This window comes from Saimiri boliviensis, chromosome 12 (assembly GCF_048565385.1).
Source record: "Saimiri boliviensis isolate mSaiBol1 chromosome 12, mSaiBol1.pri, whole genome shotgun sequence".
Taxonomy (NCBI): domain Eukaryota; kingdom Metazoa; phylum Chordata; class Mammalia; order Primates; family Cebidae; genus Saimiri; species Saimiri boliviensis.
This window is the reverse complement of record NC_133460.1, coordinates 48,786,845-48,929,624: the sequence shown is the minus strand read 5'-3', so window position 1 is coordinate 48,929,624 and position 142,780 is coordinate 48,786,845. Positions and strand designations below refer to the sequence as shown.

Sequence of the window (142,780 nt, the reverse complement as noted above, 5' to 3'; positions counted from 1 at the left end):
AGCCCAGGAGGCGGAGGTTGCAGTGAGCCGAGATCGCGCCATTGCACTCCAGCCTGGGTAACAAAAGCGAAACTCCGTCTCAAAAAAAAAAAAAAAAAGACTGCAGGCTCTGAAGTGTGTTGCATGAAAGTAGGCAGCACAGGAACCGAGACATAGTAAAACTTCTACAGCAGGGCATGGTAGTGCACATCTGTAATCCCAGCACTTTGGGAGGCTGAGGCGGGTGGATCACCTGAGGTTGGGAGTTCGAGACCAGCCTGGCCAACATGGCAAAATCCCACCTGTACTAAAAAGACAAAAATAAAAAAAATAGCCTGGTATGGTGACGCACACTTGTAATTCCAGCTACTCAAGAGGCTGAGGCGCAAGAATTGCTTGAACCTGGGAGGCAGAGGTTGTAGTGAGCCAAGATCTCACCATTGCACTTTAGGCTGGGTGACAAAGTGAAACTGTCTCAAAAATAAAAAATAAAAATCCCTTTCTGAGTCAAAAAATAACAGGTACTGGCAAGGTTACAGAGAAAAGAGAATGCTCACACACTCCTGGTGGGAATGTAAATTAGTTCCACTGCTGTGGAAAGCAGTCTGGAGATTTCTCAAAGAACTTAAACCAGAACTACCATTTGACCCAGCAGTCCCGTTACTGGGTATGTACCCAAAGGCATAAAAATCATTCCACCATAAAGGCACATGTGCATGCGTATGTTCATCACAGCACTATTCACAAAAGCGAAGACATTGAATCAACCTATGTGCCCCTCACTGGTGGACTAGATAAAATGTGGTGCATATACACCATGGAATACTATGCAGCTGTAAAAAAAATGACATCATGACCTTTGGAGGAACATGGATGGAGCTAGAGGCCATTGTCCTAAGCAAATTAATGTAGGAACAGAAAACCAAATGCTGCATGTCCTTACTTTTAAGTGGGAGCTAAACACTGAGTTCACATGGACACAAAGAAAGGAACAATAGGCACTGGGCTTATTTGAGGGTGGAGGGTGGGAAGAGGGTGAAGACTGAAAAACTACCTCTTAGATATTATGCTGATTACCTGGATGACAAAATTGTCTGTACACCAAATCCCCGAGATACACAATTTACCAATGTAACAAACCTGCACATGTATCCCTTGAACCTAAAATAAAAGTTGGAAAGAAAAACTAAATACATAAATTAAAAAATAAAAATCTCTCTCTGGCTCCCTTGCAGATTATATGACTGTGTGACAGGGTGATGCACCACCTTCAAAATTCCACATGAACATGGGAGTAGCTTAGTACTGCTTGGAAAACTGCACTGCCTTGCGTTCTATTGCCTTTCCACTGGGTTAATCTAGAATTCATTCTGGACTCTCCCCACCTACCACGTCTGTCCCCTTCCTGCCATTCCAAACTGGTAACTGGAACTGGAGGTGTATCGAATCCATGGTGACCTAAAGAACTGAGGTAGTTAGATTTCTCCCACTGTCACCCCAAACTCAGCAGCTCAGAACCCTTTGGTTTTGTTTTTGTTTTTGTTTTTGTTTTTGTTTTTGTTTTTTTTTGAGACGGAGTTTCGCTCTTGTTACCCAGGCTGGAGTGCAATGGCGCGATCTCGGCTCACCGCAACCTCCACCTCCTGGGTTCAGGCAATTCTGCTGCCTCAGCCTCCTGAGTAGCTGGGATTACAGGCACGTGCCACCATGCCCGGCTAATTTTTTGTGTTTTTAGTAGAGATGGGGTTTCACCATGTTGGCAAGGATGGTCTCGATCTCTTGACCTCGTGATCCACCCGCCTTGGCCTCCCAAAGTGCTGGGATTACAGGCTTGAGCCACCGCGCCCGGCCAGAACCCTTTGTTTCTTACTGCTGCTGGCTAAACAGAATCACCATGGGTGTCAGGGGAGGCACCAGGGTTGGGGAAAAGAGGACCGGCCAGGCAGAGAGATCATCTGCCTTCTCAAGTCTGACTTCTACAGAGGAATTCCCAAAGGAGAATGAATGTCCCCTGCTCTGGGCCAGTGGATATGGGAAATGCATGTACCACCTTCACTGAAATCAGTTCGCACAGAGAAAGTAAATACAATGTGTGTATGGCTGAGGGAGGCTGCCCCTATTTAGGGAATGAGAAGAGCATCGAAGCTTACACAGATGGTGGATGGGGCACATTTTTTTCCCAGAAACAGGCTTGGAGGAAAAAGGAGCTCAGCAGCCACACACCCACAACCCAGCTCCCCAGCTCCAGTCCAGCACCTGAAGACAAGAAGGTCTGAAAGCCTGCTCTCAGCAAGCACACCTGACCTGTTGCTAGTGTCACAGGTGGCCCAAGAGCTGCTTGTGACCCAAGAGCTAAAAGATGGAAGTGGCAGAGGATGGCTTTCTAAATCCCCAGTGCCAAACCTATCTTTCCCCACTACCATCGTTACCCCCAGCCCTTCAACTGCTGATGAAAAGCCAGTTGGCCAGAAACTCAGACTGAAGAAAATGTGTGTGTGTGTGTGTGTGTGTGTGTGTGTGTGTGTGTGAGAGAGAGAGAGAGAGAGAGAGAGAGAGAGAGAGAGAGAGAGAGAAGGAGAGTGGCACTCTTTCTTTGAGTTTCCCCTATTCACAGCAGAAGGCCTATTGATGTCCAAAATTTCCAAATTTTGCAAAGTTGAAGAGGAAATTACCAAGGATTTCCCTCACGGATCTCTCCTTTAACAGAGGGGAACCAGAGGCCCAAAGGAACGATATGGCACAGGAGTAGCCAGAGCCAGGCCGTCCCCTCCACCACCCCCTACCCGGACCCCCCAATCCTCAGGCACATCTACTGCGCTTCTCACTAAGTTTTGTCACCGATGCTCGCATCTGGAAACTTGCGTGCAACCTGCTAAGGAGACAAACAGGCCGGAGAAGCTGCCAAGCGGACTCCTCCCGTGTACCCTCCCCTGGTGAGCCTCAGGTGGAAGCCAACTCCTAGGAAACCCGAGAGGACGGGAGAGTCTTCACTATCCCAGAGCTCAGGATCCCAGAGGTCAGGAGTTGCCCGGCGGACACCCCCAGACTTTCTAACCCTCTCCACTCCTTGCAGGGGCCCCCGTCCCAGCCGCTTTTGGGCCGCGCTCTTCCTCCGAAGCCCTGCGCTTTCGAGGCTGCCAATACTGCGTGATGGCGCACCGCGCCAGAGGGCAAGAGCTCCAGATTGGAGCCGCCTGGAGGTGGCCTTCCCGCCCCTGCCGACTTCTGTTGTTTATTTCTTCCTGGGGAGGGAAAATCACACGGCCTGTTCGTTTCCCCAGCCGGGACGGGAGCAGAGCCGGACATATGGGCATCTCGCGCTCTGCATCTGTGTCATCAGTCTCGTTTTCTGTGGATGCCTGCGTGTGTGTACGTGTGTGTGTGTTTAGGGCCAGGCGCTGGGAACAAACGTGCATCTGTTAAATTTGACAATCAAGTCGTACAGCGAAGCTGCCAAGATTGGGGCGGTGGGTGGGGGCGGAAGACAGGGGGGTGGAGGAGAGCTAAACTCTCAAAAGGCGAGGCCAAAGCGCCTGGCCCAGGTATTATGTTGGGGGAAGGTGAGGAGAGCAGCTGCTCCTTCTCTCGGGGTGTGTATGGGAGCGAGGGTGCATGTGTCCCTGTGAAGAGTACACACCGATCTGCTCAACATATGTTGCCACAAATCACAGTATCTCTCCCTCCTCCCACCCCCCGCTCCCGGAGGAGCTCCTGACAGAGCGCAGAGCGGAGAGGCGCTGAGAAGCGGCGCCGCTTCAACAGGTGTCTTGGTGCGCAATGCACCTTTTCAAGCATTGACGGTCTCCGCCGCCGGCAGGAATAATGTGGACACTTTGTTTCCAGGCGCCGCGCGCGAGCTGCGAACGCCTGGGGGAGGCAGCCCTAAGCAGGGAGGGGGGATCTGGAAATAAAGACCTCGGGCGCTCCTGAGCGCCCGAGCCCTCTCTTCCCTTTGTTCAAAGACTCCCTGGGCCGGAGCTCCCTCGTGCGCCCTGGGGGGTGGCATATGGCGCCCTCTCACCTACCCAAGAAAAAGAACCAGCCACCCTTTCAGGAGCGCAAGAGGTCCCTGAGCCTGGGGAGGGGGAGTCTCGGAGGAAACGGCTTCTCTCCGAAAATGGGTGAGGAGCCCGCCTTATCTCTCCCCACCCTGCCTCCACCATCCCCTCAGCTGGCGCAGCAGCCGTTGGGTGGGGAGCTGCGCGCTGGGCAGCACCAGCCTGCGGAAGCGCTCCAGCTCCTGGCAGATGAAATATGGGTCTGGTGAGCCCCTGGAGACCATATGCTTTCAATAAAAAAAGACAAATAGGACTGAGATAGGCCTTGCAGCCAACCTGTTATAAATGAGTGGCAATTGGGCCAATGTACACGGGGGCAGGGCCCCCAGGGGGAGGCCTGCTCGGTGCCAAATCCATGTGTCAGCTTCTAGGACAGGTGTGCCCAGGGGCCAGGGGCCAGGTCTCCCCCCTCCGGGTTTATCACGGCAAAGGTAATATTGTGCTAACTATGAGTAAACAGTCATTGTGAAAATGAGGGAGAGTTTATCAGAGGCGAACTAGTTGGGGGGTGGCTTAACAATAAAGTTGTTCGCCTTAGGAGCAGGTGATGGCTGGCTGCACGGACTCCCGCAGTAGATGTTTTCCAAAGCACTCCACTTTACAATCTCTTGTAATTATTTATTAAACGAAATCTATTTATTATTATTTTAGCAAACACTGGAGACAGGTGGGGCTTTCTTTTCGTCGTCTCCTTTTGTTTGAAGGGCTGTTTGAAGTGGCCAGTCTCGGCCCGGGCAGCTCGCTCGCCAGATTTTTGTCTTCCCCTCTTTCAGTGTGGAGCTGAAGGCGAGAGAAAGGATCCCCCTCCTCTGGCAAGCCATTAGCTATTCAGCTTCCCATGGCCCCCTCCTTCCCTGCACAATTCTCAAAGAGCCCCCAGGCAATGCTAAAAAACTACCCCCTCCGACTAGAAGGCAGGAGGGCTGGCCGCTGCCTGCCTTCTCTTCCAATATGCCCGCGGTCTCCAGGCGTCTGGCTACCGCCTTTCTCCTGAGCCCCTTAAGCTTCTAGGCAAACTTTGATCTCAGGGGACGGAGAAGTGCGGGAGTTCCGGAGGTCTTAGGGGCAGTGGATGACCAGGACCTACAGGAACAGACACTGCTCTCTTCGGGAAGAGCCATTTCGCAAACACTGCTGGTGCGCACGGAGTCATCACCGCCTGCGCCTCCGCAGCCAAAGGCACAGGAATTAACTTTGGAGAGGGGTCTGTGCGCCCTTGCAGCTGAGAGAGAGGGCTTGGATCCTCAATCTCTAATCCCCTAGGACTCCTCGACTTCCTGCCCTGGCCTCCTGGCCTGAGGAGGGCTGCGGAACGTCCTTGCCTCTCTCAAGAAGGCGGCTGCCCCCAGACGCCGTGCGCTCCCCGCCCTGCTTTTTGCGCAAAGCAGGCGTGATGGAGACCTGCAAGCCTTGGACGGCCCTGAGCCGGAGAGGTTCAGGGGAGGCTGGATAAGAATTCCAAGCAGGTCCTAGAATTCTCTACCTATCAAGAAAGCTTGAAAGAATCCCCAGAGACTTTCCTGGAATGGGAAGCTCGCCCTGCAAACCTTGTCCTTATCCATTAGCCGCTCGAAGCAGACCCCAGCTAGAGCGAGACCCACCCTTATCTGAGGTCCACGCAAACCCATCTGAGGTCCACCGCCAGATAAAAGTTTCGCTGTGGGAGGTTCTTCAGGCCTCTGGGAAACCAGAGCGATGCCCTCATGGTCAGGGTTCCCTCCATGGAGCTTAGCCAAGTCAGGAGGCCCTAGAGGAGCATGGTTTGGATTTTTTCCTCCCAAATCAAAAAAGCTTTAAGTTAGTTCTCTCCCAGTTTCTAATTCGCAGGTGAATAAATCAAGCAAGGCTGGGGTATGAGGCAGATAAGTTTGAAGAGGAGAATAAGAAGGAGGAGGAGGAGGACGAAGAGGAAGAAGAGGAGAAAGAGGAGGAGGAGAAAGAGGAGGAGGAGGAAGGGCAGGAGAAGGAAGAGGAGGAGGACGATGAAGAGGAGAAGGAGGAATGGACACTGGCTCCCCTTGCCTGGAAAATGGACCATTACACCTTTTCTAATTTGACCCCTAGACCCAGGACTACTTCTATTTTTTGCATTTTGGGTCTCTTGTTTTGCCTTGAAAAAAAAAAAAAAAGTTTTTCCCCAAATCAAAGAGCGGTAGCTGGTGCAAGGGAAAATCTGGGACTAGGAGTCTTAAGATATGACTTCTATGTGGTCCAGCTAGAAATTGCTGTGCGACCTTGAGAGAGTCACTCCCCCTCTCTGGGCCTTGACTTTTTCATCTTTAAAGAGGGCCTGGAATTCCTATTCCCACACAAGAAGACAAGTTCCTAGCAAGTGGTGACCTACAGAGAGGAGCTGCAGCAAATGCTAACCGAAGAGTCCCAGGGGGTCCCTTTGTTGGTTCTGACCCTGGCCTCAGGCTTTATTTCCCCACAGAAAGGGAAGGAGCCTCTGCTCGCAGAGCACCAGGTAAGACCAGCAGGACCTCACCACACCCCCGCCCAGTCCTTGACTCCCTCTTGCTGATTCCTGGGCATATTGCCCTCTTCCTTGGAGGAAAATTTGCCTCCCAAGCAGCCTGGGTGGTAAGAGGCTATCACTAGGGCAGGCTCACAGACCTACCTCTTCCCCTCACCCCACCCTTCAGCCCCGCAGTTGGGTCCTGTACCCTCCGGCAGTTTCTGGAAGACTCAGGGTATCTGGACCTAATAGAATATGAAGCCTTCATCGCCTAAGGACACTTAAACCAGGAGACTTCACCCCCAGCCTCGGCTTCTTCCTCCAGGCACGACCGGGTCAAGAGAGAGAAGCGGAAGCTGCAACCCCTCACCCTGAGTGACCGGAAGCAGAAGACCACGGGGTGTCCCAGGTGGGGACAAGAAGGATGGGCTGGGGAAGAAAGGAGGGATGATGCATTCAGACTCACTTTGGAAAGATTTCCAGAGAGCGCTACCAGGGACAACCCGAGGGCCTTGGAGAGTTCCTGCCCTGTGCTCGCTGTGCGATGCCTGAGTTTTTCTGAGGCAGGGGGCTGGAGCAGGTGACTGCTGGCAGCCGCTGTCTGTCTGCTTCTAGTGCCTGCACACCGTGGTGATTCAAAATACACAAGGGGGAGGGGCACAGTGGCTCTGTTTCCCAGCACTTTGGGAGGTTGAAGTGTAAGGAACGCTTGAGCCCAGGAGTTCAAGACCAGCCTGGGCAACAAAGCAAGACCCCCGTCTCTAAAAAAAAAATAAAGATAAAAAAATTAGCCAGGCACAGTGATGCACACCTGTGCATCAGCTACTCGGAAGGCTGAGGTGGGAGGATAGCTTGAGCCCAGAAGATCAAGGTTGCAGTGAGCTGTGATTGCACCACTGCAGTCACACTTGGGCGACAGGAGACCCTGAAACACACACACACACACACACACACACACACCCCACACACCTCACTTCCCAGAACTCTTCCTGTCACAATTCCTAGCCAGAACCCTGGGATACTATCCACAAGTTGTAGTAATGGAATGTCCCCTTGAGGGGTCCCCCACAGCCAGCTTCTGCCTCTGGAGTGGGATCTATGGGGGTGGGGTTCTAAGAGCCTCTGGAGAGTGTGAGGTAGCATATCAGGCTATAGCAGAGGCTTGGACACCCTCAAAGAAGGTCTGTGCATGGAAGGAACATAGGCTGTGTCGCTCTCCGTGATATGGCCCCTGACTTCCCTTCTAAGTTGAAGAGAGGCAATTCTAAAGAGCACCAGGAGAACAGGGTGCCCTTTAGAATTCCTGGACCCTTCTCCAGGCTGCTAGTCAGGACAACAAGCTCCTGATTGTCTCTGCCACTACCTTACTGTGAGATTTCAGACTAGTCATCTCCCTCACTGAGCCTAAATTTCCCCTTGTCTAACGTGGGGGCATTGTACCCTAGAGGCGTCAAAGTCCCCTCCAGGACAGATGCCAAGGTAAGATAGCTAGGAGCAAAGCGGTCTGGAGTGGCCTGAGGAGAGCCACACAAGGCTCTTCTCGCTGGGCGAGGCTCTTTGAGGAACCGAGAGTTGCTGGGACCCAGCCCGCGGCGAGAGAGCAAACAGAGCGGCACTCCCCTCCCCCGACCTCGGCCCTTTGTCCAGAATCCAGCTGTGCCCTGCAGGGGAGGAGCGGGCTCGCGTGGCGCGGCCCCCGGGCCCTGGCGCTGATTGGCCGGTGGCGCGGGCAGCAGCCGGGCAGGCACGCTTCAGGCCCGGGCCGAGCAGATAAAGCGTGCCAAGGGGCACACGACTTGCTGCTCAGTAAATCCCCGAGGTCTCCCCGCCGCACCAAGAGAGAGGGCGACAGAGGCCCGGGACCCCATTCGCTCTTTTATTCTTTGGGGCTGGGGCAACTCCCAGTCGGGGGCGCCTGCAGCTCAGCTGAACTTGGTGACCAGAAGCCTGCTCAGCTCCCCACGGCCCTCGCTGCTCACCGCTCTCTATTATTTTGCGCCGGTAGAAAGGTAACATTTGGAGGTCGCCAAGGGACGAGCGGGGGAAAAAGGGATCCTCTGACCCGGCGGGGGCTGGGAGGATGGCTCTTTTTGTTTTTTCCCACCTAGCCTCGGAATCGGGGGCTGCGCCCGGTGACCAACGCAAGCTTACCCTTCCCTCTGACCCCGCCGCAGGATGGCGCCTCATCCCTCGGGTTCGCCTACTGTCCAAGTGACCGGTGAGACGGAGCTGCCCTTCCCCAAAGCCTTGGACGACGAAGTGACCTGCGCCACGTCAGCCCCGCCCAGCCCCACTCTCAGGCGGGGGAACTGCGCGGAGGCGGAAGGGGGAGGCTGCCGAGGGGCCCCAAGGAAGCTCCGGGCGCGGCGCGGGGGGCGCAGCCGTCCTAAGAGCGAGTTGGCACTGAGCAAGCAGCGACGGAGTCGGCGCAAGAAGGCCAACGATCGCGAGCGCAATCGGATGCACAACCTCAACTCTGCGCTGGACGCGCTGCGCGGTGTCCTGCCCACCTTCCCAGACGACGCGAAGCTCACCAAGATCGAGACGCTGCGCTTCGCCCACAACTACATCTGGGCGCTGACTCAAACGCTGCGCATAGCAGACCACAGCTTCTACGCGTTGGAGTCGCCTGCGTCGCACTGCGGGGACCTGGGCAGCCCAGAAGGCGGCTCCCCCGGGGACTGGGGCTCCCTCTACTCTCCAGTCTCCCAGGCTGGTAGCCTGAGCCCCGTCGCATCGCTGGAGGAGAGCCCCGGGGTGCGGGTGGCCACCTCTTCTGGCTACTTGCGCCCAGGCACTATGGCTTTTTCAGATTTTCTGTGAAGGGCCCTGCTGGTCGCTGGGCTGTGGGTGTTAAGGGTAAAGGAGAGGGAGGGAGGCGGAGCCGTCGAGGGTGAGTGACGGCGGCCCTCAAGAGCACTTGTTCCTTCTGCTTTTCGCTGGCTGAACCCTAGAGGACCCACGAGGGCGGCAGGCTGGGTTCATTCCCGGGCCCTCCGAGCCGCGCCAACTCACGCAAACCTTGCTGCTGCCCTCACGAAGTGGGCATTACAAGCTGAGCTCATTTTAGGCCTCCTCCCTGCCACCACCCCAAAATCTCATGCAAAGTATATGAGAATGATAGCACTACCCGGCCGGAGCCGCCCACCGTCTCGGGTGGCCCCACCCGCGCTCGAGTCTGTCTGCCTCTCTGTCTCTTACCACCCCTCCTCCAAAGTTATTCAATCCGATGTTTGGTCTCTTAGCGCTTGCTCCCTTTGTCAGGCTCCAAAGACGCTGCCGATCTTCTCCTCTACTCCCAATCAGGTCCTGGGTTTCAGAGCGCTTCACTCTGCCTTAAAGCCAAGAAGGCGATCCTCTGCCTTCTCCTCGTGCACTTTTCGGAGCCATTGCCCTCCCGGGGCGAAGACCAGGCTGTGAACTGGGAAAGCGCTAGTAGGGCCAGGGAGCACCTCCCCAGCCTCCTTGCGAACTGCACCTGAAACGTGAGCGGCGCTGCAGGTGCCTGGAGCACCAAGCATCTTTTTTTTTTTTTTTAATCGGTATGTAAATTATATGATGTCTTTAGAAATGAATTTTGGTACAGTAAATTATATGGCCCCTCCCCCATTTTACACAATTGTACTTATTAATGAGATTTCACCGCAGGGAAAACTCTATATTTTGCATATTAGATTATTTAGGGATTGCTGGATGAGATTTTAAGCCAACAAAAAAAAGGTGGGGACCTTCAAGAAGGCTCAGCAAGGTGACTCCATCGTGCCCCAAGAAGAGGAGGGTCACGGTCACTGCAGCTAAGGAAGAGCCCCTCTGTCCAAGCAAGGAGAGGGATGACACTTTTTCCGGAGGTCTGGGCCAGAGGCAGGGCAGATTGCATTTGGAGTGATGGAAGTCTTCTGAGTAATTATTGATCCAGCCCCTTTTTTTTCTATATGGGGCAATGACTCCTTTTATTTCAAAGAGCAGTTTAGAAGAAAGACAAGCCTCCAACTAGGACTACTGACTCTCTTTGCGGGCTCCTTCCCCAGTTCCACCAGCCTAGCTCTAGAGCAACTGTTGGTTGCACTTGGGGGAGGGAGACAGTAATAATTCAATTGCAGTCAGAGTCCTCGGAAACACAACTGCCAGGCTGAGCGTCCTAGGAATTTTCCCAAGGTGCTTTGAGGCCTAGTACATTCCCCAAGCATATTTTACTCCCCGGGCACTGGGGTGGCTGTGTCTTAAATTCATGAAGCTGAGCAGCCAGGAGCAAAGAAAGCGGAGTGTCTGCTTGGAATCTCTGGCAATGCCTCCACCCTCATCACCTGGAAGCCTTGATTGAAAACTTACCAAGAAACTGTTGAAGGTTTCCAGCCACACTATCTCTCTGTCAAGGTGAAATAGGACTAGTCAGCATGGGGACTGAAATCAGTTCCAGGGGTGCCAATAGAGCACCCCTATATGACCTCAGGGACCCCCTAAGACCTCAGAGAATATGATCTAAGCTGTAAGGATCCACAGAATTTGCCTGCAGCTTGGGAAGAGGAAAGTGGAATGCGGGCACCCTACCTGCTAGTTGAACTCCAGAGGCCTTCTTGAGTCAGCCAGGGATGTCCTGAAAAGAAGTGGGCCAACCCAGCTCCCGGGAGCTGGTGGAGAGGTTGCTTTTCCAGCACATTAGAGTGCAAATGTGGTGTCTTCTCAGGGGTTAATGCCTCTTGCATCTCTCTTTTTCTCCTCTGCCCTACCCAATTCAAATTGAAATTTTCCTCTTCTTTATCACAAACCTCTGAAGTTAGCTTGGAGGAGACTTGTCTCAGTTATCAGGGGCAGGATTTGGGGGCGGGAAGAGGGACATAGCAAACAAACGAATGAACGAAGGTGTTGTTTCATTTTGTGGCTTTAATCTGAGAGGAGATTAATGGGTTATTGGTAACCTCTGCAATAGCCAACTTTCCACCTGGGGCACCGCCCGGGGCCAGGTGTCAGCAGTCTGGGAGTTGCGCAAACCAAGCAAACACCTGTGATTTGCTGGGCATTGGGGGGAGGAGGTGGGCAGACATAAAAATCAAAAAGGTCTCTCTGTCCTCGCAGGACAGCAGCAAGGATATAGACAAAATCAAAGCCCAAGAAATATTGGTGATTGGGTGAGGTATGAGCCACAGAATGGACCATAATACTGTTATCTTGGGGCTGCCATGCTGGGGGCTTGCAGGAGGAGACGGCATTTGAGCCAGGACTAAAGGTTTGGAGAGGAATTCTTCAAGTGGACAGATTCTTCTTCCTGTGTAAGGCTGTGTGAGGTAGTGTTCATCATCTAGGGAGGGGACTTCCTGGGTACGAACGAACCCTAGAAGCTGGAGGAGCATTTGCTGAACTAACGTTCTCCAGGAGGCAACCGGGTGAAGTGTGTCCCACAGCCCAGTTCCTCTCCTGCTTTCGAGGGCGCTCATTAAGGAGCCATTAGTCACCCAACACACACAGACTGGTCCTCCGCCCCACAAATTAAAACACACTCGTACGGGTTAACCAACTCTGCTGCTGGGTCGCCACCTTGGGTCGGGGCGGATTAGACCCCCGGGGCTCTCAGCCCCACTCTCCAAGTCTGGAGAAGGCGGAGGAGGTTTAGGGTTTGGTTGAATCACGGAGGCAAAGTTCAGGGTTCGGTGCTGGATGAGCTTCATCTAGGTGTGTAGAATCAGGCTGGGATGGAAAACCTCCTCCATGCCTCTTTCCAAAGAACCCCTCGGCGAGAAGGGCTCGGAAACATTTCTAGGAGTGGCCTATCCAACTAGTTCTGCACCACTGCCCCCGCGCCTTCCACCTCCTGAGGGCCTTTTGGGTCCAGGGGCTTTTAAAACCGCGCTGCCAGCGGTTTCTGCCCGGAGCCCGCCTCTGCTGCGTCAGCCCGCGCTTCTCCACTGCGGATCCTCTCCTGCAGTCTGAGATCGCTGCCTGCGCCCAAGCTCCCAGAAACTCCTAACGGTGTCCGAAACCTGGACAGGAAAGGCCCTCGGGTCGAATGGCTCCTCCCTCGTCTTCTGCTTTTGTCTGAGCCCAAGACTGGCTTCCAGAAAAACAGCACATGAATCTTGCGCCTCCCCCGAGCCCAGCCGCGCCGGCACACAAGCAGGTAGATTTATGGTGCCCTGCCCCCATCCCACCCCACCCCCAGCCGGCCTCAGTAGGAGGACAAAGCGTCCCGGGGCCATTGGAATGCTAATGTATGGGAGCCAGGCCGCTGGGCTGGCACAAAGGTAGGCGGAGCCCGGGGCGCACGCGACCCCGCAAGCCCACACTATCCCTTATTTCCCTCGCGGGCTACTGGGCGGTGTGATCTTGGACAAGTCTCCTAGCCACAAGAGAAGTTGAAAGGAGTTCTTAATATCCTTTCGCTGGGTTTCTGTGTGCCTAACACAAGGCTGTGCTTGCGATGAACCACATCACAGCCCACACCCCCAAGACCGGAAGCCGCGGAAAAGACCCTTCAGGACCTGATACTAGAGACAGTGTGGGGAGGGTATGGGGTATTCACCTGAGAATGTGGCACAGAACAAGCGCTGGGCACATTGCAATTACATTTATGCAAAGAATATTCTCTGTTGTGTACCTTTTCATCTTCCGCCTTTAAGAATCCCTGCAGACAGATTTCATCAAGAGTGTGAGGGAGTGGAGAGGTGGGGTGGGGGGTGGCGACACTGCTAACCTTACTTGGCTGTTCTGCCTTCAAAGGACCGAATGAGCAGTGAGTGACTTGAGGCTAGACACTTTTTATCTCCCTTACCCTCCTACAGACAGTGAGGTGGCCAAGGCCGTGTGGTCACACCCATGGAACAGAGATGACTTGCCCAAGGCCCTCGATCACTAGGCGAGTTATTGCAACAAACGAGGACTGACACCATGGCTCTAACAGTTTGGAACTCTTTCTTCTGTGCCCGTAGGTAGGAGTGTTGGAGACTGCGAATCAGTCCATAGTAATACGTCCTTTAGCTAGAACTGGGTTTGGGTCTTATAAGGTCCACAGGATCCTGAGCTTTGACCTCCCTGGACCTCTGACGAAGTTCCAGGCTCCTGTCTGCTGCCTCAGGATCCGTCGGCCAAGGCCGAGGGAGCGGACGCCTGCCTAGCTAAGCCTGTCTAGCAATTCCTCTGAGATCCTGACAGGCAGCTGCGCGCCCCTGACCATGGTGCTGAAACGACCGTGTAGCTCCAGCGCGAGAGATGCGTCTGGGATTGAGGCGCTCTCAAACTGAAAACCATCTATCAACCCTTTCTGCCCACGTTTTTAGTCCATAGTCCTAGGGAGGCCCCTGTGGACTTGCAGACCCAGAGGACTGTCAGGTTTCCCTAATGTGATGAGGACAGCAAGGGCTCTGTTGCTACTAACTTGCCCTTCTCTCTGTGCAACTTATGACTCCCCCACTTATAAATTATGGAGCTAGAATTAAGTAACTAGCTTAGGAACTTATGACAGCAGCTGAGAGGTCTGAGGTGAACAACTTTTGAAGTTTAAACTGAGGCAGCCCTAGCTATGAGAACTGGTTTGGAACTTTGTCCTCTATCAGGCTCTCATTCTTTGGGTTATAAGATTTAGTTATTCCAAGAACAAAGCCCAAAGAAGTCCTCCAGATGCATACTCAGGAGATCAGAGTGATTAAGAGATATGACTTTACAACACCAAAGATACAGGGTCAAGTCCCAGTGCTGCCAGAAACTAGTGGTTTTCAATTAAACTCCCTTGTCTCTCCTAAGAAACATTTTCCTCATTTATGAAGATGGGACAATAAATAGTAGCCACTTAATTGAGTTGTACTAATTAAATATGCTTATCTAGCCTTCCAAGCCTCCATAAATGGAAGTTACTACAATTAGCATCTTTATTTGCCTCAAATTCATCTCATTCTTGGCTGGGCATGGTGTCTCATGCCTGTAATCCCAGCACTTTGGAAGGCTGAGGCAGGCATATCACTTGAAGCCAGGAGCTCCAGACTAGCCTGGCCAACATAGCGAAATCCTGTCTCTACTAAAAACAAAAAAAGTAGCCAGGCATGGTGGAGCACACCTGCAATCCCAGCTACTCAGGTGGCTGAGACATGAGACTTGCTTGAACCCAGGAGGTGGAGGTTGCAGACAGCCAAAATCATACCACTGCACTCTAGCCTGGGCAACAGTGTGAGACCCTGTCTCGAAAAAAAAAAAAAAAAAAAAAAAAAAAAAAAAAAAAAAAAACTTCTCATTCTCCCCCTTTTTGGGAAGGAAAGAGCTTTTGTATGAATTTGAATTTTGTCTGTACCCCTGTGTATGGTAAACTAGGACAAAGGCCTAAAGAGTCACTCATCCTTTTTTGGGAAGGAAAGAGCTTTTGTATGAATTTGAATTTTCTCTGTACCCCTGTGTATGGTAAACTAGGACAAAGGCCAAAGAGTCACCCATCCCTTCCTGGTAACCCTACCCTTCCTGAGCTCCAAGATCAAATGTCCACATGTCCCTAGGGCACCCCAAAACGAGGAGTCCAAAATGGAGTTCCTCTCCTGATTCCCTAAGCTAATGCTGTCCCCTTTTCCTGATCTCACTAAGTATCATCCCTCAAACTAGAAATCTGGGGTTCGTTTTGATCTCTCACTACCCATATCTAGTTAATCCTCGAGTCCTGCTCATTTTTCTTCTCACTTTTTCTTGAATATGGCTATAACCACTGCCCTAGTTCAGGCTTTTATCACTTATCTGCAGAGACCAACTAACTGATCTCTCTACCTCTAGTCGGTTTGTTGGTTGGTTGGTTTGTTTAAGATAGGATCTCACTCTGTCTCCCAGGCCAGGATACAGTGGTACGATCACAGCTCACTGCATTCTTGATCTTCTGGGCTCAAGCGATCCTCCCACCTTAGCCTCCTGAGTAGCTGGGATCACAGGCATATGCCACCATGCACAGATAATTTTTTAAAAATTGTAGAGATAGGGTCCCACTATGTTGGCCAAACTGTTCTTGAAGTCCTGGGCTCAAGTGATTCTCCCACCTTGGCCTCCCAAAGTGCTGAGATTACAGGCATAAGCCATCATTTCTGGCCCCACCTCTAATCTTGACACTCACCACTGTACCCTCCATGCAGTAGTCGGAGTTCTCGTCTAATATGTGGATATAATATTGTAACTCTCCTGTTTAATCTTCAAATGGTTTCCAATCATTCCACAAGGTAAAACTCATGTTCTAAATGGGAAGAACTGTATAGTGGGAGCTGCGGATTTATATGAATCTGGGCTCAGTTTCCAGCTGGTCCACTAACAATCAGCATAAACATGCACAAATTCCTTTATCTCTCTTTCCATTTCTTTATCTATAAAATGGGGATGGCAATATTACCTTTCAGGGTTCTGGTAAGCTTAGAGCTAGGTTGCTGTAGCAAAGACTCTCTAATAACTCAATCTAAGGTGAACGTTCCAGGTGGGTAGTAAGCTCTGTTCCATGACACCATTCTGGGATTGGGATCCTTTAATCTTCCTCAGCCAGCTCCCAGATCAAATGGTTGAAGCTGCATTGCCATAAGTCCCAGCCAGTGGAAAGGGGAAATAAGGCATGGAAGAGGCTTACCTGCAGTATTGAAACTTATGCTCCAAAGTAGCACATATCACTTTGCTCACATTTCACAAAGAGAACATGATCAGGTGGCCTCTTCTAGCTGGAAGAGGGACTATGTGCCTAGCAAGAAGTGAAGAATGGCTTCCGGCAGGCAATGGGCAGACTCTACCACAGCATCATGGTTTGGATCACGTTGGATTACATATGCTATTATTATTGGATTTTATCATTATGCTTATGGCCAGTGTCCTGCTCCACACCAGTCTCTTTCTCACAATGCCTCATTTGCCTTGATATTTACCCTCCAGAAGTACTGACCTGCTTGAAGGTTTCCCCTTACATACACTTGGGTACCCCTTCAATGTTTTCCCCAGACCCCACCTCCCACCCACACACTGCTCTGTCTGTCTCCAGCATGAATATCACCTCTGCCTGGGAGCTTTCTCTGTACTGTGCCTCCCTCCTTGCTCTCTGCTCCCATAATATCCTGTGCATGTGAATATTGTAGCATTTTCCAGGTAGTGTAGTGATTGTTTACCTGCACGCTCCGTTGATCTGTGAGATCTCCTCAAGGGCAGGAACTGTGTTCATCTTCATGTCTCCAGTTAGCGGAACACTGATTACCCATTCTGGACTAAATGCCACATGTTTTATTTATTTATTTATTTATTTATTTTTAGTTTTTTGAGACAGGGTCTCACTCCAGTTGCCCAGGCTGGATTGCAGTGGCATGATCACAGCTCAATGCAACCTCAAACTCCTGAGCTCAGGTGATTCTCCCACCTCAGTCTCCTGATCAGCTGAGAATACAGGTGTGCACCACCACACCCAGCTAATTTTTTGTATTTTTAGTAGAGATGGGATTTGGCCATGTTGCCAGTCTCAAACTCCTGGACTCAAGGATTCTGCCCACCTCAGCCTCCCAAAGTGTTGGGATTACAGGTGTGAGCCGCTGCACCTGGCCCAAATGCCACATGATTTTAGAATGAATTAATGAGTGAGTGAATTGCCTACTAATAAATGAACAAAAGGCATTGCAACTATTTGTTTAGAAACTGTTATCCCTCCCCGCACTGGCTAGTACATAAAGGTCAAGGAATATTTGTTGAATAAATGAATGATTCATACAGAGACCCACTAGTCTGCTTCATGTCCTCCTCTGCACAAAAACAACCTATCCTTGTCTGCCTATAAATCTATTTTAGAAGATGCTGCACCTGACTAAGTGAGAACAGGTTATCACAACAGTACTGTATCATATTGCTGTTTCTGAGATCACAGGCAATGATGCAAGTAATTTCTATGTGGGTGATCCCTTCTGAGAAATTCGGGAGATCCACAAGTCAGTGGAAAGAGCATGAAGCTCTGGCATCTATCTCAACTCCAGTACTTCCTAATTCTATTACCTTGGGCAAATTACTTAACCTCTTCAAGTAATTTGCTGTAACTGTAGTTTCTCCAGCTACAAAAATGGAGAAAACCTCACTTACCTCACAGGATTTCATGAGATGAAGATGAAGCAGACTCATTATAGCACTCGTCTCGTCTCCATCTTATTCTTACAGATGACTAACTAAGAAAGCATGGCCCAGGACTGACCTTCCCAAATTAAGATCAAGGGCAAGGGTGATGGGACTTGCCCAAGTACCCAAACCTGATCACTATGGAGACAAACTGAGGCTCCTGCTACTGTAACATCATCACCAGCTACACTGTCTCTGTTGTACTAGTTATCTATTGCTGCATAACAAATTACCCAAAACTTAGCTACTTAAACCAAGAAACATTTATCATGTGTGGCTTCTGTGGGTCAGGAATCTAGGCTGGGCTTAGCTGGTTCAGGTGTCTCATGCGGTTGCAGTCAGGGGATCAACTAGGAATGTGGTCTCACTTGAGGGCTTGACTAGGGTAGGAGCCACTTTCAAGCCCGCTTGTGTGGGTGTTGGCAGAATTCAGTTCCTCAAGGGCTGTTGCAATGAGGGTCCAAGTTCCTTACTGGTTTTGGGCCAGAGGCATCCTTTATTCCCTTGCCATGCTGGACCTCTCCATAGGGCGGCTCACAACATGGCAACTGGCTTTCCTCCATGCAAGCAACCAAGGTGTGAAGGGGGGACATCCAAGACAGAGGCATGAATACCAGGAGGCAGAGACCATGGTGGGTATTTTACAGGGTGCCCATCACATTGGCAGTAACAAAAACCTTTGCTTCCAATTGCTTTTCGGCCTTCTGGCTGAGATCTAACATAGAAATCTTTGCTACCTGCTTTCTACACCCCAGAGACAGGCAGACAGATAGACACAGGTGCACACACACACACACACACACACACATATGCATGCACACGTGCACGTGCATACATACACACACACACCTCTACATCCTCAGGGTCAAATATACCATAGTTCAAAAAACGAAAGCCCAGGTAATTTGACTCCTGGGGCTAAAGATGTCTCCATGTCCCCAGTACTGGGCTGGCTTCCCAAAAGGGCCCAAGAGGGGACTGCTATGTGTGCATTTAAGCCACCCCAGCTGATCCCTGACATCCATTCACAGAGGCTTTCACAGGCCTCCCTGCCCCCACTCCCAGAGGCATAGATTTAGGATGTCTGGGGTCTGAACACCGCACCCACTGAAGGGAAATTTACTGCCTCTGGAGAACCAGGGCCTGACTTGGGGTCTTGAATGCATCTTTTTCCCCTTTGCCTCTGCTTTATTAGGTTAATCATTGCTTGAATCGGTTGCCATGGTTTGGGCAAACCCATGGAGACTCTATAATGAAGCCTGAAAGACTCGGACCCCATTTATCATCCCCAGTGTTTGGGAGGCCCAGAGCCTCATTTGCCTCCCCCAGGGTCTGGGCACCACCCTTCTGCCTGGGGCCCCCAGGCCCCTTTTGAACGAGTAATGAACAGGTGGCGACTTGGAAGGGGAGAAGGGGAGACCCCCACAGGTGGGGTGAGCAGCACACTGCATAATCCCCCACCACACCACACCACACCACATCACACACACACACACACACACACACACACACACACACACACACTTATTTATATTTTCATATTTTCCACTCCTGGAGTTCAGACACAGACCAAATGCACCGGCAGCTCTCTGACCTTTTCTTTCTGGGAAGTGGGAGGCAAACGAACGATCTTCCGTTAAAAGGAGTTTGTGGCTGCCCTTAGAAATAGGGGGACCCCTGTCTCAGCAGATCCAGGGGTGGTTAAACCCTTCATTCTTCATTCCCTGAGCATAGATTAAGTGGCATTGCAGTCCTGCAATTAGCTGGGGATAGATGGGGTAAAGTCTAGTGAGGAAATGGAGGCATATAGAAGTTCAGCAGCATGTTCAAGGTCACCCAGTGATGATACACTCATGGTAGAACCCAAACAAGTCAAACGTACTATGGAATATTTCAAAAGTAGAGAGAAGAGCATAATGAATTCTCAGGTATTCATCACCCAGATTCAAGAATTATCTACTCAGAGCCAATCATATTTCACTTACATCCCCACCCGTTTTCCCCAGCACGTTCTGCATGGATCATTTTGAAACAAATTCCAGATAGCATGTAACTTCCACAGTAAATCCTTCCCCCAGTATCCTTTTTTGCTCAGCAGAAATTGAATATATAATGCTGTAGCTGAGAGTACTGAATCCAAAGACAGACAGACAGCCTGGGGTTCAAATCCAAGCCTTGCCCCTTCTCAGATGTGTGACATTCAGCCAATGGCCTAATGTCTCTGAGACTCAGTTTCCTCAACTATAAATGGCTACAATGTTACCTTTCATATAGGGTAATTGTCAAGATTAAATAAAATAACACAAGGCAAGTACCAGCACCTGTGCAGAATAAATGGTGACTTTTAAGATGTCCATTCTTGTGACCATGGCACCACCAGCAATGACTGTCATCCTGGCAGGGAGTCAGCTCTTGACCTCCAGTGTCCAGGTCTCTTGGTGCAGTCCCCTGAAATGAAGGCAAGTGCCTCGTCATGACCCTCTACCTGGCACTGAATTCTGACAACACAGATCTCAACAGCGAACCTGGCTCCAGTTGCGGATAGCCCCTAGCAGCTACTGCTTACAGTGTATTCAATTCTGCAGCATGAACCCCACAGTGAACAAAGCCAGGTCCCTCATTCTTCTGTTCTTGTATCTCAGGCTTTCTAGCCTCTTTGCTACTGATCCCATTTGTTAGCAGATACTGACATACCTGCCTGAGGGTTGTACGTATGCGTGCCCACGTGCGTGTACTCGTCTCTGTGTGTGTGTTGCCACTTCGTGTGAACCAGCACATCCCAGAGCTTCCGTGTGCCCAGCCTGTGACCTACCTTCTTACAGTTTCTGCTTGGCTGACAGACAGAGGAAAACTGGTCAAGCAAAGGCATGAAGGTATAAGCATAGCCACTGAGACTTCCTGCAAGAGATAGGGAGAAAACTCTGCCAAACACATGAGACTGAGAACAGAAAAGAGGGGCAGGCAGAAGGCTCTGTGTGGGCTGTGGGCATGGAAAGGGAGGCAGCCTGCCTGGGTGCATTGTTTGGATGAGGCCTGAGTTCCGAGAGCTGACCTCTCCAGGAGAGGTTTATTCCAGGAAATCACCCACACTCCAGGATCCAAGCTCTGAAGGGATCTCCTGGCTGAAAGGGCATGTCCTCCACACAAATCACCTATCTTTTCTTAATGACAACTAATTTGTATTGAGTGTTTACTATATCTAAGTACACTGCTAGCGCTTTCCATTTGTGAGTTTCTGAGATCATAGACTCATAATTAGATTTTTTTTTTTTTTTTTGAGATGGAGTCTCAGTCTGTCTCCAGGCTGGAGTGCAGTGGTGTTATCTCGGCTCACTGCAACCTCCGCCTCCTGGGGTCAAGGGATTCTCATACCTCAGCCTCCCAAGTAGCTGGGACTATAAGTACCTGCCACCATGCCTGGCTAATTGTGTGTGTGTGTGTCTGTGTGTGTGTGTGTGTGTGTTGTGTGTGTGTGTTTTGTTTTGTTTTGTTTTTTAAGTAGAGACAAGGTTTCACCATGTTAGCCAGGATGGTCTCAATCTCCTGACCTCATGATCCGCCCACCTCAGCCTCCCAAAGTGCTGGGATTACAGGCATGAGCCACTGCATCTGGCCTAGAATTATTATTTCCATTCTACAAATGATGACTCTGACATTGGTTAAATAACATGCTATCAGTTACCAGTAAGACGTGGAGTTAGACTTGAACCCATGTTGTCCTGCCCCAGAGCTAGTGCTTTTAACCACTGCTACTTTGCAGCACTGACATGCTCTCCTTTTCTTTTCTTTGTTTTTGAGCTTGGATTTTAGATATTTCCAAACATAGACAAAAGTAGAGAGAATAGAATAATGTGTCTTCAAGCACCATCCCTTAGCTTCTGCAACCATCAATTCATGACCAACCTCATTTCATCAGTTTTGCCTCCACCCCAAACCTGCAGACTTTTTTTTTGTGGAATATTTTAAAGTCCATTCCAGCTATCTATCATCCCACTGGTGAAGTCTTCAGTGTCCATTTTTAAATGATAAGAATATTTTTTAAAACATAATCACCAAATCATTTTTATAACACACGAGAAATTCTGAAACATGATCTAATATCCAGTCATATGCAAAAGTCTCAAACTGTCTTTGTTTTAAACGTACAAACAAACAAACAACCTCCCACCCTGGATTCCAGCTGCCTGCTGGAAGCCAGGACCAAGGCCCCAGTACCAGCCTAACCCCAGGGCTTGGTGGGACCAGCCTGGACCAATTCAATTCTCTCCCCTCTTGTCCCTACCAGCCCCCACCCAAAAGTATGGAGACCAGTCATCTTGGTTTGCCAGGGACTTTTCTGGTGTTAGCACTGCAAGTCCCCTGCCCCTGGCAAATCCAAATGTTTGGTCACCCTTGGAGGAGCCAGAAGCCTGGAGCTCCCCCCAACCCCCACTTTCTTGTAGCTCCAGTGTGGGGTCACCCACTGAGAGCAGGAGGAGACCACCGCTGAATTTCAAGGGCCCTCGGAATGACAGAGGGCCCAAATAATCTACCAAAGCTTTTCATGGGCCCAGGCATGCCCAGCTCTGGCAAAGAGAGGGCATGAAGCCCCCCAGCCTCCAGGGAAGAATCTGGGAGCTTTTCACACCCAGGGGCCAAATTCAGCAATCTCCTCCCTCCGTCTTTTCCCCTCTCCAGATCTAATGACAATCCAAAGAGTTCCTGATAGGGTTTTAAAAGATGCTCCTTCATTCACGTCCACCGAGCATGAAAATCCAGCTCGTTTGTCTTCATTCTTCCCCGTAAAGGCCTAGCCGGCCTAGGGCCTGCAGCCTCAAACTTGTCATTCACTTTTCACTTCCTTTTGTTGGTTGCCTTTATTTCATTCTTCTGTTCCCTCCAGGCACCCTCCTCTCCCCCTCCTTACTCCATCCCTGGCCTTCTCCCCCCCGCCCTCCCCCAGCACTTCCCAGTCCCTGGTCCACACACAAAAAGCAACAGACCAGTCTGAGAATTTCTTTACAGTTCCCTTGCTCTCCACCCCCACCCCGCCTCTTCTCACTCACTGCTTTAAAGTGGTTGCGAAAAGCCAGCAACAGCTCAAAAGGACTCCAGGAACAAAACTCCCTCAAGCCCAGGCTGGAAACGGTCTCAGGGACCACTGAGTCCCATCCCTTGGTTTCACAGCTGTGAAGACTGAAGGCCAGAGAAGGGAAGAGGCTGGCCCTGGGTCACAGCAGAGATAGTGGCAGAGCAGGGTCCAGCCCCCAGTGTGCCAGGGGCTCAGCCTGGACTCCCCCACTTAGAATGGATGGCTATACCTCTGTCCCCTTGACACAGACTCTATGCCCCTGATAGGACTCTAGTTGCCTGGGTCTAGAGTCATGGCTTCAAAGCAGGGGCCATGTCTAGGACATCTCTGTGTCCCTTGAATACTTAGCAAGTGGTAGGTGTTCAGTGGTGGTGGTGGTGTTTTTAATAAAACCGAACTGAAGGAATGTGGGGTCCAGGCTTCCCCCTGCTCTTTGGGCCTCTTACTGGACACTTTATGGACCATGGCTTTGCTATAGGCCTAGGGAATCATAGAGGAGGGGAGGGGAGGCAAGAAAGTGGTATATGTTTAGCAGGCAGAAGCCTTCCCAGTCACTGCCTCTTGTGAGAACAATCAATACTTGGGGGAAAGGAGAGAGGTGAGCCCCTTTTCTTCAGGGACAAGAAAAGTAGATCAGGAAACCTCAGATGCCCCCAACGCGCCCCTGCAAGGGGAGGGTGGTGGCAACGGACATCTAATCTGTGACAACATGAAACAGGAGGGAGGGAGACAGGATCTGGCTCCCACAGACCTCAGTGAGCGCCTCTGAGCATGGAGCCACCTAGGCCTCAGAAGGAGGCATAGGCCAAGTTCAAGAGCACTTCCCTGTGGAGGTGGGCCTCTCCTCCGCAACCTGTGTGAAAGGAGCCACAAGCCACCCACCTGCCCAAACTAGAACCCTGGTGCCACCCTCACCTCGCCCACCTGTGTACTCTCCTCTGCCATGCCTGTGGATCCCGCCTCTGTCCTGCCTCTGGAAGTGCACTGTCCCCCAGCCACACAGGGGGCCCTGCCTGGAGCCTCCCCCCCACCTCTTCCTCCCATAGCCTCATCTTCCTGCCTGCAGTCCTGTCTCTTCTCTGCGCAGAACTTTCCAGAAGGCCTGAGCTGCTTCCCTCCTTAGCAGGTTGTAGCGCTCAACAGCGTGGGCTCCAGAGTCAGGCTCCTTGAGTTTGGGTGACAAATCTGCCACCTACCAGCTTGGTAATTGTAGGAGACCTCTTTAAACCCCAGAGTCATTTGTAAAATAGGAATAATTCTAGCACCTCTCTCAAAGGATAGCTATAATGATTAAGTATAGAATCTGTAATATAATATATGTAAGTGTATGCTATATGAAGAATAGAATCTGTAATATAATATATGGTAAGTATATACTGTATAAAATACAAAAGTAAGAGACTGCATGAGGCCACCAGTGAATGTTAGCTGTTGTTGTTGATGATATTGTTGCCATGGTCATGATTATGGATCTTCTGTACTTTTAAAATTTTTACCATACCCATCTATTACTTTAAGTGTTTTAGAAATTGATCTAGGCTTTGTTTTCAGTATTATCTAATGCAGGCGTCTCCAAACTATAGCCAGCGGGCCGCATGCGGCCCCCTGAGGCCATTTATCCGCCCCCCGCTTCGCATTTCAGGAAGGAGCACCTCTTTCATTGGTGGTCAGTGAGAGGAGCACAGTATGTGGCGGCCCTCCAACGGTCTGAGGGACAGTGAACTGGCCCCCTGTGTAAAAAGTTTGGGGATGCCTGATCTAATGCCTTAAAATGGCCAAATTTGTTGGCCTAGACAATCCTGAGGAAATTATCAGAAATTACATTAAAGTGTGTCAACAAAGGTACTCATAACATTATCTTTTATAATGGGAAAAAAATTAGATACAAAGAGAACTAACTGTCCAACCAAGGAGAACAGATGATATTATTCTATTCATCACACAATAGGCTACGATACCCATAGAACATGGTGTTGTAAAGTCATGCTTATTGACATGGGAAATGTTCATATTTGCTTAGTACACTATATAATGCTTAGTAGAAAAAACAAGCAAGATTTTAATCGGCCGGGCGCGGTGGCTCAAGCTTGTAATCCCAGCACTTTGGGAGGCCGAGGCGGGTGGATCACGAGGTCGAGAGATCGAGACCATCCTGGTCAACATGGTAAAACCCCGTCTCTACTAAAAAATACAAAAAATTAGCTGGGCATGGTGGCACGTGCCTGTAATCCCAGCTACTCAGGAGGCTGAGGCAGGAGAATTGCCTGAACCCGGGAGGCGGAGGTTGCGGTGAGCCGAGATCGCGCCATTGCACTCCAGCCTGGGTAACAAGAGCGAAACTCCGTCTCAAAAAAAAAAAAAAAAAAAAAAAAAGATTTTAATCAAGATGACAGGCAAGGTAACATGCAAATCATTCACCAGAAAATAGCTAAACATTCTGGATAAAAGATGATAAACATTCTTTAGAGGTATGGAATGAAACCATTTGTACAAAAGATACAGGCATGTTTATGATTAGGAAAAACTTCATTAACTAAGCTGTGCAATTGCAGAATTTCCTCTCACTTCTAAATTTTGTTAGTTTTTTGCATGGAGCTTGTATTACCTTCGAGTTAGAGGGAAATGTCATCACTTAAAAGCTTTAATTAATGAATACAGTGGTACTTCAATTTTTGTGGTTTTGGGTTTTGTTTTGTTTTGTTTTTTGTTTTTTGTTTTTTTTGTTTGTTTGTTTTTGTTTTGAGACAGACTGTTGCTCTGTCACCCAGGCTGGAGGTCACTGGTGTGATCTCAGCTCACTGCAACTTCCGACTCCCATGTTCAAGCGACTCTTCTGCCTCAGCCTCCCCAGTAGCTGGGATTACAGTGGCTCGCCACCACACCCGGCTAATTTCTATATTTTTAGTAGAGATGGGATTTCGCCACATTGGCCAGGCTTCTCTCGAACTCCTGACCTCAGGTGATCCGCCCACCTCAGCTTCCCAAAGTATTGGGATTACAGGCATGAGCCACTGCTCCTGGCTACGGTGGTACTTCAATTTTTTTAAATGCCTCTGGTGGAATGGCAGGAATACCTTCTTTGGCGTGGAACACTTTGCACTGGTGAAAGCCAGGTGTGGGAAGTGTGGATGTGAAAGGCCTGGGAGTGGCGCTCAGAGTCTGGGAAGTGAGTGAGCAAGGAGCAGAAAGGGATTTGAACTCCTGCCTCCCAATACAAAGGCTTTTCTCTCTCATTTCCCACTGTACCATGTGGAGTTTGAGAAAGGGGTGTGAAAGAAATTGAATGGGCCAATCATCCTGACATTTGCTGAGTTCCTCTCTGTACCCTGATCTGTGGTGGAGACTCCGGGAATTAAGTAGATCCGGGTCCCACACACTTGGCCTGCTTGGAAAATGCGCTCTTCTTTATAAAAACCTTTAGCCCAAACTGCAGTTTAATCGGTTCAACATTAAGGTGGTACTTTTCAAAAAACATGTAACCATTTTAGATACGAATCTTTCTTCAGGAGTTGAATAGTGGCCCTCCAATAGAAATATCCACCGGGGCATTGTAAATGAGACCGTGTTTAGAAAAAGGATGGCCGGGCGCGGTGGCTCACGCTTGTAATCCCAGCACTTTGGGAGGCCGAGGCGGGTGGATCACGAGGTCAAGAGACCGAGACCATCCTGGTCAACATGGTGAAACCCCGTCTCTACTAAAAATACAAAAATTAGCTGGGCATGGTGGCGCATGCCTGTAGTCCCAGCTACTCAGGAGGCTGAGGCAGGAGAATGGCTTGAACCCAGGAGGCGGAGGTTGCGGTGATCCGAGATCGTGCCATTGCACTCCAGCCTGAGTAATAAGAGTGAAACTCCATCTCAAAAAAAAAAAAAAAAAAAAAAAAGAGGCCGGGCGCGGTGGCTCACACCGGTAATCCCAGCACTTTGGGAGGCCAAGGTGGGTGGATCAGAGGGCAAGAGATCGAGACCATCCTGGTCAACATGGTGAAACCCCGTCTCTACTAAAGATACAAAAAAATTAGCTGGGCATGGTGGCACGTGCCTGTAATCCCAGCTACTCAGGAGGCTGAGGCAGGAGAATTGCCTGAACCCAGGAGGCAGAGGTTTCAGTGAGCAGAGATCGCGCCATTGCACTCCAACCTGGGTAACAAGAGCGAAACTCCGTCTCAAAAAAAAAAAAGTATTGCATGAGGCTGCGCAAGGTGGCTCATGCCTCTAATCCCAGTACTTTGGGAGGGTGAGAGAGGTAGATCACAAGGTCAGGAGATCAAAACCATCCTGGCTAACATGGTGAAACCCCATCTCTACTAAAAATACAAAAAAATTAGCCAGGCCTGTTGGTGCGCACCTGTAATCCAAACTACTCCGGAGGCTGAGACAGGAGAATCGCTTGAACCCAGGAGGCAAAGGTTGCGGTGAGCCGAGATCATGCCACTGCACTCCAGCCTAAGTGACAGGATGAGACTGGAGTCTTATTACTAATACTTATTACTTTAAGTATTTTAGAATTGATCCAGCCTTTGTTTTCAGTATTATGCCTTTAAATAGTCAAATTGGTTGGCCCAGACAATCCTCCTGAGGAAATTATCAGAAATTCCATTAAAATGTGTCAACAAAGGTACTCATAGCATTATCTTTTATAATGGGGAAAAAATAGATACAAAGAGAAATATCCAACCATGGAGAACAGATGATATTATTTTATGTAGCACACAATAGGCTACGATACCAATAGAAAACCGTTTCCAAAAAAAAAATGGATTGCATAATTTTGTACCTGCTTAACTAGAGCACATGCCATCCTCAAGTGTGTAGCAAATAACGAAAGCTCAGCAAGTGTTAGCTCCTGTGTCTGCCTGCCTTGGTGATCAGGGAGCTATCACAAACATTGTGGGCCGGGCGCGGTGGCTCACACCTATAATCCCAGCACTTCGGGAGGCTCAGACAGGTGGATCATGAGGTCAAGAGATCGAGACCATCCTGGTCAACATGGTGAAACCCCGTCTCCACTAAAAATACAAAAATTAGCTGGGCATGGTGGTGCGTGCCTGTAGTCTCAGCTACTCAGGAGGCTGAGGCAGGAGAATGGCTTGAACCCAGGAGACGGAGGTTGTGGTGAGCCGAGATCGCACCATTGCACTCCAGCCTGGGTAACAAGAGTTAAACTCCGTCTCAAAAAAAAAAACAAACGTTGTGTTTGGCCCAACTCCGTGCACCCCCGGATCTCCTGTGATGTGCTCATCCCTTCGTCACATGTCCCAAACTGCTGTGGGGCCTGAGCCTCTCTCCCTGCTGCCCTTGGCTGTCAAAAAAAGTGTTTGACAATTTGCTAAGATTACTACATTGAGATGCAAAAAGCAATATGGTTCTCACCTGATTAGTGGACTTGCCTGCCATACAAGTGTTGGTAATGCGACTGTCAAGGTGCAGCCTTGACAGGACCCTGCTTCTGGAAGGCCCTCGGGGAAACTGGATTTGCTATAGCTGAGCATTGTCCAGGGTCCTGTGCATGGCTTCACACATTTCACTGATATAAGTTAAGAGCAGCTGCTGCAGATCTAGAAACTGATCTGATCTGGAGCCTTGCTCCGCCTGGTCCATCCTGTGTATCCTCAAAAACAAGCCCCTGCTCTCTGCCTTGGCTACTCTAGCTTGCCAGGCTCCGGCAGCTGATCACTCACTTTCTAGTGTGCTGCCCCTCATCAGGTATGGCCTGGGAGCCAGTTAGCCAAGCTCAGTGCGACTGTGTGCAAAAGAAGAATAAATGGAATCTAGGTGAGGACCCGTAAGCCTTCCCTGGGAATGACATGTGTAAGCCTCCTGTCTTGGACTCTGCACCATCAGGACCTTGCCAGAAGATGGGAAGGAAAGAGGACTCGTATAATGGGGTGGGGGCAGGGTCTACTGTATCAGCTGGGGGACTCTCTTAAGTACACATTTCAGAGTAGAGGAAACCTTGCTACCTCAGGCAGAGCTCTTAGCCTCAGTGCTTGTGAGGGAAGAGGATTTCTAGAACGACTGAGGTGGTCCAAGCCACAGCAGAATAAGGAGTCCCAGGTGGCTACCTGGAGGTGGTGGAACTTTTAAGAAGGGAAGAATTTCAGGATGAAGAGACAATGACAGATGGTGAAATGAACATGGAATTTGAACCCAAAGATCTGGTCAAATCCCAGTTCACTTGCTGTTAACATTTGGTGGATATCTTTCCAGACATATATATAAACAAACTATACTTTTGTCATACTGTTCTTATTTCACTTAAGATGTTCTGAACATCTTTTAATATCAATAAAATATAGACCTATCTTCCCATTTTAATTCTATGTTAATTGCTTTCCCTTTCTCATCTGTAACAAAGTTAGTATCTGATTTGCCTATGTTCCTGGGCTCAGGGGAGGTTAAAATGGGAATGCTTTTGCTACTGCAGATGTGTGCTGGGGTCTACAGGTGGTTCACAGACATTTGCTGGAAGAACTTGGCTTCCTTTGTTAGCTGTCCTGCCTAGGGGCCTAACGCTGACAGGAACAGCCTGGACCAGGGAGGTGGGAAGAAGTGGCAGGAGAGAGCAGCCTTCCCACTTCCTGCAGCAGCTCATCCATCAGCCTTGACAAACGACCCCCCCTTGAGGGCTGCTGCCCCAGGCCCCAGCTGCTGAGCAACGGCAGGTACAGGCATGGGGCAGGAGCCCTTCCTGGGGCCTCACACCCTCCTCTTAGATCAATAGACACAGTGGGCTCTGTCGACCTGGCTGGGACAGGGAAGATTAACGGAGCAGGTGCAGCCGGGGGTGGGACAGTCACCTGGCCTGACAAGGTCCCTTATGGAGAGTGAATGCCCAATCCAGGCCAGGAACCAAGCCTGATGCCCCTGATGCCCACTCCACGCCCCTCCGGCTTCCCCTAGCCTCACTGGGTCTTCCACAGAGGTGGGGGGGCGGGTGCTACCTAAAAGTTCCTGGAGCCCAACTTGTGGCATCCAGCTTTAAAATAAATATTTTCCTTGTTTCTTCGATTTCTCAAGTAACTCACTGCAGAAAGTATAGATTAGTAAAACATTTTAAATCACCTGTTAATCCTACCACCCGGAGAGAACCACTGTTTATATTTGGTACGTATTATATCTCTATCTATCTATCTACACACACACATACACATATGAAGAGACAGAGAGAGAGAAAGAGAGAAAGAGAGATCACTCTATACTTTTTGTCTTATAATCTTTTTACCCTTAATAGCTTATGAACCTCTTTTGGTGCTAATGAAATACAAACCTACTTCCTCATTTTAATCATTACATATATTCTGTGTACTGAGGCAAAGTATCATATTTAACCAAAAATCCCCTATTGAATATGTAGGTCATGTCCAATTTTTGCCCTTTATAAATAAGGTTAAGATGAACATTTTTATACAAATTTTTTTTTTTCTTCTTGAGACAAAGTCTTGCTCCATTGCCCAGGCTGGAGTGCAGTAGCATGATCTCGGCTCACTGAACATGAAGGCTCACTCTGCCTTCCAGGTTCAAGTGATCCTCCTGCCTCAGCCTCCCAAGTAGCTGGGATTACAGGCACACACCAACACTCCTGACTAATTTTTGTATTTTTTTTTAGTAGAAACGGAGTTTCACCATATTGTGCAGGCTGGTCTCGAACTCCTGACCTCAGGTGATCCACCTGCCTCAACCTCCCAAAGTGCTGGGATTACAGGTGTAAGCCACTGTGCCCGGCCTATCTTTTTATTATTTTGTTAGGAAAATGTCCTCAAAATAGAACTGTTAGGTCGGAGGCTATCTATGTGCTAGTTAAGGTTTTTGCTACATACTGCTAGAGGATTGCACTTGTGTTACGGAAGCCTGTAGACTGTGCATTCCAGACGGGGGTGAGGAGGAAGGGGAGGAGGAGGGCAGTCAGTGGCTGCAGGTTGGAAGGGAGGCCAATATTGCAATGGATCCCCTCCTCCAGGGGTTTATCATCCGGCCCTCCACCCAGGGAGAGGAGTTGTTGAACTGGCAGGTAAGGAACCCCCTGCTCCTGGGAGTGGGTACCCTGGGAGAAGCATAGAAGTCAGGGTGAAGACGGAAAAATCTTTGCAGGAGATTAAATCAGGGAAGACTTCCCAGAGGCAGCAAAATTTCTACTAACTTTGAAAAAGGAGAAGAATATGACTATTTATTGTGAGTATTCCAGGTGAAAAAGAGCCAGAAAAAAGTGGTCCACTTCTCATAGTGGGAGTGGGTTGAGGCGACAACCCCCTACCATGTGAGTTGAGTCTTCAAAAGGCCAAAGCCTTGCCCCATGGCCAGATCTCAACCAACAACAGAAACCACCTCCCACACTTACTAGCTTTGTGACCGTGAGCAACTCACCGAGCCATTCTGCCCCTCAGTTTTCCCATCTGCAAGTGGGGACCACAGTTATATTATTCTCACACAATAGCTGTGGGGACTGAGGGGGCTGCATCCTTTGTAAATTATGATTAGTCTAAGGGATTTAATCCTTAAAAAGTAGAGCTACTTTCTCATTGCCATCCTAAAAGCAAAAGAATAGCTTTATATTTCATGCTTGATTTCTTTTTTTTTTTTTTTTTTTTGAGACGGAGTTTCGCTCTTGTTACCCAGGCTGCTGGAGTGCAATGGCGCGATCTCGGCTCACCGCAACCTCCACCTCCTGGGTTCAGGCAATTCTCCTGCCTCAGCCTCCTGAGTAGCTGGGATTACAGGCACGCGCCACCACGCCCAGCTAATTTTTTTTTTTTTTTTTTTTTTTTTTTTTTTTGTATTTTTAGTCGAGACGGGGTTTCACCATGTTGACCAGGATGGTCTTGATCTCTTGACCTTGTGATCCACCCGCCTCGGCCTCCCAAAGTGCTGGGATTACAGGCTTGAGCCACCGCGCCCGGCTCATGCTTGATTTCTAGACGATCTTCCCTGCCTGCAGGACACTGACACCCAGGACTCCCAGGATCAGATCCCTCAGAGCCAAGGGGAGGAAAGACAATGGACAATTACTGAGAGCCTACAAGTGCTGCCCCTCTACCCTCCTTCTGTCATTGCATTCTTACAACATCTCAGTGAGGCAGGAGTTTTATTATTTGACAGATGAAAAAGCTGAGGCGCCAAGCATTCAGTTGACCCTGGTTGACACAGCTGATGGGCAGCCAGGACTCCACTCCAGGTCTGTCTGACCCCAGAGATCTTGAGCCTTCCCTGGGCCAGGTGTGAGCAGAACTGAGATTACCTCTCAGCATCACTTGGGCTAGGAATCCTGTGGCCTACAACTGGGATCCCCAGGGCTGTGTAATGCGGGATCTGAGGCTGCAGAGATGTGAAGCAGGTAGTCCCGCAGGCTACCACACACACTAATACCACCGCTAGCATCCTCTGCATGGGGCAGCCAGCTGGTGGCCTGACCTTGTGTATCTGACAATGATTTAACCACTGGAGTGAAAGTTTAGGGGAGGGATAGGTAAAGTTGCCAACTGGGGAGGGGCTTTAGCTCCAGCCTCTTGGCTCGGCCACTAGTTGGGGGTGGGAAAAACAGGACCCAGGGAGAGGCCAGGGGAATTTCTGATTCTGCTTTTGTTCCCATACAACATCAGAAACCTGCTGCGCCCATGAAGTTCTTTGTCTTATCCTCCATCCTAGGTCCAGCTTCCCTTACGATAAACGCAGGCAGCTCTGAAATATTGCCACTCCTCTCTTCGCCCATCTGGAGACAGCTTGACTGGCTGCAGAATATAGCAGAAATCACACTGGCCTAGGATCCCAGAGACCGGGGCTCATATCACAGCTGCCCCATTGTCTGTGCAGAGACCCCAGTGCAAGTGCTTCAGTTGGTAGCAAGTAGCTACCCAACATGCATGAGTGGCAGTGGCTCAGAGGGAGCTGTGGTCACCTGGAGAGGTCCCATGCCCCTAAAGGCCCAACAGCCACTTAAATCCAGCTTAGTATTTCTATGCAGCAATTAAGACTTAGAATTTTTCAAGAGAAACTGGAAATTCAGATTTGTGTGTGAAATCTTCCTAATGTCAGCATATAACTGGGGAAAAGAGAAAGAAAGAAAGAAAGAAAGAAAGAAAGAAAGAAAGAAAGAAAGAAAGAAAGAAAGAAAGAAAGAAGAACGAACGAACACAGGACACAGCTTGGACCAAATGAAGTAAGTCTGTACGTAGCCCTATGCTGGAATCTCTAATCTAGATAAGGAAACCATAAAGGCCAGAAGGAACCACTGCAAGATATTTAGCACAATTTCTTTGTTCTAGATGAGGAAACTGAGGCCAGAATAAGGAGGTGGAAGTGGGGAGGAGCATAGCTCAGTTAGGGTCACATAGCAAATGAGTGGCCCAGCTAGGCGAGGAATCCAGGTCTTCTTCCCCCAGCCTGTGTCATCGCCATAACTTGCCTGGCTGAGGTGGGACAGAGATATTGCAGATTCTAAGCAGGGGAGTGAGAAGAAGAAAGCTGAGACTGTCCCGCCCCACTGGGCTCATCTGAGGCTCCCTTGGTCCTTTCTGAGCCCAGAGGTCCAGCACACTTCACAGGGCACCTGTGCATTAATATTTCTCTTTCCCTTGTCTTACCATTGATTCCTCCCCATTCCAGGACCCCATGCTCAAGCTCCCATGGTCAATCACATATGATAGGTAGGCAAAGAGTCCAGTATCCTTTTTCTATCCAGGAGCTGGCAGTCAAGCCAGCCATTGTGGTGGGGGGTAGTATCTCCATGAATACTGATTTCTAAACCAGTTAAGAAATTAGACAAAGAAGCAAGACAGATAGAGACCAAATCACATTTGCTACCAATGATGCTGACTTTAAAGAACGTGGCTTACAGTTGCAGGCATGCAGACTGCTAAACGTGGAAACCTAGAATTAGTCAGACATGCCCGCAAGTCATAGGCAACACTGGACCATTATTAGCCTCTCCTACTCACAAGGACAGAGCAGAAATGTGTTTACATTGCAGGTAGCTTATACCCAAGGATGGGGCTGAGCTACCCAGTAGCCCTGACTGCTCCTGCCAAACTCAGATAAGTCACCGATTATTCTCTGGAATAATAAGTGATCAGGTAAGTCACTGATCAGATAAGTCACTCATGATTCTCTTGAGCAGAATCAAAGAGAGAGCAGGGAGAGGCCAGTTGTGTTATACCAAAGGGGTCCCCTATGCACAGAAGGAAACATCAAGATTTCATTTTATCCCTGCTATTGGCTTAGTAGCTATGCCTCTTCATTACTGTCTTAGTGTTGCTGTAGGGCTTACAATATACTTGCTTAACTTATCACAGTCTACCATCAAATAAGATTATAATAGTATATCATATACTTCATGTGTACTTCAAGAACCTTACGACATACTTCCATTTTTCTCTCTTATCCTTTGTCTGTGGTCATACACTTTCTACATGTATTAGAAACTGCCAAATATATCATTATTACTTTTGCTTCATACAGTCAACATGTATTTTATATGTACCTACCTCTCTGTCATTTCTTGCTTTCTTCACTCCTTTGTGTAGATCCAAATTTCTACATAATTTCATTTTCCTTCTCCTAAAAAATTTCCTATAATGTTTCTTGTACAGCAAGTCTGCTGGAAACAAATTCTACTACTTTTAGCTTGCATTTTTAAAAGATCCTTATTTCAGCTTCATTTTTGAAAGATATTTTCACCGGGAATATGATTTTAGGTTAACAGGCTTTGGGGTTTTTCTTCTCTCAGCATTTAAAGATGTTTCATTGTCTTTGAGCTTGCATAGTTTCTGATAAGAAGTCTGCTGTCATTTTATTTTTGTTTATCATGCTTGAGTTCCTTGAGATTCTTTGATCTGGATTTATAACTGTCATCAAATTTGGAAAATGTTTGTTGTTTATTTTTTCAAAATGTTTTTCTGCCCCCACACCTCCTTTTGTGACTCCAATGTTATGTCTTTTAGACCGCTTGTCATTGTCCCTTGGGTCATTAATGTTGGTTTTTATCTCAATCTTTTTTTTCTCTATGCTTCATTTGAGATAGTTTCTAAGGTGATGTCTTCAAGTTCACTTCAAGATCTTTTATTTTGCAGTTTGTAATTACCTTTTCATCCTATCTGCTAACATTTTCATTTCAAACACTATATTTTTCCTTCCTTAGGAGTTCTATTTAAGTCTTCTTATCTTCCATTTCTTTCCTCATTATGTTCATGCTTTGTTTCTAAATTGTTGAGCATCAGTATATTTGTAAGAACCATTTTAATATCTTTCCAGTTATATTTTCATTGATTGCTTTTTCTCCTGGTGTTCTGTAATGAGCAGGTCTGTGCAAACCTATCCCCAAAGACCAAGGAAGCTGAGAACCCAAAGAAAGAGGCTGACAAATCCAGTTTATCAGAAAGAAAAATTTAATAGGCACTTATGAAAAGAAGCCATGTCTCATATAGTGGTGAGACAAGATGATGGATCCCCACACTGTTACTCCCCACCCCCAGACTCAGGGCTTATATATCACAGGGAAGGAATATATAAGACGGTCGAAGCTGCCTCCTCAGGGAAAGGCAAGAATGCTGTGTTAGTCTGCCTGAGAGAAGCAGGATTTATGATCAAGGTTGTTTGGACCTCTGGGAAATGCTTATGATAACAGTAGATAAAGTAGAAATCTTAGAGGCATTTCCAGAACTAGGTTCATCAGAAGTCAACATGGCAGATTAGCATCCAAGTTAAACTTGCTTTAGCCTCCACATCTAATTATTGGTGACATAATTCTGATTCTGTGGATTTGTAGTCATTCTTGATTAGATGCTGGGCAATGCAAATTTACATCATTGAGTGATTTTATTGTATTCCTCTAGAGTTGTATTTTGTTCCAGAGGTCATTAAAAGACAAGTATAATCTTTTTAAAGTTTGTTTTTAAGCTCTTAAAAATGGGACTACAGTAACCTTCACTCTAGAGATAGTTTAGCCCCACTATTGAAATATGACCCTTCTAGAATCTTTCATCAAATATATAAAGGCTCATACATTCAGCAATGTCTCTCCATCCTGGTAGTAGAACCTCAAATGATTTCCCCAACCTGTGTGAACTCCAAGAATCTTTTTGTCTTACTGCTCCCAAGTAATTGCCCTTTCCCTGGATTTTTTTTTAAGTTGTCCTCATGGAGACTCAAGAGAGCTCTATACATGTTTCTGAAACTTTCTCTGTAAAGATCTTTCCACTACCTGCAAACCTTAGCTGCCTCAACCTCCTGAATTCTCTTCTCTGTCTCCTCAACTCAGCAAGACCACCAGGCTCTGTTTGGGTTCCCCATCCCTGCATCACAGACCAGAAATCTCCTCCAGGCAGAAAGCCAGGTGCTCGCAGGGCTCACCTCATTTGTTTCCATTCTCTCAAGGATCACAGTCCTGTGCTGCCTATTGTCCATTGTCTGAAAACTGTTATTTCATGTGTTTTGTCAAGTCTTCTGTTTACAGGAGAATAGTAAGTCTGTCTCAATTATGGAGCTTCCCTTACAACTGGAAGCAGAAGTCTAGAAAGAAACATCAGGAGTAAGGAAATGTTCTACCTGTGCAGCTCCTGTATAAAAATGAGGACTGGACCATCTTAGGATCATACCTGTCTTCTGAGAGTTATGTGGTTTGATCCTTTAGCTACAATACTGTGATGCAATGGAAAGAATCAAGGATCAGGGGTTTAGTCTTGCCTCCACACCGTCTGTAGTGGCAGTTTCTTTGTTTGTCTGCTCCCCCTCCTTTCCCCACTTGTGATTACAGCACTCGGCTTCCTTTGGAGAACTGCTCTTCCCTAATTCCATATGGTTCTTCTTCGGCTGCCAGTCACAGTGCCCTGCAGACCACAGGGATGAGTATGTGACCCAAGCCTATCCATTCAGAGCTGTTCATCCCTCTTGCCTCAGTTACTGGTTTGGGAACGAATACATGATTCAAATTGGGTCAATGACAACCCTTTCTTAAGATTTTTAGATGCATGCTAGGAAAGAACACATTTTTCCAAGGGCATCACTAGTCTGGATTGAAATAAGCTCACAGCTTTCTGCCACCAGATCTACTGTCACTTTTCACCCATCTCTACAGTAGAAGATATCGGGGTAGAAGGCCTGAGGAGGGAAGCAAAGGGAGTGACAGGTGATGTGTTCTTGGAGTCTCTAAGGTCAGCTCTACTTCTGCACTTCCTGCCTATGCAAACCAATAAATTCCCTCTCCTACTGGTTTGAGTTGGTTTTCTGTCACGTTCAACCAAAAAACTGACTATTTCCTATTTCTAGATCTTAGTCCAGGTGTCTTCAAAGTGCACTGTATATATTCCAAAGAGCGCGTTCACAAAATGATGCACCGGTGGGTGGGAAAAATATAAGACCTCCTATTTATGAGAGTAGACATTTTCTAATGGAAAAGGGTATATCAAAACGGCAGAATAGCAACAATATGGAAACTAGACTCCATCCTCCAGAGAGCAGGGCCAGAGTCCAATTCATGTTTCTCTCTCCCAGCAGTGAGCACAGCGCCTGACTTGTAAATGATATCAAATAAAAAATTATGAGACATATGAATGAGTAAATGTGAAAAGACAAGGAATGTTTAGATAAGTGCCTATTTTGGGGTATAGGGTACATAGCACATGAATGATGAAGAGCAAGTGACAGGAGTTTTGGTAAGGGAAGGCACAGAACTCTTTTTTTTTTTTTTTTTTTTTTTTTTTTTTCAGATGGAGTCTTACTCTGTTGCCCAGGCTGGAGTGCAGCGGCACCATCTTGACTCACTCCAACTTCTGCCTCCCAGGTTCAAGTGAGTCTCCTGCCTCAGCCTCCCAAGTAGCTGGGATTACAGGCATCTGCCACCATGCCCAGTTGATTTTTGTATTTTTAATAGAGATGGGGTTTCACCATGTTGGCCAGGCTGGTCTTGAACTCCCGACCTCACGTGATCTGCCCACCTCAGCCTCCCAAAGTGCTGGGATTGTAAGTGTGAGCCACCGTGCCTGGCTCACAGAACTCTTTAAGCAGGGAGATGTTTGTGCTGAGACTGGGTTTGAAGGGCTCTCTTTGTCTGCAGCAGGAAGACCGAGCAGTGACATTTGTTAGATGTCTATGTAAAATAGTCCAAGTATGAGATAATAGAGACTTAGTGGATGAGGAAGAAGGCTGATACAGGAGAGATTTCAAAGGCAGAATTACCTTAGTGACTGGATGTTGGGTTGGCAAAACAATGGGGCAGGGGAGATTTTTGGTCAGAAAGGGAGACGAGGGTGTCAGGGCAGAGTTGAATTAATGAGAACCCAAGAGTTTCCACTGTGGATGTCCAGGCAAAAGTTTGCTGCAGGGACAGAGCCCTCATGGAGAACCTTTGCTAGGGCACTTGAGGAAGGGAAATGTGGGGATGTGCCTAGGACAGAGATTCCAGGTCAAGAAGGTTTAGAGGAGTTCAGTTGATGGGCTCCTGTGTTTTTGAGTTGAGACATCCAGGTGAATGTGTCCCATAGGCCATGGGATTTGTCAAGGATGGAGACAAAAGTCTGGGAGTCATCAGGGAAGAGATAATGTTAAAACAATGAGTCTAGTTATAGGTGAGAAGGCCAAGGAATAAATCCCATGCACATTCAAGGGGTAGGGCCAACACTGCCAAACTGCGCTACTCCAGAGAGTGTCTGGAATCTAGGGACTATGCGGGCTCTCTGTTTGTACATATACACACTGCCCTGGCAGCAGAGGCCCTGGGTGGGCCCCTAGGAAGACGCACATGGCATGCTTAGAGAGTTAGGAAGAGTCCAGTAGGAGAGTGGAGTCCTGGGAGCCAAAAGATGGACTCTCAACAAAGTCAAATGCTACAAGGAGGTGAAGAATACGGATTAGAAATGGGTAGAAAGCAAGGAAATACAAAGTAAGCTCAGCCACCCACTAGCTGGGATTTTTAAGCAAGTTCCCCAGCCTCCGCTACCTCCTAGAGTAGCAGAGGGTAAAGCAGTTAATCCCTCAGGTGTTTAGGAAATCCTGGTGCCTGCTCTGGTTGGCTAGGATTATTCTCTCTTCACCTTCTCTAAGCTTCCTGGACTGCCTCCCACTGTGCAGATCATCCTCACCTTCGCCTTTCCCCTCGGCCTCCCTCCACAGGCATCTGACTTGACTGGCAAGCCCCCTGAGGACTTGGGGGTGCCTGCCTCTGAGTCTCTGGATCAGACTCACATTTCCCTAGTCTCCTCTCCTCCAGCATTCTGAGAGCAGAGATGGCCTGGGGAGATCAGAGGGGAGCAGGACATCCCCAAAGCCCGGGGTGGTCCTTGTCCACTTTTGGACACAAATCTGAGTGGGTGGGGCTTAATCTGAGCCACACCCTGCAGCAAGCACTGTCCCTCCCTCAGCCTCCCCACTCTGCCTGAATCACTGAGGGAAGCGGGGGTGAAGGGAGAGTGAGGACTAGCACTGTGCCATCCTTGGGGCCTAAACTCCTTTGAGACCAAAGCTCACCAAAAAGCCTCCACGGGACAGGAGAAGCCGGCAGCACCCCCAATTTGGAGAGGGCATCGAGGAAGAGTCTCAAAAATCCTGACGACCCCCTATCCCCTCAGCCCACCCCCAGGTCCTTGTGCCTCAGGAGACTCCCATTTGCTCTCTTCTGGGTTGGGGAGTTCGGTCAGCTGGGGGAGAGGGGGCAGGGTGGGAGCCGCAAAGGGGCTCACTGCGTGGCTCCAGGCCACTGGCTTTTGAAGGCTGATTTGCTCTGGCTGGGCCAGAGGAAGTCAATGCTAATTTCCTCCTGGAGGGGGTCTGCAGCCCTTCCTCCCCTGTCGAAGGGGAGGGAGAGCGGGAAACCGGACACACTTGTGGCCTGGAACTGCCATCATCCTCCACCTGCCCCAGGCCCCTTTCACTTTCTGGGACTCAGTGACCACCCTCCAGCTTACAGAAAGTAGGTTTATCCAGTAGGCCGTTGAGCTTCACTTCGCCTCTCTTTTCTGTAAGAAGAAAAGAGAGGACTAAGCTGTTGGGCAGCCCAGGTGAAGGGCATCCAGGCCGTGAAGCCACACCCACTGCCCTGGGAGCAGGCGTGGAAGGCCTGGAGGCACAGCCTTGCCTGGAGCAGCTTTTGAACGCTTCGGGAGAGAGATGTTGCCTCTACAACCCCCTGCTTCCTCCTGGATTAGACGTGGGAGAAATCTGGATTGCAAACATTTGCTGACCCCATCACCGCACCACTCCCGTCCTCCTTCAGGCTTTCAGCTCCCTGAATTTCAACAACTTCAGGTTACAGGTATTTGAAGTGTATTTCTTTTTAGAATTAGCCTCTACTTTTTCTATTTGCAGTTAGAATATACACTTTCAAAATACTAAGCTTGAACGATACACTTTAAATAAATGTTTTAAAGGGGATTAACAGTTTAGGTGGATGCAGCAAAGGTAAAAAAAAAAAAAAACAATATAACGGGTCCTTGATGATTCAGGTCAGGGAAACCATAGTCTGATGAGGCAGAGAGACCTGCCCCAAGGGGGGCCTCTTCTGTACCAGTCAGGTTGTTCCACAGGGTGGGCCTGGAGCTTCCAGGCAGACCCTCCGACCCACTGGAAATCAGTGAAAAGCCCTCAGTTCCATCTCCCTGCCTGCATGCAGGAGGCTGTGTCTTGGAGGCCTGAGGGCTTTGTTCCTTTCATAGTCTGGGTGGAAGCCTCCCTACACACACACACTCCCCTTCTTCCTTCCCTCTCCCCCTCTTCTCCTCCCCTTCTTTCTCCAGGCTGTGAGGCCCCTTTGGGAGTCTCTTTGTGAAGTAATTGGATTTCTCCCCTTGTTAGCTTGCAATGAAAATGTCATCTTTTCCGGGCCACCGCCAGGGAGGAGCCAAGCCCCCATTCAGCAAGCAGGGAGGGCCCAGAGCTGTGAAGCTATTCAGGCCTCCCAGCCTCCCAGTTGGGCAGCTGCGGCGTGGCCTGTCTTTCCTGACAATGCCTCCCTTCCCTCCCCACCTACCAGCGTGCCCAGCCCAGGAGTGGCCCTGACAAGGCTAGTGCTGGGTGGCTGGATTCTGAGGCTGCCAATAGTCCCCTTGGACTGCTGTTGTCACCACCACTTATCTCGGCAAAAAGACAGTGGGGGGATTTGATTTTAAGAGCATTCCTCCAAATGTTCTTTGGGCATTGGGGACAGGGTTGGGGGCAGAAAGGAGGAGAAGGAGACTTTTCACCATGGGGGAAGTTCCAGGATATTAGGAGTACTTGAAAAGCAGACCGAGATTGACTGCAAAGGACTGATGCTGGGGCAGGAGGAAGGACGTCTTGGCACACCTTTGGAATCACTGTACGTGGTGGAGACCAAATCAGAAACCATCTTGGTACTAGCCATTCTTAGCTTGAACAGGTGAATGTATTCTCCTGGCCCTCAGGATTCCGAGTATTCAGACATCTTCCAGAGTCCTTCCCCCATGGCCTTGTGGGCAAAGCAAAGAAATGGGGGGAAATAGGATGGAAAGTCATGGATGTGTATCTTCAACCATGAAAGACTTCCCCTAAAGGAAGAAAGATAAATACCCCACCCCACCCCTACTGTCCAAATGTGGAAACTTTTGTCCAGAGAGGTTGAATACTTGCTCAGAATTGCACAGCTGATAGTAGCCAGCGCTTTCAATCCCAGGTCTGTCTCGTTACAAAGCCTTTGTATCTTAATTGTCAGGTTTATTGCTTGATACGGTTTGGCTGTGTCCCCACCTAAACCTCATCTTGAATTATAATTCTCATAATCCCCACTTGACATCGGAGGGACCCAGTGGGAGGTAATTAAAGCATGGGGGCGGTTACCTTCATGCTGTTCTCGTGATGGTAAGCGAGTTCTCAAGAGATCTGATTATTTTATAAGGGGCTTTCCCACCCCAACACCGGCCACCTTTGCTCATTCTTCTCCTTCCTGCCGCCAGGTGAGAACGGAGGTATTTGCTTCCCCTTCCATCATGATTGTGAGTTTCCTGAGGTCTCCCCAGCGCTGCAGAACTGTGAGTCAATTAAACCTCTTTCCTTTATAAATTACCCAGTGTCAGGTATGTCTTTATTAGCAGCATGAGAACATACTAATACAGTAAATTGCTATGAGGAGTGACATGCTAGTATAAATACACTCAAATATGTGGAAGCAACTTTGGAACTGGGTAACAGGCAGAGGTTGGAACAGTTTGGAAGGCTCAGAAGAAGACGGGGAAATGTGGGAAAATTTGGAACTTTCTAGAGACCTGTTGAATGGCTTTGAACAAAATGCTGAGAGTGATATGTACAATGAAATCCAGGCTAGGTGGTATCAGATCAAGATGAGGAACTTGTTGGAAAGTGGAGTAAAGGTCACCCTTGCTATGCAGAGAGACTGGTGGCATTTTGCCCCTGGCCTAGAGATCTGTGGAACTTTGAACACGAGAGAGATGATTTAGGGTATCTGATAGAAATTTCTAAGCAGAAAAGTGTTCAAGAGGAAGCAGAGCATAAACGTTTAGAAAATTTGCAGCCTGACAATGTGATAGAAAAGAAAAACCCATTTTCTAGGGAGAAATTCAAGCCCATTGCAGAAATTTGCATAAGTAACAAGGAACTGAATGTTAATCACCAAGACAATGGGGGAAATGTCTTCAGGGAATGTCAGAGACCTTCACAGCAGCCCCTCCCATCAGAGGCTCAGAGGCTCAGGAGGGCAAAATGGTTTTGTGAGCCAGGCTCCAGGCCCCTCTGCTTTATGCAGGAGCGTGGTGCTCTGCATCCCAGCTGCTTCAACTCCAGCCATGGCTGAAAGGAGCCAACGTAAAGCTTAGGCTGTTGCTTCAGAAGATGCAAGCCCCAGGCCTTAGCAGCTTACAGGTGTGGAGCCTGTGGGTACACAGAAGTCAAGAATTGAGGTTTGGGAAACTCCACCTAGATTTCGGAGGCTGTATGGAAACGCCTGGATCTCCAGGCCAAGGTCTGCTGCAGGGGCAGAGCCCTCATGGAGAACCTCTGCTGGGGCACTGAGGAAGGGAAATGTGGGGTGCTGCACAGAGTCCCAATGGGACCCTGCCTGGTGGAGCTGTGAGAAGAGAGCCACCATCCTCCAGACCCCAGAATGGTAGATCCACTGACAGCTTGCACTGTGCAAATGGAAACGCTGCTGACACTCAACACCAGCCCATGAAAGCAGCCAGGAGGGGTGCTGTACCCTGCAAAGCCACAGGGGTGGAGCTGCCTAGGGCAATGGGAGTCCACTAGCATGACCTGGATGTCAAAGGAGATCATTTTGGAACTTTAAGGTTCAATGACTGCTCTATTGGATTTCGGACTTGCATAGGGCCTGTAGCATCTCTGTTTTGGTCAATTTCTCCCATCTCGAATGGGTGTATTTACCAAACGCTTGTACCCCCATTGTATCTAGGAAGTAACTAACTTGCTTTTGATTTTACAGGCTCATAGGTGGAAGAGACTTGCCTTGTCTCAGATGAGACTTTGGACTTGGACTTTTGAGTTAATGCTGGAATGAGTTAAGATTTTGGGGGACCGTTGGAAAGGCATGATCATGCTTTGAAATGTAAATACATGAAGTTTGGGAGGGGGCAGGGACAGAATCTTATGGTTTGGCTATGTCCCCATCCAACTATCATCTTGAATTGTAGTTCCCATAATCCCCATGTGTCATGGGAGGGACCTCTGCCTCCCCTTGGCCTTCTCTTGGCCTGACCTCCTCTGCCCCTAATTTACCCTCCTCCCTCTGAACCCCCTCAAACCCTTCCTGCATATTCTCTCGAGTATGAACTGCCCCCCCAGTGATCAGTCATGGTAACTGTCTGATTGACATAGCGATGTCACCATATTTACAAGGGCATTGGCACCTGTATCACACTGCCTCCTTCCCCTCCATCTGCCATCATTCTGGGAAACTTTAGCATCCTGGGGAAATTTCACCTGGCACCTCTGTTCCTCAGCCTGGGCATGTTCTTCTTTGCTTCCTTTCAGCAGCTCACATCCTGGAGGCTGACACCATCCAGGGCCATCAACTGTGAGGTTGCAAATGCTGGAGTCTTCCTGCCAGCGGCAGCCTCCTGGCCCCATAGTTCTCCTTCTTAAACTCCGGACACATCCCCATTAACCTCCCTCCCCTTCTCCAAGACCTCATCCCTTCCTCCTGGTCACACTGCTTTCCCTACAGAGCCCAGACCCGAAGGTCCATCTCCTGAACATCTCTAACCATGTGCCCAGATCCCCAGACCTCCAACTCCGAGAGTCCACCTTGTGGCAGCTCTGCCCTCCAGCATGCAAGCATGTTGGGGTAAATCCTCCATGGAGCAGACACACAGCCTTCACTCTCAGCCAGGCCTCCGTTGCCGCTTGTGGCAGCCTGCTTCCCTTTTCCTCAGCAAGAATTGAAAACTTCAGGTGCCACGTTCAACCCTCTCACTGCATTACATCACTGGGGACCTCACCTCATAATTAATGGAGAAAACAATAGAAGCCTTCTGATTGAAGTCTCCTTACTTTCACGCCCCTTGCCTACAAGTGATGGCCAAATAACTATTTCCCAATGCCCATCCTCCTCTTTCCCATCTTGGGAGAAGTTTAAGCTGTGGATGGGCACCAAAATAAAGACTACATTTGGCTGGGCACAGTGGCTTATGCCTGTAATCCCAGTGCTTTGAGAGGCCAAGGCAGGTAGATCACTGAGGTCAGAAGTTATGGACCAGGCTGGCCAACATGGTGAAACCCCATCTCTACTAAAAATACAAAAATTAGCCGGGCGTGATGGTACACACCTGTAATCTCAACTACTCAGGAGGCTGTGGCAGCCTGGGGGACAGAGCAAGACCTTGTCTCAAAAAGAAAAAAAAAAGATTACATTTTCCAACATCCCCCTGCAGCAAAGTGTGGCTGAGGGCTAAGCTCTAGCCTATGCAACATACGTAAAAGTGATCTCTGTGTTTCTGGGTCTTTTCCTTTAAAGGAGGGTGTTGTATACTCTTTTTCATCTTCTCGTTAGCCAGAATATGAACAGGAACATGATTGAGGGCTGGCGCAGAAGCCTCTCTTGGTCTTGAGGTAAATGTGGAGACAGAGGTTATTCCTTTGGGAGCAACACAGTAGAAGAAACTTGAGCTCCTCTCCCCATGGAATCAGCCTCACGCTGATTTCCAGGGACTTGGAGACTTCTTCAGCAGGAGAGACACACTGTCTGGTTTGAGCCCTGCTCCTTTTCCTTTGAATTTTCCATTCCTTGATGCTGTGGGGGCTGGGCCTGCTCCTTTTTTTTTTTTTTGGTTACATGGATGAAGTTCTTTAGTGGTCGTTTCTGAGATTTCGGTGTAGCCACGACCTGAGCAGTGTGCACTGTACCCGATGTGTAGTCTTTTATCCCTCCCCGACCCTTTCCCCCAAGGCCTCAAAGTCCATTTGATCATTCTTGTGCTTTTGTGTCCTCATGGCTTAGCTCCCACTTATAAGTGAGAATATACAATATATGGTTTTGCATTCCATCTCACAGGGGCCTTCAAGCCCCCAGGCCTGGTTCCCACTCTACCAACTGCCCTCTGTCTCCAAGTGACTGCCCTTGCCAATGTCATCAAGGACCTCTATGAGTTAAATTTAGGACTTTTCAGCCTTCATTTAACTCCTGGTCTCTTCAATAGTGGAGGCTGTTGACCACCTTCTTCATCTGGACTCTCTCTATCCCTTCCTCCGTGTCCTCCCCCTCTCTCTGACTAGTCCTCCCTCAAGATTCTCACCAGGAAGGGCTTCCCTTTTCCTCATACTGCACACTACTGCAGGGTGAGTTAATCCGGCTCTTTGCAGGGGGCTGTGGACAGAGCTCGGACACACAGGCTGGGACATCCACACGTGCATGCAAGCTCTCAACACACAGGAAGGCACCGGAGGTAGGAAAAGAGCTCTCAGGCTGATTAGGATCTCTCAAACCAGAATTCCTTTCGTGCCAGCTGCCTATGGAGCCTCTAATCAATCATCGTGATGGTCATGAGTGACCTCACTGAATGCTGACTGTGAACCAGGCTGGTCGATGCACTTTATGTGGATTATCACCCTCCATGGAGTCCCACACTCCTGTGACTCAGGTGCTGTTACTTCCCCTCAAGGCATCAAGAAGTTAAGGGGCTACCCAAGGCCACTGTAGCTAGTAAGTGGGGGAGGTGGGATTCACAGCCAGGAGTTTGGCTCCAGAGCTTGTGCCCGAAAGCACTCAACAACTTGAAATAAACCCCCTGCTCCTCTGTCAGCCCTTTGCATATCAGAGGTACCACTATTCACACCCTCAGTAAAGCCAGGGTCCTGGAGGCAGGGTCCTCACCTCTCACCTCTTTCTCCAACTTACATTCAGCCATCACTAAACCAGGCAAACCCCCATATTGGTAACTTTTAACTCCATTCCTGTTAAAAGTTTCTGTGTTGAAGTGCTAACATGAAATGTGATGGTATTTGGACGTGGGGCCTTCGGAAGGCGATAGGTTTAGATGAGGTCATGAAGCTGGGGTCCTCACAATGGGATTAGTGCCCTTATAAGAAGAGATTGCACGGCTTCCTCTCTACCACGTGAGGACAGAATGTCTGCACCTGGCCTGAGGCCCTCACAAGAACTCAGCCATGCAGGTCTTGATCTCAAATGTCCGGCCTCCAGAACTGTGAGAGATAAATGTCTGCTGCTTAAGGCCCCCAGTCAATGGTATTTTGTTATAACAGCCTGACCTAAGAAATGCCCAGTCCCCACCCTCAGGATCCATGCCACCACTTCCTTAGTTTCAGCCTCCATCAGATCATGCCAGGACTCTTTCCAGAGCTTCCTGTTGTGGGTCAAATTGCATTCCTCCCAGAAATTCATATGCTGGTGTCCTAACTTCTCAGAACTTTGGAATGTGTTCTTATTTTGAAATGGAGCCATTGTCGATGTACTGATTTAGGATGAGATCATAGTGGAGCAGGGTAGGCCTCTAATCCAATATGACTGGTGTCCTTATAAAAAGGGGACATGCCATGTGAAGATTATAGATTTCTGCTGCCACAGGCAAGCAACTACCAGAAGCTAGGAGACAGGCCTGGAGCAAGGGAGCCTGGCTCTGCCAGCACCTTGATCTCAGACTTCAAGCCTCCATAATTGTGAGATGATCAGTTTCTGTTGTTCTAAGCCACCCAATTTTTAGCACAGATGGCCCCTGACTTACGATATTTCACTTAATGATTTTTTCAACTTTACAATGTTGCAAAAGCAATGCACATTCAGAAGAAATCATACTTCAAATATATTTTGATCTTTTCCCAGGCCAGCCAGACATGGTGCCATACTCTTTCACGACACCACAGCCCAGGTCTCAGTCAGCCATACAGTCATGAGGGTGAACAACAGGTTCTCTGCAGTGTGCTGTGTTGCCGGACGATCTTACCAGGCAGTAGGCTGATGGAGTGTTCTGAGCACGTTTAAGATAAGGTAGACTAAGCTATGATGTGCAATAGGTTAGGCACATTCCATGCCTCTTTGGCTTTCAACATTTTTAACTTACTGTGGGTTTACAGGGGTGTGGCTTTATGGTAAATAGAGGAGCAGCTGTGCTTTGTTACACAGCCCTAGGATGCAAATACACTCCCACTGGTCCCCCTGCCTCCCGCCTCACTCTTCTCTAGCTATCTCCTGCCAGCTAGCAGAGGGATGGACAACAGCACAGGCCTGACCCAGCCTCTCTCCTGCTCCAGCACTCACTGGCAGCTCCCATGCCTCTCATGTCCAAGCTCCACAGTGTGACTTAGGCCCACCCAGGACTCCAGCTCACCCCATGCCCTCCCCTCCCTATACCTCTGTAATCCAGATTCCAGTCCCCACCCCCTGCCATGAGCCACTGCACGGGAGGGTTTCTGAAGCCCCAAGCTGCCTTTCTGCTGGACATCACTTTCGTTTGGGGCTGAAAGCCATCCCCGCTGAGGCGAAGTAGAGTCCAGGCAGGGAATTGGTTTGCTCAGTTCTGGTCCCTTTCCTTTGCTCAGACCGCTCTGTTCTGCTGATTGTGGGGATGTGCAGAGCTGGGAGCTGGCACTGCCCCGAGTTGGGGGGTGATAGCTTATCACAGTAGCCAGGCTTGGGCGAGCTCAGCACTGGCTCAGAAGAGCGTGTCACACATCTATAGTGATGGTAAACCAGTTCTCTGGGAGGGAAAAGAAGCCCTGATTTGTTGCTTGTGGGCAACTTCTGTGGTGTCAGCCCTCCTGCAGTGGCCTTTTTCCTGCTACCAGCATCACTGAATGCATGGAACTCAGAGTTGGGAAGAGATGCTCATCATCCGCTCTCCCGGCACACCTCATACCTCTTCCCTGCCTCCCCAGCCTCCAGCCACACTTCCTTGCCTTCTATGGGGTTGAAATGTTGAAGTCTCAACTGTCTCTGTTCACCAGAGCCACCACAGGGAGGGGACTTCAGTCCTAGCCCCTAGACGGCCGCCTTGAAGCTCTGTGGGATCCTCAGCAATAAAGCACTTTATTTTCAAAAAAGGCCGAGAGCAACCTTAATGACTTGGTGTCAGAATACCAGCAATACCAAGATGCCACAGCTGAGGAGAAGAAGTTTGAGGAGTATGTTGAGGAAGAGGAGGTAGCCTAGAAGCTTCCTTTTCTAGGTTAAGGGGGAAGCAGTGTGGATTTTTTTGGTGTGTTCTGATGGCCGTTGTCACTACACACTTCTTTGAGTCTTTGCATCTTCTGCTGCATTTTGAAGCATTTTCATAGCGGGTAGTTTGACCTCATAGAGTGTTTTCGTGGCAAAAAAAAAAAAAAAAGAAAAAAAAAATGCAGAGTTCCTGGATGTGCTGTGCTGCTTTTCACACCTTCAGTGTTTGCAACACCGCAGGGTCCTCCCTCGTGAAAACTGCCCACGCATGGGTCTGGGGTCCCTCCTTGGTGAAGCTTCCTAAGGCGCCCCTCTCTGCCCACTGCAGTACATATATGCCTTTATTTAAGACAGCCCTTGGATGGCAACAGAGCCCCTTCCCCGTGCCCTCTGATGGCTGAACATCTCCCTTCAGGGCAAGGAGCCCTGGACCTAGGAAACGTGCCCACTGGGAGTCTGCCTCTCTGCTACATGACACACTTGGGTACCCATGGTCCCAGAATTCCCTGCCCACTTCCAGGGCCTTTGTGGGTCTCTTCCCTGGGTCCATTCTTCAGAAGACAGACCTCATGATTCACCCACCTCAGGCTTTCAAAGTGCTGGGATTACAGGCGTGAGCCACCACGCCCAGCCTTATAATTCTTAAAACCCACTCTTATGGGTTGAATTGTATCCTCCCAACCTCTCCCCCAAAATTAATATGTTGAAACCCTAATCCCTAATGTGACTGTATTTGGAGATACGGCCTTTAAGAGGTAATTAGGGCTAAATGAGATCAGACGGGTGGGACCCTAATCGAATAGGACTGGTGGTGGTGGTAAGGTGGAGTATCACTCTTGTTGCCCAGGCTGGAGTGAGTGCAGCAGCATGATCTTGGCTCACTGCAACCTCTACCTCTCGGATTCAAGCAATTCTCCTGCCCCAGCCTCTCAAGTAGCTGGGACTACAGGTGTGCGCCACCACACCCGGCTAATTTTGTATTTTTAGTAGAGATGGGGTTTCACTGTGTTGGTCAGGCTTGTCTCAAACTCCCGACCTCAAGCGATCCACCCACCTTGGCCTCCCAATGTGTTAGGATTACAGGCGTGAGCCACCATGCCCAGCCAGGACTGGTGTTCTTATAAGAAGAAAGACGTGAGGAATGGGTGTGTACAAAGAAAAGGACACAGCAAGATGGTGATTGTTTGTAAGCCAAGGAGAGAGACTGCAGAAGAAACAAACCCACCAGCACTTTGATCTCAGACTTCCAGTCTCCAAAACTGGGAGAAAATAAATGTTTGTCATTTAAGACCCCAATCTGGTATTTTGTAATGGCAGCCCTAGTAGACGAATACACCCACTGTACCATCTCTTTACCCCAGAAGGCTATGAAATCCTTGAGGACAGAAACCGTTTCTTCATCCCTCTATTTCAGTGCCTAGCATAGTGTCTGGTATCTGGTAGTTGACCAAAACCTACTATCTGAATGAATGGTCAGTGAGCATGCATGACTCCTATATGACAATATAATGCTGGTCAGATGCGAATCAGAACCTGGAGATGGCTCCCATGTAGTCATTCACATGCTGCAATTCACTCTCCTGCAGTCAGGGGCAAGAATTTCTATGATTGAGGTAGCAGTCGATCTGCAGCTGGAGTCAGGAAGGGACAGGTTACAGTCAAGTGTCAGAGAGAATCTGTTCACTGAGTCCTCTTGGCCCAGTGCTTGATGACAGGATGACAAACATTTTTATTCCCAAATAAGTGGCTTCCTCAATCCTGTACATGAACTGGTGGCAGTGGGATAGACTAAGTGACCTCTGGCCTTCCTTCCTACTAAGTGGGTCCAGGTTCAGAGATGCTCCATCCCTGCCATTTCTGGACTCCTTTGGGTCTGGGTTTTAGGAATAGGCACAGGATTTACCCCCACAACCCCTGGGACAGTGGGAGAGAGTTGGGAGAAAAATCTCTGCAGCCCTTCCTTGAGATGGGGGATGGACAGCAAGCGGACTCTCTGTCCCCCAAAGCCACACATCTGCCAAGTCTCACTCTGGACTGGGTTCACATCACTCTAGGGAGGATTTATTGAGCATCTCCTGAATGCAAGGGCTTTCAGAGGAGAGTGAGGGCCAGGATGCATAGAAATAAATGGAGCCGGCCGGGCGCGGTGGCTCAAGCTTGTAATCCCAGCACTTTGGGAGGCTGAGGCGGGTGGATCACGAGGTCAAGAGATCGAGACCATCCTGGTCAACATGGTGAAACCCCGTCTCTACTAAAAATACAAAAAATTAGCTGGGCATGGTGGCGTGTGCCTGTAATCCCAGCTACTCAGGAGGCTGAGGCAGGAGAATTGCCTGAACCCAGGAGGCGGAGGTTGCGGTGAGCCGAGATCGCGCCATTGCACTCCAGCCTGGGTAACAAGAGCGAAACTCCGTCTCAAAAAAAAAAAAAAAGAAAGAAAGAAATGGAGCCATAGCTTCAAGGAGTTGGGTGTGGGTGCCAGGGGCAGAAAGCTGGCCCTAGACACCAGGGGTGAAAGCCTTCAAATCACACCAGATACTCCAGTTTTTAGCTAGAATAATTTTGTAAGACATTTATTATTTAGTTACTCCATGGTACTGTTCTTATAAGAGAAGTGGAATAAAGGCTTGATTCTTTCTCTTTAATTACCAGGATCTAAGACAATGAATTGCTTCTCTGTCAACCTCCAAAAAAGACAAATTAGTTTGTGGGTTTTATTTTTTTAGTATCATTATGAACTTACGGGTTAAGCATCTGATAGATTTTGGTCCATTATAATTATTACCCTCATCGAAGCTCAAATTGTCTGATTCTGGCTACTGGGAGTGTTTTCAAGTTGACTCCTGGGTCCTTTTGACACAACCTTTGTGGCTTAAGAAGTTCCTCTCTATCTGGTATGACAAGATATTCTGGATTCATCTCACAATATTTCTCTAAAAGCCTGGTTTCTTTTCATGGGAAAGGATATTTCAGTGCTATAATCTGGGTCCTAGGAATGTTCACTGCATTTGAGTGGTCAATATGCCCAGGTGTTTTTGGTCAACAGAACTAGATAACGGAAATAAAATACATAAATATTTTAAGATAAAACACCTCAACAGTTCATACTGAGTTTTCCAATTCAAATTCAACATTAGAATTTGAGGGTTTGTTGTTTGTTTTTTGATACAGAATCTCATCCTGTCACCCAAACTGGAGTGCACTGGCATGAACGCAGCTCACTGCAGCCTCGACCTCCTGGACCCAAGCAATCTTCCAACCTCAGCCTCCTGAGTAGCTAGAACCACAGGTGTGCACCACCACATCCTGCTTTTTTTTTTTTTTTTTTTTTTTTGTAGATACAAGATCTCCCTATGTTGCCCAGGCTGGTCTCAAACTCCTGGCCTGAGACAATCCTCCCACCTTGACCTCCAAAAGTGCAGGGATTACCAGCATGAGCCACTATACCTGGCCCAATATTATAGAGTTTTTATTTAACCTCTACTGTATTACATATGTATCTTCTTTCCTCCATGCCAGGAGTCCTGGTTATCAGTACACAGAGGACAAACTGATTAGAAATCCCATAAACGCTGGGCGCGGTGGCTCACGCCTGTAATCCCAGCACTTTGGGAGGCTGAGGCAGGTGGATCACGAGGTCAGGAGACCAAGACCATCCTGGTCAACATGGTGAAACCCCATCTCTACTAAAAATACAAAAAATTAGCTGGGCATGGTGGTGTGTGCCTGTAATCCCAGCTACTTAGGAGGCTGAGGCAGGAGAATTGCCTGAACCCAGGAGGCGGAGGTTGCGGTGAGCCGAGATCGAGCCATTGCACTCCAGCCTGGGTGACAAGAGCGAAACTCCGTCTCAAAAAAAAAGAAATCCGGCCGGGCGCGGTGGCTCAAGCCTGTAATCCCAGCACTTTGAGAGGCCGAGGCGGGTGGATCACGAGGTCAAGAGATCGAGACCATCCTGGTCAGCATGGTGAAACCCCGTCTCTACTAAAAATACAAAAAACTAGCTGGGCGTGGTGGCGCGTGCCTGTAATCCCAGCTACTCAGGAGGCTGAGGCAGGAGAATTGCCTGAGCCCAGGAGGCGGAGGTTGCGGTGAGCGGAGATCGTGCCATTGCACTCCAGCCTGGGTAACAAGAGTGAAACTCCGTCTCAAAAAAAAAAAAAAAAGAAAGAAAGAAGTCCCATAAACACTCATTTGCTTTATTCCACATTGTACGCACAACAGTATCAGAATAGCCATACTAATACTATCACCACCAATATGATTATTGGAAATATTTTAAATATTTCTGATAAGTTCTTCCATTCTCCTTGAGCCCCCATCATTTTGGGGGATTGTGCCACAATTACACAATCAGATCATATATTTGATCATTACACTCTACAAGTATCTATATGTTAACAGTCACCATCAGTCTTTATGCTGGTGTTTTTTTTATTCTTTCTGGTTGTCTGAAGCTCCTTCTCTAGTAGATTCCACAGGAAGGGGCCATGGAAACAATATTCCCTGAGTTCCCACATGTTGGTAACAGTTTGTCTCTGCTTTTGTACTTAAAAGGCAGTGTTGCTGGATACGAAATCCTTGGTTTACACTTTCTTTCACTGGAGATCTTAACTATGTGACTTCATTTTCTTCTGGCATGAAGTATTACTGTCTAAAAGTTTGAAAATAATCCAGTTTTGTTTCCCTTCTAACTTGAGGTGTTTTTGCCTAGATGATCAGAGAATTTTTCATTTTCTTCAAAGCTTCGTAATTTTCCTAGAGTATTGTGTGAAAAACACAAACTGTTTTTCCTCTGCTCTCATACCACATTTAATGCAGAATACATCTATAACGAAATGTCTGTGGGTTTTCCCAGAACACCAAACAAGAAATCAGTTCTGCAGCAGACATCGTCTGGGTGTCCACTAATTCAATTCTGACACTATCTACCTCAATAAGCATCAGATAACACAAGCTGAGCACTCAGTATGCAAGACTGCGCCCCACTTTTATTGCCAATCACAAGCCCTAGGTTGTTTTACCTGTTCTTCTGACCAGCTGACTATAAACTGGGGTTCCCATGATCCCTCCTTGGGTTTGATTTTTTTCTAAATTTTTTATTTTTCCATAAGCTATTGGGGTACAGGTGGTGTTTGGTTACACGAGTAAGTTCTTCAGTGGTAATTTGTGAGATTTTGGTGCAGTCGTCACCTGATTAGGCAGAACCTTATACTATAAAAATGCTTTAGAATGCAGCAGGAGGAGATGTAAAGACACAGAGAAGTGTGTAGTGACACATGGCTATCAGAACACACCAAAGAATCCACACTGCTTCCCCCCTTTACCTAGAAAAGGAAGCTTCTAGGCTACCTCCTCCTCAGCACACTATTTGTAGTCTTTTATCCCTTGCCCACTCCCGCCCTACCTCTCAAGCCGCCAAAGTCCATTGTATCATTCTTACGCCTTTGTGTCCTCATAGCTTAGCTCTCACACGTCAGTGAGAGCATACAGTGTTTGGGTTTCCATTCCTGAGTTACTTTACTTAGAATAGTAGTCTCCAATCTCATCCAGGGTGCTGTGAATGCTGTTAATTCATCCTTTTTATGGCTAAGTATTATTCCATCATATACCTATATCTCAGTTTCTTTATCCACTCATTGATTGATGGGCATTTGAGTTGGTTCCATGATTTTGCAATTGTGAGCTGTGCTGCTATAAACATGCATGTGCCCGTATCTTTTTCGCATAATGACTTCTTTTCCTCTGGTTAGATACCCAGTAGTGGGATTGCTGGATCAAATGGTAGTCTACTTTTAGTTCTTCAAGGACTCTCCACACTGTTTTCTATAGAGGTTGTACTAGTTTACATTCCCATCAGCAGTAAAGTATTGCCTGATCACCACATCCATGCCAGCATCTACTGTTTTTTGATTATGGCCATTCTTGCAGGACTAAAGTAGCATCACATTGTGATTTGATTTGCATTTCCCTGATGGTTAGTGATGTTGAGCGTTTTTTCATATGTTTGTCATTTGTATATTTTCTTTTGAGAATTGTCTATTCATGTCCTTAGCCCACTTTTTGATGGGACCATTTTTTTTTCTTGATGATTTATTTGAGTTCATTGTAGATTCTGGATATTAGTCCTTTATCAGATGTACAGATTGTGAAGATTTTCTCCAACTCTATGGGTTGTCTGTTAACTCTGCTGACTGTTCCTTTTGCCCTGCAAAAGCTCTTTAATTTAATTAAGTCCTAGCTGTTTATCTTTGTTTTTATTGCATTTGATTTTGGGTTCTTGGTCATTAAATTTTTGCCTAAGCCAACGTCTAGAAGGGCTTTTCCAATGTTATCTTCTAGAATTTTTATATGTTCAGGTCTTAAATTTCAGTCCTTAATCCATCTTGAGTTGATTTTTGTATAAGATGAGAGATGAGAATCCAGTTTCATTCTCCTACATGTGTCTTGCTGATTATCCCAGCACCATTCATTGAAAAGGGTCCTTTCCCCTTTCCCCACTTTGTTTTTGTTTGCTTTGTCAAATATCAATTGGCTGTAAGAATTTGGGTTTATTCCTAGGTTCTCCATTCTGTCCCACTGGACTATGTGTCTATTTTTATACCAGTACCATGCTGTTTTGGTGACTATGGCCTTATAGTATAGTTTAAAATCAGGTAGTGTGATGCCTTCAGATTTGTTCTTTTTGCTTAGTCTTGCTTTGGCTATGTTGGCTCTTTTTTGGTTCCATATTCTAAAAACAATTCTAAAACAATTTTAGAATTGATTTTTCTAATTCTGTGAAGAGTGATTATGGTATTTTGATGGGAATTGCATTGAATTTGTAGATTGCTTTTGGCAGTATGGTCATTTTCATTGATTCTACCTATCCATGAGCAGGGGATGTGTTTCTGTTTGTTTGTGTCATCTACAATTTCTTTCAGCAATGTTTTGTAGTTTTCCTTGTACAGATCTTTCACCACCTTAGTTAGGTATATTCCTAAGTTGTTGTTTTGTTTTGTTTTTTTGCAGCTATTGTAAAAGGGGTTGAGTTCTTGATTTGTCATAGGTGGCTTTTGTTACATTGAGATTTTGCTCAGAGTTTTAATTGTAAAGTGATGCTGAATTTTGTTGAATGCTTTTTCGGCATCTATTAAGAGAATCATGTGATCTTTGTTTTTAATTCCATTTATGTGATGTATCATATTAATTGACTTTTTGTGTAGGTATATCTTTCTGGCATGTTTTATTGTCTGTAGCAATATTACTCTCCACCTTATTCTCTTTTTTCTTACAATACTTTGTGGTTTTTTGTTCGTTTGTGTGTTTTTTTAGACAGAGTCTCACTGTCACCCAGGCTGGAGTACAGTGGCACAATCACGTCTCACCACAGCCTTGACCTCCCAGACTCAGGTGACCCTCCCACCTCAGCCTCCTGAGTAGCTGGGACTACAGGCACCCACCACTATGCCCAGATAATTTTTGTATTTGTAATGGAAATGGTGTTTTGCCATGTTGCCCAGGCTGGTCCCAAACTTCTGGGCTCAAGCGATCCACCGGCCTCAGCCTCTCAAAGTGCTGGGATTACAGGCATGAGCCACCACACCCAGCCTATAATACTTTTGAATAAAATTTGACCTCAGTATTTCTTGACTGTTATTTTATGTGAAATTGGTTTTCCTGAACTTTCAGGAAAAGGAATAGTTAAGATATTTTCTATGACTACTTAAGTTTCTTCTGTTGTATTTATATAGTGTTAAAAATATAGTGGCTTGCTTGCTCAGATTTTCTAGTTCTGTTTCCCTTGCCCCATTCTTACCGAGATCAGCTCTTTAATTCATCTTTATCGCTCCTGTTTTGAGCAGTTTTTATTCCAACCCCAGCCTTAATTATATCTAGTTATAATCTTCGTATTCCTATGTTCGAGTTGTTATAAAAGATCACTAAGAAATTTTGTAAGTAGTATTTTTAGCATTTATTGATAGAATTATGTGATCTGGCCGGGCGCGGTGGCTCAAGCCTGTAATCCCAGCACTTTGGGAGGCCGAGGCGGGTGGATCACGTGGTCAAGAGATCGAGACCATCCTGGTCAACATAGTGAAACCCCGTCTCTACTAAAAACACACAAAAAAAATTAGCTGGGCGTGGTGGCGCGTGCCTGTAATCCCAGCTACTCAGGAGGTTGAGGCAGGAGAATTGCCTGAATCCAGGAGGCGGAGGTTGTGGTGAGCCGAGATCACGCCATTGCACTCCAGCCTGGGTAACAAAAGCAAAACTCCGTCTCAAAAAAAAAAAAAAAAAAAAGAACTGTGTGATCTTTGTCTTTAAAGTATCCTTCCCTAATGCTGACAGATTTCCTACTTTTAAACTGTGTGCACTGAGAATGTTTGCATATATATATACTTCTCTGTTGCCTAGGCTGAGCACTGAAAATTGCCTTCTGAGCTCAGGAGATTTTCATACCTCAGCCTTCCAAGTAGCTGAGATTACAGGCAAGTGCCACCACGCCTGGCTAATTATTATATTTTCAGTAGAGATGGGGGTCTCACTATGTTGACCAGGCTGGTCTTGAACTCCTGACCTCAAATGATCCACCCGCCTCCACCTCCCAAAGTGCTGGGATTACAGGTGTGAGCCACCATGCTCAGCCACATCTATATTCTTAAGTGAAACTGGTCTGTAATTTCTTAGACCATTTTAGGGACTTCAGATCTATAATGTTTTGATAACTTATTCATCAGATTTTGTTATTAAGGTCATGTTTGCTTTACAAAGTGGCTAACAATGTTTTTCAACCATCTGGAATAGTCAGAATAACAAAGTTTCCATTTGTTAAAATTTGATAAGAACTCAGCATTTCTTGTATCTCCTGGGCCCATGCTAGGCTACAGTTCTCAGCCTTGCTTGTTGTTAGGGTACCATGTGACTGAATTCTGGCTAATGGAACAGGGCAGAAGCAGATCCTTTCCAGACCTAGGCCATAGGAAGCATTCTCCATCCTCCTTGCACCTTCTATTGCAATGACCTTGGAACCACCTGTTAAAAACAGTAGATGCCAATCGAGCAATGAGTGGATAAAGAAAATGTGAGACACACACACACACACACACACACACGGAGTACTACTGAGCCATTTAAAAAAATCGGCCAGGCGCAGTGGCTCAAGCCTGTAATCCCAGCACTTTGGGAGGCCGAGGCAGGTGGATCATGAGGTCAAGAGATCGAGACCATCCTGGTCAACATGGTGAAACCCTGTCTCTACTAAAAATACAAAAAATTAGCTGGGCATGGTGGCGTGTGCCTGTAATCCCAGCTACTCAGGAGGCTGAGGCAGGAGAATTGCCTGAACCCAGGAGGCGGAGGTTGCGGTGAGCCGAGATCGCGCCATTGCACTCCAGCCTGGGCAACAAGAGCGAAACTCCATCTCAAAAATAAAAAATAAAAAAATTTAAAAAATTTAAAAATAAAAAAAAATTTAAAAAATGAAATAATAAGTGTTACAGCTCTTTTAGAGTTTGTCTAGCATGCTTTCCGGTTTTATGCCAGCAAGCCCCCAAAAAATAAAATCAATAAATCAATAAATAAAATGAAATAATAGCATTTGCAGCAACCTGGCTGGAACTGGAAACCATTATCCTAAGTAAAATAGCTCTGGAAAAGAAAACCAAATGTTATGTGTTCTCAGTTATAAGTGGGCGTTAAGCTATGAAAATGCAAAGACATAAGAATGATAATGGACTCTGGGGACTTTTTGGGGAAGGGTGGGGGGGGAGGAATAAAGGACCGCACACTGGGTACAGTGCACCCCGTTTGCATGATGGGCGTACCAAGATCTGTTAGAAAATCACCACCAAAGAATTCATCCATGTAATCAAAAACCACCTGTTCCCCAAAAATGATTGAAATAAAGTAAACTAATAAAAAAAAAAAAGACAGTAGAAACATAAGATGAAAGGAACATGAAATCTTGAAATACCATTGGGAGATAGTCACCTAACAATGAGAAACATTGTTTTGGTCTTTATGTGAGTAGAAGGTAAACTTCAATTGTGCTAAGCCCCTGAGGTATAAGGAGGGAAGTTACAGGCATTAGTATTACCTTATTAATACTAAAATTAACTGTTAAATCATCCAGACCTGATACATTTCTAAGTCATGGATTTTCTAACAGTTTAATTGAGATATAATTCATGTGCCATACAATTCACCTATTTAAAATGTGCAGTGTGGCCAAGCGTGGTGACTCACGCCTGTAATCCCAGCACTTTGGGAGGCCTAGGTGGGCAGATCACAAGGTCTGGAGCAAGACCATCCTGGCCAACATGGTGAAACCCCGTCTTTACTAAAAATACAAAAATTAGCCAGGCTGGCAACAGATGCCTGTGTAGTCCCGCCTTCTCAGGAGGTTGATGCAGGAGAATTGCTTAAATCCATGAGGCAGAGGCTGCAGTGAGCCAAGATTGCACCACTGCACTCCAGCCTGGGTGAGAGAGCAAGACTCCATCTCGGGAAAAAAAAAAAAAAAAAATTGTGCAGTGCAATTGATGGCAGTGGCCATCATACCAGCTGCAGCAGGGAGGCACCATGCGGCTGCACCTCCCTGGAGCCAGTGGGAACCAAAAACAAGTGGAAGCTTTACCCCTTCTGCATTGGGGTGGGAGCTCTCCAGGTGTCACTGCTGCCGGCCAAACCGTGGCTGCAGACTCAGGCACCTCGGCACTCTAGGGAACTTGGGAAGGCCCCCCGCTTCCCTTGCAGGCTCAGAAGTGCCTGCTCCCTCCGCCTGGCTTCTCCCCCACCCCCCGCTGTTGGCACCCACTCCAATCTCGGAGAAAAGGCTGGCAGAGCCAGGACATCATGAACGGCAGACAGATTCCTGGGTGAAAGGGGGCAGATTCCTAGTGAGGTCCCACCTTCAGGACAGGGAGGGTCTGAAAGCTGGAGGCTGGGCTGCCAGTCCCACAGACTGGAGTGGGAACTTGTGGCACCTTTTCCAGGCCTGCCCATGGCTGCCCATGAACCAGTCAGAATGTACTTCCTCCCCTCTGAGACCTCAGGCTCAGCCAGAGCTAAGCATATGACAAAAGGGATGACTAGCTGCAGAAAGGAGCAACCCACTCCAGAGTCTCCCCTCAGCTAGAGGATCAATGCTCTCATCAGGACACCTCAGCTGCAGAAAGGAGCGATCCTCTGCGGGTCTTCTCTGAGCTGTTCTATTACTTAATAAAGTTCCTCTTCACCTCGCTCATCCTCCACTTGTCTGCATACCCACAAGAACCTGAAATCCACCAAATGGTGGAGCTAAAAGAGCTGTAACCCAGCAGGGCTACAACTGTAACACCAACAGGGCGGGCCCCTTGCCTGCCATGTTGTGTGTGAAGAGAAGGAGAGAATAGCCGCTGCCCTTTGGGGAGCCCAGACCTGGGAGCTTCCCCGCAGCCAGAGCTGTGTATCCCTCTATGGGGTTCTGCAGTGCCTGGTATCTCCAAGCTTCCAGGTGACACTGTATTCCCCTAATGCCAGCCAGGGAAGCTTCTTGCAGTGCGCCTGGTCCAGCCACAGCCTTGCAGAAAGCTGGCACCTGGAGCTGCCTGCTCCACAGCAGCAGCCAGTGTGTCCGACTGCACAGTGGCCAGACCCCATGCTCGCTCACATACTCCTGGCCGCTCCGCCTGAGTGGCCCTTGGCAGGCATGGGATCCAGGTGGGGAGAGCATGAGTGCAGCGTGCCAGGCCAAGTGAACCTGAGCAAAACCTGGGCTAAGGCGCCACTGGCCACAGAGGATTCCAGCCAGAAAAGTGACACCCCAAAGATCCCGCAACAAACTGGTCTTTAGTATAGTCACAGATACATGCAGCAGTTAATCAAAGTAAATTTAAAAGATTTTCATCACCTCAGAAAGAAGCTTCATAACTTTCCCACACACCTGCAGTCCCAAGCACTCCTGAATCCACTTTCTATCTCCAGAAACTCTTATTCTGCACATTTCATATGAATCTCATCACGTAGTTCTGTGGTCTTTCTGATTTGCTTATTTCATTTAGCATAATGTTCTAAAGCAAGCTTGTCCAAGCCATGGCTTAAACATTGCATGTGGCCCAGGATGGCTTTGAATGTGGCCCAACACAGATTCCTAAACTTTCTTTTTTTTTTTTTTTTTTTTTTCTTGAGATGGAGTTTCGCTCTTGTTACCCAGGCTGGAGTGCAATGGCACGATCTCGGCTCACTGCAACCTCCGCCTCCTGGGTTCAGGCAAATCTCCTGCCTCAGCCTCCCAAGTAGCTGGGATTACAGGCACACGCCACCATGCCCAGCTAATTTTTTGTATTTTTAGTAGAGACGGGGTTTCACCATGTTGACCAGGTTGGTCTTGATCTCTTGACCTCGTGATCCACCCGCCTCGGCCTCCCAAAGTGCTGGGATTACAGGCTTGAGCCACCGCGCCCGGCAAAGACAAGAGTCCTTAAACTCTTTTTTCTTTTTTTTTTTTTTTTTTTTTTTTTTTTTTTTTTGAGACGGAGTTTCGCTCTTGTTACCCAGGCTGGAGTGCAATGGCGCGATCTCGGCTCACCGCAACCTCCGCCTCCTGGGTTCAGGCAATTCACCTGTCTCAGCCTCCTGAGTAGCTGGGATTACAGGCACGCGCCACCATGCCCAGCTAATTTTTTGTATTTTTAGTAGAGACGGGGTTTCACTATGTTGACCGGGATGGTCTCGATCTCTCGACCTCGTGATCCACCCGCCTCGGCCTCCCAAAGTGCTGGGATTACAGGCTTGTGAGCCACCGCGCCCGGCCGAAAGATTCCTAAGCTTTCTTAAATTTTTCAGCTCATCAGGTATCATTAATGTTAGTGTATTTTATGTGTGGCCCAGGACAATTCTTCCAACGTGGTCCAGGGAAGCCAAAAGTTTGTACAGTCCTATTTTAAAGGTTCATTCAATGCTGTGGCATGTATTAGAATTTCAGTAGTTTTCATGGCCAAATAACATTCCATTGTATGTATATAACGCAACTTATTTATCCATGTGTCCACTGATGAATATTTGGGTTGTTTCCACTTTTTGACCATCATGTATAATGTTGCGATAAACATTTGTGTACAAATTTTTCCGTGAGCATATGTTTTCATTTCTCTTGGGCATATACCTAGGAGTAAATTTGCTGTATTATATGGAAACTCTGTATTTAATCATTTGAGGAACTGCCAGACTGTTTTTCAGAGTGGCTGCACCATTTTACATTCCCAACTGCAATGTATGAAGGTTCCAATTTCTCCATATCTTCACCAATGCTTGTTATAATCTGGCTTTTTTTTTTTTTTGAAACAGGGTCTCACTCTGTCTCCCAGGCTAGAGTGTGGTGGTATAATCATGGTTCACAGCAGCCTCAACCTCCCAGACTCCAACAATCCTCCCATCTCAGCCTCCTGAGTAGCTGGAACTATAGGCATGCATCACCACCCAGGCTAATTTTTATTTTTGTAGAGACAGGGTCTCACTATATTGCCTTGCTAGTCACGAGCTCCTGGGCACAGGCCATTTGCCCACCTTGGCCTCCCAAAGTGCTGGGATAACAGGCACGAGCCATGGTGCCCAGCTGTCTGGCTTTATGATTCTAGCCATCCTAGTGGATGTGAAGTGGCATTTCATTATGGTTTTATTTCCATTTCTCTGATGATGTTGAGCATCTTTTCATGTGCTTATTGGCAATTTGTTATCTTCCTTGGGGAAATATCTTTTCAGGTTCTTTGCCCAATTTTTAATTGAGTTAATTTGTCTTATTATTGAATTGTACTGAGTCATAGATTTTTTTTTCACATTTCTCTTCATATATATAGATAATTGCACTTTAGGTTCTGGAGTACATGTGCAGAACATGCAGGGTTGTTGCATAGGTACACACATGGCAATGTGGTTTGCTGCCTCCATCCCCGTCACCAGTATCTGGCATTTCTCCCCATGTTATCCCTCCCCAACTCCCTACCCCACCTGTCCCTCCCCTAGTTCCCCCACAGCAGACCCCAGTATTTGATGCTCCCCTCCCTGTGTCCATGTGTTCTCATTGTTCAACACCCACCTATGAGTGAGAACATGCGGTGTTTGATTTTCTGCTCTTGTGTCAGTTTGCTGAGAATGATGGTTTCCAGGTTCATCCATGTCCCTACAAAGGACACAAACCCATCATTTTTTATGGCTGCCTAGTATTCCATGGTGTATATGTGCCACATTTTCCCTGTCCAGTCTATCATCGATGGGCATTTGGGTTGGTTCCAGGTCTTTGCTATTGTAAACAGTGCCACAATGAACATATGTGTACTGAGTCATAGATTTTTAATCGCATTTTAATCTTGCATATGGTTATAGACTTACTTGAGGCATTTTAAAAATTACTTTTGGTAACTTATAGTGTTCTAGAAAATGGTTCGCTTCTCTAGTTTTTCAAATCTACTGCCATAGAGTTCACATTATACTCACCTATAATTCTTTTCATCTCTTCAGTGTCTGTGGTTATATCATATCTCTTCTTTCTAATGTTGTATATTTTAGCTTCTGTTCTACCCTCTCAATCATACCCAGGCTCATTTGGGGGTGAACTCTTTATCTTTTATAGAAGATGAAGTTTGGTTTTATTAAATTTTTTCACCAGTTTTTCCTTTCTACTTGTTTATTTCAACTTTTATCTTTTAGAAATTCCCTGTAGTGTCTTATCTATTTTATTACTTTTCTTCTTCGTCTTTTTTCTAGATACATCAGAGCTTAATCTATTTTATTACATCAGAGCTTAATATTGTTCATCATTATTAATTATCAGTGTATCTTTATCTTAGGTTAAATTCTTAATTAACTTGGTTTAAAGTCTTCTTTTTTTTTGAGACATGAGGGTCTTGCTATGTTGCCAGTGCTGGTCTTGAAATCCTGAGCTCAAGCAATCTCTCACCTGAGTTCCACCAAAGTACTGGGATTACAGGCACGAGCCTGGTTTAAGTCTTTTATGCTAAATAATAAAAATCTTTATGTCTATATATTTTCTCTTGTGAAGTTTTGAATGCATCATGCAAGTTTTATATCATTTGTTCTCCTTTTGTTAATAATTTTAAATTTCACATTTTATGAACACTAAAAATACAGAGGTTACTTAATAGTGTTTATTCACGTCTGTAATCCCAGCACTTTAGGAGGCTGAGATAGGAGGATCAGTTGAGGCCAGGACTTCATGACCAGCCTGGACAACAGAGCTAGACCTGTCTCTTTAAAAAAAAAAAAAAAGTGCATAAATAGAATCTTGTTATTTTAATTTTTCAACCCCCCAATTTCCTTGCCTATTTTGTCTACTGAATTGTTGAAATCTGAAATTTATGTTTACATCACTCACTATGATTGTAGTTTTCCTTTTTTTTTTTTTTTCTAGTTTGTAAGTTCTGTTTGCAGCTTTAAAAAATGTTGTTGTGCCTACTTAACTGCTACACAGTTTGGCAAATACAGGCTTATGGAGGCAGTTGCAGTGAGCAGAGATCATACCACTGCACTCCAGCCTGGGCGGCAGAGCGAGACTCCGTCTCAAAAAAAAGAATCAAGAGTTTATTCTTTAATGACTTTTAGTTTTTCCTCTGTTTCCTTTATTCTGGGGTGGTGGGGATGCTGATGGGGGAGAGCACGCCAGGCACTCGGGTGAGACTCCCATGACCCCTGTCCTGTGTGTTCTCAGTGATGCTCTGTCCATAACCTTTTCCTTTGCATCCTGAGAACGTTTCTCCATCTGGTCCTTTGATATCTTGTATTTGATTTTTACATTTTCAGGTCTGCTATTTGTTGCATTCAATGCAAATTGAAGTCCATTGCTGTATTTTTTTTTTCTTTGAGACGGAGTTTCACTCTTGTTACCCCGGCTGGAGTGCAATGGCGCGATCTCGGCTCACCGCAACCTCTGCCTCCTGGGTTCAAGCAATTCTCCTGCCTCAGCCTCCTGAGTGGCTGGGATTACAGGCACGCACCACCATGCCCAGCTAATTTTTTATATTTTTAGTAGAGACGGGGTTTCACCATGTTCGCCAGGATGGTCTCTATCTCTCGACCTCGTGATCCACCCGCCTCGGCCTCCCAAAGTGCTGGGATTACAGGCTTGAGCCACCGTGCCCGGCCCACAAGATTTTTCTTTTCTTTTTTTTTTTTTTTTCTTTGAGACGGAGTTTCACTCTTGTTACCCAGGCTGGAGTGCAATGGCGCGATCTCGGCTCACCGCAACCTCCGCCTCCTGGGTTCAAGCAATTCTCCTGCCTCAGCCTCCTGAGTAGCTGGGATTACAGGCTTGAGCCACCGCGCCCGGCCCCATTGCTGTATTTTTTTGTTTATCACTCTCTCTTACCATGGATTGTCCTTATTTAATAGAAGTATTCTCTTATACCATACATAGAGACTGAAGTGCAAATATTTTGTCTTTGCCAATACAATATAGAGCTGAGGAAGGTTATACTCTGGGTTGTGTGTCCAGTCAACAAAGATTTACTAAGCACCTACTATGTGTCTTGGGAGGTGCCTGAGCTACAGTGATCACAAGACACAAACCTCGCCCTCTTGTTTTCCTTTCCGTGTAGCTGCCCCTTTTCCCACGGGCCCAGTTTTCCTCCTGGTGGCTCCTCTCATGGAGAGTTATTTCCACAGGCGCTTGGATGCATGGGTTGCCCCAGCTCCCACGCAAGCCCCTCATACCCTGGCAGAGCCCTCTTCACAGAGCCAAGGCAGGGATATTGGGGCACGTGGTGCCAGCTGGGTCCTGGCCAGGGGAACATTCTCCACAGACTCGTTCCCCTTCCAGGTGTGAGACCTTCTGACCCCCCAGACACCGTGGGCCAGGAGCCTCTGCGTGGCTCTGCTGCTCTGCTCCCTCTGCCCACTCTCTGTTCTGGTGGCTCCTCTCATGGGAATTGGTTTCTGAGACCCACTTTTGCTGCCAGCAAGGCCCAGATGATGCGAAAGGGGCCCCCGACTGACTTTCCCAGAGGTTCCCCAGTGAAGCCCGTGTCAGCCTCAGGAGGGCAGCTAAGGCCAGTCATAAAAACCCCCTTCAGGAGGCTGAGCCCCGGCAGCTCCTTGGCCTGGGCCCCTGCTAGAAGCTGCTCCAAGATCTGCCTCAAGCGCAGCCTTAGCTTCTCAAGTTGCTGTGGATATGTTCTATTTGTCTGATTCCTCTAGGTTTTTCCACTGGATATTGGGGCTGGGGGGCAGCCCTGGCATGCTGACTTTGGCAGATGGAGGAGAAGACACAGGAGCAGTGAGAGAAAGGGAGTCACCAGCGAGGTGGCAGGTGCCACTAAAGGGCACCCGTACATCTGGTACAGCCATTCCCTGAGCCATCACACCTAGAAAGCCTAGATGTCCCTTCTGGAGAGGAGAAGGTAGAGGCCAGAGAGGGACAAAGATCTGGCCACAGCCTGTAAGGAGTGCAACACACCGAGCCTGGCCCTCTGGGGCTCACACATGGGATGCAGTGAATCACTGAGTAGGGGGGGGGCCCAGAGAGCACAGGGGCCACAGCTCCAGGCCATTTCCATTCCCTGGGTTGGCACCTGCTTAGTGAGCACCCCTTATGCCCCAGGCACCATGATCTCATCTCTCGGGAGACAGCAGAGCAGAAAGCAGATCATGATCCTGCCCCCCAGTGGGGGAGACTGACCATACACAAACAAATCAGTGAAACAGATACCTTCAGCCACTGCGGCTTCTTATCGTGACCTGTTACTATAGCCTGTTCAGCGCAAGGCAAGTGCTTGGGTAGGGGTCGGTGCTGAGCCCTGCCAGGGACTAAGAACTTTCCATGCATGATCTCATGTCCTCCTCACACGGAGACTCAGCCAAGTGGGGATCATCCTCTTGCTTTTGCAGATGAAGAACCAGCCTTCCAGAGCCCTAGTACTCCCACGTCTCATTCTGGCATCCAAGACGTGGCCACCCTCCCCAACCTCAGTCCAGGCACCTCTGCAGCTGTCTAAAGGCCAACGCCTCCCTCTGGTGGCCACATGATGCACAGGTGGAGGCAGTGCTCGGGGCACTTCACCTCGGGTCCTATTTAGGGTGGGGGAAGGAGGCAGCACTGGGCCAGCAGGTGGCCCTGATCCTCCTCAGCTGCTCAGAAGCAGGCAGAGGGGTTCAAATCCTGGTTCTTCCATTTATTCCACCAACTGTATGACTTGCATATGTCAACTGATCTCTAAGCCTATGTCCCCACCTGCCAAATGCAAATCAGAAAGGCCGTGATTTTTTGCTGTGATGACTAAATGGGATGAAGAATGACATGTACTAAGCAAATGCCCGGAACATAGTGACCAAACAAGAGCTGATAACAGTAACCTTGGTTGCTACTCCGACTGTTAGTATCCAGCCTCAGTTTCCCAGCCTATGAAATAGGAATGGAAAAGTCTCATCTATGCAGGTGTCACAAAACGATCACTCTTTTAGTCAACATTTATTGAGCACCTACTATAATCAGGAGGTATAGTATTTTTTTGGCTCCATAACCTTGTGGTCTGCCATTTTGGAGCATGGGGTGAATGGTAAACTCCTGCTGTGCCCAGGCAGGTGCTCAGGCTCTAGGGGGTGGAGAGGCTGGAGTTGCTGAATGCTGGGTGCTAAGCGGTGGGTCAGCTGCGCCACCTAGCGACCACATTCCCCCTTGTCAGCTCTGCTCATTTTCTTGCTGGGAACCTTGTGCCTTCTGCCTGGGTTCTCAGGACTGCAAATCAGGCTCCCTCCAAGGGTGGAAAGCCAGGACCTTGTGCCAGAGCCCGTGGCCCCATAATATTTCCAGGTGCTTCTCAGGCCCCAGGAAGGTGGTAGGCAAGGCAAGAACTCGGAAGGAGCCAGGCTCTGGGGTTGCTGGCAGGGTCTCTTGGCCTGCAACTTACTAAGCTAGTCTGGTCCTTTATCTTTCCTCTCCTGCAAAGTGGATGATCATAAAAGAAGTCCCTCCACACACCGAATTGAAATGAGCCTCAGAGGAGATGGGAGGGTGGGGGAGGATGCGAAAGTGTTGGGAGCTGGATCTTTCTGGTGAGAGGACAGATGGAACTGTGTGAACTAAGAATGAACCGAGTCAGCCCCGGTGACCTGCCAACTAGAGCAGGGACCCGGGGCTGAGGCTAGAGTGGTGGATAAGACCTCAGATTCCAGGCTGGATGAAGTCACCATGGGATTGTGGATAGAAAAGACAGATGAGGCCCTCAAATGCTAAGAGGCTGAGAAAGAGAAATCAGCAACTGAGACTCATAAGAAGTGGCCACAGAAGTAAGAGAAAAGCTAGGCAAGGTTGGTGTCTTGGAGGAAAAACAAGAAGGCATTTCAAGGAGGGGAGAATGATCAACAGGCCCACATGTGGCAGAGAAGTCAAGGAGCTGGTAATGCCACGTGGACACAGGACTTAGCAATGCAGAGGTCACTGGTGATGTTGATGAGAGCCATTTGGGGCGAGTGGGACAAGAGTCTAATCAGGGAATTCCAAGAATGATGGGAGAAGAGGAACCAGAAACAGGACAGACACTCTTTCAAAGCAGTTGCTGTGAAGGGAAAGAGAGGGCAGGGGCTGGAGAGAAGCCATCAGGAGAGCTGTGCTTGTGTGTGTGCTTGCTTAAGATGAGAGTACTAAGAGCTTATCCATATGCTAATGAGAATGGTCCAGCTGGCTCTTTGAGAAGATCATTTAGATACATAAATCCCTAGCCAGACTAGGAAAAAGGGGAAAAAAGACAAATTGCCAATACCCAGGAATAAGAGGGATGAAATCACTAAGAGTTCTAGAATAATAAGGGAGTGTTGTGAACAAGTTTATATCAATAAGTTTGACAGCTTAGATGAAATGATCAAATTCCTTGAAGGACAAAACTACCAAAGTTCTCAGGAAGAAATAAGTCGTCTTATATTGATGAAATAAATTAGACGTAAAGTTTAAAATATTCCTACAAAGAAGATATTCCAGGTAGCTTCACTAGTGAATTTTATCAAACTTTTAAAGAAGAAATACCACTGATTTTTTTAAATTTATTTATTTATTTAACTTATATCTGGCATTTCTCCCCATGTTATCCCTCCCCTCCCTCCCCACCCCCACTCCCACTGTCTCTCCCCTACCCCCACCAACTGCCCCCCTCAGAGCTTCTCTCCCTGAGTCCATGTGTTCTCATTGTTCAACACCCACCTATGAGTGAGAACATGCGGTGTTTGGCTTTCTGTTCTTGTATCAGTTTGCTGAGAATGATGGCTTCCAGATTCATCCAAGTCCCTACAAAGGACACAAACTCACCATTTTTTATGGCTGCATAGTATTCCATGGTGTATATGTACCACATTTTCTTTGTCCAATCTATCATTGATGGGCATTTGGGTTAGTTTCAGGTCTTTGCTATTGTACACAGGGCTGCAATGAACATAAGCGTGCATGTATCTTTATAGTAGAATGATTTATAGTTCTTTGGGTATATGCCCAGTAATGGGATTTCTGGGTCAAATGGAATTTCTATTTCTAGATCCTTGAGAAATCGCCACACTATCTTACACGGTGGCTGAACTAATTTAATTTCCACCAACTGTGTAAGAGTGTTCGTATTTCTCCACATCCTCTCCAGCATCTGTTGTCTCCAGATTGTTTAATGATCACCATTCTAACTGGCATGAGATGGTATCTCAATGTGGTTTTGATTTGCATTTCTCTACTGACCAGTGATGAGCATTTTTTCAAATGTTTGTTGGCCTCATGTATGTCTTCTTTTGAAAAGTGTCTGTTCATATCCTTCACCCACTTTTGAATGGGGTTGTTTGTTTTTTTTCTTGTATATCTGTTTTAGGTCTTTGTAGATTCTGGTTATTAGCCCTTTGTCAGACGGGTAGATTGCAAAAATTTTTCCCATTCTGTTGGTTGTCAATTCACTCTAATTATGGTTTCTTTTGCTGTGCAGAAGCTCTGAATTTTAATTAGATCCCATTTGTCTATCTTGACTTCTATTGCCATTGCTTTTGGTGTTTTAGTCATGAAGTCCTTGCCTGTGCCTGTGTCCTGGATGGTTTTGCCTAGGTTTTCTTCTGGTGTTTTTATGGTGTTATGTTTTATGTTTAAGTCTTTAATCCATCTGGAGTTAATTTTAGCGTAAAGTAACAGGTAGGATCCAGTTTCTGCTTTCTGCACATTGCTAGCCAGTTTTCCCAACACCATCTATTAAACATGGAGTCCTTTCCCTGTTGCTCGTTTTTGCCAGGCTTGTCAAAGATCAGATGGTTGTAGATGTGTGGTGTTGCCTCCGAGGCCTCTGTTCTGTTCCATTGGTCTATGTCTCTGTTTTGGTACTAGTACTGTGCTGTTTTGATTACTGTAGCCTTGTAATATACTGTGAAGTCTGGCAGTGTGATGCCCCCAGCTTTGTTCTTTGTGCTTAGGATTGTCTTGGCTATGCGGGCTCTCTTGTGATTCCATATGAAGTTTGAAGTGGTTTTTTCTAGTTCTGTGAAGGTTATTGGTAGACATACCACCAATTCTACAAACTCTTCCAGGAAATTGAAAAGGAAGAAATATTTCTCAGCAAATTCTATGAAGCCAGCATTACTTTGATACCAAAACAAGACAAAGACTTCACAAGAAAACAATCCTCCTGAACAAAGGTATAAAAATCCTAAACAAAATTTTAGCAAACCAAATCCAACAATATATTAAAAGGGTACCACATCATCACTGGATGGGGCTTATTCCAGGAAAGCAAGGTTAATTCAGCATGTGAAAATCAATCAATGAAATTCACCATATTTGCAGATTTTAAAATACGCAGAAAAGGCATTTGACAAAACCCAACATCTAGTCCTGAGAAAAATTTTCAGTAAACTAGAAACACAAGAGAACTTAGTCGACCTGGGTAAAGGATATCCATGAAAAACCTAAATCTAACATTATACTTAATGATAAAAACTGAACTCTTTTTCCCTAAGATCAGGATCAAGTCAAGGAAGTCTGCTCTGACATTTGCTGTGCAACACTCACCAAAAAGTAGTGAAAAATCCAGAAATAAACCTACACATACATGGACAATCGTTTTTCAACAAAGGTGCCAAGGCAATTCAGTGGAAATTCATCTCTGCTTTCAACAGGTGGTGCTGGAGCAATTGGATATGCATGTACAAAACAGATTAACTTTGATGCGTGCTTTGTACCATATAGAAAATTAACTCAAAATGAATCCTTGAATTAAATGTAAGAGTTTTATATAATTGTAACATAACTATAAACCTTCTAAAAGAAAATGTAGGCAAAAACCTTTGTGACCTTGGTTTAGGCAAATGTTTCTTAGCTATGTCACCAAAAGCATCATGCATTAAAGAAAACATTGATAAATTGGAGTTCATCAAGTTTAAAAACTCCTGCTTTTTGAAAAACACCAATAAGAAACTGAAAAGCCAGGCCACAGACTGGGCACGTGTGAGTTATGCCTATAATCACAGTACTTTAGGAAGCTAAGGTGGGAAGAACCAGAGCCCAGGAGTTCAAGGGGAGCCAGGGCAACATAGTGAGACCCAATCTCTACATGAAAGAGAGAGGGAGGAGGAGGAGGAGGGGGAGGGGGAGGGGGAGGGGGGGGAGAGAGAGAGAGAGAGAGAGAGAGAGAGAGAGAACGAGAACAAGACAAGCCACAGGCTGAAATCTTTCAAATCATATCACTAATCAAGGACCTGTATCCAGAATATATAAAGTTGTCAAAATTCAATAACACAAAAAAAATCTATTTTTTTTTTAACAAGGAGACATATACAGCTTTATTTAATAATCTGTAAAAAGTCATACTCTGGCAGAGTGATGCATTCCTTATCTCAGCAGAAAGCAAACAATGTGTCTGAAAAGCCCCTTCCCAAGATTTGGAACCGTGTAACCCTGAGCTTACATCTCAATGCTCCCGAGAGCTGGGCTCTTGCTATGTGGCAGCTGGTATCCACAGTACTTTCTCTCACCCTCCAGTGATACTCTCTGGCTGGCTGTGACTCCCTCACCTAACAGTAGACAGGAGGCTGAAAACAACTTTACCTGAACAGGGCTGCCTCTACAGATGGGCCCCTTCCTTCCTACAAAAGGGAGTTCATAAGATAAAGAATGTTTCTGACGTCCAGGCACAATGATTCACACCTACAATCCCAGCACTTTGGGAGGCCATGGTGGGTGGATCACCTGAGGTCAGGAGTTTGAGACCAGCCTGGCCAACATGGCGAAACCCCATCTCTACTAAAATACAAAAACTAGCCAGGTGTGATGGCAGGTGACTGTAGTACCAGCTCCTCCTGCAGTTCCAGCTCACAGGCAAGGATGACACAGCCACTTGAGACAAGAGTTCTCCTCTCAGCCACCTGAGAGGAAAACTGCTTGAGCCCTGGAGGCGGAAGTTGCAGTGAGCCAAGCTCCGCCATTGCACTCTAACCTGCGCGACAGAGCGAGACTCTGTGTCAGACAAAAAAAGAAGACTCTTTCTGATAAATGAGTTCTGTATTAATTTAATTTGGCTTCCATATGGCTGCTGAAATCAAGCTTATTAAACATGATACAATGTTAATGGCTGTTCCTTTCCCCCCCACCCATTTCTCCACCATCTACATGCTTTTTAAGCCATCTCTCTCCCTTTTCCGGGAAGCGAGGAATGGAGAAATACTCTCATCATAGACCTAAGAGGCACTTCTTGTGGATATGTGGATGTCTGGTATCAGATACTGCAGCAATAGCAGTTTTGTTCTTGCAGAGCAGAGGCCTGGCATTTCATTTTCCACCTTCCTGTGCTAAGTGAGTCCAGTAATTAAGCCACACTCACTCCTTGGAAACAACTCTTATGTGGTATCAGAACCTCACCGATGGTTCATGGGCTTCCAGCAGAATATATTCCTCCCTTTTATTTATAGAGTAGACTACAGGAATTCATTTGGACAGAAGGAGCCTCTCTATGTAACAGGCAGCCTTCTACTACTGGTCACAATCAATCAATGGTCCAGGCAGTAGTTAGGATTTTCCACATTCCTCAGAGCTGCTGTCTCCTGAAATCACTCTGCAAATTTTGTTGACCAATTTGCAAACAAAAGAGAATGCAGTTGGCCTACCCAACCTAGAAATCTGTTCTGCCTAATTCCCTTAAAAAAAAAAACCATTGAGAATGCAAAATAAGTCCCTTTTTCATTTTTTGCAGAAGCACTACAAGAAAACATGTCTAAAACCACAGAACTATGCACACACAAACACAGACACGCGTGCTCGCACACACACAGAGTCGGGATCAAAGAATCTTATCTGATACATAGTTGAGGGAGCACGGAAAAAAGCTGGCAAGAGAGGATATGGAGAGACCTGATCAGCTAAAGACGTTGGAATGTTACAGTATGGCATGGAAGTGGTTCTTGGGATATACAAAAAAGGGGTGGGCAGGCAGAGAGAATGATAAATTCAGGCTACTAGAGAGAGTGGCCATGCATGAGTTAAAGATAGTAGAGGCCAGTTTACTGGATGAAATGTTATATTATGGAGTGGTCATTTGTAGAAGGATGGACTTGCAATGATCTAGGGGAGGAGCATCTGTTTAGCTGGACACCTCCATGGTCTGGTGTCTGTCCAGGACATCAGGAGACTCACAGGATTCTTGAGTTCCATCTGACTGATTGCTGGTGACAGACCGGCTGAAGGGACTTTCTCCAGAGCCAATGCTACTTGAGGTTGAGTGGGTTCGTGATCAGGCAAGCCGGGTCATGCTGGCAGATGGTATGTAGCCCATTCCCTGCAAAAAGTACTTGAAGGCTTCGGTGAGCTTCCCAGGCTGAACTACCTGGGGCAGCCCCCCCCAGTCTGCCATCTTTAGCAAAGTTGTATTTATAGGGTTCAGGCGGGAATTACATTCGACCACGGCCTCAACTGCAGGCGAACTGTCCCCTACCACCAGTAAAGTAGAACACTTTAATGTTTTTAATGTGTTATCATTTTGGCCCAGTATGGGTCTTTCGATCTCCAGGTCTCTGCGTCCATTATAGGAATTCAAGAAGAGCTGCAGGTTGTCTTGGTTGATGTCTTGGGCAATATGCATTCTGTAGGTTTGGATCAGGTCCAGGTTGGCCTGTAACTCTTCCTGCCCAAAGTGATGACCCAAAATAATGTCCACAACATTGGTTGTCAGGCCAGAGAGTTTGGAAGCTGCCCAGTCAATCCAGCCTTTAGCGCAAGGGTCGATATTAATGAGCACCAGGCCTTCCACAAATTCTGGATGATTGAGTGCAAATCTGCTGAGGACGTAAGCTCCAGCTCCAACTCCAATTCCAATGATGCTTTTCAGGCTTAAGTGGGTAAGAACAGGAGGCAGCATTTCAGCCAGCTCATCCGTTGTGGGGTACTGATACCCTGTGGGGAAAGAGGGTGCACCTTCCTGCTGGCCTGGAGCATCCACATGACACACAGCAAAGTGTTGGGTGATCTCTTGCATATCCTCAAAGTTAAAGAATGCATTGAAACAGGATTTATGGTTGAGGCCAATGTCATGATATGTTAGTGTAACTGGTCTGTTTCCTTTGGGTAAGCCTCTTATAGTGACATGGACCACACCATGAGTTGTTTCTGACAGTCAAAGTCCTGGAAGTTTCGTGTACCATTCTTATTTAGAAGCGGTTTGATCTCTGTGAGTTGAACATCCTGAAGTTCATCCATGAGGACAGATGAGAGTAGAGGAGTCTCAAGAATAAATCGGTAACTCTGAGGCGTGGGCAACCGCCGTCAGTGCAGCTGCAGCAGCGGTGGCCAACAATTTAATTTTTTAAGAAAATATTTCAACAGACACTTCAGCAAAGAAATTATGTGGATGGCGAATAAGTCCATGAAAAGGACTCGATATGAATAATTACTAAGGAAATACAAATCAAAACTGTTAAGTTTTATTGCTGGGGTATAATGAGGAAACTGAGGCAAGTATAAGAAAATGAGAAGCCAATTTATTTAGCCCCCGGGCCAGGTTCTGTGGTCCAAGAAGGGGCCAAAGAAGTCACGCCTGGCTGTTTAGGGCATGGGGTTTTATGGGGAGGGGAGGCAATTGATTGGCTTTTGGGAAACAAAGCGAAGGCAACTTTATTGGCTGTTGGGAAACAGGATGTGCATGGAGTGAGCTGTTATTGGTAGGTGGGCGGGACTCTGGGTAAGTGGGCTTTGATTGGCTGTTGGGGAAACAAAGTGAAGGCAGCTTTATTGGCTGTTGGGAAACAGGATGTGCATGGAGTGAGCTGTCATTGGTAGGTGGGCGGGACTCTGAGTAAGTGGGCCGGCCGGGGGCTATTGGGCAGGGTTTGGTGGGGCTTCTTTAAAATTTTTTTGGTGAGGTTTTTCAATGGCGGGCCAGGCAGGGTTGAGCGCTTAGTTTGGTGCTGAATGTAGATCTGGGTGCGGTAGCAGAGGTGGGTGTGGGGAATTCACATGGAGAAGCCAGATGCTGAGTAATGTGCTCAGAATGATGACACAGTTATCAGGTGCAAGCAAGGATGGGTGTGTTCATTTAACTCCCTGCGAGGCAACCGGCCTTACAAAAACCACAATTAAAGTATCACCATACACCCAATAGCATCACTAAGAAAAACTGGCCATACCAATTGATGGCAAGGATGTAGGGAAACCAGAACTCTCATACACTACTAGTGGGGAGACAAAATTGTGCAACCACTTTGGAAAATAGTTTGGCAGTTTATTAAAAAGTTAAGCATATAGGCTGGGTGCAGTGGCTCATGCCTGTAATCCCAGCACTTTGGGAGGCTAAGGCAGGTGGATCATGAGGTCAGGAGATCGAGACCATCCTGGCCAACATGATGAAACCCTGTCTCTACTAAAAATACAAAAATTAGTTGGGTGTGGTGGCATGTGCCTGTCATTCCAACTAGTCAGGAGGCGGAGGCTAGAGAATCGCTTGAACCAAGGAGTCGGAGGTTGCAGTGAGCTGAAATCGCACCATTGCACTCCAGCTGGTGACAGAGTGAGGCTTGGTCTTAAAAAAAAAAAAAAAAAGTTAAACATATAGTTACCATATAATCCAGCCATTCCACTCCTATCTACCCAAGAGAAATGAAAGTATGTGTTTTTATAAAGACACAAGCACAAGTATTCATAGCAGCTTTATTTGTAACAACAGCAACAAAAACTAGAAACAAATGTCATCAGCAGGTGAATGGATAAACCACGGTATACCTATACAATGGTATACTGCTCAGCAATGAAAAGAAATGAACTTCTGATATATGCTACAAAATGGATGAATCTCAGAATGATTGCTGAGTGAAAGAAGCCAGATAGAAAGAGTGCATGCTGTATGTATGAGTCCACTTATATAACATTTTAGAAAATACAAGTAATTTAGAGACAGAAAGCAGGTCTCTGGTTGCTCAAGGATAGGGCGTGGGTGGTAGGGATGGCTTATAATAAATGGATTACAAAAGGACAAGAAGACATTTTTTAGAGTGATGGATATGTTCATTATCTTGACTGTGGTGATTTCATTGACACATTTGTCAATTTAAATACACGCAGTTTATTTTATATCCAGTATACCTCCATAAGTTTGTTAAAAATGTATTTTGAGAATATTGTATTGGACATTTTTATACAAAATCAGTCTTCCTTAATGTGTCTTATAAAAATAATTACATAACAAAAAAGTTGAAAAGCAAATCCCATAGACCTCCCAATTTTACAAATAATGTAGGCTGCACAAATATTATTTTCTATGTGTGCCGTGGTGTGGGAAAGGACTAGTTTGTGGGTCATTCTTCCATCTTTGTGAGACAGGAGAATAAGATAATGTCATTGGCTTTGAAGCACAAAATGGTGTCATGGCAAGGGAGTTCCCAACCACAGGATGAACAAAACCCTCTCCAGACGCTCTGCTTCCATTTCATTTTCTTTTCTTTCTTTTTCTCTTTTCTTTTTTTTTTTTTTTTTTAAATTATACTTTAAGTTCTGGGATACACGTGCAGAACGTGCAAGTTTGTTACATAGGTATACACGTGCCATGGTGGTTTGCTGTACCCATCAACCCATCATTTACATTAGTTATTTCTCCTAATGCTATCCCTTCCCTATCCCCCAACCCCATGACAGGTCCCAGTGTGTGATGTTCCCCTCCCTGTGTTTATGTGTTCTCATTGTTCAACTCCCACTTATGAGTGAGAACACCCGCGTTTGGTTTTCTGTTCTTGTGTTAATTTGCTGAGAATGATGGTTTCCAGCTTCATCCATGTCCTTGCAAAGGACATGAACACATCTTTTATGGCTGCAGACTATTCCATGTGCCACGTTTCGTTTATCCAGTCTATCATTGATGGGCATTTGGGTTGGTTCCGAGTCTTTGCTATTGTGAACAGTGCTGCAATAAACATACGTGTGCGTGTGTCTTTATAGTAGAAAGATTCATAATCCTTTGGGTATATATCCAGTAATGGGATTGCTGGGTCAAATGGCATTTCTGGTTGTAGATCCTTGAAGAATCACCACACTGTCTTCCACAGTGGTTGAACTAATTTACACTCCCACTAACAGTGTAAAAGCGTTCCTATTTCTCTGCATCCTCTCCAGCATGTTGTTTTCTAACATTTTAATAATCATCATTGTAACTGGCATAAGATAGTATCTCATTGTGGTTGTGATTTGCATTTCTCTAATGACTAGTGATGGTGATCTTTTTTTCCTATGTTTCTTGGCCGCATAAATGTCTTCTTTTGAGAAGTGTCTGTTCATATGCAAAAGAACGGAAATCATAACAGTCTCTTAGACCACAGGGCAATCAAATTAGAACTCAGGATTAAGACACTCCCTCAAAACCTCACAACTACATGGAAACTGAACAACCTGCTCCTAAATGACTACTGGGAAAATAATGAAATTAAGGCAGAAATAAATAAATTTTTTGAAACCAATGAGAACAAAGACACAATGTAACAATCGCTGGGACACAGCTAAAGCAGTGTTTAGAGGGAAATTTATAGCACTACATGCCCACAGGAGAAAGTGGTAAAGATCTAAAATTGACACCCTAACATTACAATTAAAAGAACTAGAGAAGTGCCGGGTGCAGTGGCTCAAGCCTGTAATCCCAGCACTTTGGGAGGCCAAGGCGGGTGGATCACGAGGTCAAGAGATCGAGACCGTCCTGGTCAATATGGTGAAACCCCGTCTCTACTAAAAATACAAAAAAAAAGTAGCTGGGCATGGTGGCACATGCCTGTAATCCGAGCTACTTAGGAGGCTGAGGCAGGAGAATTGCCTGAACCCAGGAGGCGGAGGTTGCGGTGAGCCGAGATCGCACCATTGCACTCCAGCCTGGGTAACAAGAGCGAAACTCTGTCTCAGGAGGAAAAAAAAAAAAAAAAAAAAAAAAAAGAACTAGAGAAGTAAGAGTAAACAAATCCAAAAGCTAGCAGAAGACAAGAAATAACTAAGATCAGAGCAGAACTGAAGGAGATAGAGATGGGAAAAACCCTTCAAAAAATCAACGAATCCAGGAGCTGGTTATTTGAAAAGAATAACTAAATAGAAAGGCCACTAACCCAACTAATAAAGAGGAGAGAAGAATCAAATAGACAAAATAAAAAATGATAAAGGGGATATCACACTGATCCTACAGAAATACAAGCTACCATCAGAGAATACTATAATCACCTCTATTCAAATAAACTAGAAAATCTAGAAGAAATAGATAAATACCTGGACACATACACCCTCCCAAGACTAAACCAGGAAGAAGTCAAATCCCTGAACAGACTAATAACAAGTTCTGAAATTGAGGCAGTAATTAACAGCCTACAAACCAAAAAAAAAAAAAAAAAAAAAAAGCCCAGGACCAGATGTAGTTACCCCTGAATTCTACCAGAGGTATAAGGAGGAGCTGGTACCATTCCTTCTAGAACTATTCCAAACAATAGAAGGGACTCGTCCCTAACTCATTTTATGAGGCCAGCATCCTCCTGATACCAAAACCTGGCAGAGACACAACAAAACAAGAATAGTTCAAGCTAATATCCTTGATGAACATCGATGTGAAAATCCTCAATAAAATACTGGCAAACTGAATCCAGCAGCACGTCAAAAAGCTTATCCACCACAATCAAGTCGGCTTCATCCCTGGTATGCAAGGCTGGTTCAACATATGCAAATCAATAAACATAGTCCATCATATAAACAGAACCAATGACAAAAACCACATGATTATCTCAATAGATGTGGAAAAGGCCTTCAATAAATTTCAACACTCCTTCATGGTAAAAACTCTGAATAAACTAGGTATTGATGGAACGTATCTCAAAATAATAAGAGCAGTTTCTTTTTTTTTTTTTTTTTTTTTTTGGAGACAGAGTTTCGCTCTTGTTACCCAGGTTGGAATGCAATGGCGCGATCTCGGCTCACCGCAACCTCTGCCTCCTGGGTTCAGGCAATTCTCCTGCCTCAGCCTCCTGAGTAGCTGGGATTACAGGTACGTGCCACCATGCCCAGCTATTTTTTTGTATTTTTAGTAGAGACGGGGTTTCACTATGTTGACCAGGATGGTCTCGATCCCTTGACCTCGTGATCCACCCGCCTCGGCCTCCCAAAGTGCTGGGATTACAGGCGTGAGCCACTGCGCCCGGCGAGAGCTGTTTCTTATTAAACCCACAGCCAATATCATACTGAATGGGCAAAAGCTGGAAGCATTCCCTTTGAAAACTAGCACAAGACAAGGATGCCCTCTCTCACCACTCCTATTACATGATTGTGTATTTAGAAAACCCCATTATCTCAGCCCAAAATCTCCTTAAGCTGATAAGGAACTTCAGCAAAGTCTCAGGATACAAAATCAATGTGCAAAAATAACAAGCGTTCCTATATACCAATAACAGACAGAGTCAAATCATGAGTGAACTTCCATTCACAATTGCTACAGAAAGAATGAAACCACGCCGGGAGCGGTGGCTCAAGCCTGTAATCCCAGCACTTTGGGAGGCCGAGGCGGGTGGATCACGTGGTCAAGAGATCGAGACCATCCTGGCCAACATGGTGAAACCCCGTCTCTACTAAAAATACAAAAAACTAGCTGGGCATGGTGGTGCGTGCCTGTAATCCCAGCTACTTAGGAGGCTGAGGCAGGAGAATTGCCTAAACCCAGGAGGCGGAGGTTGCGGTGAGCCGAGATCGCGCCATTGCACTCCAGCCTGGGTAACAAGAGCGAAACTCCGTCTCAAAAAAAAAAAAAAAAAAAAAAGAATGAAACCTAGGAATACAACTTACAAGGGATGTAAAGAACCTCTTCAAGGAGAACTACAAACTACTGCTCAAGAAAATACGAGAGGCCGGGTGCGGTGGTTCACGCCTGTAATCCCAGCACTTTGGGAAGCCGAGGTGGGTGGATCATGAGGTCACGAGATCGAGACCATTCTAGTCAACATGGTGAAACCCTGTCTCTACTAAAAATACAAAAATTAGCTGGGCATGGTGGCGTGTGCCTGTAATCCCCGCTACTCAGGAGGCTGAGGCAGGATAATTGCCTGAACCCAGGAGGCGGAGGTTGCAGTGAGCCGAGATCGCACCATTGCACTCCAGCCTGGGTAACAAGAGCAAAAAACTCCGTCTCCAAAAAAAAAAAAAAAAAAAAAAAGAGAGAGAGTCTTGATCTGTTGCCTCGATTTCCCTACTAATCAAATGGAGATAAGAATTGCCCTAGTTGTGAGGATTAAAGGAGTTAGTATCTAAAGTGTCTAGACAAGTTCCTGGCAAACTATGCTCTATGGCATATTTGTTGTCGTTATGTTATTGTATACTTTGAAAAATCCTCCTCCTGCCCCTTCTTATACCTGGGGTTGGCACACATGGCAGACCAAGCATCTGACCACTTAACTTCTGGGTGTATGGACGGTTCTCACTGTGAGAGTTCTTCAGGTCTGGGGCTCTTGCTGCTTTATTTCTAGTGTCCTGGCTACTAAGAGCCTCACAGAATGTCTTGGGGCCCAAAGGTTTGGGTGGACTGATCCACGCAAGTCCCGGCATCTCCAGCAGGGGGCGACCGACACCGCGCTCTGCAGGTGCGCAGTCGCACTTGGGCACACTGAGGGACGCAGGGAGCACTGCAGGTGAAACTGTGGGCGCGCTGCTTCCCCAGCTCCGTTTCCCAGGTCCCCCGTCCGCCCCGCTTCTGGGAGGTGGAGCCTCCTGCTGTACCTGGCCCAGCCTGTTTCCCTCGGTTGTCGGTAAAATAGGCGTGGTCACCTCTGGCCCTGAGGCTTTCCCCGGGCCGGTGTCCCTAGCTACCCAGATCTTCACCCCATAAACCCCCTTCATCCCCGCGTCCACAAAGGGTTTCCAAGTCCAGGCTGCAACCTTCCTTACCCCGCCCCAACAAAACAGCACACAGGAAAGAAAAAAATCACGTTTTTATTGATTAATAAACTGGTTGGGGGGAGGGCAAGAATAAGACATGAGGGCAAATACCAGCTTTGATTAGTCAGAAACTCCTGTTATCTGTACAAAAAAAATGAATGTTACAAAAATCACGTAAAAAACTAGGATCAAGGAAGCAGCCGCCCTTGCAAAAAAGAGGGCTCAAGGCACCTGGCAGGCTGAGAAGAGGCCAACCTGGCCATGGGCGTGGCGGCGGGGACAGCCCTTCCCTCCCGCCCCAGGGGCACCCTGCCCTCCCCTCTCCCGGGTTACAAGTGCTACAAAACTGCCTTGAATACCTCGGGCCAAGGCACTGCCAGAGATGAAATGGACCCGAGAGGAGCCCCAGGCTCTCCCTCCCCTGCAGTCCAGGCTGGAAGAAGAGAGGGCCTCGTTCCCCAGGCCCCAGGTGGGCACACATTCTGGAGCCGGAGCCGCCTTGGGTAAGTCTTTAAAGGGAGGCCCAGGCTCCGCCCCTTGGGGAGGCAGCGACGGCTGTGGGACCCCCCCCCCCAACACACACACACACACAAAAACACACACACTAAGAGCCCTGGCTGTGGTCAGTCCTGAGTGTGGGCAGAGGGCCGGCAGCCCTGCCCAGCCCCATGACGTGGACTGAGAGGTGCTGTCCCAGATGGTCCTTGCTTGAGCGCCATCCCAGGCTGGGTCCTAATTGGGGTAGCACAAGCAGCAGCCGGTGCCCGCCACCTCCACACCGGACTTGGCACCTGGCCCCAGGAGCCCATCAGTGACGGAGTGCTCCCTGATGATGTCCTCCACCCGGGTGATGTACAGCAGCGTCAGCAGCACCCCCAGGAACTGAGAAGAAAGGGCAGAGCTGGTGAGGGCCTCCCTGCAGCTCCCGGCTCCCAGAAACACACGCTGCCAGTCTCAAGCCCTCATGGCTCTGTGTGACCTGGGCAACACCCACAGCAGAAACTTCCGGCACCCACACTGCCCAAGAAGCTCCCACCTGGGTCCCCTCTCCCCTTCCCAGGAAATCCCAGAAATCCCCGCTGTGCTCATCAGCAAGGGCCCCTCCCTCCTGGGATTCCTGTCTCCACCCCAGCTCTGCCAGACTCTCTAGGGGATCCTGGCAAGCCACTGAAGCTTGCCGATCCTCAGTTTCCTCCTCTGTGAAGTGGGCGTTGTAACAGTGCCTTCCTCACAGGGAGAGGTGGAGCAGCCGTGCCTGCGTAGCACTCAGAAGAGCTTCGCCACCACCGCTATTGCCATTCGCCCCCTTCTTCCAGACATGCAGCCCCCTCCACTCCAGTCAAGCCGGGGACTCTATGAGAACAGCTTCTTCACCTCCCCCTCTGCACCTTCTCTGCCCTTCTGCAATCACCCAGCCACACTGTCTCTGAACCCACGGCCTGCCCACCTGGGGAAGCAGGATGCCCAGGAGGATGCCCGCCATGATGGTGTAGTTGTCCATGAACCAGATGAGCACGGCATTGGTGCAGCCCCGCACGTAGATCACGTCCTGCACACTGAGGCGCTGCACGGGAGGAGCTGGGTCAGCACAGCGGAGCACCTCGCCTGGCAGGAGCCACAGGTAAATGACTCCACCTTCTATTCCAGGTCCAGGCTAGTCCCTCAACCGCTCTGATCCTCAGTTTCCCATACGCAGCATGAGAAGGTGGCCCTAGGTACTGGTTCTTTTTTCTTTTTTTTTTTTTTTTTTTTTTTTTTTTGAGACGGAGTTTCGCTCTTGTTACCCAGGCTGGAGTTCAATGGCGCGATCTCAGCTCACCGCAACCTCCGCCTCCTGGGTTCAGGCAATTCTCCTGCCTCAGCCTCCTGAGTAGCTGGGACTACAGGCACGCGCCACCATGCCCGGCTAATTTTTTTGTATTTTAGTAGAGACGGGGTTTCACTATGTTGACCAGGATGGTCTCGATCTCTTGACCTCGTGATCCACCCGCCTCGGCCTCCCAAAGTGCTGGGATTACAGGCGTGAGCCACCGCGCCCAGCCGGTGCTGGTTCTTAATGGACAGAACTGCTCTCTAGAGAGGGCTGGGGACACATGGTGGCACTTTTGGTTGCCCCAGCAATCGAGGTTGGGGACTGAGGGACTGCTGAGCTCAGGGTAATCCTACTCCACAAACAACTGCCCTGCCTGATGCTTCTCAGAAGTCCCTGCATGAAAAGCCTCACAGATGTCGGCGGGGCACAGTGGCTCACGCCTGTAATCCTAGCACTTCGGGAGGCCGAGGTGTGTGGATCACAAGGTGAGGAGTTTGAAACCAGCCTGGCCAACATCGTGAAACACTGTCTCTATTAAAAATAAAAATAAAAAAAAATTAGCTGGGTGTGGTGGCAGGCACCTGCAGTTCCAGCTACTTCGCAGGCTGAGGCTAGAGGACCACCTGAACCCAGGAGGTGGAGGCGGCAGTCAGCAGAGATCACGCCACTATACTACAGCCTGGGCAACGAGCAAAACCGCAAAAGCGGAAAGGAAAGAGGGAGGGAGGGAGGGAGCAAAAGGAAGAAGAGGAAAGCGGGAGGAAGGGAAGGGAGGAAGGGGGCGGAGAAAAGGGGGAAGGGGGGAAGGGGAGACGGGAGAAGACGAGGGGAGAAGGGAAGGGGAGGGGGGAAGAGGAGAAGGGGGAAGGGAAGAGGTAAGGGGAGAAGGGAAATGGAGAAGGGGGAAGGAGAGAAGGAGGAAGGAGAGAAGGGGGTGGGGGAAGGGAAGGGGAGGGGGGAAGAGGAGAAGGGGGAAGGGAAGAGGTAAGGGGAGAAGGGAAATGGAGAAGGGGGGAAGGAGAGAAGGAGGAAGGAGAGAAGGGGGTGGGGGAAGAGGAGAAGGGGGAAGGGAAGAGGTAAGGGGGGAAGGAGAGAAGGAGGAAGGAGAGAAGGGGGTAGGGGGAAGGGAAGGGGAGAAGGGAGGGAGATGAGGAGAAGGGGAAGGAGAGAAGGAAGGGAGAAGGTGAGAAGGAGGGAGGGAAGGGGGGAAGGGAAGAGGAGAACGGGGAAGGGGAAAGGGGGAAAGGTTAGATGGGTGGAAGGGGGAAGGGGGGAAGGGGGACAGGGAGAGGGGGGAAGGAGGGAAGGGGAAGGAGGGAAGGGGAAGGAGGGAAGGGGAGGGGAGAAGGGGAAAGGGAAGAAGGGAGGGAGATGGCAAGGGGAGAAGGGGGAAAGGAAGGGGAGAAGGGAGGGAGATGGGGAGAAGGGGGAAAGGGAAGGGGGGAAGGGGGGAAGGGGAAGGGGAAAGGAAAGGGAGAAGGGGAGGAAGAGAAGAAGGGAGGGAGATGGGGAAGGGGGAAGTGAAGGGGAGAAGGAGGGAAGGCAGGAAGGGGAGAAGGGAGGAAGGGAAGGGGGAAGTGAAGTGGGGAAGGGGAGAAGGAGAAAGGGGAGAAGGGGGAAGGGGAGAAGGGGGAAAGGGGAGTAGGGGGGAAGGGAGAAAGGGAAGGGGAGGAGGAGGAAAGGGAGAAGGGAGGGAGGTAAGGGGAAGGGGAGAAGGGAGGAAGTGAAGGGAGAAGAGGAAAGGGGGAAGGGAGGAAGAGAAGAAGGGAGGGAGAAGGAGGGAAGGGGGAAGGGAAGGGGAGAAGGGAGTAAGGGAAGGAGGAAGGGGAGAAGGGAGGGAGATGGGGAGGGGGGAAAGGGGGGAGAAAGGAAGAAAAAAGGAAAGTGAAGAGAAGGGAAGGGAAGGAGGGAAGGTAAAAAGAAAAGGGGAGGGAAGGGAAGGGAGGAAGGGAAGAGAAAAACAGGACGGAAGAGGGAAGAGGGGAAAGAAGGGAAGAAAGGGAAGAAAGAAAGGGAGGGGAAGGGGTGATGGGATGGAAGGAAGGGAAGGAGCAATGGGAAGGGAAAGAGGGAAGAAAAGGCAAGAGAGAAACGGAAGGAGGGAAGTGAAGGAGGGAAGGGAGAAGAAGCGATGAGAAGGGAAGGAAAGAGGGAATGGAAGGAGAGAAGAGAAGGAGGAAAGGGGAGGGAGCAAAGGGAAGGGAAGGAGGGGACGGAAGGGAAGGAGAAAAGGGGAGGGAAGAAAAGGAAGGGGGAAAGGAATGGGAAGGGAAGGAGGGAAGGGATGGAGGGAAGGGATGGAGGCAAGGGAAGAAGGGGAGGGAAGGGAAAAGGGAAGGAAAGGGGAGGAGGGGAGAAAGGAAGGGAAAAGGAGGGAAGGGAAGGAGGGAAGGAAGACGGGAAGGGAAAGGAGGAGGGAGGGAAGGGAAAAAGGGAAGGAGGGAGGGGAAGGGATGCAGGGGAAGGGAGGGAAGGCGGGGAGGAAAGGAGAGAAGGGAAGGGATGGAGGGAAGGGAAGGGATGAAGGGAACAAAAAGATTAGAAGGGAAGGGAAGGAGGGAAGGGAAAGAGGGAGGGGAAGGAAGGAGGGAAGGGATGAATGGAAGAAAAGCAAAGAAAAGGGAAGGAGGGCAGGGAAGGAGGGAAGAAAGAGAAGGGAAGGAAGGAAGGGAAGGAAAGGAGAGGGAAGGATGCGAGTGAAGGGAAGGAGGGGACAGAAGGAGGGAAGAAGGGAAGGAGGGAGGGAAGACGGGAAGGAGGAGAGGAAAGGGAAGGAGGGAATAGAAGGGGAGGGAAGGAGGGAAGAAAAGGAGGGAAAAAGAGAAAGGAAGGGATGGAGGGGAAGGAAGAAGGGAAGGGATGGAGGCAAGGGAAGAAAGGGAAGGACAGAAGGAGGGAAGAGAAGGAAAAAAGATGAAAGGAGGGGGGGAAAAGGGAGGGAAAGGGGAGAGAAGGAAGGAAGGGAAGGAGGGGAGGGAAGGAGGACAGAAGGGAGGGAGGAAAGGGAGCGAAGAGAAGGGAAAGAGGGAAGGAGGGGAGGGAAGAAAAAAGGGAAGAGACGAGAAAGGGGAGCGAAGGAAAGGAAGGGGAAAGGGGAGGAGGGAAAGGAAGGAGAAAAGAGAAGGGAAGGCAGGAAGGGAAGGAGGGAGGAAAAGATGGAGAGAAGGAGGGAAGGGAAGGAGGGGAGGGAAGGAGGGGAAGGAAGGAGGTGAGGGAAGGAGGGAAGGAAGGAAGGGAAGTAGCGATGATAAGTGAACTCGGGAAGGGAAGGGATGAAGGGAACGGAAGGAGAGATGAGAAGGGAAGGATGGAAGGGAGGAGTGAAGGGAAGGAGGGGACGGAAGAAGGGAAGGGACAGAGGCAAGGGAAGAAGGGAAGGGAAGGAGGGGAGGGAAGGAGAGAAGAGGGAAGGAGAGAAGGAAGACGGGAAGGAAGAAAGGAAAGGGAGGAGGGAGGGAAGGAGGGGAATGAAGGAGGGAAGAAGGGAAGGAGGGGAGGGAAAAGGGAAGGGAAGAGAAGGAGGGGAGAGAAGGAGGGAAAGGAAGGAGGGGAGGGAGGGGAAGGAGCAATGGAAAGACAGGAAAGGAAAAAGGGAAGGGAAAGGTTAGAGGGGAGGGAAGGAAGGAGGGAAGGGAAGGAGGGGAGGGAAGGAAAAAAGAAGGGAAGGAGAAGTGGAAAGGGAAGGCAAGAAGGGAAAGAGGGAGAGGAGGAGGAAAGGGAAGGAGGGGAGAAAAGAAGGGAAGGGATGGAGGAGAGGGAAGGAGGGAAGAAGGGAAGGAGAAAGGAGAAGGGAGGCAGGAAGGGAAGGAGAGAAGGAAGACGGGAAGGAGTGAAGGGAAGGGAGGAGGGAGGGAGGAAGGAAGGGAGGGAGGAGAGGAAGAGGGGAGAGGCAGGAGAGGGAAAGGGGAAGGGAAGAGGGAAGGGAAGGAAAGGGAGAGAGGGAAGAAGGGAGAGGAGGGGAGGCGGAAAAAATAGCTTACACAGGTGTTTTCCTGCACACAAAGTCTATACTTAGCCTCACTTCAGGTATATATAAAAACAAAGCAGAGCTTGGCATGGTGGCATGTGCCTGCGGTCCCAGCCACTGTGGAGGCTCAGTTGGGAGGACTGCCTGATAGGTTTGAAGCCAGCCTAGGCAACAGTGAGACCCTGTTTCTTAAGGGAAAAAAAAACATTTCTACATTACTTTTAATGTACAATGAATTTTCCAGAACCACTACTAGGCAAATTAAGGAATGATAATACATTATTTAGTTCAGAACTTTATCAAGAATTGTTGACCAGTTTTAAAAACCATGCCAGCAGCAACAATGATGCCACGTATGTGGTCACCAGCACGATGCCCTATAAGCTGTCCTGTAGCTACTGCAGCCTCAGGGATCCCTCACATCAGCAGACACCGGACTTCACTACCCACTGCCTGAGGACCCACATGATAAGCCATGTTACACAGCTGCAAACTGCTGTATTTCATTTCTCCCTTTATCTCAGATCACTATGTTAATTGTTTTGGAACTGGGCATGTAGGTAGGTTATATGTGAATTTCATTTGGGGATAAAAAGTAGGACATTACCACTGTTTGTTATAAAAATGGCCATTGGTGCTGAGGGGTCGAGAACCACTGCTGGTCTGTGGCTCTCCAACATGTGTCAGAATCACCCACTAGGCCCCACCCCAAGAACATACATTTCTAACACATTCCCAGGGGATGCTGTTGCTGCTGGACTGGGGACCCCACTTTGCAAGCCACTGCTCTGCATGACAGGTCACCATTCCTTTCAGGTCCCTTCCCAGCACCACCCCGCTTCTCTCCTCGTCCAGGGGAGCTGCCCAGGAAGCTGACCCAGGGGCAACCCCCAGAAGGCTTGCTGGGTCCCAGGTGGCCCCAGGGGCAGAGGCAAACTGGTGCTGAGCATGGCTGGGCACACAGCTGCTGGGGGTACCGTCAAGGGCCATGGTGGCTCATGTGGACCAGCCTACAGTAGGCGCTCAGCAAACCCTGGCAGGTGGCATCTCCCAGCCTGGGGGAATTCTTGGTTCCCTGAGCCTTTCTGTGTCTGGGTGGGGGTGGAAAACCCCAGGAGTCCTGGCTCTGGGCCACAGCCAAGTGTGCTGGAAAATCTCCAATCACCCCAGGGTGGAGCAACATGTCCAGGGATTTCAAAGACTTACCTCCTTGTCGATAGTTTTGTAGCCACACATGGTGTTGACGACTTCTGTCTGAAATGGAAACGTATAATAGCTAATATTTATAATGCTTCTAACTCTAAAAGGCGCTATTATCCTACCCATTTTACAGATGAAAACCGAGGCACAGAGTTGCACTGTCCAGCAGGGATGGAGCTGAGATTCCAACCAGGCAGTCTGGCTTGAGTCTCCATCATAACCACCTCATCCTCCAAGAAATGTGCAGTGAAAAAATTGTAGGAATGCTAGTTCCATGGCTTTTACGTGGGAGAACCACCCCTCGAGTAGCAGCAGACCAGGACCCCAGAGAGAGGCACGCTGCCCAGGCTCCTTGGCTGTGGCCGCCCCAGAGCACCACTCACCTCACACCGTAATGCACGTCTCAGAGGTCAGGGTGCGGCTATTCCTGCTCCAGGGGCTCTTAGGGAGGAAAACTTCAGACCACATCTGTGGTTTACAAACCTGGCCACGCTTCCCTGTTCCACAGACCCTGCTCCACCAGCAGAGGGTGCTGCTAAAATTTCCTTCTTGGGAAGAGAGGTGCTCTCCAAAATTCCCAACTACTGATTCACTTAGGCACAGGGAAAGCTGTGGTTAGGCCCTAGCCCTCATCAAATCCCTCCCAGGGCAGGCCCTAAGTCACACAGGCTGGTGTGAGCACTTCCCATCACCGCCTGTGCCCTGCAGGGTCTCCTTCTCCCACCACCAGGTAAGAGAGTGAGACCCGTGGTCCAGCCCATAACCCTTACCAGCCCCACTGCTCTACATCTAAGTGAACACTGCTGTGGGGGATGAGTGCCGCGGGTACCAGTGACGACTCAGGGGCAAAGGCAGAGCACCCAGCATGCCCTGTGGCACCATATTTCCTGGGTCCAGATCCTGCTCTGCCACTTAGGAACTGTGACCAACCTTAGGTGGGCTGTCAAGAAACCCGCAACCAGAGGTCCTCAACACGTATTTGTTAACCAAGAAAATGAATGGATGGATGGATGAATGACTGAATGGGTGGTGATGATCAGAGAACCCACCTCCTAGGGCTATTTTGTACGTTAAAGTGAGACACACTGGTACCAAAACAGAGATATAGACCAATGGAACAGAACAGAAGCCTTAGAGGCAACACAAGACATCTACAACCATCCGATCTTTGACAAACCTGACAATAACTAGCAATGGGGAAAGGATTCCCTGTTTAATAAATGGTGTTTGTTTGGAAAACTGGCTAGCCATGTGCAGAATGCAGAAACCGGACCCCTTCCTGACACCTTACACTAAAATTAACTCCGGATGGATTAAAGACTTAAACATAAGATCTAACATCATAAAAACCCTAGAAGAAAATCTAGGCAAAACCATTCAGGACATAGGCGTAGGCAAGGACTTCATGACCAAAACACCAAAAGCATTGCCAACAAAAGCCAAAATAGACAAATGGGACCTAATCAAACTCCACAGCTTCTGCACAGCAAAAGAAACAGTCATTAGAGTGAATCGGCAACCAACAGAATGGGAAAAAATTTTTGCAGTTTACCCAGCTGACAAAGGGCTGATATCCAGAATTTACAAAGAATCTAAAACAGATTTACAAGAAACAAGCCCATTCAAAAGTGGGCGAAGGATATGAACAGACACTTTACAAAAGAAGACATACATGAGGCAAAAAAAAATATGAAAAAATGCTCATCATCACTGGTCATTAGAGAAATGCAAATCAAAACCACATTGAGATACCATCTCACGCCAGTCAGAATGGCGATCATTAAAAAATCTGGACAAAACAGATGCTGGAGAGAATGTGGAGAAATACGAACACTTTTACACTGTTGGTGGGAGACAGTGTGGCGATTCCTCAAGGACCCAGAAATAGAAATTCCATTTGATCCAGCAATGCCATTACTGGGTATATATCCAAAGGATTAGAAATCATTCTACTATAAGGACACATGCACATGTATACTCATTGCAGCACTGTTTACAATAGCAAAGACCTGGAACCAACCCAAATGCCCATCGATGATAGACTGAACAGGGAAAATGTGGCACATATACACCATGGAATATTATACAGCCATCAAAAACAGTAAGTTCATGTCCTTTGTAGGGACATGGATGAACCTGGAAACCATCATTCTCAGCAAACTGACACAAGAACAGAAAATCAAACACCATATGTTCTCACTCATAGGCGGGTGTTGAACAATGAGAACACATGGACACAGGGAGGGGAGCATCACACACTGGGGTCTGTTGGGGGGAAATAGGGGAGGGACAGTGGGGGGTGGGGAGTTGGGGAGAGATAGCATGGGGAGAAATGCCAGATATAGGTGATGGGGAGGAAGGCAGCAAATCACACTGTCATGTGTGTACCTATGCAACAATCTTGCATGTTCTTCACATGTACCCTAAAACCTAAAATGCAATAAAAAAATAAGTGAGACACACATGTAAAGTGCTTATCACGGGGCTGTGCACATGGAGAAGTACAGGAACACTGGCTGGAATGATTTGTTCGCAGTTCCAGCCCCTGGAAAGGTAAGGGAGGGCATCTTATCTCCTTTCAAGAGAGAGGGTTGGGCCTCAGATGTCATCGAGGTCATTCTAAATGTCAGCGCTTAATGTGCGGACAAGAAAACTTCCCTCAATCTAGCCGGTTCTCCAGGTAGCCTCAGACCCAGCCGTGCCTAGCACCCACTGGGCATCAGTCAGCCAGTGTTTTTGGCCCATCCAGACCATAAACATGACCCCTATGGAGAGGGTCAGGCCTGGGGTGCAGGTGCACAGCACATGATGGGAGTGATGCTTTCTGCCTCATTGGTTCATTCATTCATTCACTGAACAAATATTAACTGAGCACATACTGCATGCCAACCCCAGTTCTGGTCACTTGGAATACAGAACAAGACAAAGTCCCTGCCTTCATGGAACTTACACAGTAAAAAGGGAGATAATGAACATAACAATTAAGCTGCATGGTAGGTAAGGAGGTGACAAGAGTGACTTCACTGGGCCAGCTCCGGTGACCTCGGTGGCGGGGGCGGGGGGGTGAGTCTCTCAGCAGACAGGCAACTGGCAGAGGCCTCTCTGGCACCAGAGCCCAGAATCTTTCTCCAGGCCCAGGAAGGACTCACCTCCCCCTGCCAGGAGAGCCCCTCACCAAGGGGCAGGGGGATACCATGCATCCATGGTCTTTCCAAAAGTAAAGCCTGCCTGGGTTTGACCATAGAATCAGTATTCTACAGGAGGCTCTTGTTCACAGGTCCCAAAACCAGGGTCCAGTGGCCTCTTCTATCCTGCACAGGGCCACAGGACAGGAAATCAGAAAGAGGACTCCTGGGAAGCCAAAAGATCACAGCAGCGTTTGCGTGTGTATCCTTTCACCCTGAGCAGACTAAGCAGCTCACGGGACGAGGAGAGGGGTCTTCGGGACAGGTCCCCAAGGGATAGCCAACAACAAGGGAGGGGAGATGCATGAAAATTGGTCCCAAGAGCTCAGCAGGTACAGCACATGGAGCCATTTAACGTAGAAGCACGCTGCCCTCTGCACCAACAGCTCCCAGGGCTATATCCTGGTGTAACCAGATTTTACAGGCTTATGTGAACTTCGATGGCCCAAATCCTCTATTGGAAGCTCACATAAGACATGTCTTTTAAAGATGAGTGTTAGGGAAAAAGTTACTTTCCCTGAGGAACTGAGATGTTCTGCTGAACAGTAATAATATGAGACCATGTCCCCCTTTTCCCTTTGGCTGCCAGGAAACTCTAAGCCAGCACTCTCCAACCTTTTTGGCACCAGAAACGGGTTTCAATTTTTCCACAGGATGGGGTAAGGGGTGGGTGGAGAGAGATGACTTCGGGATGAAACTGTTCCCGATTCTCATAAAGAGCACTCAGCCTAGGTGCCCTGAACGCACAATTTACGATAGGATTCGCGCTCCTATGAGACTCTCATGCCGCTGCTGCTGTGACGGAGACGGAGCTCAGGCAGGCATGCCCCCTCACCCGCTGCTCACCTCCTGTTGCGTGACCTGCTTCCTAACTGGTACCGGTTCACCGCCTGGAGGTGGAGGAGCCCGCTCCAAGCCAGCAGACACTGGGCTCAGCTCCTTCCAGTGAGTCCATGAGGCCCTGAGGTTTACATGACAGTATTTTATATTTTTCTCCATTGTCTAGGCCTCCTATCTGAGAATACAATTTCCACAGCCCTGATTTTTAATGTTATTTTAGTTTTTTACACTACATTATTTCCTGTGTACTCATTCAAATCCCAGGTTGAATGGTGTAGTATAAAATAAATACTTTGGACACAGGCCGGGTGCGGTAGCTCACGCCTGTAATCCCAGCACTTTGGGAGGCCGAGGCAGGTGGATCACGAGGTCAAGAGATCGAGACCATCCTGGTCAACATGGTGAAACCCCGTCTCTGCTAAAAATACAAAAAAATTAGCTGGGCATGGTGGCGCGTGCCTGTAATCCCAGCTACTCGGGAGGCTGAGGCAGGAGAATTGCCTGAACCCAGGAGGCGGAGGTTGCGGTGAGCCGAGATCGCGCCATTGCACTCCAGCCTGGGTAACGAGCGAAACTCCGTCTCAAAAAAAAAAATAATAATAATAATAACAATTAGGACACAAATCAACCAGCTCTACCAAGGAAGGGAACACCCTGTTTCACATTTAGAGAAACTCATCCAGCTGGGGTGGCACAGGGAGATTCAGTGGTAGTGTGTAACCCAGGGTCAGATAACCCTGGCCAGGAGAAGGCCCCTCCCTGCCCCGGTGCTCTCTTTCACACCCTCTCTGCAGACAGTGACCGTGTTCACACCCCCAGCCCAGTCATCCCCAGGACTTCAGACTCCTATATCCAACTGTATCTTTGACCTCCCTGCTGGGATGCTGAACAGGCTCTCAAACCCCACAGGTCCACACTGAGCTCCTGGTCACTCAACCTGCCTCCTTGTGGCCCTCCCCTCTCAGGCAGTGGCAGCCCCGCCTTTCCCGTGGCTCAGACCAAAACCTGGATACCTCCTTGATTTCGCTCTTTCACTCACCGCCCACATCTGATACACCAGCAAATCCTGTAGGCTTACTTGTAAAATATAGCCAGAATGTCACCACGTTTCGCCACTTCCACCACCGCCACCGCCACCACCACCCAGCTCCAAGCATCTGTCTTCTCCTGCCTGGGGCCAGGATGGTGTGGGGAGCCCTTAGCTGTCAGCCCCCTGCAGTAAGTACTTCACGTGATCATTCATTTTATACGTCAACGTGACCGGTCCATGGGGCACCCAGATATTTGGCCAGACATTATTCTGGGTGTCTCTGCATGAGGCTAATGTTTTAATCAGCACTGAGTAAAGCAGATGGCCCTGCCCAAGGGGAAAAGGTATCATCCGATCAGTGAAGGCCTGAACAGAACAAAAGACCACCCTCCCCTCACTGACCCTAAGAGAATTCTCCCTGCCTGGCTACCTTTGGGCTTGAACTGAAAGTTGGCTCTTCCTAGCTCTGGAGCCTGACCAGCCTTTGAATGGGCACTACACCATCAGCTGTCCTGGGTCTTCCGCCTGCCAACTCACCCTGCAGATCCTGGGTCTTGCCCACCTCCATAATTACACAAGCCAATTCCTTATCATCCATCAATCTCTCTTTCCTCTTGCTGTATTATTCTGTTCTTGGCTAAACAGAGCCAGCAAATCCCTTCTTGGGTAGACCACCGGACTCATGTAATGCCTGGTCAGTGTGGGAGCATGAAGGCCTGGCCCCCACCCCAGTAGGGGACAACTCTGAAGGGCTGCCCTCGTAGATGTGGCTGAGGCCCCCAGTCAAACTGAGCTGAGGCTGCATCACTGCTCACCTCCCTTCACTGCCCACGCCTGCTTCTGGCTCCCTCCTTCCACAGGTGCTGGTCCAAGAGCACCTTCCTGGACAAGCTGACCTGTGACCCCTGGATCACTGCATATCAGCCCCTAACCCTACCCCTGCATCTACCGTGTCCTGCACCACAGCCAGGCCAATCCTGGTAAAACCAAGTCAGAATGCCACTCTTCCACTGTGGCCCAGTAGGGCCCCTGTCACTCAAGGGCACCCCACAGTCCTGCCTGTGGCCTTCAGGGTGCCCACGACCTCCCTGACTCCACTTCCTACCATCCTCCCCGTGCTCCTCTGCTCTAGCCACTCTGTGCCGTTTCTCAAACACCCTGGGGTGATTCCCTTCCGAGGCCGCTGCACACACTGTTCTCTCTGCCAGGAATGCCCACCCCCGGGCACCTTCCTCACTTTCTTCAGAGCTTCACCCAGATCCCACCGTTCTCAGTATCCAAAACCGCAATCCTCCATACCCTACTTAATTTTTCTCCTTAGCATTTATGACCCTCTAACTATCTTTTACTTATTTTGTCAGTTTTCTCCACTAGGATGTCACCTCCATGTGGGCAGAGACTTCATTTGCTATACCCCCAGAACCTGGAAGTGTGTCTGGCACAGAGTAGGTTCTCAGCTAATATTTGTTGAATGAATGAATGAATGAATGAATACGAGTTCGGCTTGCACAGCTCAGCTTGGGCATTCAGCTGCTGCTGCCCTGGGTCAAGTGCAGGATCGCCCCATGCAGGCCTCTCTGGAAACTCTGCTCCTCCTCAGCATCCCCCCTTCCCAGAGAACTACCCTAAAATGGCAGCTAACATTTCCAAACAAAGCTTCCCTCCCGGCCCAGCCTTTTTTAGAGCTAGTGCACTTGGCACTGACTCTCTGACTCATGGGCAAGGCCCCCACCCGCAGCTGCTCAGTTTACAGAATCTGGCAGTGGGCACAGAATGGTGGAGATGTCAGGAGAGAAACTTTCCATGACTATTTGAGCCATGAGTAATTGCAAAGCTCTCCACCTCGTTCCAAGCCTGAAATGGTTTCTGGACACATTTGTCAAACACAAGGACTGATGAAGCCTTTCACTTAAGCGCTGACCACACAGGACATCATCCCAAATGACCGACATGACAGAGCCGAGAGGATCAAGCTGGGGAGAGGAGGAGGCTGGCATTTACGTCGTTGACTCCCTTCCAAGCATCCTGCTGCTGCTGAGCACCAGGTCCTCAAGGCCAAAGACCAATGGAGATGCCCAGGGTGGGGGTCTTGCCCTGCCTCCCACCAACACTGCAGAGCCAGCTGCCCCCACGAAGCTCCCCTGGCCTGGACGCCTCTCCCTCCTGCCCTCAGCTGGCCCCCACAGTTCTCCAGAGTGTAGCTTTGCAACGCCTGCCTGCACTTCATCCTAGCTCTGCCAACCTTGGGCAAGACAGCCAGCCTTTGGGTGCCTCAGTTTCCTCATCTGTAAAGTAGGTAAAATAAGTGTACGTACCTCACAGGGTTGTGAAGGCGAAATGAGTAAATACCACTGAAGTGCCCAGAGCAGGCCTGCACAAGGCAGGTGCTCAGTGGATGGTAACCAACACCACTAAGAAAGACACAGCCAGGGCCGGGCGCGGTGGCTCACGCCTGTAATCCCAGCACTTTGGGAGGCCAAGGCGGGCGGATCATGAGGTCAAGAGATCAAGACCATCCTGGCCAACATGGTGAAACCCCGTCTCCACGAAGAATACAAAAATTGCTGGGTGTGGTGGCGCGTGCCTGTAATCCCAGCTACTACAGAGGCTGAAGCAGGAGAACTGCTTGAACCCGGGAGGCAAAGGTTGCAGTGAGAAAACTGCGCCACGGCACTCCAGCTGGCGACAGAGCAGACTCCGTCTCAAAAAGGAGAAAAAAAAAAGTCATGGCCTTCCCATGCCCAACCCCCAGAAGTTCCACTTTCAGTAGCCCGTGAGAATCAGGAAAGCCTCCTCTCTGCCACCAATTCCTGCCTCCCCACCTCCACCCACACCACCCATCTTCAACTTGGGAAGAAAGACAAGAGAAGAGCTGGACCATCTGGGGTGCCCACAGCCCCCCGCCCACCACAGGAGCAGCGGCTACCGTGTTCCGGATGCAGCAGGTGTAGGGCACCCCGCAGGCCAGGGGTCCGGGAGCCCTGCAGTCGTGGTACTGGTTCTGGCTCCAGTCTCGGTAGTCCTCCCCGCCACAGCACTTGAACTGAGGAGGGAAGCAAGCGGGAAAGAGGAGCGGCCGTCATCGCCCAGGCCCTGCTCAGACGACGGGAAGGGGCCCTGCCCACAGACGGACGTGGTTTATTCCGTGGGTCACCTTGGTGCAGGGAGAGGCTGTACACTTTCAAGTCGGAGCTGTCCAAGTGTGGCATGGCTGCCTAGAGGGTAGCGAACCCCCCGTCACTGGAGAGGTGTCCAAGCCAAGGCCCGGCTGCCCCTTATTGGGATATCGGGATGGTGACTAGACACCGGAAGGAAAAGTCCTTCCTTGACCACTGGCCTCTGCCTTCATCTTCGTGTCCCCAGTGCAGGTACTGGGCTGGAAAAGATGGCCCTTAAAGTCCCAGAGACCAAGCATGATTCTGTGAAAGTCCCTGCACCTCAACAGCCCTTCGCACTTGCCCTAGGAGCCGCCCCGTCCAGCTTGGCTGGCCCTGCCCTTAGTAAGGAGAACATCTGCCCCTCACATCCTGCCTGGGGCTCTCCCCTTAGCCAAACCCCTCCCTGCCTCCCCTCCCTGCTCCTGTAGGAAGTAGTTGGTGACCCTCCTGAGGGGTGGCATGTGCCTGGCATTGTTCCGGGTACTGGAGAGACAGGGTAAGCAAAGCAACGCAGCCCCTGCTCAGGTGGCATGCATTCCAGTGGAGGGACAGAGGGCGAGCACTGGATGAAAAGGTCAGGGAGGCCTTGCTGTGCACCCCAGAAATGGAGAAATAAGGGAAGAGTGGGGAGGGGCGGCTCTAGGTTGGGAGGTCACAAAAGGGCTCTCTGTAGAGAGGGTATTTCATCTGAAACATGGAAACAGAAGAAGCCAGCCGACTCATGCAAAGGCCCCACGCAGAAACAAGCTTGTATTTCAGCAGCAGGTGCAGAGACCAGCAAGCCTGGAACAGAGAGAGTGCAGAGCATGAGGTTGAGAGGCGGGCACAGGCTGGACCACGTGACCTCCTTTGCCAGCCAGCTGAAGCAGGGAGCTGGGACTAGTGGGTTCAACCAGGGCTGTGGTAGGCGTTCTGGAAGCCAGACACCCTTCCAGAGTCCCCACGGTACCCCTTAAGCTACCAGGTTTTGGGACGTGGAAGTGTCTTTCTGCAATGCAGTTCAAAGGGCATTTGCTTTGCAATGGAACAGACCAGACCCAAGGTCAAATCCTCAGACCACCACTCCCTGCTGTGCAACCCCAGGCAAGTTGGGCAGCCTCTTGGAGCCTCAGATAGTTGTCCGTAAAGCAATAATAAGGATGGCAGCTCTGCACAGCTGAGCTGTGATGACGTAGACTGTCATACATGAGGCACTCAGCCCTGGGCCTGGCACCAAGAAAGTGCTCACTCAGCATTAATCACCTCCTACCTCCATCCACCCCAGGAAAAATGAAATCCTAAGCCAGCTAAAGGCGGGTTCCAATAAAAACATCTCACTCTACCCGGAGCAGAACTCAGCTCTCCCAGCCCAAGCTGGCAGGCACATCCCTGGCAGAAAAAGGCTTTCCAGAGGCTGCACCTGTTGTGACTGAAAGGAAGGTCTGGGCCAAGGGAGCAGCCACAGCAAGCAGCCCTGCATGTGGGGAGAGACTGGTCCCCACTGAGGGCTGGCACAGGGGCCCAGGCCAGCTGAATCCCCCAAGGTTATATCCTAGGAAGTCCTGCCCCGGCTGAGTGGGCCTGCAGCCCCCACTCTGCTTGTCCTCACCTGGAGTATGTACCAATGATCCCCACAGCTAGCGCTGTGGTCTCACCCTGTGCCTGGCACTGTTCTAAACATGTCTCCTGAATTAAGTCAAGGTAATCCTCAGGACGACGCCCCAAGAGCTTCCTGTCATTGTTCTGCTTATGCAGGTGAGAAAGCTGAGGCTCAGGTGAAGTTGATGTACAAAAGCCACCCAAGGACAGAAGCTGGCCCTACCACTTGCGATTGTTACTGTTTATATTATTATTATTATTAATTACTGCACCAACAGATTTAGATGGACCTAGAGGGGAGAGATGGTGTCCCAAAAGGAACAGGATCATCATCACACTCAAGGAAGTGTCATGGAAGGAAGGAGTCTGGTTCAGTGTCCCATATTTGGGGGAAACTGTAATCAGTGAAGAGCTTTCTCCCCATCAGCGCTGTCTTTAACTTGACAAGGAATGACTTGTCACTGAAGGGACTTAGCAGAGGGGCTCTGGACGGGGGGAGGTCGCTTGCCTCAAGGAAGGAGGATCCTCACCCATTGGAGGGTGGTGTCCTGGGACCCTGCAAGGCTGCTTATAGCAACACCTGACCTTGTTGTGTTTAGGGATGGGGGGCAGGAAGCCAGTGTAACTGGAGAGGGACAGAAGGGTAAGAAGGTGTGGCGCCAGGAATGTGGACAGAGGACTGGCTAAGAAGGTTGGGCCCTGGCCTCGCCATCCTTGGTGGGCGGTCCACGGCCACCCTTGCCACCCAGCCTGGCCAGCCACCAGCTTTGGGAATGGATAAGTTACCCCTCACCCCATCTTCTTGAACAGGGGCCCGGACGGGAAGTTAAGGGCATGGGAGGAGCATCTCTACCCTGAAGTGCCTGGCTCACCTTTTTCTGAACAAAGTCCATGATGTTTTTGAAGTCCAGATCGTCATAGTAGTTCTCAATTCCTCTTCGAATGTTGTCATTCAGGAAGTCAATGGTCTATTCAGAAGGAGAAATTACAAAGGAAAAGAACCACACACTACCAGAGTCCAACCCAAGATTTCCCAGAAGACTGGGTGGGTAGAGAAAGCCCTGCCAGCATGGGGCGCCCCCTCCACTCCCCACCCTGAATGCCTGCTCGTGACCTCCCTGCCCACACATCCTCCCATGCCTCCAGTGCTCAGCTGATGCCTGAGTCTCTGTGCTATGTCCCAGCAGGAGTAATTCACTCCACTCCCTTTACAGACCGGACAGCCCAGGCCTTGAGAGGTTGGGGCCGTGCTTGGGGACACGCAGCTCTGATGCAGCCATGCCTGAGCTGAGACTTGGCTATCCTGGTTCCGGACCTGGTGCTCTTTCTACGGCCCAGGATGGGCCCACACTGGAATCCTCCCTTTGCCTTCCAGAGCCCCTCTCCACACTCCTCTATCATCCAACATCTTGTTTTACAGATGAGGAGACTGAGGCTTGCAGAAGGAGTGAGGTCACAGAGCACACTGGGTGGGGTCTTGCCAGGGCTGGAATTCGGGTCTGCTGATCTCCCTCAGGGGCTGCCGTCTTTGTCACTGCAGCGCTCAGTCCCCCTCGGCTGGGGCTGGGGCTGGGACAGTCCCCGCCCGCCCGCCCCGGAGGAACACGGCAGGCTGCCCTCCCCCAGTCACACTGCACTTTCTGGATCAACAGCCCAGCTGTTGTGCTGAGATCCGGGAGCACAAAGGGCCCCACAGTTGGAAGGGGTGGGGGCAGGAGCGTGGGCAGCCCAGCTCGCTGTGACAATCGCAGCTTTCAAAGCACGGGAGGTCGAATATCAGCAGAGACTGCAGACAGAGAGGGCATTCTCAGCTCTGGGGCCAGACAGAAGAGCCAGACAATTCCCAGGGGTGGTACCACAGGGTACACTGGGACAACAGAATCCTGGCTTCAGGCCCCATCACAGCTTACTTCTCCTCTCTGTGCCTCAGCTTCCCCACTGTGAACCTATAGGCCTTTGTTTAAGGAAACTTCCAGCTCTGAGGATCAAAAACCAAGTCCCAGAGGGGCTGTCAAGCCTCATAATCAAGGACACCGTCCCTGCAGGCACCCAGGTGTCAGCCACTTCTTTTAACTTCTGAGCCTGTTTGCTTACCCACAAAATCAGGAGGAAAACACTCTGCCTCATAGGGATGTTGTGAGATTGCAATAACAAAAGCCTCCGAAGGTGTTTAGCAGGGCACCAGGCATATCGTAGTCCTGGTGTTATTGTTCTAGATTTGTGTCTATTCTTCCAGGAGACAAATACCCTCTGGCACTACTTCACACCCACATGTCACTGGTGGAAAACAAATCCCATGGGAAACTGAGGCCCCAACTCTTGTTCAAAAAACTGACTGCAATGGAGACAGCCTCTAGGGCACAAATCCTGGCCCCCACTCTCACAAATATTTTGCAGCCCAGAGAGTGAGGTGGCTGGTCCAAGGTCACCCAGCTCATCACTGGCAAAGAGACGCTGGGACCAGGGTGTTAAACTCCCAGCCTGACACACTTGAAGGTGCTAAGATAAGAAAGCAAGGTTCAGTTTTGGGACCATCTCCCAAAATTATCTCCAGGATCAGGAAACGAGGCATGAAGACTGCAGCACCCGGCTCCCCGCTGAGCCTCCCTCTGCTCAAAGCCAAGGTAAGGAAGGAGACAGACTCAGGGAAAACGGCCTTCCCGGCCAGAAGGAAAGCCCTCTGCCGATGATAAAACAGCAGCCCTGGAACAGGCCTGGGACTGCGGAAGACTGGAGTCAGCCCCAAGAGAAGAGAGGAGATGCAGGCATCTGTGAGCGGCTCTCAAAGCACCAGCTCACGGCCCTTCGAGGGCCTGGCACTGGGCCCGAGGCAGAAGTTGGGTGGGAGGATTGCCTTCCAGCTGAGCAGCTCAAGCAGAACAAGGACTCTCGTGGCCCCAGGTCCACCCTCCCAGATGCCCCCAGGTCATGAAGCTTTTCCACCCTTGGGTGCCTGCTCCTCTGGATGATGAAGGGACAGGACAGCTGGCTGGGGTATGGTTGAGGGTGCCTAAAAAACAGGACACCAGGGTGGAGCCAGTCTGCCAGCCAGGGTGGGGCAGGGGAATGAGCTCACAGCATGGAACGGCACCCTGGGCTGAGCTACGTACACATGGGGTGCCGCCAGGGTCAGGGCCTCACCGAAGGCCACATGTCAGGAGGTTCCTGCCAGGCGGCTTCCCCCTACTCTGGAGGCAACATAGACACAGTGCTGGCCCACCATGTCCCTCTGCACCTGCCCTGGCCCACTGGCCTACTCACAGCACCCCCACTGGCCACTATGCTGTTCGGACTCCCCCAGAGCTGGCAAGCGGGTGGGATGAAGGTCGGAAGCCCAGGGCAGGAAGGAAGAGAAGCAGCAGAGTCTGCTCTGTGGCCATGGGGAAAGGCTCTGGCTCTCTCTGGTGAGCAGCCCCAGCCTGCCTCCCCAAACCCTCCCGGCTCCTGGGCACTTTCCAAGGTTCGATTTCCAGAGGGGCCTCTGAAAATTAGGCCTTGCATTTGGTAAGCTGAGCCCAGTTGCTGCAGAAAGGGCGCCCCCAATGGAGGCCTCTCTAAGTGGGCAGGAGCGACAGATGTCCCTGGGCTTCGTGGACAGCAGCTGCCCCCAACGCCCGTCAGGGAGCTCTTTGGGGCTCTTGCAAGTATGCGCTACTTGTGCATGTGTGCACGTGTGCATGTGTGCCAGGAGACGAGGAGGACACTAGGATGGTTCTGTGGGGGTGATGGGGGGCGGGTTGTGTGCGTGACAAGATCCCATGAGGTGAGCTGGCTGTGCAGTTTACCTGTAAAGGCTATGCCAATGTTGACAGCACTGGTAACATTCAGAGAGACCAGGGAGCCACTCAGAGGACAGGAAAGAGAGAATTCTAGCTTCCTCTGCCATTCCCAGAGGCCCAATATACCCGGTGCCACCACCCTCACCCAATTCCCCTCTAAGCCAGCCCATGCCAGCAGAGGCAGCTCTAGTGAGGACTAAACCAGGCTAAATTAAGCCAAGAGTAAGCAAACATCAAAGCCCACAGGGTTTGCAAGTAGGTTGTTTAAAGCACCAGAGAAAGCTATGAAGAACTGTCCTTTCCAGCTTTGTCTTTTAAATCTAGTTTTAAAGATAATCTGAAGCCTACACATCACCTCTCTCTCAGGGTTTTTTAATGAACGAAGAATTGAAGTGGGTGGGGCATGTAGCGGCATCTCCTCCACAGAGGCCAGAGGGATAGAAAAACGAGTGGAGGGGCCCGCAGCTGGAGCCTCCCACCAGGCCAGCTGCCTGCACAGGACCAAGACCCCCTCTGAGAAAGGAGCAGCCCGGGGCTCCTCCAGGCTGCCTCTGGCTAACACCACTTCCATTCAGCCTGAGACCTGAGGCTGGGAAGGCCCTGCTGCTGGCCTAGTGAGGACCTAGTTCTCAAACTTGGAGGAGGAGCTGGTCACAGTGGCTGCTGCCTATAATCCCAGTACTTTGGGATGCCGAGGCAGGAAGATCACTTGAGTCCAGGAGTTCGAGACCAGCCTGGGCAATATGACGAGGCCTCATCTCCACCAATCAATCAATCAATCACTCAATATCCAGGCATGGGTGGCATGCACCTGTAATCCCAACAATTCATGAGGCTAAGGGTGGGAGGATCGCCTGAGCCTGGGAGCTGAGGCTGCAATGAGCTGTGGGTACACCACTGTACTCCAGCCTGAGTGACAGGGCAAGACCCTGTCTCAAAAACAAAACAAAATAAAAACTTGGAGGAGAGGTGCGTGGCCTAAGATTTTCCTCCTTCCTTTGTGCCTGGAGCTGAGCCATCATCTTAGCCTTTCCCCAGTCCCTCTAGAATGGGGACTTGTTCTCACTGACCCCACACCCTAGCCTCTGCTCCAGTCCCAGTAGAAGCCCAATCTGCCAACCTGGAGTGGAAGAGAACCCAGGAAGCCAGAAGAAAAGAGTATGTGGGAAGGGGCATGTGGAGTGAGCAGCTCCCAGACCCCTCCTCAGACCTGGCCGGAGTCACAGGTTCATAACCACGGTGGGGGAGGGTTATGTTGCAGTGTCCCCAGGACTGGGGTCTCCAGCCTCACTCCCCGACGGCCGTCCACAGTGGGGCACACCTCGGGGGGTGTCTGGCCAGATCAGCAAGGAGCACTCTCTACTTCTGGACGGCCCGCAGCTCTGCTTTAGGTGGGCAGGATACACAGCCGGCCCTCCACATCCACGGGTTCTGTACCCGCAGATTTGAACAACAGTGGATGGAAAATATTTGGAAAAAAGGAACAATAAAAATAACAACACAAAAGTTAAAAACTAATACAAATTGAAGAACAATGTACCATAAACAACTTTCTACACAGCTTTTACACCGTATTAGGTATTTGGTTTTTTTGTTTGTTTTGCTTTTTTGAGACGGAGTCTCGCTCTATTGCCCAGGCTGGATGGAATGCAGTGGCGTGATCTTGGCTCACTGCAGCCTCCACCTCCCAGGTTCAAGTGATTCTCTTGCCTCAGCCTCTCGTAGTAGCTGGGATTATAGGTGCCCACTGCCATGCCCGGCTAATTTTTGTATTTTTACTAGAGATGGGGTTTCACTATGTTGGTCAAGCTGGTCTCAAACTCCTGACCTCAAATAATCCACCTGCCTCAGCCTCCCAGAGTGATCTGGAATTACAGGTGTGAGCCACCATGCCCAGCCCTGTATTAGGTATTTGTAAGTAATCTAGAAGTGATTTACCAGAGGATGAGTGTAGGTTATATTCAAGTACTACGCCGTTTTATATAAAGGACTTGAGCATGCATGGATTTGGGTACCCTTGGGTGGAGGGGCATGTCCTGGAACCAATCCCCTCAGACACCAAGGGCAACTGTATATATCCAGGTGCTTGGCCGAGAGAGCCATGGTGCCACCTACTTTCTCCTGCCTCTGGCCTCAAGGTTGTGCCCCAAGCCAGCTTGTGCCAGTGCCAGGATAAAATAGGCAGGCTGGTGCTCCCCGCTGTTCCCTGACCACACTGTCAGGTAGGACCACAACGCCCACTCATCCTGCCCTGGTAGTAGAGAGACGAAACCTGAGATGGGGGTATAGACACACCCGCTAGTGCCCAGACCCTCCAAGTGTCCACACTCAGCTGCACCTGGCTGGGAGCATGAGGAGCTGCCCACCTCTGACACCTGACGCCCTCACAAGAAGACCCAGAACAAGCTGGGACAAGAGCAGGTGTCAAGAGGGCTGAGACCCAGACAGTTGGGGAAGTCACTCAGATCTTCCTCCAGCCCCTGGCTGGGGTCAGGGCATCATACTTCTCCTGCTCCCAAGGCCTGCTCTGTGCCCGGATCCCCAGTGCATGGTCACTTGCCCCTGTATGAGTGGAGAAGCCACTCCAGTCCAACTGTCAGGCCATGCTGGCAGCAGAAACCTTGCCCAGGGTCAGGGGCTGGGGGAGATTTTTCCTTATATCCAGGAGTCTGTTTAGCTGGCCATAAACTGGGCCTGGGCTCCAGCCAGGAAAGCACTAACCCATAGCCCCTGGAAAGCCGCAGGCTGGCCAGAAGCTCTGCTGTCTGCACAGAGGGGCTGCCCCATGGGCAAATGGAATAAAGATCTCTCCCCTGAAGATGCTGGCGAGTAAAGCAGCATCCTGGATCTGCCAGCTCAAAGCAGAGGATCTGATAAGCAGAAACGAGGCAAAGGGAGGAGCAGGTAGAATAGAGGAAAAGGGAGAAGCAGCCCCACGGACAAATGGAATAAAGCCCGTTTCCTGAGACTCATAAAACAGGAAGGCCCCTGGACTCCAGGGGTGTAGACTTGCCTGCGGTTAGGTCCTGCTGCAGGAGGCCCCGGCAGAACAGGTGTGGTCCCTGCTCCCACCTGGGCTGGAATGACAGGCGCTCCCATGAACATTCTCACAGGGCCAGAACCTGGGCCATCTGAGAGCTCTGCACAACCCAGAGTGTGGGACAGCACCTGCTGCCTTGACAGCAACTGCTGACAAGAAAAATGATTTGTCTGGGCACGGGGTGCAGCCTGTAGTTCCAGCTACTTGGGAGGCTAAGGCCGGAGGATTGCTTGAGCCCAGGGGTCCCAGGCTGTAGTGAGCTATGTTCACACCACTGCTCCAGCCTGGGCGACAGAGACTCTATCTCAAAAAAATAAATTTTCTTTTTTTTTTTTTTAAAGGATAATTTGGCCCACGGTCCTGGCGCATGTCTCAGCAGTGATTGTCCTGATGCACCAGGACCAAGCTGTCTGGGGTGGGGAGGGGTGCAGGCCAGGCAGTGGACACAGGGAATGGGGCTTCTGCAAACATGCCCTGCTCCACAAGCCCCACCTACGGCAGCGGTGTGGGATGAGGCCAAAGGCAGGTGATGGGAGGAAGACGGAGCCCTGGGTTGGAGTCAGCCCTGCTCCACCACCAGCTTCTTGGGGGGCCTTGACCACTATGTGCCAGAACCATGCCCGGTCTTTCACATGCATTCTCTCACCAACTCTGTGAGCTAGTAGGTGTCCCCTAATAATCCCAGAGGCCAGGTAACTTGCCCAAGGTGGCCCAGCTAGTAGGAGGCGCATACATCCTGCCTGAAGGAGCTGAGGACCGGGAGCCAGGAGAGCCTTTCCAGCTCTAAGGGGTCCTGGTTCTGCAAGCCCTGCCAGGGCTGGGACGCCAGGCATCACCCTGTCAACCTGCCCCTCCCCTCACTCCTCCGGCCAGCACAACAGCCTCTGCCAGTACTGCCTCCAAAACATACAACAAATCACCTTTTTGGCCCAGCCCCACCGCCTCCGCCTCGGTCCAAGCCGTCTTACCCCATTCCCAGTATGGCCCCTACAGCCTCCCAGCTGGGCCCCCAGGTACACTCTCAACTCCCCGCTCCTCAACTCTCAACTCCTCAACTCAGCAGCCAGGGTCAAATAGAAACTGGGTCACATCACTTCCCACATAAGACTCTCCAAAGGCTCCTACCACCTCTAGAAAACACTCCACGCTCCTAACTCAAAGCCTGCCAGGACCTCTGGGACCTACCTGGCCAGCCCTTTCGACTTCACCTTCCACCCCTCTCCACCTCACCCACCCTCAGCCACGTGGCCTCCATGCTGTTTTGCTCACATGCCAAGCTCATTGCTGCTCAGCCTCCCTCTGCTGGGACCTCACTCAGCGGGCCCCTTTCACCATTTCAGCATCGTCTTCCCATCTCCTCCCCATGCACTCTCAGTCAGCCTGCTTCCTTTTCTTAGTCGCCGCTTTACTTGTTCAGTGGCCATCATTCTCATTCAGCAGAAGGAACGCTCCATGGGGGTTATCTGCCCTGCTCACTGCTGCACCCACAGTTAACCGCCCAAGGCACCCAGAGTGGGTGCTTCCTATACACGTGGCCGATACACAAATCCACAGGCCTACCTGGTTCCGGAAGATCAAGGCCACCACGCCACCAATGAGCTCCATGATGAGGCAGATCCCCAGGACGTACATGAACTGGAAAACAGAATTCAGAGACTCACCTGGAGCAGGGCAGAGGGCGTACTCTCTGCAGGGCACTGGGAAATGACAAATCGAATGGCCTTGGCAGCAGTGCACTAGAAACCGGAACTGCTGCCCATCGTGGGAGGATGGTTTATGAAGACCGTGCAAGCACACGGAGAAGCGTCCCTGGGGAGCTCCTCTCGGCTCCCAGGCCTCCGCCCCTTCCTCCTGTAAGAACGTGGACGTGGACAGGCATGTCCCAGGAAAACCCGTCTCTGGAGCCGAAGGGCAGGAAGAGTGACTCAGCTGTCCCAGCCAGAGCCTTACCTCCATTTGTCCCAGGGGTCTATGTGGGAGAGCACACCCTTCCCCCACCACCATGAGGGGAGCTGGGCTTCACTGCCACTGAGCCAGAGGGGCCAGGCCTGGCTTAATGGGCAGGCTGGGGCAGTATTTCCAGCTCCCCACAGAGACCCCTCAGATATGACTTCCCAGATCCCCCAGAGTGGGTGAGGGGGATGCCTGAAGCTTAGAGGAGATGCACCTCACCTCTGCCCTTTACTAGAAAGCAGCCATTGTCCAAACTGATTTCAGCAACTTCCAGCCTCAAGCAGTACCGAAACCCTTCTGGTAGGGGATTCCCGTGTGAGGACAGACAGTGAGGTCAAGAGACCCACGAGCGCAGGGTAAGGGATCTGCCTCCTCCCTACCCCCAGCTCTGCGGAGTCATCCCTCACTCCACAACAATGGGATGCAGGTAGGGTTGACTCGCCATGCCCCATCCCAGAATGGGCACATGGCCCAAGCCAGGCCCACCAGAGTATTGGGACTTTGGCCAGAGCTGGTAGGAAGGATTCCTGGGATCAACCATAAGAACTCTGCTGGCCCAAGGCAGGCCGTGACTACTGCAAAGGGAGCAGCCCCCGCTGGGAGGGGCTGGGGAGACTGCCCAACCTGCCCAGGGGCACCATCTAAACCTCTGGACCCAATGTGGGTTTGCTGGTTGTATGAGCTAACAACTCACCACCACCTCCTTTTTTTGTTTTTGCTTGCTCTCATTTGAGTGTTTTTTCCTATTTGCAACTGAGGGTCCCGATGAACACAGAGTTTAAGTAAGAACAGTATTCAAATCAGCTTTTACATGCAGAAAGGGAGGTGGCCTTGGGCACTCTTAGGCCAATGTGGTCAGAAGGGCTGATCTAAGGAACTCTCTAGAGGAGCTGGTTTAAGGCAGGGACAACAGAAACTGAGCTGCCCAAGGGCACACGGGCAGGCACCCCAGCTCTCCTGGGGAGTCCCAGCTGAGGGCGGTCCACTCACTGCTTGGAGCAGGAACAGGTTGTCACGGAGGGATGCCAGCACACCAATGAAGGAGACCATGAACATGACGACACCCAGGAGGATGAGGATGATGGCCGGAGCCAGGAAGGCACTTTCGAGGGTTTTATATTTCTGACGCTCGACCTCTGCATAGATCCCCACGGACAGGACCAGGGCCCCGATGAGCTGTAGCAAGAAAACAGAGGGTGAGAGAGAGACTGAGGTCACTTGATTTTCCTGCAAAGAATCATCTGGGGTTATGGTACCTGCTGTGGGGGAGGCTTGCCCCAGGTTACAGCACAGAAAGGGCCCTGTAAGGGGCTGAACTGTGTTGCCCAAAATTCCTCTATTGAAATCCTAACCCCCGGTACCGCGAAATGTGACTATATTTGGAGACAGGGCTCTTAAAGAACTAATTAAAGTCAAAATGAGGTCACTAAGGTGGCCCTAATCCAATATGACTGGTGTCCTTACAAGAGGAAGAGATTCCCCCTCCCCGGCCCTCGGCAACAGGACCACACAGGAGGGGGTGGGAAAATAATAAAAAATAAATAAATAAGAGGACAAGATTAAAACAGATACGCACAGAGGGAAGACCGTGTGAACACACAGGGGAAGGCAGTGTCTACAAGCCAGAGAGGCCTCGGAAGAAATCAACCCTGCCACCTTGATCTTGGACTTCTAACCTCCAAAACTCACTCTCAACTCCTTTTTTTTTTTCTTCAAGATGGGGGTTTCACCATGATGGCCAGGCTGGTCTTCAACTACTGACCTCAGGTGATCCACCCACCTTGGCCTCCCAAAGTGCTAGGATTACAGGAGTGAGTCACCGCACCCAGCCATTCTCAACTTTTCTAACAGTGGAAATACTGTTTTAGAACACCCTGTAACTCTCCACCAGGAAAACCCAGGCTCCTTGCTGCTTATCAACTGCCCACCCCAAGGCCTTTGCACAGGCAGTTCTGACTGCCCCAGATCCCACATGGCTCACTCTCCCACCTCCTTCTTTTCTTTGCTCAGTTGCCACCTGCTCAGGGGGGCCCTTCAGGGCCAGTTTATTTATAGGTAGAAAGTCCCTCCCTGTGAAACTCCTGATCTCCTTTTTCTTTTTTATTTTCTCCTTTGCACTACCAGTAATTAACATACTACACTATTTCTGTTGTGGTTTTTTTTTTGGTTTTTTTTTTTTCTTTTTTAATTTGTCTTTCTCACTAAAACATAAGCTCCAGGAGGGATTTTTCGATTGCTTCAGGCATCCCCAGCACCCAGACATCCTGACCCTGAGGAAGTATTATCAGCATTTATGATCAATGTCTGCCGAATGAACAAGACCCGGACTTTCCAACAGACCCTTTGAGTTCAAGTCAAGCACTGTCTACCCAGTCCCCTGCCTGTCCAAGGATTCTGACTTTCTTGGCCACATGTTCCGGAGGGCAGGGACAAATCATCAGATAACTGGACTTCTCCACTAAGCTGAAGGCAGCATGGGAGAGTAAGTGGAAGACATGGCTCTGTCAGCTAGGGTCCAAGGAAAGGAAGAGACGATGCAGATGGATGTTGGCGGGAGGTGGCATGAGCATAGCCACCCAGTGTCACCACAAAGAACACTAAGCAGGCCGCCCCTCCAGCCAATCAGACCCATAAACTGACTTCATGGGTCTCCTTACCTATCACCATGTCCTCAAGTAGATGCCCGTGACCTCCTTCTAAAGAGGGCTAAGTCCTGAGTAAAGGGAAGTGACTGGCTCCTCCTAAGCTTTGATGCGTGACAGGGATGCCAAAAGTCAAACAAGCAGACGGAGCTTATGCAGAAACACTGGATAACAGAGGATTACCAGGAAATCATCTCCTTTGGATCCAGTACTCTGCTCGGTTTCCAGGCTAAGAGCCATTCTCCCCGGTTTGAAAAATTAATCCAGGATTACTGAGACCCTTCCCCTGAGTCTAGAAGGATGCCTTTCCAACACAGGGGCCAGGAGGGGCTCAAGACACTGACAAGCTCAGCCACCAGCCACTTACTAACAAGTTAGCTTTATAAGGCAGGACACACACACACACACACACACACACACACACACACACACTTACTCCCTACAGGAAAATGGAGACCATGAAAAATACCTACTTTTGGTAGAGAAAGGCAAACCAGAGACTAACTGGTCAGTCATTCTGCAAAACCCAAAACATGGAGAAATCACTGTTTGAGGATGGGCTAAGTGCCCCAGGTCCTTGGAGAGCAATGGTGAGCAGCCTTTAAAAAGCCAAATCCGGCCAGGCACGGTGGCTCACACCTGTAATCCCAGCACTTTGGGAGGCTGGGGCGGGTGGATCACCTGAGGTCAGGAGTTCGAGACCAGCCTGAACAACATGGTGAAACCCTGTCTCTACTAAAAATACCAAAAATTAGCCAGGCATAGCAGTGGGTGCCTGTAATCCCAACTACTCGGGAGGCTGAGACAGAAGAATCGCCTGAACACGGGAGACGGAGGTTGCAGTGAGCCAAGATCACGCCATTGCACTCCAGCCTGGCCAACAAGAGCAAAACTCCATCTCAAAAAAAAAAAAGCCAAGTCCAAGCTGGGCAAGGTGGCTGATGGCTATAATCTGAGCACTTTGGGAGGCTAAGGTGGGCAGCTCACTTCAGGCCAAGAGTTCGAGACCAGCCTGGCCAACATGGCGAAACCCCACTCTACTAAAAATTAGCCAGGCACGGTGGCACATGCCTGTAATCTCAGCTACTTGGGAGGCTGAGGCAGGAGAATCTCTTGAACCCGGGAGGCAGAGGTTGCAGTAAGCCGAGATCGTGGCACTGCATTCCAGCCTAGGAGACAGAGCAAGACTCCATCTCAAAAAAGAAGAAAAGAAAAGAAAAAAAAAGCCAAGTCCCCCTCCTCAATGACTCCACCCATGAGGAATCACCCACTAAACTCTAACCCCGGACAAGCACAGGAGAACTGAGGCTCATCTACCTCAATGCAGAGAATCATGGTTACATAAGAAGCCCGCAGAGTATGGAAGTTGCCCAGGCATGGAGTGAATAAGATATTCAAGGACTCAGGTACTCCAGGGTGGCAGAGGTAGGGTTTTTTTCTTCCATCTTGATGAAAAGCGTAATTCTCACCCTGTCGCAGAACCAACACAACTATTATATCTTAACATTTTCAGAACTGGACCGATATACTTTTAAAATTCTACGTTCCCTGTTGTGAAAAAAAAAAAAAATCCTTCTTCGCTGGCAGGATGAGGACAACTGACATCCTTCCCCCATCCCCTGTCCCAGCCTGTTCCCATTCCTCCTTCCACAGCCTGGGACTGTGCTTCTGAGTTAAGGTATTCTGCTTCGGCAACCATCCCCCAAACACCAGAGCTGCCGCTGACCCCAGTGCTGAGCAGAACTGACCCCAGCCCTCTCCATAAAGCCAGTCAGTGGCTTCTTTTACTTTTACAAGCTCCCCAGAGTCCTGGGACCCACTCCAGAACAGCCTTGCTGGCAGAAAACAAAACTTCCCCTGCTCTGATCTCACTCTGCCATTATAAAGCATTGCCATTTCCTTGCTGGTTACCCTTGAGACATTTCCAGACCACAAACACCATGGGAAAAGCTCCCAAAAGCAAATGTAAACCCAGGACTCCCTCAAGCCATCCAAGGCCCTATTTCTCCTGGTCCAGCAGAAGGAGCTGCCACCCCAACCCTCCCAGCAGCCTGGCAGGCAACTCCCAGGCAGCTCCCCATACAGCACAGACCTCTCCAGCCTCCCCATTCAAATGCTCCCAAGAGCAGTGGGCATGGGGAGAGGCCGGCATAAACCTTCCCAAGGACTTCAAAATTTCCAAATGGTATTTACATCTCCGATGACATCAGTTTATCCATCTGAGGATAAAATTATCTGTCAATGCCAGCATGCAATCCCATCCGCTCCACTCTGCTAATTATAGCGTTCCACCAGGCAGCCGGCCACTCGGCTCTAGTGCAAGAAGCAAATGGCCCATCTGTCAAGCAGGACAGCCTCAGCTAAACAGGGTTGGGTGGGGTGGGGGGCACATGCCATGCCCATTTGGGGCCAAAGAGGGAAAGTGCGTGCTGCTGGCAGCCCACAGGCCAAGCCCAAAAGCCCAAGCTTTGTGAACCACGTGGCGTCTTCAACAGGCTGCAGAGGAACCCTGTGGCCCAGGATAAATCAGGCCTGAAGGTCCCCTCTTAGCCCTGCATCCTGGAACCCTGCTTCCTCTTGTGCAGGGAGGGGCCCAGCTCCAGGCAGCTGCTGGGAAGCGGAGGATCTGTGAGGCATTCCAGCACCTGTGTCTCCTGAAGGAAGCATCTGGTCACCCATCCCGGCTGGCTCACCCCAGCTGGGGCAAGTCTGCGCTTAATGCTTAATGAGGACTTGCAAGGCCTATTTTTACCCACAAAAGGCAAATACTAGGCTCTATTCCAGGCGTTCCCAAACTTTTTACACAGGGGGCCAGTTCACTGTCCCTCAGACCATTGGAGGGCCGCCACATACTGTGCTCCTCTCACTGACCACCAATGAAAGAGGTGCCCCTTCCTGAAGTGCGGCGGGGGCGGGGGGGTGGGAAGGAGGGGTGGATAAATGGCCTCCGGGGGCCGCATGTGGCCCCCGGGCCGTAGTTTGGGGACGCCTGCTCTATTCTGTTCCAGGCCCCATATTACACTCTGTAGGCTCACAAGGGACCAGAAGACTATTGAGAAGGCAGAGTAAGAGAGGCTGGAACTGATGGTCCCATGGATGGAATTTAGGGAGCTTTCCAACTGGAGACAAGAGAAAAATTCACATCTTTACTTTTGTTTACCTCCAACTGAAATATCCCTTCCATATGGGATGTGGGCAACAAACTGAAGAAGTATTAACAGCGCCTGCAACTTTTCACCAGTACAAATCACATTACAATTATTTTGAATATCTTAAAATGTCATTTACATTCCTCATTACTTCAAAATTACAATAGTATTCCCACTGCTAGATCTTGTGATTGAATGTACTGATAAAGCAGCACATTATTACATCAAATACTTGGTTGTATAAAATTGCATCCTACTATAATTGGTTTCTTTGTAACCGTGTGTATTTCATTTCATACATTTAAATATCTTGTTCTGAGAAGGGACCCACGGGCTTCCCCAGAGAACCAAAGGGTCCCTGGCACAAAGAAATGAAGAACCCCTGTGCTACACAAAGCGAATATCATTTCTGCCACAGAGAGGTGAAGAGGGCTGTAGGAATTTGAACAAAAGTGACAGGGAGGCCGGGCACGGTGGCTCAAGCCTGTAATCCCAGGAGGCAGAGGTTGCGGTGAGCCGAGATCGCGCCATTGCACTCCAGCCTGGGTAACAAGAGCGAAACTCCGTCTCAAAAAAAAAAAAAAAAAAGTGACAGGGAAGGGGAGAGAGCAGAACATCAGGATGAGCCCCTGTCCGAGCCTGCGGTTCCTGGAAGGCCCTGAGAACCACTTCATTTCGCAACAGTCTCATGGAGCTCTCAAGGTCCGGGGCTCCGTATTGGACCAAAACAAAGCACTTTGCAGAGATTCTAGCTTGAAATGGAGTGGGGAAGAGCAAAACTCCAAGGTTTGAGAGAAGTTTTGAATGAAGTGGGACTAGCAGGGCCCCCTCCTCCTGCCCAGAAAAACCCTGCACCTCCCGTTTGGAGGCCCTCTGCCCCAGGCCCATCCAGCCTGGCCCCGGGCCATGCCCACCTGCAGACAGCCACCTGCTCTGGATGCTGCAGCCCCAGCTTCTCCTGTTGCAGAGCAGGGTGCTGGCGGGAGCGGCAGAGGCAACAGAAGGAGGCAGGAGTTCTGGGCCTCCATGAGTGAGCTCAGTACCCTTGGCCATGTCACTTCCCGCTTATGGGCCTCATTTTTCACCTGTCAAACAGTAAAGCCTGTTGGCTCTTACAGTGATTATGCTGTGACATTATCCTGTCAGGGGTCACACCTGCATCATCTCAACCCCCTTCATCAACACATCCCCACACACACCAAGAAATGACTAACCTCGTTTCATGGACCAGGCTCAAAGAGGCTAAGCAGCCCAGAACCCATTAGAGTCAAGATTCATAACCAAAACTCCTCTGGCTGGCCAGCCACTAAGGCTACCAGACGGGCCTTTTGTGAAGAACTGTGGGGAAGAGGGTATGAAACGGCTTTGCAAAATACAAAGTCGACAACAGCAGAGCGACACTGCTGAGAGAACTTCCTAGATGATGCCAATACCTCGTGCGGTAGCCACAGGCCACGTGTGGCCAGCAAGCTCTTGAAATGGGGCCCTGGTGCCTGGTGAACTGAACGTCCCGTGTTATTTTGCTTTAAGTTAAATTCGACAACAGGTAGCTGGTGGCCACATTTTGGACAGGACAGGTCTAGAGTGTCTCTCACTGGTGCTGCCCCTCACCACTCCTACAAGGTTCCTTTCTGAAGGTAGAGCCCATCCTTTTGGAAAAGGCACATGCTCCAACCCTCCTGCCACTAGCTAGGGAAGGCTCAGTAAGTGTTCACCAACTTACTCAGGAGAAAACAGTCTTCTCGGGCCGGGCGTAGTGGCTCACACCTGCAATCCAAGCACTTCGGAGGCCAAGGCGGGCGGATCACCTGAGGTCGGGAGTTCAAGACCAGCCTGACCAACATGGTGAAACCCCGTCTTTAAAAAAAAAAAAAATTCTTCTCTCCCACATCCCCAAGGTAGCTGGGTTCCTGCCATCCCACTCCCCTTTCTCATAAGGAAAGCAAAACAGATCAGGGATAGGAGGTCCTGGCAATGCCCCCAACCCAACTGCTATACAGCCCATTACACTGAACCTCCATCCCACTGACCTGGTCCTACCTGTGCTTGAGGAATGGGGCTCTCCCACAACCCCAAATCAAAGCCAGCTCTTGAGAAAGCAGCAGAGGCTGCTTCCCACCGCCAGGAAAGGAGCATTCACTGGTCTTTGTCACTAGTACTTTGCTGTCAACCTTGCCTTGACTCTGGATAGGACTTCTTCCTTTATAAAAACTGGACATCAGCCAGGCACAATGGCTCACACCTGTAAGCCCAGTACTTTGAGAGGCTGTGGTGGGCAGATCACAGGGTCAGGAGAGGTCTGGCCAACATGGTGAAACCCCATCACTACTAAAATACAAAAAATTAGCCAGGCATGGTGGTGCGAGCCTGTAGTCCCAGCTACTCAGGAGGCTGAGGTAGGGGAATCGCTTGAACCCGGGAGGCAGAGATTGCAGTGAGCCAAGATCGCACCACTACACTCCAGCCTTGTGACAGAGCAAGGCTCAGTCTCAAAAAACAAACAAACAAAAAAAACCTGGACATCAAGTACAGAGAACCTGGTTAATTGTAATCCTTGGTCCCTGAAATTTTCTGGCACAGCCTGCTTTTTTTTACTTTTTCTTTTTTTTTTTTTTTTGAGACCCTTTGAGACAGGGTCTTACTCTGTCATCCAGGCTGGAGTACAGTGGCATAGCTCCCTGCAGCCTCGATCTCCTGGGCTCAAGTGATCCTCCCATCTCAGCCTCCCAAAGTACTGGGATTATAGGTGTTCAACCACAGATGAATGTGCCTGTTTGTTACCGATAGTAATGTCAGAATGCCATTGATCAACCAGTCCTTCTGTCCCCATTGATCTGCTATGACCCCACTGTCATATCCTAAGGTTCTACATATGCCTGGGGCTGCTTCTGGCTATCTCTTCCATTGGTCATTCTGTCTGTCCCTAAACAAACCTCCTTATTGTAATGACTTCAATTTAACAACACATCATGCCATCTGGTAGGCCAAGACTCTGCTTCCTGCCTTCTTCAGAAGTGTCCCAGATATTCTTAGATCCCAATTCTTCCACATACATTTCAGAATCCTCTTCTCAAGTCTCAGGAAAAAGAAAATCAACTGGGCTTTGATTGGAACCACAGTGAATCTATAGATCTTTTTGGGGAGAAATGGCATTTCTACTCTAGCAGATCTTCCTGCTCCTAAATGGAATAAATAATAAATATTTATTGTTTGTAAATTATCCCTTTATTAATATTATTTTATTACTTTTAAAAATTTTTATTCTTCCAGTAATGGCTATAAGCAACCCTTCATTAATATTATTAAATAAATAATCCCTTCCTAATTTATGACTTCTTTAACAACAGTTCTCATTGTCTTCCTCAAGCTTTCCATGTTGTCTGAGTAGAGCTGGAGAAAGACAGCTAAAAGTCTTGGGTTTGCCAGTCCAAGGGTGACAAACATGGCCTTTGGAAAATAGACCTCTCTAGGAAGCAAAGTGGGCACAGCAGACTGTTTTGCTACCCCTCCTGTTGGCAATAGTTACAGAAACTTGATTTAAAAGACTCCCACAGGCACACAGCACATTCCAAGCTGTAAAGGAGCTAAACTGGCAGTTTTGCAAACCTCAGTTATTCAATCCAGCCAGGGCGGAGGGTGGAATTTCTAATCAACAACAACCACCGATGAATGAAGCACAGGGTGGGGGTGGCAGGTGGCATGCCCAGAGCTGCTCTGGGAAAAGAGTTTGGGGACAGGCACATAGGAATGGTAGAACAAACAACTGACCAAGGCATTCTGAGACAAGATACAGAGCAATTACTTCCTCCTGGGGAAACCAGAGAAGGACTTTGAAGGATGCACAGAGTTTGACTTTATGCAACTGGACGCTCCCTGAGCACAGGGACTGGCCTAATATATCTGCTGGAAGAATGAATCTGAGAAATGCTTTATGGCTTCAGATGCCTGTAAGTACAAAGAAGGAACTCTGTGATGATCCCAGTCTGGAACAGAGCCTTCCAAGGCTTAAGGATAAGAACTACTCATGGTTAATCAGAGAACCACAGAAACAGCCATGGGAGGAAGAGGCAAGAGCAACTTCATCCCCACCCAACAACCTCCTCGCCTTGCTTTTCTTTCTCCCTCGCTCTCCAGACCTCTCTGTCTCTCTCCCCACCTTCCATGTGTCTGAACCAAGAGAGTCAAGAGCCTGCCTCTCAGGGCTGTGTCCCCAGTGCTCACGGGCAATGGTGTCTGGTGATTCTGTTCCCAGATCTCAGCCCTGGTGGGCCTCCAGCCAGCCCCCAGACCCAGCTGACTCGGTAGCCAGAGGTCAATGAGAGCAGAAGACAGTGCTCCCAGATAAACCCTGGACATCTGGCCCTGGCGGTGAGACAGGAAGCCCCCAGCTCAGGCCACTGCAGGCAGCAGCCTCCGTCTGGGGTTGGAGCTCCAGCTGAGGGGGTCGGAATGGGAATGGAGACTGGGATTCTGGGTATAGGTTTAGGGAGCCCCAGGATGAAGAGCTGGGTGGGGTGGGGGTGGGGCTTGCTTCCTACCAGGGCAACCACACCGGGGTATATTCCTATGCCAAAGTGCTGCTGGGCACCCCTCCTCCTCCTTCCTCGGGCCAGGACTGTGTCCCTCTGCGGCCTACAGCACCCAATCAGCTAAGCCTCCACCACTCGTAACTCTAGGCTGCCGCCAGCAGAAGTGAGTAAAATGACCAGGTCTTCCTTCTCTCAGACCCTTTGAAAGCGGACAGGGGCTCACAGAGGTGACAGGAGGCCTTTGTCCTATACAACAGCCTCCAGTCCAAGATCCTGGCACCCTTTCGGAGCCCACCCCGTCTGGAAACTGGTCCCTGCATCCCCTGTTCCTCCACTGGCCTGGGGTCTTTCCCAGAGACTGCCTGAGAGTTACCCTCGCGGGGCCCAAAGTGAGGGCAAGAGGAGTTCCAGGGATGGGGTCCGGGGTGCCCTGTGGTCTCACTCTCCTGACCTCTCTGGGCTGCTGAGGGGAGAAGCCACCATGAGGGAGAGCCATCTGAAAAGGAGCAGGCAGTGGGGAAGGCAGGCAGGGGAGGCGGGTGGGCAGAGATGAAGGAAACTCTAACAGCAGGAGCCGAGGATGTGAGGCTCAGCCAGGACTGCTGGCTCCAGGGGATACCTGGCTGAGTCAGGCGTGTATAAACTATCTCTGCGCAACTTGGACAATGTTAAGGCTTATTATTAAGTATTTCATGTTTCTTGCTTTTAATGCTAGATGTCGTTTTCTAGGTAAAAAAGAGAAATGTGTCAAATCACTTTTTATATATGTGGCCCTTGGTTTAATTCTTTCCCCCTTTGCACAGAATCCCACATCTGAACTGCACCCTTTGCCCCTGATAGAAGGCAGAGGAGGCAATCAGATCTCAAGTGTCAGGAATGCACAGGGTCTTAAGGAAGATGAAGTGCCCCAGCCCAAGGGCTCATGTCTCCAAAGAGGACAAAGGGGAGAGGGAAGGAGCACTGGGCGGCCACATGGGCATCCTAGGCTCCAATCTCAGCTCTGCCACCAACTCTGTGACCTTGGACAGTCCCTTACTCTTTCTGAACCTCAGTTTCCCAGTTGGCATGACAACCCCGAGGGTGCCTCTACTGCTCTGAGAGCACATGGAAACTCGCCTCGAATCCTGGCATATCAGCAGACTGCGGGCGGCCCGTCTCCTCCTCTCGCCCCACACACTTCTCTGACTCCTACGGGTTGCCCCCTGCTCTCCCACCCAGCCCAAAGATGTCACACTTCGGCAAGGGTAAAACCCCAAAGCAGACCGCAATGCCCTCCCTCCCCAGCCTCGATGAAGGCACACACCTCCAGCACCGCCTCCCACAGCAGCCTTAGAAAGGAGATGGTTTTCTGGAAATAATAAAGCCAAAAGGGGCTTATACTCATCCTCCAAGCTCAGCTCAAAGCTCTCCTCCCATCGCTTGGGCCCAGGAGATTGAGGCTGTAATGAGCCATGATCACGCCACTGCACTCCAGCCTGGGTGACAGAGCAAGATTCTGTCTAAAAACAACACGCCCTCCTCCCCTGGGAAGCCTTCCTGGATCACCCCAGCTATAGGACATCTCTCCACTTCTGAATATCTATAAAGCCAACAATGGGAAGCCCTTGCTGGTAGTGATATTTATAGTATGAACTACGCCCTTTGGACAGAGAATTCCAGGTATCTTTTATGAACAGCATGCAGGGCATGGTGGTAAGATCCAGCAACACACATACAACTTTGACCTCAGCAACTTCACAGTCTGCAGGTGCTACGCAAATGCGTTAGGATGTCCCAGAAGTTCATAGAAGTCTGGTGACTTAGCTACCAGACCACACACTTCTCACGGAAGCCAGACAGAAAGTGGTTAGGGCCCAAGCCAGTTCACAATGGCCAAAACAACCACAATGTCCTGAAGCCAGATGCCACGCAGAAGCTCCTGGCACCCCGCAGGCCCTGTGGCCTGTAAATGTCACTTCTTCCCCAGTAACCACGTGGCGCTGTTACAATGCTGACACTTCAAAACCCAAGTCAGAAGCCAGAAACTGCTTCCCCTTCAGAGCCTCTTTGGTCAAGAGTTAATTCCCAGGGAGGGGGGAGTCCCTATTCTGAATTCCAAGGTAACTCACTGATTCTACATACATTAAGCACCTGTTGTGTACATTGGGAATAAGCAGAGGAGTTCCTGTCCTCAAGGAGCTCTGTCTGGTGAGAGACATACCAGCACACCAACACACGTGGCAGTAAGCAAAACCCTGGGGTAGACGTAATCAAGTGTGCAAAGGGGCCAGACAGAAGGAGACACTAAATCAGAAGGGCAAGATCAGGGAAGGCTTCCTGGAGGAGGTCATGTTTGAACTGAGTCCATTTAATGAACAAGCAAGAATTCCTAAGGTGAACAAGAGCGATAGGGAGCTCCAGATGCCCATGAAGGTACCACAGGAACAGGAGGTCAGCAGAGCTGAAATCAAGGACAGGCAGAGAACAAGGCCAGGGAGGTTCACAGAAGCCAGAGCACCAAGGCCAGGTCTAATGGGTTAAGCCAAGAAGTCCATTTATTCACATGGCATCTATCAACTGAGTGGTTGTTCTATATTAGGCATTGTTGAAAGCCACTGGGTCTCCAAGTTGTTGGCCTCAGAACTCCTTTTCATTCTTAAAAATGTTTGAAGATTCTAGAGCTTTTGTTTATGATGATATCCCTCAATTATTTACCATAAATTAAAACTGACACTTCTTTTAAATATGTATTGGCTCATTTAGAAATAACAAGAGACAGTTGGGAGCAGTGGCTCATGCCTGTAATCCCAACACTTTGGGAGGTAGAAGGTTCACCTGAGTCCAGAAGTTCGAGACCCAGCCTGGGCAACATAGGAAGACCCCATCTCTACAAAAAATAAGAAGAATTAGCCAGGCATGGTGACATGACTCTGCGATCCCAGCTACTTGGGAGGCGGAGGTGGGAGGATGATCTGAGCTCAGGTCAAGGCTACAGTGAGCTGTGACTACAACACTGCACTCCAGCCCGGGTAGAGTGAGACCCTGTCGAAAGAAAAGAAAGAAAAAGAAAAGAAAAGTGAGATACAGAGAGAAAGAAAGAAAAGAAAGGAAGAAAGATTTATATGTTAAACAGCATATTTTTTAATTTAAACATTCTCAAAAAAAAATCCACAAAAACTGAATGGGCAGAGTGGTGTGGGATTTGCCTGTTCATAAATGTTAACATCTAGCTGCTGAGAAGGCAGCTGGATTCTCAGATCTGTTCCTCATTGGCTCCGCTGCCACATCAAGTGTTCAGGTGCCTCTGGAATACTCCATCACATGCTCCCTAGAGAGTGAGGATGGGAGTCTTAGTATTACTATGAAAGTGCTTCTAAATGCAAGAGCCCCTGAAAGGGGAACCCAGAGGTCCCTAGGCCCACTTTGGGAGCTACTATTTTAAAAACTGGGTATAGAAGGAGAGCAATGAAAAGAACACCACAAAAATCCCAGCTTTGGGAGAGGCAAATAAGTAAGAAAAATAGATACTGTGTTATGGTTATAAGTGCTACGAAGAAAAATAAAACAGGGAAGAAGGACTAGGAAAGCTGGGGAAAGGGAGTGTCAGTGTGGCCAGGGAAGGTGACATCTGAGCAAAGACTTAGAGTACAGGAGGGACCAAGCCACATGGATACATGAATGAGCATCCAAGCAGGCACCATGGCCTTAGGATGTACCTGTGTGTTCAAGGAACAGCAAGGGGAACGGGGCTGCTGGAGAGAGAGCATGGAGGAGATGAGGCAGCGGGCTGATCAGGTGGGGACTCTGAGGCCTCTGAGAAGACTGACTTTTCCTGAGTGGGTGGCAAGCACTGAAAAGTTTGCAGTGAAGTGCTCTGTTCCAACTGTGATCTTTTTTTAATTTTAAATAATTGAGACAGGGTCTTGCTATGTTGACCAGGCTGGTCTCAAACTCCTGGGCTCAAGCAATCCTCCCGCCTTAACCTCCCAAGTAGCACTTGCCACCACGCCTGGCTGCGACCTTTAAATGAGTTACTCAGACTGCTGTGCAAAGAGACTGGGAGATGGAGTCAGGGAGCGGTGATCAATGCGAGGTGACAGTCGCCTGGATCACAGTGGGCACCTGAAGGTGTCCAGAAGCAGGCAGTGTATTTTGAAGCTGGAATAGGGAAATAACTGAAATCATTTAAGCAGAGGAGGGAGTCTCACAGTCAGATTAACTTTTAAAAGTTCTTTCACCAGGGTATTTCACATCAGCCTATGTGTTCATCATCATGGGGAAAGGTGCCTTGGCAAAGGAGAGGGCTGATCAAGTTCAGGATGGCCAACCATGGTGTGGCCAGATAGCACACCTCATGTAATATTCCGTACCTCCTGCTGGACCCAGAAAGTCTGAAGTCCAGTCTGCCTCGCTGCGTCGGCTGATCACCCCACACCCCCTGCCTGTGTTCGCCATTATCACTGATCACCCAGCGGAGCTTTCCCCAGAAGTGGGGAGGGAGCTCCCAGGCCCTCTCTGGGCCCACCCCAGCCCCTCATCACCTCAATGAGGTCCCAAGCCCAAAGCTTATCAAATCCTGTGAAATGCTCCTGCGGGAAATGTGTGGCCTGAATGTAATCCTGGGGAAGCTGTGAAGCTGTGAAGCAAATCCAGACATTCTACAGATCAAGTGGCCTGGAAGCTTCAAAGGACTCGAAATAAGGATAGTCTAGGCTGGGGGAGATCAAAGAGACAGAGTAGGGCCAAAAGTAATGTATGAACCTTGGGTGGATCCTGGAGTGGGCAAAATATCAACCACAAAGGACATTTGGGGAACGAGGTACTTTCCAACACTATCAACCAGTTTTGATTCTCTTGAGAGACCACCTGGATGTCCTACAATTTAATTCAGCTCTGACACTGTTAAAACATGCACTTTGAATGAAGAGACCCTCCAAACAGGCTATGTGTGAGCAACATGGCTGTTTATTCACCTGGGAGCAGGTGGGCTGAGGCCAAAAACGGTGTCAGTGAAGGGCGGTGGGATAGGAGTTGGTTTTATAGGTCGGGGCAAATCTTTTGGGGTGGGGGCAGGGGTGTTACGGAGTAAGATTGGTTACAGTGGTAGGGGTAGGGGTAAGGAGTATACATTACCATAAGTTCAGTTACAATGGCGGGTGGGGTAAGGCCTAAGAGTAGTTAAGATGGTAGGGTGGGGTGGAGGGATATTCACAGAGCAAGAACAGTTAAGACGGGGTGGGGTAAGGAGTATTCATATGATCATAATAACAGTTTAGATGGCAGGGTTGAGTAAGAGGCTTAGTCTGGGGAAAGCTCCCCTGGGTGATCAGGGATAATGGCAACACAGGCAGCAGGTAGCGGGTGATCAGGCAGGCAGGACTTTAGACTTTCTGAGTCTGGGCTTGCACGTGGAGGCCTGACAGACACCATCTACCTGCAGTTAGCATCAGATCCCACAGGTTAATGAGATTAGGCTGGGCACAATGCTCATGCCTGTAATCCTAGCACTCTGGGAGGCTGAGGTGGGCAGACTGCTTGAGCTCAGGAGTTCGAGACCAACCTAGGCAACATGGCAAAACCTCATCTCTACAAAAAGTACAAAAATTAGCTGAACATGGTGGCGTGCACCTGTAGTCCTACCTATTTAAAAAACTATTATTATTAAAAGTAACAGCAAAAGCTGCAATTACTTTTGCACCAACCTAGTACTTGGGAGGCTAAGGTGGGAGGATTGCTTGAGCCTGGGAGGTAGAAGTTGCAATGAGCCAAGATCAAGCCACTGCACTCCAGCCTGGGTGACAGAGCAAGACTGTCTCAAAAAAAAAAGAAAAAAAGAGCCTACAAGATTGCCTGACCTTCAGATGCCAATCACAAGTCCAGGACTCAAACTCTGGCTATCAGGGGTTCCCACAACCCCTTCCCCAAGTTGAGTAATTTGCGAGAATGGCTCACAGAACCCAGGGTTACTTATATTAACCAGTTTATTACAAAGAATACAACTCAGAAACAGCCAGAGGTAGGAGATGCAGGGGCAAAGTGGTGGGGGAGCTCCCAGGCCCTCTCTGGGCCCAACCCAGCCCCCATGCACCTCAGTGAGTTCCCAAACCCAGAAGCTTATCAAATCTCATTGCTCAAGAGTTTTTCTCTTCTACTGCTGGAGGGTTGGGAAAAAAAAAAAGTTTTACAGAGAGCTCAATCTCCAGCCCCCAGCCTCCACCCCACCCTTTCTGCCCAGCCCACAGGCGGGCTGAACCGTCCAGCCCTCTAATTACGTGGTGTTTCTGGTGATACGCCCCACCCTAAGGCCATCCGGGGCCTTACCCTAAGTCATCTCATCAGCATAACCTCAGGTGTGACGAAATGGACTCATTATTAATAACAAAAGACATTCCCATCAGGAAATTCCAAGGGTTTTAAGAGCACTGTGCCAGGAACTGGGGACAAAGACCAAACATATTTCTTATAACACAGGGATATCGTAAGAAACGTGGCTTGCATATAGGACTCAAAAGTTTGACTTAATGGTGATTTTTTTTTTTTTTTAAATCACATGGACAGCAGTGGTATGAGGAAGAATGAATGCCCTTTTTGGGAAACTGAATGCTGGAGTATTCAGAGAAATGGGGTCACAATGACTGTAGCCTCCTTGCAGCTGGGTTGGCAAAAAAAAAGAAATGGTGCATTTAGAGACAGCTGTTAAGAGAAGATGTTCACAACTGATAACTCAAAGGTGGGCAGATGTTCTTTGAATTCTTCTTTCCATTTTTCCGTGGGTTTAACTTTTTCAAAAAAAAAAAAAAAAACACAAAGTCCATTTCTCCCATCGCAGCTTGATATAGGAACTACTGATGAGGGGATATCCAGCCACCTGGTAATGCTCCCTGTCTGGTATGAGAGAAGGGGACTCCTCGGCCCTACCCCAGCCTACCCCAAGCATCAGAACCAAGGAACAAAGAGCCACTACCCCACACATCAGTGCACTAACTTCCTAAGAGCCATCATCGGGCCATACCAGGGTATGTCAAGTCTCCCCAGGTAGGCTGTGGACAGCCAGCTGGGAGTCGTTCAGTTCTTTAGAGCATCTCCTCCCAGTGCCTGACACAGGGCCCAGTGTGTGCAACTGGTGATTAAGGGTGAGCATTCAGGAAGCCTTGGGTCTGATTTCCAGACAAGGATCAGCTCTCCTAGTAAGGATGACAGGGAGGTGTGAGGGGAGGCTGGGGTCAAATGGGTGGGGGCAGTTTTCCTGGCAAGCGTTTCCTAATCGGCTTTCTAAATTTCCCTAAGCAACAAAAGGAACCAGCTGGCCCCAGTCTTGGATCAGGTACAATACAGGCAAGTAACACACCACCGTCCCCACCAGGACCCCAGAACCTGTAACATTCAGGGCCTCAGAGGTCACCCCTCAAGTTTCAGAGGCACTGAGACATTTTTTATCAAAAAGAAACCCAATGCAATGTATAAACTGTGATACTGGATCCTGATTTTTTTAATGCACTGTGAGAGATGTTTTAGGGACAATTAGATAAGTTTTTGCATAAACTTAGTATTTTCTTAGGCATAATGGTGTTGTGGCTATATCTATATCCAAAAACATTCTTTTACCTTTTCTATAGCAAGTAAGTTCTATGTTTTCCAAAAAGAGGTTTATGTGTTTGTGTGTGTGTGTGTGTGTGTGTGTGTGTGTGTGTGTGTGTGTGTTTTGGTTTCTTTTCTTTTTTTGTATGGACATCCTTTTTGTTGATGTTTTGTTTTTTAGAGGAGACAAGGTCTCACCCTGTTACCCAGGCTGAAGTACAGTGGTGTGATCACAGCTCACTGCAGCCTCGACCGCTTGGGTTCAAGTGATCCTCCTGCCTCAACCTCCCAAGCAGCTGGGACGACAGGCACCTGCCACCACACCTGGCTAAAGGAAGAGGTTTGTTTACTACAGGTCTGAGTCTTCCTTTGTCTAAAGCTCTAGATTCAGTGCCATCAGGAAAGTCTCAGTGGCCACAGGCAAGGGTCAGCTCACCAGAGGCCTGGGTCTGGTGGCCTCTTCTGGCCTGGAATTAATATCCAAACAAGATGTTTCACTGCTACCTGGAGCCAAATACATGCTGTAGTGGGAAACTACCTATGGCATCCAAGTGCACCTATTAGGAAGCAGGATTCGAAGGGCATTGGAACACACCCCTCACGACCTGGGGAAGAGGTCTGGGGGAGGGGAAGGGAGGGTCCCTTGTCACCTTAAATCCTTTTCTCCTCTGCTTTAAGAAAATCAGGACAAGAAAAGATGCAGGCAACAGGCCAACATGACCATGAAACCCTGTGCAGAAGTGGCAGCCGGGAAAGGAGGCAAAGGTAAGGAACAGGGCTCCCTGAGGGCTAGGGCTGATGCAACCCGGCAAAGAGCCCAGGCCAGCTGGAGGCGCTGGACCACTAAGGAGCTGCGTGATGCTGCACAGACCATCTCCCTCTGAGCACCGACTGCCTCTCTGCTGTGACATGGGAATATAATGGTCACACAAAGGAAACCCTGAGACGGCGAAACTCCTTTATAAACTGTGAGACACTGCACCATCATGAGGAGCCACTTCCTTCTGTAACAGTCAGCAGGACACAGACTGTGTTAAGTGTCTACACCTGGCCAGGAGGTGCCACACTGCCTAAATTCCCAGAAAGGAGCTGGAAGAAACCACTGAGAACTCCCAGGGTTTCCCAAGTTCCAGCCATTCTCTTACCACGGTCTCCACATGGTCCGGTTGACCAGCTACTTGCACTATTATTAACTTGATGTTTTAATTTAAACCAGCTGGCTTTTCTTACTCTAGTAAATATGGTCCTGACCTAAACTAATCAAGATCTACACAATCACAAGTTTGAGGTACTAATTATTTTTTTAATACACATCACACTTCCCACATGCATATTAAAATGTTTAAATGTGGCCGGACGCAGTGGCTCAAGCTTGTAATCCCAGCACTTTGGGAGGCCGAGGCGGGTGGATCACGAGGTCGAGAGATCGAGACCATCCTGGTCAACATGGTGAAACCCCGTCTCTACTAAAAATACAAAACATTAGCTGGGCAATGGTGGCGCGTGCCTGTAATCCCAGCTACTCAGGAGGCTGAGGCAGGAGAACTGCCTGAACCCAGGAGGCGGAGGTTGCGGTGAGCCGAGATCGCGCCATTGCACTCCAGCCTGGGTAACAAGAGCGAAACTCTGTCTCAAAAAAAAAAAAAATGTTTAAATGTTCCCCCATGGCCCACCTATAATCATCTTGTGCACCATCAGGAATCAGCGCGGGATGGTGGGGAGGGATGATGATCTTGCCCAACCCCCTGACTTTCCAGATGGGAATCTGAGACCCAGAGAGAGGCTGGCACTCCCACAAGGTCACAGTGGAAATTAGTTCTCACTCAGCAGCTGCGACCCGGGACTCCCAGCTCCCAGACCAGTGCTCTGTCCGCCACAAGCAGCCCTCCCTCAACAGGAACAAGACTTCTCACGCCCTGGCATATCCTCTCCAAAAACAGAAAAATTAAAGGCTGCATTTCCGAAGGACATTGATGACGGGCCCACTTCTGCCTTCCTGCGGCTCCAGAGAGCCAATGGGACCTGGGCCCTGGGCCCTGGCATCTCGTGCCGCTTTGGGTCAGCTTGCTCCCTCCATCTGCACACAATGTGGCCACCGGCCCGCCTCCCTGGGGGAGCCTGTGGCCTCTGCCCTGGGGAGCTGGTGCCACTCCAGCAGAGCCTCGGGGAGGATCAGAGGTGCCCTCATGCCTAGAACATGTTTGATGAGTGACTAAATGACCAAACTAATGGACAAACAACCCATCCCCAAAAAAGTCCGTCTCTCTAAGACAGAAAAGTTCTCCCATAAAAGCAGAACAAGCATCTAGGACAGGAAGGAAGCGGGTAAGTCTGCCAAGAGAGAGAGGCTTCACACCCCACCTCCAGCTCTCACGAGTACGTTACCTAACTCTGAGCATCTCCTTCCCAAGTGCAAACGGGGCAAGAGCAGCACTGCCTCTTAGGCTGCTGGAGGACGAAATAAGAGAATGTCTAGAAAACAGCTCAGCCCAGAGCCCCGAACACACGGAGGGCTCGGTAACTGTTAGCTTTAAAGACCACAGAGGACAACCCAGGAGAATGCAAAAGGCACAACCCAGCTAGACAAAGCTTGGGGAAAAGTCCTGGCTAAAAAAAAAGTCAAGTTTCATTCCACGTGAGGCCGGCACCAGGAGACCACAGCGGATAGAAACGAACAGGCTGGAAGTCTGCCCCACGACATCTCAGCGTCTGTGGGTCCCTGAACAACTCCTGCCCTCATCCTGCCTCTGCTCTGAACATGAGTCCACCGGCCTAGCGGTTGGAAAGCCACGTGGCCACTGCCACCCCAGGGGAGCCCAGAGCCCAACACGCTGAAGCTGAGTGTCTCTGCCACAGCCTCCTGGGAGCCGCTGGCCAGGCCTGCCTGCCTCACCCAGATCACAGAATGTCTGCAGCTGTCGGAGCACGCTGCTAGGACTCGGTGAGTGCCAGCTTCTGAAGGGGACAGGGACAGAGCTGGCTCAATTATCCCTGTGAGCCAGTCCCTCCCAGATCAGAGGCTGAATCAGAACCAAGCCAGAGGCATGAACAGGGTTCCTGGAGCCTGGGTTCTGACACCACAGGGAACATTCTTCCCCTCTCTGTGAGAAGTCACATGTCAGGCCTGTGTCCCCGCGCCCCGGCTGGAGAGGAAGCTCCTGCTTTGAAACCACTGGGTAGTGTCCACTGTTCCCCCTGCACACTAGAGAATATCCCATTGGCCAGAGTTTTAGAACCAGGGCACGTGCTGGGTGGCCTGGGGCTTGGTTTCCTTCTCTCCGAAAGGAAGGGGTAGCACTAGATGCCCTCTATAGCCTCTCAAAGTTCAACCCACTGGAAGTCCAGGCCACATGCTAGCTGCCCCACACAATGGGTGACCCTCCTGTTCTGAGGGCCGTAAGGCAATCCTACATTTTATAGCTCAGCTTGGCAAGCAGTTTTAACTATTTTCACAGCCGGTAAGTCCTTCCTGAGAGCTAGACTGTATCCACCTTCCTCGGTTTTAACCTTTTTCCAACAGGTTTTCCTTGCAGAGAGGAAGCCCCAAGAAGCCAGCTGCAGGGCATGGCCCCCTGGCCTGAGGGGCTACCAGAAGCCTCACTCCCCACGTCTCACTCATCCCTCAGCCCCTCTGTTCTCGACCCCCTCCTTCCCCCTCTGTTTTCAGCACAACCCACATAAGGAAGGCAGTTCTCAAGGCCCTGCTCAATTGGGCCTCTCCCTAATGAGGCCATCTGGGGAGGCAGAAGGGCTTGCATTTTCCTAACGCTGCCCGAACAAACCACCACAGATGGGGTGGCTTAAAACTGAAGTTTATTCTCTCACGGTTCTAGAGGCCAGAGGCCAACGTGTCTGCTGAGCCACACTTCCTCCAGAGGCTCCAGGGGAGAAGCCCTCTGGCCTCCGCCAGAGTTGCTCAGCTTCCTCCATCTGCACACAGAGGCCGTGTACTCAGTTCCCTCTGTGTGCCTGTGGCCTCCTCGTCTGCCCGTCTCAAATCTCCCTCTACCTTTCTCTTATAAGATATACTTGACACTGGATTTAGGGCACACTCAAGTCATCTAAGATGATTTCATTTCAAGATTTTGAATGGAATGCTATCTGCAAAAACCCTTTTTCCAAATAAGGTTACATCCACAGGTTCTAGGACCTGGACATACCTTCATACCTTTTTTTTTTTTTTTTTTTTTTGAGACGGAGTTTCGCTCTCGTTACCCAGGCTGGAGTGCAATGGCGCGATCCTGGCTCACCGCAACCTCTGCCTCCTGGGCTCAGGCAATTCTCCTGCCTCAGCCTCCTAAGTAGCTGGAATTACAGGCACGTGCCACCACGCCCAGCTAGTTTTTTGTATTTTTAGTAGAGACGGGGTTTCACTATGTTGACCAGGATGGTCTCGATCTCTCGACCTCGTGATCCACCCGCCTCGGCCTCCCAAAGTGCTGGGATTACAGGCTGAGCCACCGCGCCCGGCCCTTTTTTTTTTTTTTTTTTTCCCCCAAAGATGCTCTGTCGCCAAGACTAGAATGCAGTAGTGCTATCTTGGCTCACTACAACCTTCGCCTCCCAGGTTCAAGCGATTCTCCTGCCTCAGCCTCCCAACTAGCTAGGATTACAGGCATGCGCCACTTCTCCTGGCTAATTTTTGTATTTTCAGTAGAGACAGGGTTTCAGCATGTTGGCCAAGCTGGTCTCGAACTCCTGACCTCAAGTGATCTGCCCATCTCAGCCTCCCAAACTGCTGGGATTATAGGCAGGAGCCACTGAACCCAGTCAAGAACATACCTTTTTAATGAGGCACCGACTCAACCCACAACAGAGCTCACCAGTCACAGTGGGAAATCAAGGCCTCATCCTTCTGCTAACTGGCCCCTAGCTTATCACCATGACCCCAAGCAAGGTCTTCTCCCCTCTCTGGCTCTCTTTCACCATCTGTGAAGAGGGGATGGACCACCACCTGCCTCACCTCTCCTACTGGGGGCCAGAACCACACGTGACTCCTCTGGAGATCACAGCCAGCTTTCCAACACAATAATCCTGCATCGAGAGTTCTCAAACTTGAATATCATTTAAGGATGAAAAATTATCACAGGCCACCCCGCCAGTTTCTGAATCCCTGACTCATAAAACTCAAGCCTGATTCTATAGAAACTTCTAGTTACAAAGTTAACTGCACAGAAACCTTGCCTTTAGACCACATTAAAGAATGTTTTGAAGATAACCAAAAGGAAAGCAAAATTCTAGAACTCACAGACTCCCCTCTCTCCCACAAGATACATCTGGTTCCCTGCAGGAGAATCCAGCTCCCAGAGTCTCCCACATCCACAGGCCGGTGGTCTCCACACATCTCCACCAACCCTTCCTCACCCATATGGAGTCCCACCAACTCCCTCTGCACTTCTCCCAAAGCCCTGGCTAAAGTGCTCTCTTTCATTCTGGGCCTCTCCCAACTGTGTTTGCTAACTTTCCCCAGCTCAGAGAACCTGTCCAGATCGTAAGAGAGGTCAGAAGAAAGTTTCACGTCACTCAGGATTCAGCTGCAGAGAAAGGTGTCCTGGAACCTGCCAGTACCATCAGAATTCTCTTACAGATACCACCCTGAGCTGCGGTTTCCACTCAAGCTCTACCTTAGAATCACCTAGGAGAGTTGAAAAATGACAGGTAATGCTGGGCACAGTAGCTCAAGTCCATAATCCCAGCACTTTGGGAGGTAGAGGCAGGTGGATCACTTGAGCCCAGGAGGTCAAGCCCAGCCTGGGCAACATGGCAAGACCCTGTTTCAACAACAAAAAAAAGTACTTAAAAATTAGCCTGGAACCACATGCCTGTGGTTCCAGCTACACGGGAGGCTGAAGTGGGAGGATCATTTGAGCCCAGAAGGCCAAGGCTGCAGTGAGCCATAATTACACCACTGCACGCCAGCCTGAGTGACACAGCAAGACCCTGTCATTAAAAATCTTTTAAATAAAAATTACAGGCCAGGCGCAGCGGCTCACACCTATAATCCCAGCACCTTGGGAGGCCGAGGTGGGCAGATCATCTGAGGTCGGGAGTTCAAGACGAGCCTGACTAACATGGAGAAACCCCGTCTCTATTAAAAAAATAAAAAATAAAAATAAAAATTACAGGTGCCTGGGCCTACCCCAGACCCACTGAATCAGAAGCTCTGGTGATGGGGAGCAGGGGGTGAACATGTGTCCTTGTGAAATCCTCCCAGGGTAGGAAGCCTTGAGCCATGAAGTTGACGTCCACTGGCCTAGAAGGTCCTGTCTTTTGACTCTGGGAAGTGACTCAGTCTCAGAGTCCTGTGCAGCCTTAGCAGCCGACATCCTACCCTTATGCACCCAGGTGATGGTCCTAATCTGCCACAGAGTGACCAGAGGCTGGCCTCAGCCAGCCCACTACCAGCCACAGTATGCCCATGCCTGCACCCAGCACCTGGCACACCATGAGTGCCCAGAAATGAACACCCTGACCCCAAGCACCCCTGCGGTCTCCCCACACCGCACCCAGCAAAGTCCGAGAGGCAGGCACAGCCAACCCTCTGACAGGAGATGGGCAACAGCCTGGGGAGGCTGTGTCACTCATACAAGGTCACAGGCAACATCCTGGGAGGGACTTCCAGTGGCCCCAGGAGTTGGGGGTTCGTTGTCCCAGGCAGGAAGCAGGAGGGCTCTTCGGAGGGAAAAACAAGCCAGTCTGGGCCAAGGCTGTCTCCCTTCCACCCTCCAGGAAAACATGTGCTTCCCCGCAGGTCCAGATGTAAATGTCTTCCTTGGTGAGAAAGTCCCTTTTGGAAAAAATTAAAACCCAGCAGGCACCTTTCCCACAGCAAAACAGTTCTTGTCTCTGGAACAGACGCCGGTAATGGTTCTCAAAGAAGTTACTCCCCCACTCAGGGCCTCAGTCTCCTCCTCTGTAAAATGGGACAAGAGCCCCTGTCCATCCCAGCACTCAGGTCATCCTGAGACTGCAAAGAGATGAAGCAAAGTGTGGCGAGACTCACAGCAGACAGCGTCTCCGCCCAGCACCTGCATGGAGGTCTACCCAGCCAGACACCCACTAAGGGCTCTGTGGGCACTGCCCCATCCAAGCCTCCCCCCTGTGGGCAGCACAACAGTTATCCCCTCCCAGCAGACAAGAAAACCAAGGCACAGAGAGTTGTCCATGGCTTGTCACATAGCTAACAGGACCTGCTCCTCACCCACCAGCCAAGAAGTGCTCGGCCCCTCACCTCTGCTTGGCTCCAGACCCGCTCTTCCAGGAGGGCGTTTCTGACCTCAACACGCAGACCCAAGAAGCATTCTGTTCCTCGGGGACCTGCCCTCCCTCTCCTAACACTCATCTCCTCTCCTTTCTGCCAGGCCTCCCTGTCCAGTGAAGCCCTCAAAGTCCTCCCAAGGGCTCCTCTAAAACAAGACAAGAGTCCCTGTCCTGCCCGGCTCAACAGTCACTCTGAGAATCCAGAGAGATGAAACAAAATGTGGCAGTCGGGCCACCACCATCAGGCAGCCCAGCTCAGACCGGCCCCCGCTGCCTGATTTCAGCTGCCATCTCCTTCACAGGCTGACCCTCTAGGCAGGGAACGTGACACCACCGTAGACTTCTCTTCCTCGCCTCCCCCTGGCCCAGGGGCTTAGCTTGGCACTGAACAACTCGTGCTGGCCAAGTGCTGGGACCTCTCAGAGCCTGGCAGGACACTTCTCAGATGGCCTGCCTGGCCCCACATGCCCGCTGTGGCCCAGTGCCTCTGGCGATATGCCACGGCAGCCCAGAAACTAAGGGGTGGGAAGGGCCCAGCCCCTGGAAAAGACCACATGCATGCCCAAGGGATCAGACCAGCTGGCTGGAGGAACTGGTTCCATAGCCATCTGTTCTAGGCAGGATGAGCACCCCCAGGGGGAAAGGAGCCTCCCCTGACAAGACGTTCTCATCTCATCTCCCCAGCTACCCCTGAGCAATGCAAGGCTCCCAGATAAGTCTCCCTCCCTCCGTGGCCAGGGGCCCTAGAGGAGACCCCATGCTTTTACACCTCTCATCTCACAGGAGCCTCCCCACCGCCCTCTGGGGTACCCACAGAGGGGGCATCTCAGAGGCTCAGAGAGCTGGTCCTATGCCCAGTGTCACACAGAAGAGCCAGCGCCTGATCTAGGTATCCAGATGGCAACACCACAGGGCCTGACGATGAGACCCCGCTTCTCAATCACTCAGACCCCAAACTCCTCGCATAACCAGGCCCTGCCACCGTCTCCACCCACAGCACGTCCCTTCCCAGGCTTCCTCATCTGCTGCAGCCATGCTGGCGACCTGCCTCAGGGTCTTTGCACTCACTGCTCTCTCTGCCTGGGATGGTCCAGACAAGTCTTTATGGCTGGCTCCTTCTCTATTTGAGCTTCAGCCGAAATATCAGCTCCTCACAAAGGCCTTCCCTGACTATAGCATCGAACGTAGAAACACCCATCCCTCCCGACTTGCTCCCTAATTTTCTCCTTCCCACCTATCAAAAGTGATATTTATTTATTACTCTGTCTGTCCACCAAGGCCTGGACTAAGCCTGTGTTGTTCATAGTTCTTTCCCACACCTATCACAGTATCACCGCGCCTGGCATTCACTAGCGATCAAGTAACTATTTGTTCACTTAATGAACAAACCAACCAACCAGAGAGCATGGCTGGTTAAGACTGAACGCTCCTGCCTTCCAACAAGAAGTTGATTCAAACCCATTCACATCTCCAAGTTCTCTCCGGGAAAGGCTGGGGTTTTTTATTTGTTTGTTTGCCCCACCCCACCCCAACCTCTTGTGACCAGACTTACTTGAACACATCTTTCCCCTGGGTGGAGCCAGTTGGTACAGAAATTTTATTATCAGTCCCTTATCATGTTTACTGTGAGCCCCACCCCAGGGTGGCAGTGTGAGTCATCTGGGGAGAAAGGGCTCCGGGCATGAGGGCAGGTGGTTATTCCTGCTTCTCCAGGAACGAACCCAAAGGCAGCCAGGTCCAGTCCTATGACATAAGCCAATCCCTCTGTTACAGGGGGAACGAGACCATGCACAAACGTCTAGACTAAGAGCGAAGGACATTTCTCAGGGCCTTAGTTTGCTCATCTATAAAATGAAGGTGTTGGGGCCGGGCATAGTGGCTCATGCCTGTAATCCCAGCACTTTGGGAGGCCAAGGCAGGTGGATCACAAGGTCAGGAGTTTGAGACCAGCCTGGCCAATATGATGAAACCTCGTCTCTACTAAAAATACAAAAATTAGCCGTGTGTGGTGGCAGGCACCTATAGTCCCAGCTGCTCGGGAGGCTGAGGCAGGAGAACCGCTTGAACCCGGGAGGTGGAGTTTGCACTGAGCCGAGATCGAGCCACTGCACTCTGGCCTGGGCGATTGAGCCAGACTCTGTCTCAAAAAAAAAAAAAAAAAAAAAAGCCGGGCGCGGTGGCTCAAGCCTGTAATCCCAGCACTTTGGGAGGCCAAGGCGGGTGGATCACGAGGTCGAGAGATCGAGACCATCCTGGTCAACATGGTGAAACCCCGTCTCTACTAAAAGTGCAAAAAATTAGCTGGGCATGGTGGCACGTGCCTGTAATCCCAGCTACTCAGGAGGCTGAGGCAGGAGAATTGCCTGAGCCCAGGAGGCGGAGGTTGCGGTGAGCCGAGATCGTGCCATTGCACTCCAGCCTGGGTAACAAGAGCGAAACTCCGGTCTCAAAAAAAAAAAAAAAGGAAGGTGTTGGAAGGCTCTCCAAACCCCAGCAGGGCCGCCAGCTTGATTCTCTGGATATTAAAGGCTCTGTGGCCAGACTGTGGGAGGGGAGGACCTCTCTGTGCCCGAGGCCTGAGCCCAGTTTGATGCTGTGAGATCATCTCTGACAGCCCATTAGGCACAGCTGACCACTTCGCAAATATGAAGGCTGCCCCACTTTCAGCTTGAGTTTCACTATTTGAAATGCTTACCTAGAACCAGAAAATGAACTTCCCTTGATGAATCAAACACAGTAAGAAAAAAGAATCCAAGAACTAAAATGTCTACATATATGTACAAGAAGTCTGGATGGATGTTTAATAAAACATAACAGTGGTTGAATCCCAGTGGCCTTTATTGTTTTCACTGTACTTTCCTGAATTGCTTGAATTTTTAAAGCTATGTGCATGTATTATTTTCACAAAAATAATAAAACTCTTCTCAAAAGTAAAAGTCAGGCCGAGTGCAGTGGCCCATGCCTGTAATCCCAGCACTTTGGGAGGCCAAGGTTGGTGGATCACCTGAGGTGGGGAGTTCGAGACCAGCCTGACCAACATGGAGAAACCCCCGTCTCTACTAAAAATACAAAGGTTAGCCAGGCGTGGTGGCAGGTGCCTGTAATACCAGCTACCAGGTAGAGGTTGTGGTGCGCTGAGATCGCACCACTGCACTCCAGCCTGGGAGACAAGAGCGAAACTCCGTCTCAATCAATCAATCAATCAAAGTAAAAGTCTCCTCCTGGAAACTGTCTCCAGAAGAGTAAATTCTTTTTTGCCTGGCTTCATCTAGTGCTTCACTGGAAGGCCAGATACCTGGCTTCTTTCAGAAAGGTCATCTTCCACCCTCACCCCGACACCAGGGCAGAACATACATGCACATGGAAAGGCCATGGGGGCCCAAGGAAGAAACTGGAGTCAGGCAACCTGGGTCTGGTGTTGACCTGTCACTAACTTGCTGCGGGCTTTCAGGCAACTCACTTCTCTTCAGGCCTCTGATTTCTCCTGGGTAAATTTAAAAGGCTGTACTAGAGATGTCTTTAACGGCCCTTCTCATTTCAGTCTATGGCTCTTGAGTACCAGGGCTAGAGAGGAGGCAGGTAAAGAACGGCTAATCCATGAGTAGCTGATGGAGTGTTCGTCAGGTGACAGGCACCGCTCTAAGCGCTTCAGATGTACTAATCCATTTAATCTTCTCAGCAACTCTCAGGTAGGGCCATAATACACATCTTAGACAGGGGCATGGAAGTGAGTGCCTAGGCCACTTAACCTTTAGTGTCAGAGCTGGGATTTGAACCCAGGAAACCTGGTATAGAGCCCACACTCTTAATCATTAAACTATAAGAAATGTAAGAAATCACAGGTCAAGCTCTGATAAGCAGGTTCATCCTTGAAGAAGGCCCAGAAAGAGTTCCTACTGTCTCTGGCATTCCCTGCCCTTACCACCTACCCACCCTCAGCTCCTCCCTACCTGCCCCCAACATCCACCAAGTCCTTTTCTTTTTCTCTTTTTTTTCTTTCTTTCATTTTTTTTTTTTAATTTGTGACAGAGTCTAACACCGTCGCCCGGGCTGGAGTGCAATGGTGCATTTTCAGCTGGCTGCAACCTCTAACTCCCAGGTTCAAGTGATTCTCCTGCCTCAGCCTCCCAAGTAGCCAGGATTACAGGTGCATGCCACCATGCCCGGCTAATTTTTTGTATTTTTAGTAGAGACAGGGTTTCGCCATGTTAGCTAGGCTGGTTTTGAACTCCTGACCTCATGATCCACCTGCCTCGGCCTCCCAAAGTGCTGGGATTACAGGCATGAGCCATGGCACCCAGCCCCACCAAGTGCTTTTCTTCCTGATTAGCCAACGCTCCCCAGACCTGACACCTTTACCCATTTGAAAATCCTACCCTGTTGTCAAGAAAACAGGCTTGGTGCTCTGTGGAGAGCCCATAGAGCCATGATCAGCTCTGCCCACTTTGCAAAGTCAAGGCTCAGCAGACCTGACCACTACGGGTTACACCCCCAACCAGACCTCTGCCCCAAGTTGGATCCTTGTCTTATACATGCAGGTGGGACTCAATCACCATCGTGCAACAAGCCTCCCCTGAGCACCTACTGTGTGCGCAGGCCCCAGGGCCAGCATTCAAAGGAAAATATGGATGAGCTACAATCCTGACCTCTGGGAGCCCACAGTCCAGCAAGGAAAAGCAGTCCTGTAAGCGGATCTCCAGGACACCCCATGGACAATGCTAAAATTAGAGGTGTGTCCCCCACGGGCTGAGGGCGCCTGTGTCAGAATGATTCACCCTGTGTGGAGGGAAGAGGAGGTTCTAAGTGGCTCTATGTGAGCTCATTTCTCCCGCAGACATCTCCATGACTTACTGGAAGGGGCAAGGAGCGCTGGACTGAGGATGAGGAGACCTGGGGTGCATGCCAGCTCTGCTGAGTGACCGTCAAACACACCCTCTTGCAGCCCCAAAGCTCCCTTTTGAAAACAAGAGGGACCTGAATGTGGAACAGATAACCATAAGTGGTTTAGGGGCATATTCAGAGGGACCTGCAGACTGAGGAGCTTTCCTTGCTCGCATCCTTTCAACCCAGCGGGTCTCAGTTTGGGTGCTAGTTTGTTTTTAAGCCCCTCAAGCACTCACCCACCTACCTTTTGAACAGAGAGGGTGGGCGTCAGGGTCACAGCCTTCAGCATCCATGATATCTAACTAGGATTTAGTACCATGTTTTGTTTTCCCTGTACTATATTTACTTTAAACCTTTACCTGCTATTTATTTATGATGAGGGGTCTTGGTTTCTCATTCGTAATAGTGATATAAAGCCCCCTTTGAAAAATAAACCTAAAGGTGTGTATATTCAGGGCAACTGGAATCTATGTGCCTGGGAAATAAAAAATACATACAAATAAAAAAAGGGGAAAAAAAAGAGCCGGGCGCAGTGGCTCAAGCCTGTAATCCCAGCACTTTGGGAGGCCGAGGTGGGTGGATCACGAGGTCAAGAGATCGAGACCATCCTGGTCAACATGGTGAAACTCCATCTCTACTAAAAATACAAAAAATTAGCTGGGCATGGTGGCGCGTGCCTGTAATCCCAGCTACTCAGGAGGCTGAGGCAAGAGAATTGCCTGAACCCAGGAGGCAGAGGTTGCGGTGAGCCGAGATCGCGCCATTGCACTCCAGCCTGGGCAACAAGAGCGAAACTCCGTCTCAAAAAAAAAGGGAAAAAAAGAAACATAAATAGTTTAAAAAGTAAGATTAGGCCGGGCTCCATGGCTCATACCTGTAATCCCAGCACTTTGGGAGGCCCAGGAGGGTGGATCATTTGATGTCAGGAGTTCGAGACAGTCTGGTCAACATGGTGAAACCGGGTCTCTACTAAAATTAAAAAATTAGGCCAGGCACGGTGGCTCAAGCCTGCAATCCCAGCACTTTGGGAGACCGAGGCGGGCGGATCACAAGGTCAAGAAATCGAGACCATCCTGGCCAACATGGTGAAACCCCGTCTCCACTAAAAATACAAAAATCAGCTGGGCATGGTGGTGCACACCTGTAGTCCCAGCTACTCGGGAGGCTGAGGCAGGAGAATTGCTTGAACCCAGGAGGCGGAGGTTGCAGTGAGCCAAGATCGCGCCACTGCACTCCATCCTGGCACCTGGTGACGGAGCAAGACTCTGTCTCAAAAAAAAAAAAAAAATTAGCCCAGGATGGTAGTAGGTGCCTATAGTCCCAGCTACTCGGGAGACTGAGGTAGGAGGAGAATCACTTGAACCCAGAAGGCAGAGGTTACAGTGAGCCAAGATCACACGACTCTACTCTAGCCTGGGTGAAAGAGCAAGGCTCTGTCTCAAAAAAAACAATAAATTAAAAAGTAAGTTTAAACAAACATATTAAGTAAATAATATTACAATTGGTATCACCTCTATATAGGACAATTTAATAGCATCAAAATGTTAAATGCACATACAAAAACAGGCAAAGCTATTCTATACTGCTAGATAATCTAATGGTGATCATCCCCAAAGGTAAGAGACACTGCCTAGAAGAGGGCTTGAGGGGGTATCTGGCTTCCACCCTCCATTCTTTTGGTTAACCTGGGGGCTCAGTGTACAGGTGTGTTCACTCTGTGAAAACTCATCAAGCTGTATATGCTCATGACAGGCATGTATCTGTATGTACAGCATATATTCACATACCCCTTAACTCCACAATCCCGCTTTTAGAAATTACTCCGCAGACATATACACCCATGCAAAATGACACATTCAGAGATACTCACTATGTCACAGTTCTCAGGAAAAAAAAAAAAGAAAGAAAGAAAAAGATTGGAAACAACCTAAGAGTTCCCCAGCTGGGGACTAATTAAATAAATTTGGCATAGCCTAGAGCGGAATCTATGCTGCCATCAAACAGAATGAGCTCCTGGCAGATCTCCATAATTTATGTGGATTTAAATTTAGTGAAAGAAGGGCTATGTACATAGTTCTGTGTATAGTGTGCCACCTTATTTTACATATACATAGGTTTGTGCCTAGGACATCCTTTGCCTAGGATACATCAGAAAAGAGTGACAGAAAATTGATAACAAAGGGTCCCTCTGGACTGGGCAGGCCAGAAGAGAGGGGTTACCCTTTTCTACTTCTAAATTCTGTACCAAGCCCAGGCATGCATCTCCATCAATAGTAATTTTTTTTTTTTTTTTTTTTTTTTTTGAGGCTGAGTCTTGCAGTGGCAATGATCTCAGTTCACTGCAACTTCTGCCTCTGGGTTCAAGCAATTCTCATGCCTCAGTCTCCCAAGCACTGCATCACCATGACCAGCTAATTTTTGAAGTTTTAGTAGAGACGGGGTTTCACCGTGTTGGCCAGCCTGGTCTCAAACTCCTCACCTCAGGCAATCTGCCTGCTTCAGCCTCCCAAAGGGCCTGGATTACAGGCCTAAGTCACCGCACCCAGCCTCAATAGTAATTTTTAAAGTAAGCAAAAAGTCTTACAGAAAGTACAAGCCTGCCATAAAACTTACATCTCCTCCAGACCTAAAAACTGACAGGTAAATTGTTAGCACTTTGGACTTATAAAGCAAGTAACTCTTCCCTCAACCCCGGAGATGGCACCAGATGCAATGGGCTTTCCTGTAAATGGTTTCCAAATAACAGTAAACCTGGTCCAGGACAAATTACTTACTCACAACTGGGCCCTGCCCTGCAGTCAAACTCTGGCACCTAGAGCTGCCCTGGCAGAGTTGGCAGGTGGCTTTCTTGGCCTGGATGTGGAGACTTTAAGCAGAAATACTTCCAGGGATGAGAGCTATTTGGTAAGGCAAGCTCAGTTGGCAGAGGAGGGACTCCAACTTCTGAGAACCACCCTGCCTGCCCAAGAGAAGCAAGTCGAGGGCCATTGGGTGGGCTGCTCTGGGGCTGCAAAGGACAGCAACAGAGCAAAGCCTTAAAAATTAGAGTTCAGTTTTGGCCAGGAGCAATGGCTCACACCTGTAATCCCAGTACTTTGGGAGGCTGAGGTGGTGGGTCACAAGGTCAAGAGATCGAGACCAGCCTGGCCAACGCGGTGAAACCCTGTCTCTACTAAAACTACAAAAATTAGCCGGGCATGGGGGTTTACGCTGTAGTCCCAGCTACTCGGGAGGCTGAGGCAGGAGAATCACTTGAATCTGGAAGGCGGAGGTTGCAGGGAGCCAAGATCAAGCCACTGCACTCCAGCCTGGTGACGCAGTGAGACTCCATCTCAAATTTAAAAAAAAAAAATAAGAGTTCAGTTTTATTTAACTGCATGATACATGTTTACACTGTACTTTTTTTCCTCATATGTCACTCTTTCCCCATATCACTAATCCTAAAACAATTCAGTGAGGTGCAGGGCAGAGATTCACTTATTCGTTTTACAGATGAGAAAATGGAAGTGTGAGGAAGTTGGGAGACTAGTTAGTGATTTTTTTTTTTTTTTTTTTTTTTGAGAAGGAGTTTCGCTCTCGTTACCCAGGCTGGAGTGCAATGGCGCGATCCCGGCTCACCGCAACCTCCGCCTCCTGGGTTCAGGCAATTCTCCTGCCTCAGCCTCCTGAGTAGCTGGGATTATAGGCACACACCACCATGCCCAGCTAATTTTTTGTATTTTTAGTAGAGACGGGGTTTCACCATGTTGACCAGGTTGGTCTCGATCTCTCGACCTCGTGATCCACCCGCCTCGGCCTCCCAAAGTGCTGGGATTACAGGCTTGAGCCACCGCGCCCGGCCGACTAGTTAGTGATTATACATCAGGGAAGGGGTGAAGCCAGAAATCTAACTCCCACCTTCCCACCTCCCCACCCAACAATCTTAGGCTCTCCTCTTTCAACTCTGATCTAGAGAGAAGAGCTCACAAACCCAGATAATTCAGGCACAGAATGCCTGGGGACTTAAGGGATCTATAAGACTATCTAGGGCATCCGTTTTCAATACTGACTGCACACTAGAATTACCTTCATTCTAGTAGGTAATTTACTAGAATTAAGCTCAAGTAAATTCAAATAAATACCTATGCCAGGGCACAAGAATCTGTAGATTTTGATGCAACTGCTGAATTATAGCTCAAATCACCCCCACTCCCATCCCACATATGACCTTCTGTCTCCCTGGAGCTCACACCATCAGGTCCTTGCTCCATCCTCCGGTCCCTAAACATGCTGCTCATCTCTCTTCCACATTACCTAGAGTGAGAGAATTGAACTGGAAACTGGCCTCAAGCTAGTTTTCTAGGTGGAAAAGTCAATGAACAATTCTGAGGCCCACAACAGGGAAGTGACTTGCCTAAGATATCCATAAGTCAGTAACAGAGCAGAATCTCTGTTACTGGCAAGGCCCCCACTCACAAAGGGGTCACAGAGGAAGCCACTCCTGATGGAAAATCCAGCAGCTCCTGCTAGCAGAATAGACCCAGCAACGGAGCTAAGGAGGACACCAGGGGAGAGTGTGTGTGTTTGGTGGGAGTGGGGTGTCAGTGAACACCTGGGGTCCCTGGGCAAGTCTGCTCTTGTAGCATACTGGAGGCACAGAGCTAATCTAGAGTGGCAGGGGTGGAGCCGGCCCAAAGGAAGATATCCTCATCTCTAGACTAGGGCCCAGCCTAATTGAAATGCCCTTACAGACACCCAATCTCTTGGGGCTGCTTATACCGCTGGTGTCCAGATTCCCTGCCCACGATAGTAATAATGTCTCACACTTCTTGAGCTCTTCGCTAGGCACTGTACCCGGCCTATTTCATTGACTCTCCGCAAGCATCCTACAAGTTGAAAATAATTACAGTGTCCATTTACAGACGAAGAAACCATGGCCGAGAGGGATGAAGTAACTTCCCCAAGATCACTCAGCTAGTGCTCACTTCAGAAGCACACAAACTAAAATTGGAACGATCCAGAGATTAGCAATGTTTTAAATAGAAATTAAAATAGAAAATAAAAGATCACACAGAGCGACGGAATTCAAAGCTTGGTTCATGTCTAACCACTACCATCCTGCCCCCTAACAAGGCAGAGGAGGAGGTGAAGCCCCAGCGGCAGCGGCAACAGTAACTGAGCACCCAGGAGTGCAGGAGACGTCGTCCGGTGGAATCCTCCAGGCCATGCAGGAGGCACGCGCATCCTCCTTCCACCAAAGAGGAAACTAAGACGCTCAGCGGCGTAAGCAAATAACTGGCAGGGACCAGACCCGGAATCCAGGTCTCCGAACCCCGACTGCAAAGCCTGACTACTTAAGTTTCACAGGTAGATGCAGAGGCAAAGTCAGTCCTGCGGGGTAGGCGTGGTGGGTGCGCCCAGGGCGGTCACCAGGGCCTAGCCAGCCAGCCAGCCAGCGGACGCACAGCGGGCAAACAGCCCACCAGGTGCACACAAGTAAGCCAGGTGGCACTCGGTCGGTCGGCAACCGGCTCTAACGCTGCCGACAGGGCGGCTGAAAATTCAGGCTGAGCTCGAGCCTGCCTCGAGAATCTTCCAGTTCCCGAGCAGAAAGACGAGGAGCCCCCGCGCGCTCCCCCGCACCCTCCCTGGAGCGGCAACTCTGGACCCAACCCCCAGCCAGTGAAGGGGCGGTCCGAATGTGAGACCCCACCCTCATCCCCCATCCCCCGGCCCTACTGGGGTCACTCACCCAGAACACGGTGGAGTAAATGATAAGTGAGAACTTGAGCCAAAGGTAAGAGAAGTGCGCACAGTAGCGCACCTGTTCCGAGTCCCCGCGCGGCATCCTGGGCGCTCCCCGCACGGGTTACGGGGGCTCCGGGGCTCTGCGGCTCGGTTCGTCCGCCAGCGCCCGAGGCCCCACCTGCGGCTGCCGAGCTACCAGCCCCGCCACCGCCGTTCTCTTCGGGACTGACACTGGCGCGCGGCAATCACGGCCCCAGCCGGGGAGCCTGCCAGCACCGGTGGCCAATGGGATGCCACGGCGGCCCAGCCTCAAGCAGGGGGCGGGCCGGGGGCGGGCCAGGGGCGGGCCAGGGGCGGGGCTGCTGCCCTGGGCCCGAGAGGGGACCCAGGAGGGAGGGAAGAGGAGGAGAGGAGAGGGGAGGGGGTGACGGTCTTGCAAATGAACTCGCGTGCAACTCTGGAAACGCCTGTGCTAATGCTGGGGTGCGTGGGAGAGTGTGAACCAGAGGTGCCCTAGGGAAAGAGCGAGCGTGCCTAATCGGGGTACAAAGAAATGGAAGCTTTCCACTGTTGCCAAGAGGGAAAACTATGGGAAAGGGGGAGGAATTAACCGCCAAGGTGTTGAAAGTGCAAATGAGTGTGCAAAATGTGAATGGAATAAGGAAGTGGAGTTGCTCGGCCTAAGGGAGGCGGAGTACGGCATCTTGGAAGGTGTGGCAGACCAGGGTGGGGCCAATAGGCCCCCAGGAAACTGGAGTCTGAAGTTTGTTTCTGTAACAGAACTGCTGAAGGCCTTCACCAAAGGAACCTGGAAGTCCCCTTCTTTTGCCAAGTGATAACCCAGCCTTGAGAAGCGTTCCTCCCAGGAAACCCCATCTTCAAAGTAGGTTGAAGGCCTGGTGCGGTGGCTCACTCCTGTAATCCCAGCACTTA

The 142,780-nt window shown here is 49.3% G+C and overlaps 2 protein-coding genes, 1 non-coding gene and 1 pseudogene across 3 annotated transcripts; 2 read left to right on the top strand and 2 right to left on the bottom strand.

The window, feature by feature from the left end:
* The first annotated feature begins 8,296 nt into the window (after positions 1 to 8,296).
* On the top strand, positions 8,297 to 10,025 carry NEUROG3 (neurogenin 3). The gene is made up of 2 exons (XM_003928648.3): positions 8,297 to 8,504; positions 8,670 to 10,025. Exon 2 carries the CDS (start codon positions 8,671 to 8,673, stop codon positions 9,316 to 9,318), a length of 648 nt encoding a protein of 215 aa, XP_003928697.2. The 5' UTR covers positions 8,297 to 8,504; position 8,670; the 3' UTR covers positions 9,319 to 10,025.
* Positions 10,026 to 57,689: 47,664 nt separating this feature from the next.
* On the top strand, positions 57,690 to 57,752 carry LOC120367454 (U7 small nuclear RNA). Its single transcript, XR_005581838.1, has one exon. It is a non-coding gene; the product is annotated as a U7 small nuclear RNA (small nuclear RNA).
* A 14,630-nt stretch (positions 57,753 to 72,382) lies between these two features.
* Positions 72,383 to 73,969, bottom strand: LOC101046735 (protein NDRG3 pseudogene; annotated as a pseudogene).
* Positions 73,970 to 80,591: 6,622 nt separating this feature from the next.
* TSPAN15 (tetraspanin 15) lies at positions 80,592 to 142,095 on the bottom strand. The gene is made up of 8 exons (XM_003928649.4): positions 141,852 to 142,095; positions 107,090 to 107,275; positions 105,707 to 105,781; positions 98,200 to 98,295; positions 95,518 to 95,634; positions 87,543 to 87,590; positions 82,004 to 82,120; positions 80,592 to 81,438 (listed from the first exon to the last, which is right to left on the bottom strand). Exons 1-8 carry the CDS (start codon positions 141,945 to 141,947, stop codon positions 81,289 to 81,291), a joined length of 885 nt encoding a protein of 294 aa, XP_003928698.1. The 5' UTR covers positions 141,948 to 142,095; the 3' UTR covers positions 80,592 to 81,288.
* Positions 142,096 to 142,780: the final 685 nt, after the last annotated feature.

Bases quoted from the DNA above. Each gene is read 5' to 3' on its own strand.
- NEUROG3 (XM_003928648.3), top strand. From the start codon at position 8,671: ATGGCGCCTCATCCCTCGGGTTCGCCTACTGTCCAAGTGACCGGTGAG.
- TSPAN15 (XM_003928649.4), bottom strand. From the start codon at position 141,947: ATGCCGCGCGGGGACTCGGAACAGGTGCGCTACTGTGCGCACTTCTCT. The intron at 98,296-105,706 runs GTAGGCCTGTGG...CCTTCTGAATAG, and splicing joins CCTTGATCTTCCGGAACCAG to ACCATTGACTTCCTGAATGA. The intron at 87,591-95,517 runs GTAGCCGCTGCT...TTTCCATTTCAG, and splicing joins CCTGCTGCATCCGGAACACG to ACAGAAGTCGTCAACACCAT.